At 51.2% G+C, this 115,489-nt stretch overlaps 1 protein-coding gene across 2 annotated transcripts; it reads right to left on the bottom strand.

The window, feature by feature from the left end:
* Window positions 1-14,576: 14,576 nt before the first annotated feature.
* Window positions 14,577-105,767, bottom strand: ADAMTS14 (ADAM metallopeptidase with thrombospondin type 1 motif 14; the record flags this gene model as incomplete). Of its 2 annotated transcripts, none has more annotated exons than XM_079712586.1 (22): window positions 14,577-15,070; window positions 16,777-16,887; window positions 16,997-17,126; window positions 19,953-20,160; window positions 22,012-22,144; window positions 22,593-22,761; window positions 25,321-25,484; window positions 28,945-29,025; window positions 30,009-30,132; window positions 30,496-30,629; window positions 32,904-33,079; window positions 35,012-35,160; window positions 37,437-37,550; window positions 38,980-39,112; window positions 39,770-39,913; window positions 41,622-41,727; window positions 43,689-43,845; window positions 44,550-44,633; window positions 74,995-75,185; window positions 80,660-80,816; window positions 103,340-103,782; window positions 105,482-105,767. In XM_079712586.1, the coding sequence occupies 22 exons, from the start codon at window positions 105,561-105,563 to the stop codon at window positions 14,577-14,579; spliced, it is 3,684 nt and encodes a 1,227-aa protein (XP_079568712.1). The 2 variants fall into 2 exon arrangements, with proteins under 2 accessions (XP_079568712.1, XP_079568711.1); XM_079712585.1 differs by having other exon boundaries at window positions 43,698-43,845; window positions 105,482-105,563.
* Window positions 105,768-115,489: the final 9,722 nt, after the last annotated feature.

Below are 115,489 nucleotides of genomic sequence, written 5' to 3'. Positions count from 1 at the left end.
GGCATTGAGTATTTACAATTTCACAGCCACCTATGACTCTGAGCTCCTACTTTTATTGACTCAGTTCAGTCCACGGATTGTGGCTCCACTCTATACTTCCAGCACTGCCCCCATTCCCCCACATCAATTCATATGACCCCTTTCACGCAAAACTTGTGCACGGCAGGCTTCAATCAAGATCAGGGGCTGGATGGGGATTTTCTGTGAACCCAGCAAACAGCTTCATGGTCAATATTAGATCACCTTGTTTTTCAAAGTCCTTGGCCACTTTTCCACTGGGGATGTTTCCCTGGTGGCAGCATCGTGTATAACAACTATGCCCTGGGGCTTCCCTGGTGGCGCAGTGGTTGAGAATCCACCTGCCAATGCAGGGGACATGGGTTCGATCCCTGGTCCAGGAAAATTCCACATGCCGCGGGGCAACTAAGCTCATGTGCCACAACTACTGAGCCTGTGCTCTAGAGCCCATGAGCCACAACTACTGAGCCCACATGCCACAACTACTGAGCCCACGTGCCACAACTACTGAAGCCCGCGTGCCTAGAGCCCATGCTCTGCAACGAGAGAAGCCACTGCAATGAGAAGCCCGCGCACCGCAACAAAGAGTAGCCCCCGCTCGCCGCAACTAGAGAAAGCCCACGCGCAGCAACGAAGACCCAACACAGCCAAAAATAACTAAATAAATAAAATAAATTTATAACAACAACAACAACAACAACTATGCCCTGGGAATCCCCTGGCGGTCCAGCGGTTAGGGCTCCGCGCTTCCACTGCAGGGGGCACAGGTTAGATCCCTGGTCAGGGAACTAGGACCCCGCATGCCGCGTGGTGTGGTCAAAAAAACCAAACCAAACCAAACCAAACAAAAACCTGTGCCCCTTGCCATCTCACTGAATTTCCCCTGCCCTGTCCTCAACCCTGCCCCCAGTTTGCCCCCAGAAAGCCCACACTATTTTAATTTTTTCCAATTTTTTTCTTGTAAAATATACATAACACAACATTAACCAGTTAAACCACTTTGAAGTGTACACATCCGTGTCAGTAACTACATTCACATTGTGTGCAACTATTACCACCATGCATCTCCAGAACTCTTTTCATTTTGCAAAGCTGAAACTCTGAAACCCATTAATAATTTCCCATTCCCCCCATTTCCCAGTCCCTGGCATTCCACTTTCCGTCTCTGAATCTGACAACTCTAGGTCCACCATATTAGTGGAATCATACAGTCTTACACATTATCCTTCTGTACCTGGCTTACGTCACTTAGCATGGTGTCCTCAAGGCTCATCCATGTTGTAGCATGTCTCAGAATGTCCTCGCACATTTACGTTTTTACTCGATGCAGCAGTTCAGCTCCTCCAGCCTCTGTTCCCAAACCCTCCAGCTCTACCTTGCCGTCTAACCTCATTTAGGGGCTGAGCTGAACAGAAGGACTGTTCATGGAATAGGGTCCTTGCCCCTTGGCAGCTGTGGTTACAAGAGTATATCCCTACTCCATTATGAATAATTTTTTGAAATCCAGACAGTGAAAAGGTCTAAAAGCTATCTGTTTCCAAAATATATCATACTTCTTGGCACAAAAGCCCTGGGTCCTTAGGTAATCCTTCTATCCCTCCTCTAATTTTTCAGGAAAAATTGCCATGAGATTAATATCTGCCCCTGCAGATTCTCGTACATTTCTTATTCCCTGGAGCATACCTCTCTTTAAAGTTCCTTAGCCCATCCTTCAAATCTATTTATTTTGCTTTCTCCATCTCGTGTTTCCTTTTGCAACTCCCTGCAAAATGCTTGTGTCACTGCCTGGCTTTTGTACCCATTGTCACTGCATTGAAAGACAAGATGTTTCAGGCCTGGCTTCTTACCTGTGTATTTTGAGGGTAGATTGTGAACAGACGAGATCTTTCTCAGCAGTTCTGCAGTCTGTTAAGAGAAAGATAAGGGGACTGAGTTGAATCATGTGCACATAGAAACACTGTGGAAATAAACATGTGCTATGCAAATGGGAATGGGAAACTACCATACTGCAAAAACACAGATGGCTAACCTATGGTTGCATGGGATGATCTGACCTCATTCAATGCTCACAGCCACCCATAAAGTAGGTTTTATAGGTGGAAAATCCAAGGCTCAGAGCAGAAGCAACATCAAAATTTACACAGCCCATAAGCAGTGGATTCAAACTCAAGGCTGTGGGCTCCTCTGTCAGTGCCCTTTACTTTCTGCCAGCTGCCATCTTGCAGGATCACCCCAAGTCCCACTTGTCTCCAGACAGAGAATTGGACCCTTCTCTCACTTCCAGCCACTTCACCCTCTCTTCCTTCTGGTTCCTCTTCTTCCATCTCTTAGATATGGAGTTCGGCAGGGGTTGCTGTGACTCCTTGGCTCTCTTTAAAGTCCTCCAACAGGCCTGCATCCTTTCTCCATGTTTTAAGGGAGTCACTGCTGAACCCCAGGGGGACAGCCAGCTGGGAGAATTGGAATGTTCCAGACATCTCAGAAAGCACTGGCCAGAGTCGTCACTGGCCTTCCTGGAAATGCAAGTGGTGTCTGGCCTGCCTTCCTTGTCACCTGCACAGGGCCATCTTGACCTCAGATCCTGTGCAGGTTGAAGGCTGGGCTGGTTACTGGGCTGTGGCCTGTAAGCTCTGCTTGGCTTTGAAGAGCTTCTGTGCCCTGCTTAGCAGCACACCCTGTCTGGGCCCCCTTTTGGGCATCAAGGCGACTTCTGCTGGGTGTCAGGACCCCATGACCACTCCTGGGTCGCTTCTAAATTTTCCTTGGCTCAGGCCCTGGAATTTCTCTTCTCACTACACTCTGCTTCTCTGCCTGCCTGAAGCATGAGGACAGATTTTCCCTTCCAATCTTCTCTCCTATGGCTCTAGGTCCTCCTTGGGATCCAGTCTCCTTAGGCACTGTGAAAGCCATTGTTGGGTTTGCCCAGATGCCCCCACCCCTTTCCAGGTGGGCCTGAAACTTAGCTCCGTCCAACCAGAGTGCCCCATTCCTGGGCACAGTGACTGGTTCAAGGATTGGATAAGCATGTGACCCAAACCAGGCCAACCATAGTCCACCCTTGGGATTGTTTTGTTGGCTGGGAAGGAATGCTGGCTTTTGAGATGACGCCATCATTGGTCATCATTGCTCCAAGAGACAAAGCTGTGGATTCAGTCACACCTGATGGTCCTGATTCTTCCCCATCCTTCCCCATTATATGAGACAATAAAATTATTTCTTAATCGAATTGTTGATTTTTATGCATTTTTAACATAAAGCTTACTATTTTACCCATTGTTAAGCATACAGTTCAGTGATATTAAATGCATGCATATTGTTGGGTGGGATAGGGAGGGTGGGAGGGAGATGCAAGAGGGCAGAGATATGGGAACATATGTATATGTATAACTGATTCAATTTGTTATAAAGCAGAAACCGACACACCATTATAAAGCAATTATACTCCAATAAAGATGTAAAAAAAAAAAAAAATAGAGTCGAGACCCCAGAGAAAACTACTAGTATTTTTTTAAACATATTTTCTCATTCTCTAAGATACGATGGTAAATACAAGAGCAAGGTGCGTTAAAATGTGTTTTTAAATCTTATGCTTCAGTTATTCCTAGAATCCCAATATCAAGTATTTCTAGGATTCTATGATTCAAAAATTCTAGGATTTCCTTATTCTAAGATTCTCTGGCTGCAGGAAGAGAGACCAAAGTCCTCTTTTCATGCCCTTGTGAGCTACCATTTGGGTAGAAGGGAGAGAGAATGGGTCATTCCATCCTCACAGCTCCCTAGGACTTGGACAGGCTATGTAAGCGTCTCATCCATGCCCATGCCAGCCCTCCAAGGATGCCCCCGCCCATTCTCTGCACCCTTCCCCGTGACTCACTGAGGCTGGGCTCTGGTGTTTGTTTGGTGGGTGCTGGCAGCCCTGGAGCCTCAGCCGCCCTGGCCTTGGTGGGGCCTGACCCATGAGGTGCGGGGGCCCAGGAGGACCACACTCTTTCCCTCTCCCTTTACTCTCCCTTTACGGTGGGGGCCAGAGACACCTCCAGGTGGGTGCTGCCCCACCAGAACCAAAGGTTCCAGGCCTAGAATAGGCTGGTGGGGCAGGGGCTCTGAGCAGACGGTGAGGACTCACCCAGGAGCTCAGCATTTGGGCTTCCCCGACGTGGGGTCCGAGTGATGGTGGTGGAGGGGACTGCCGGCTGTGACCCACCTCCCCACGGAAGAACATCATCCTCTGCTGACCGGTGGGGTGGTAGAGCCGAGACTAGGGACTGTGGGTGTGCGATGGGTGCCTTCTCTCTGCCCTTCTCCCTCCAGGCAACATCCAGAGCTGGTCTCTTCATTCCTGCCCAGCTCCCCCGGGGAACCTCCAGGCAGAGCCTGCGGGAAACCCTGGCAGTGGCTGGCCAGCTCCCCCACTCCCATGACCAGCCAGGCCCTGTCGCCTCCCTGCCCCCAGTGTGTCTCTCCTGCCCCTGCCACTCCAGCCTCTTCCTCACTCTGGGTTTGAGACCCACTTGACAAAAGGAGCCACCTAGCTCTGCCATAGCCCACTGTGTGACCCTGAGAATGTACGTACTTCCTCCCTGGGCCCATCTCCCCATTCTGTAAAGTTGAGGGTCCAGAAAATTTTCAGGCTCCTTCCAAGTCCAGACAGGCTCTGACTCCATGGGAGAGAAGTGGGGTACGCTTGCAGATGGGCACTACCCCAGCTATCCCAACACAAATACGTGCCATGTCAACAAAGTCGCTAAAGCAGAGGCGATTTCTCTACTGAAACCCACACGTCAGCGTGGGGTTCCTGCCCCTTGAGGTCCTCAAGTGGCTAGAATCTCTGCGCAGAGTTTGGTGCCCTCCTCAGTGTTTCTGTGACTTCCCAGAGTGTGTGTGTGCGCGTGGGAGGGACTGCCTGCTGAGCTCCGATTTCCAGGGCTGTGCTCACTCCTTTATCTTCACCCATGCATCAGTTCAGTTCTCTCAATTCCCGCCGAAATAAACAAAAATCCTGACTCATGCAAAGCCCTTAATTTGGACATTCCCAAAGGACTGAGGGGACAGCCACGCCAGAACAATTAAGTATTAGACGTATTAGGCAAATTGAATCCTAAAAAGCCCCCAGCCGCTCCCACCTGCCCCCGCTGCCATCTCTGTCTTTGTGGCTCCCCCCACCCTGTCTCCACAACCATTTTCTCTCCGCATTAAGGGTGCTCTCCACGGTTACAAGGGGCCCCTTATGCAGCCTCACTTTTCTCAGTGCCCCCAGCAGCGCAGACCCACTTACTCGGTGATACAAATTCTGCCGCTCACTTAGAAGCTAAGAGTGGCTCCAGTCATTTGCTTTCAGTGACATTTCTTTTGTCAGTGGTGATTGCTCTATCAAAGCCTCCTGAGATTTCTTTAGTGAGCTCCCCTAGTTACGTTTAGAACAGGATGAGACTTTCATACATTTGAATCCCAAAGATTTTTTTTCTTTCCTACAGCACAACGCTGAGATAAAGTGCAGTCCTGCAATTCAGGCCTCAGGGAAGCGTGAGGTTTATTACCCCGCAACCTGGTGGAAGCCTCGTGCCAGCCTGGCAGTGCCCGGTGTGGGTGGGAAGCTCAAGAGGCCACAGGAGGAACACCCTTCCCCAGGACAGCGAGGTGGGACCCGGGCACCCTGGAGCCCCAGCCCTTCCGAACCGGGGTGCAAGGCAGCCCCCAACATCCCTCTTTTCCCCCACCCAGCTCTGCCCTCCACCAGCAGAGGGTACCCCCGGAACCTGGGGAGATAGCTGGAGGGGCTGCAGGCAGGAAGCACCCCCTCTCCTCACCACTTACCCAGCAAATGCCCCTCGCCTGTCTCGGCCTGGCCCGGGGACTTAGGGCTAAGTCCCTTCACTCACCGGCCTCCTAGGGGCAGGGCCCAGACGCTCTGGGGCTGAACCCCCATTGGGGCTCACCTTCCAGCTCTGGATGCCTCCCTTGGACAGGTCCCTTTATTCTCAGTGCATCAGTGGCCACAACTGTAAGGTGGAATAATGAAACACAGAATGAGATCATTTAGTGAAAGCACCTTGCAAACTGGCCCAATGCCAGTGTCAGACCCAAGTACAGTATATATTAGCAAAAAATATCATCCCAGGCTCCTGGTTCAGGGCTCCTGCCCAGTATTTAGTCCCCTGTGGCTCTGTGACCCTCCATCCCCCTGCCCATGGCATTCCAGGTGAGAAATCCTTGAACCCTCCCAGTTTCCATAGTTTGAAGATTTCTGGGGCTCCTGCAAACATAGAGACTTGGGGGCCCACTGCCTGCGGCCCCAGCTCTGCCCCTCAGACCAACCCAGATGCAGCATTTGACTCCTGCGCAAACCATCAGGAGGAATCCAGTCATCATGAGCATTTGGGATTTCTGGAGATTTTGCAGGAGTTGTGTGGGTCCCAGGGAAGAGCTCTGCTGTTAGCCCCTGGCATTCAACCACCACTCCCCCCTTCCCCCATCTCTCTCCGCCCACTGCCACCTCCCACTCAGCTCTCACGGAAGCCCCCAGATAATACCCTTGCTCACAAACCATCGCCCCCAGCCTTCGGCAGTCTTTGTACTAGGGGACCCTTGCCTTGAATCAGCATCCCCCCAAGGGGCGTTACTAAGGGCTCACCCAACTGCCCAGAGATGGATGAACCCCTCCAGCTCCCTTTGCCTGGGATGGGTGCCCACCCAGCATCCCTGCGTGGCTGAAAGCCTCTCTCAGCTGCGCCCTCCTCCTACCCTCTCAGCCTCCACAGTGTGACCTGGCCTGCGCCCACCCCCAGCCCTCCCTGGGGGACGTGGCCACCTCCGCTCAGTCTCCCTGGCCGCACACGGACTTCCTGAACTTCAGTAGCCCGGAGCAGGACAGAATGCTGGAGACGGTCCTGTCCCCTCAGCCATCTCCAGACCCCCTGCATCCGCTGTAGAGGACCCTCACCACCACTCTCCCCTTGAGAGGCTGTAGGAATAGCTGGGGAAGGGAGCAATAGGACGGAAATGGCAGCTAACACGTACGTAGCACTTGGCACGTGCATGCACTCTCCTAAAGGCTTTTCACATACCACAGATACGTATGCAACACATGCAAAAATAAACCACTTAGTCCTCACACTAATCCTGTGAAATATGTATTGTTTCCATTTTATAGATGAAGAAACTGAGGCTCAGAGAGGTTAAGTAACTCGCCAAAGATCACACAGTGAGTGATGGAGTCAGAACTGGAAGCCAGGCAATCTGGTCTCTGCTCTTTTCCACAGGAGGCTTCCGAGCCCCCATCGTCTCCCTCACCAGGGCCTATGCTCCCCGCAACCCACATGGTAACACCTGGAGCTTAGATGGAACAGAGGGTGGGAAACCACTGGCCTAAGAGGAGATGTGAGATCTGTCAGGAACATATTGCATGAGCACAGGCAAATCCTAACTCCTGGCCTGGATGCTGCCACCACTGGTGTGGTTTGGGCATAGTCATTTGGTCTCTCTGGGCCTCAGTTTCCCCATTTGCACAAGGGGGTCAGACGTTTCTACACATTCTCCTGCTGCTAATCTTGTATGAACTGAAGGCCTAAGTGTCCTCTTACCGATCCAGCCAGTGATAGGCTCCTCCTAGGAGACACGACCTCCAGCTGCAAGGCCCAGCGGGCTGCTCACCCCCTCTCCTGGCTTCCAGCTGCCTCTTGGTTTCCAGGGCCCGGTCCCCAGGAAGAATCTAGGGAGCCCTGTGGGACTTTGAAGGGAAGCAGGGAACCCACCACCTCTGTGCATCCCTGCTTATCCTGCAAATGCTGCATTTATTAAGGGCAAGTCCCGCCATCATGGGCTCACGGTCTAGGGGGCAGACAGGCCTTATTCAGTCACCACGGAGATCAACTCACAAGTGCACCAAATTCTCTGAAGCAGAGGTTGGAGAAACAGCCCCTGAGGAAGACCGGCAGGGCCTCGGCAGCTGCGGGAAGGATTTTGGCCTTCTCCCTAAGGGCAATGGAAGCCACTGGATGGCTTCTGGCAGGGCCCCTGTGAGGCAGAACTGAACCACGCCCCCCACCCCAGATCTCTTTAATGTTATTATTCATCATCAGTTTTTTAGGAACAATAGTAATTCCTCACTTGCTAAGCACTTTCATAGACACTTTCTCCTTTGCTCTAAACTAACCTTGTGAGTCGTTCCATATTCCCATTTTGCAAATAAGGGAGCTGAGGCTGGAAGGGAGGCGGTGGCCGGGCAGGCTGCATGTAGGTCCAAGAGCTGGTGTGGAGCCAGGCCCCCTGCCTGCCTGAGCTTGTCCCAGGGGGACTCTGAGCTTGGCGGGCGCCCTGCTGCTTCCACCTCTCCAGGAGCGATGAGGCACCGCCAGCCCTGGTGGCCATCCCCTCCCAGGGAGTCCTGGCAGCAGGAACAGGGCCTTTGCCCAGCAGCGGAGGGTTTGCCGGGGTGCCTCTGGCTGTCTGTGCACGTTTCTTCCAGCAGCACGCAGCCAGGAGTCCCGGAGGCCTCTGCTGAGGCCTTCTGGGAGGCAGGGGGTGGAGAGAGAAAGATACAAATAAGAAAAGAATCATGCCTCTCCTCCAGCAGCCTACAGCCTAGGGAGGCAGAGACACTGCACTCAACAGCTCAAGGAGTGATCAGCAATTCTGATAGGGAAAAAGTATGCCCATTTTACAGATGAGAGTCTAAGGATCAGAGAGGTAAAATAACTTTTCCAATTCCACCCAGCTGGTAAATGGTGATGCTGGGAGTCAAAAGAATCCCTGTCCAACTGGGGGAGGGGAGTTTTCCCCAGGAAAACAGTGCGGCGTTTCCACAGAGATCCTGGGTGACAGAGGTCTCCCATTACCCTGGTTATGTGATTAAAAATTATTTTTTTAAACTGAGATATAATTTGCACACAGGAAAATGTGTGTGACAAATGTGTGTAACCACCACCAGCATCAAGGTACAGAGCATCTCCAGCTCTCCACAAAGTTCCCTCATGCTCACTCCCAGTCTCCGTCCTACCCCCAGCCCTGGCAACTAGTTTTCTGTCCTCAGGGTTTTATCTTTTCCAAAATCTCCTGTGAAGGGACTCACCTGGTGTGTAGTCTTTTGGGGCCTGGCTTTCACTTCGCAGAACGCTGTGAATATCTGTGCATGTTGATGCATGCATGTACAAGTGAGTGGCTCACGCCTTTTTATCGTTGAGTAGTATTCCGTCCGTTGTATGGATACGCCACAGTTTATTTATCCATTCACTATTTGCTATACGTTTGGGTTGTTTCCAGTTGAAGGCTATTTTGAATAAAGTTGTTAATGGACATTTGCATACAGGTTGCTTTGTGGACAAAAGTTTTCATTTCCTTTGTGTGAGTACTTAGGGCAGTCGTTGCTGAGTTGTAGGTAAGTGTATTGTTCAGCTTTATGAGAAGCAGTCCAAACGTTTTCCTAAGCGGCTCTACCACTTTGCATCCCCACCCAAATGTATGAGAGTTCCAGTTGCCCAGCATCCTCCCAATACTCGATGTGGTCAATCTTGTTACTTTTAGCTGTTCTAATGGGTAGGAAGTAGGATCTCTTTGTGGTTTTAATTGGCCTTTCCCTAATAACCAATGATGTTGAGCATCTTTTCCTGTTATCTATTTGTCACTGTATATCTTTAGTAAAGTGTCCAAATCTTTTGTCCATTCTTTGGCGGGAGGGCTAAGAACTCTTTATATATTCTGGATACAAGTCCAATATCAGATATATGACGTGAAAATATCTTCTCCCAGCTTGTGGGGTTTCGTTTTTTTCTGTTTTTTGCCTTCTCATTTTTTCACCACTGTCTTTTGAAGAGTAGTTTTCAGTCTTGACCAAGTCCAATTTGTCAAGCTTTTCTTTTATGGCTTATACTTTTAGTGCCATCTTTGTCTAACCCAAGGTCACAAAGATTTTTAAAAATGTTTTTCCTCGGTAAGTTTTATGGTTTTAGTTCTTACCTTTAAGTTGATTATCCATTTTGACTGAGTCAATTTTCGCACATGATATGAGGTGAAAGTTGAGATTTATTTTTTTCCATGCGGATCTTCCATTTTTCCAGTATCATTTATTGAGAAGACTATCCTGTCCTGATTGAGCTACCTTGGCACTTTGTTGATAGCTAACCATGGTCGTGTGAGTCTATTTCTGGATTTTCTATTCTGTCCCATTGTTCTGTGCGTCTATTCTTATGCCAAAGCCTTACCGTCTTGGTTACTATAGCTTCACAGTAAGCCTAGAAATCAGGGAGTGTAAATCCTCCCACTTTGTTCTTTTTCAGAATTGTTTTGGATATTCTAGATCTTTATTGCCATAAAAATTTTATCATCAGTTTGCCAATTTTTAAAAAACACCCAGTCTGCTGGAATTTTGAGTGGAATAACATTAAACTTATAGATCATTCTGGGGAGAATCTGACCTCTTAACAATATTGAGGTTTCTTTTAGATATTCTTATGTTTCTCTCAGCAAGGCATTATAGTTTTTCACGTACAGGTATTTTATGCCCTGATGCACTGTGAACAGGTATTGTTTTCTTAATTTGCACTCTCAAACTTGGTTGGAGCCCCAGGGGATGCTGTCGAGGCTCTCCTGTCCTGCCCCAGATATTCCTCGTGTGCATCCAGAGGAGGCCTGCAGATAAGAGGGGATGAGTAGGTGTAGACTCCCCTGTGCACGGGGCTCCCCATGATTCCAAATTGTCACCCTAACCTTTAAAAATCTGTTAAAATTTCAGTTGCATTTTCTGCTTCTCTGTTAACCACTTTCTTCCATGCTCTTCCATGTTCTGCCAGAGGTGGAAGAGTGCATGGGCCCTCTCTCTTCTAGGGACTTGTCACCCTCTGAAATTTAATCCACCTTGGGCTAAGAGGTATGACTTTGTAGATTATTAGCTTCTTCTCATCGTTAGGGTAGGACTGATATCTTTTTGTAGCGTTCTGCATCCTAAGCAGGGTGTAGGTAACTTTTGGTGAGGGCCGTGGCCTGGGCTTCCAAGGCCACAGTCCCCTCAGGGATGGGAGGGCCACCGGGAGACTGGAAAAAGGGAAGGATTCCACAGGTGGAGGCCTGGGGGCTTAGAGGAGCCCAAACCCTGACTCTGGCCCACTCCTGTGGCACAGCGGGATGAGCTGTCCTTTTTTTTTTTTTTTTTTTTTTGCTGTACGCGGGCCTCTCACTGTTGTGGCCTCTCCCGTTGCGGAGCACAGGCTCCGGACGCTCAGGCTCAGCGGCCATGGCTCACGGGCCCAGCCGCTCCGCGGCATGTGGGATCCTCCCAGACCGGGGCACGAACTCGCGTCCCCTGCATCGGCAGGCGGACTCCCAACCACTGCGCCACCAGGGAAGCCCTTTTTTTTTTTTTTTTAAATCTATGATCTTGTTGTTTGTAATGCTCCAGAATTGACAACAGCAGATAAACCTGGTTTTCTCATACAAAAAAAATTATGTAGCCTTGTTAGTTATAATATTTTAAATTGTGGGAAAGAAGATAAAAACCCTCTTACTTAGCTGCTTCCCAATCCTCTGCACTTCATCAGGGCCACCCCCCAGCTGAGGCTTCCCTGAGTCACAGCTCATTACTTACTATGACAATTCAGGCAGCACATGGCAGAACTACCAAAAGCAATGCTGTAAGTGTCTGTGGTGGTGGTTGCTGTTTGTATGTCTGGTTTTGTGCCCCCAAGGATGTTATTTCCCTGTTGCTGGAAGCCTCATCAAAACCAAAGACGTTTCCATTTATGATCACCCTGCCATCTGCATGACTGGCACAGACAGCCAAGTATTATCCTATTTATTAGGATTCCTTGTCCTGCTGATGGCAGTTGATCAGAGGTCAGTACCTGGAGCCCTATGTGAAGGACTCTTAGGGGGAGAATGCACTGATGGATTGGCAATGTCTGTCACGGGCAAGAGATGGGGAAGCATCGGCATGTGTTTCCATGGTTATCCCTGCCCCATGAAATGTGCCAGGGCTGCTGTCAGAGCTGGGGTGCTGGGGCTCTTAGAGGGCCCCACTCCACCCAAACTACCCACCATGGCAAGGACTGCACTGCACCAAGGGCATGTGCCCACCCAGGGTCCATGATCTCCCTCCTTGCAGGCTACACTCTGAGTACAACGGCCCACAGAATGCCCCATCCGAACAGTCCCAAATCTAGGGCCTGTGGTAGCATCTCCCTAGGTCAGTCCCCCTAAGGTGAGACTGGGTCACCATGTAGGCACCCCTAGGCCCAAGTGGTGGCTGTTTAGAAGGGGCAGTTTCCAAGGGGAAGCTGTTTGCACAGGGATGTAAATGGAGCTTGGACTTGAGGCCTAGACACACACAGACGTGTGAGGTCCCTGAATGGGGGTCTCCTCTTGCCCTGGGCCCCACAAATGTCAGGGAGGGACCTGTGATACTCTCGTTGAAAGGGTGTGGTAAGGATTAATGATGTCTGTCATGGGCAAGGGGTAGTTTGAAATTATACAGCACCTTGCATGTTGGCCCTCCCTGCCCAGTAAGATGCATCACATTCCTTCCACCTCCTGTCTGGCATCCACATCCTGCACGGACTTTTCCAGGGAAAGAGCGCTCACCACCTTCCAAGGGAGACACCCCCTGTGTGTTTGAAAGTTCATTAGAACATCCTTCCCTATGCCGACCGCCAAATTACCTCCCAGGTGCTTCCACCCTTTGGACCAAGTTCTGGACGGTGACTTGCTCAAGGCCACACAGCTACTTGGTGGAGGAGCCTAAGTAGGACCCCCAGGCCCCCAGGCCCGTTCTTGCCTCTCCACCCTGAGGTGATGCTCAGAGGAGCCCCAGAGCAAGCGGGGCCGCGGCGGGGAGGCGGGGGGCCGAGTCTTCTCGTGGCTCTGTGCCCTCCCTGTCCACCCCCAGCCCCAATCATCTTACCAGCCCAGCACATTAGCGCTCTGGCTTTGCTGGCCCTTTCCACTAAAACAGAGAGAAAAAGAAAAACACCGCACAACGTTCTGGGGTCCAAAACAAACACCAAGGACAATGTTAATAAATACATAAAATTGTAAGGATCTGGATCTCAAAGGCACTTAACATAGGCAGGCTGGGTCGCGCAGGAATGGTTCAGTGTGTGCCCCAGCCTTGCCGGGAGGGGCCAGGCAGCGGGTGGAGAGGGCACCTGGGGAGCCCCTCTAGGGCCTCCATTCTCCGGGGGTCGCTGCCTGGGACCCACTGCTCCTATTCCTCTAGCCTGGCTCAGAGTGGCTCCCTTGCCCTGGGAACAGAAGAACTAGCCAGCACCTCTACGGCCTGCTGAGGAGTCTGGGAGACCCTCTGCATGACTTAGAGTGAGAACCCCTGGGAGAGGTCTTGGGAACCGGGCAGCTTCCTGAGAGCCAGAGGGCCCAGGGAAGTTACCTGCCCTTGGAGGTAACGTGGGTGCAGCTGAGGCCCCACAGTGCTGTCTCCTCCCCACCTGCATGAGGGGCAGAGGCTCACGTCCTGACCTGGGGCACTTGGCCCTTGTCATCCCCAGGACCTGGCTATGAGTGGACTCTGGTCCTCAGCCCTGGAGCCTGGTCACCCGCGCACCCGCACCCAGTACCACAAATGGACCTCTGGTCCAGCTTAAGCCAGGTGGGAGAAGACGACGCCTGACTCCAGCAGGAGTGGTCTTTGGTAGAGGGCAATGATTGGCAGGGCTCAGCCTGAGAACTCACGTCTCCTCTGTGCCCCACAAAGTCACCTTCCAGGCCGTGCTCTCTTCACGCGCCGGAGTGATGACCACAGTTGCCGTTCCTGGCCTAGCACCAGCTGGGAACCCCCTGGATGATGAGGACACATGTTCCAGAGTGTCCAGAGCCCCCTTCTCAGGGGGGCCTGGAGTGAGGTTAAAAGGCCCACCTGTAAACTGGAGGCACCAGAAGTAATAGGAAGTGCCATCTTCAGGGGCAGAGGTGGCCACCAACATGGCCCTCCAGCCAGCAATTGCAAGGTGGACTCTGCCCTTTGGCCGTGGCCAGAGGAGCTGTCTGGAGCTCTCGCTATGAAGAGTTGGGTCTGAGATGAACTGGCCTCCCGCCCACACTAGCCCTGCAGCTGGAGCCTCACGACCACATTCGGCCCCAGCCCACTTCCTCTGGGACCGCCCTGTGAGGGCTCCCCCGACCTTCCCCGGCCCTGTTCTGCCCCTCTTGGCAGAGGAGCCTGGTACACGGGGCCTCCACAGGGGTCCCCACGATTTCTGGCAAAGGGAGGCGGTGTGAGGCCCGGTGGCTGTGTGTGTGTGTGTGTGTGTGTTGGGGGGAGTTAGCTGGCCCTCTGTCCTGGCAGGAGAGACAGACAGGAGCCCCTGAGAGGTTCGACTCGGCCACCTGGGCTGCTTGCTGAGGTATCTCTGGTTAGGGCTTTCCCTGATCTTTTTCTTCCTCATAGACCCACTTCATGGGGTGAAAAGTGTCACAGCCCCAAACTAGAACAATAAGAAGGCAAATAATTTAAAAGGCAGTCCGTGCTTGCCCGGGCCCCGCTGTGTGTCCTCTGAGCCGGGATGGCTGGGGCAGCACAGAGGGTGTAAACTTGACTGGTGGGGTGGGCAAGGCGAGGCTCATGTCACCGGGGAGGTGGTGGGAAGGCTGGTGCCTGGATGCTTCGGGTCTTCCCTGAGCTGCCCTTTATCTTCAGAGACTGGTGTAGGGGCCCCAGCCCAGCCCCAGGGCAGTCCCCGGGGGGCACTAGGGGAAGTGCCCCAGAATACTGTAGGGTTCAGTTTCTGGGCAGCAAAGCGGCGCTGGCTCACTGGGGAGCTTGTGCCCAGAGGTCCTAGGAGCTGTGTGGGTCGGCCATGCTGATGGTCGTCTGATCCCGCTGGTCCCACAGTGGGCTCCACAGCCTCTGGAGGGGCCTTGGGTCCTCGGAAGGGGCTCCCAGGAGTGGAGAAGGGTGGTGGTGAGGCCAGGCTGGGGTCCGGGCTCACGTCAGGGCCCGAGGCCTTCATGGTACAGGACTCACAGCACAGCCGGTGGTAGCCGGGGATGGAGCAGTAGCGATCAAGCACTTCCATCTGGCAGAAGATGGACCTGTCCTCCACACAGGGCTCCGCTGCACACACAGCACAAGGACCGATGCTGGAGGACGCCCATCAGCCAGGTTACAACTCCCACTCAGCCCTCCATCTCCCGCCCTCACCACCTCCCAATCAACCCAAAGGAATCCAATCCACTCTGGCCAGGGCCAGGCAGATTACTCACACTGTGACAAGCAGCTTAAACATCCTGCCCCTGGTGAGCACGCATTTGGAACAGTAAGCCCCCCACCAATAAATTTGGAATCAAGCAGATCTAGGTTCCGATCAAGGCTCTAGCACTTAAAAGCTGCAAGGCTTCGGGCAAGTCATTTAAACTCTCCGACACTCAGTTTCTTCTGTGAAGTGGGAATAATGCTGACATTTACCAATTAATAATATTATTATTATTGTAAATAGCATTTGTAAAGTTCCTGGCATAGAGGGGTGTTCCTTATATTAGTTTTGTTTGCTTTTGTTCAAATGTCATCTAAAAATGTTTTTGCATTTCTGTGATAACTTCAGGTAGGTCTCTCCAGACAATGTGAAGGCAGGAGCTTTGCTTTCTATTAATTTTTGCCAGGGAACGAGGAAAGGAGGGGGACAGGGAAGAGGAGAGGAGGGGGAGGGGGGGAGAGAAAGAGAAGAGAGAAAATGTAGGGTGCTGGCTTAGGGGAACAGGAGAGAGACTAGAGAAAATGGAAAGCCAGTGGCCTCTAGATGGCGCTAGAATTCTAGGGTCAGAATCAGAGCTCCCCTTTGCTCCCAGAGGAAGAGGAAAGGAAACCCCAGCACCTGAAGAGCCTGAGCCTCAGCACAGGAGCAGAGCAGCAGCAAGACTGGAGCCAGAAGCGCCTTTGAGGACATTTAATCAGACCCCTCTATTTTACAGACGAGGTCGCTGAGCTCAGAGAGTTTCACGAATTTGTACAAGGTCACACAGCCGATTGATCCTCTAACTAGGAGTTTGGGTCTGGGATCTTTCTGCTACTCATCTTGTCAGACCCTGGTCCTTGGGAAGGTAAGAAAGGGAAGCAGAGAAGGAACCTAGGAAGGATGCACAGAACATAGAGCCTGGTATATAATAGGTGCTTAGTTAATATTTATTAATGGATGGATGTGGGTGGTTAGATGGATGGGTGGATGGATGGCAAGATGAGAGGGTGAGCTGCTGGGCTCCTGATCATGAAGCAGAGAGAAATGACTGCTACTGTATTTGTTGTTGGCTGACTGCTAAGCAGGAATGCGTGCATTATCTCATTTAATTCTCTCAACAGCCCTATAAAGAGAGCTCAGAACTACAATTGCTTATCCAAAAATCTTGGAACCAGATATGGTTCATAATTCAGAACTTTTGAGGTTAGAAGAGTAATATTCAGTGTATTCACATTATATAATGTCCACAGTGGAGACTGGAGGTCACCTTGCAACCAAATACGGCAATGTTTCCGTAGCAAAACAATAACTAATCTCTCGTTAGTTCAGTTCAGATTTTGCTTCCCAGTGAGTCTGCACCAAATTTAGGGAGACACTTGCAGCTTTCAGTATTTTGGAACTGCAGATAAGGAATCATGGACCAATATAAGTATCATCCCCACCTCACAGCTGAGGAATCCAAGGCTCCAAGAGGCTAAGATCACGTGGACAGCCTGGAAGCTGGGTCCACTCCACTGCACGGCCCACGCCCACGATGCCACGAACACTGGAAGACTGGGGAGGGGGTGGGGTCCAGAGATACACTTACTTGATGATATCTTGTTGATGGGATCTAGGGGCCCAGATTGTGGCACCCATTCCCCCTCTGGGGTCACAAGTTCCCGGACGTCAGCCCTCACTGTGGAGGTCTGGAGATTTCCTGTGAGGGGGAAAAGCAGCTCTAGTATTTGGGCTGGGAAGCCAGCCAAGCTGGGCCTCAGGTCTAGGCCAGAGGAGCTGGGCTGGCCCCCCCATCCTACCCGGCTCACCTCCGCAGGCAGGCAGGCTGCAGACCTGGACCGTGTCCGGCTTGTCCCCCTCACAATGCCCCAGACTGCTGGCGTTGGCCCGGCACACCACCTGCCGCAGCTGGACGCCCTCTCCGCAAGTGACGGAGCACTGCCGTGGGGAGACGGGGGCAGGGGGTGTGGAGAGACAGAGGAAGGAGGTGGTGAGCTCCGAAGTCCAGCCAGTGCCCAGGACAGAAAGGGGACAGAGAAGGGTGCCAAGTCTCTGCTGGACCAGAGGGACATGCAAGGACTGCTCTCAACAGCCTCTCCGGGACAGCACAGCAGCTGTCAAATACTCCTGTACCAGGTGGGAAAGAGCCACTGCCCTGATCTTGGAACCCCCTGAACCTTCCCACCATCTGGAGGGGGCCTGTGGGACCCCATTCCAGCACTACTGCTTGTGTCCACTCTGTCTAGCCTGTGCCTGGGTCCTTAAATATTCTGTGTATCACCCTGCTGACATCCACTAGCCCAAGGGACCTGAGGTAGGTCCATGCACTTGATGATACCTTGTTAAGGGGATGTAGGAACCCAGACTGTAACAACTGCTAAGCTGAGAGAGCTGGGGGATGGGGTCACCATGGACCCCTCTAGCTCTGACATTCAATGACTTTGTTTCCAACACTCAGCTTGTAGAGACATGCTCAAAAGTGTCTTCTTCTCTAAGACGGAAAGGTGTGGGTACAAGGAACAGAAGGCCATTTGAAAGGGCTGCCACACACATCATGCCCTGGAACCCACATACTCGGATAAAGGGGTGGGGTGGCTTCAGGAAAAGCAAGGGTGCCCCACGTGACCAGGTCACTGGGTTTGTAGGCACTGAGCACAGCCTCTCCTAGCAGGATGGGAAGGACTTGCAAAGGTCCACTTCTCATACCAGGGCAGGTGATGAGCAAGGGAGACACAAGGGTCACATGCCACACAGAACAGCGGGACAAAGACGGCTCATCTTCCCAGGAGGAATAATTACAAACAGCAATAGCTCTGGAATGCTCTGCCCATCTTACAGGGGCAACTAACTTCCACCAGCTGTCACCTCTCTGTTTTATGTAAGGGGCCCTTTATGGACCAGCAGTCTTTCTGGTTTATATTCAAACAAATAAAGCTATATATTATGGAGAAGAATATAAAATCTGCACAGGTTGCGTGGGGGTTTTTAGTTATTTAAAATACTCTGTATTATGCAATATTTCAAGCCTACAGGAAGGTATGAGGAAGTTGGTCATGAACGCCTGTTCAAACACCCCCATTAGCAACTTTAATAAATCAGTATTCTGGCGCATTTTCAAATACTGTGTTGTGCCTTTTTAAACTTTAAGTAAATGGTATCCCCATTGGTAGTGCTTTTTTCTTCATACTTCAGTGCTTTTTCTCACCTATTTTTCTGAGGTTTATCTATATTGATAAGTACAGTTCAAGCTTATTCATTTTCCTTGCTGTATAGTATTTTATTACATGAATAGACTGTGGGGTTTTTTGGGGGGGGTCCAATTTCCTATGGATGGATATTTAGAATATTTCCTGATACTTTGCTATTATAATAAACATCACTGTGCTTTCCATGTGCATTTCCATGATCAAATGAGGTTTTAAAAATTGTAATCAAATATACAGATCATAAAATGTACATCGTAACCATTTTTAAGTGTACAGTTCAGTGGCACTAAGTAAATTCACATTACTGTGTAACCATCACCACCATCCATCTCTAGAACTGTTTCTTCTTCCCAAACTGAAACTCTGTGCCCACTAAACATTAACTTCCCATTCGCCTCTCCCCTGGTCCCTGGCGACCACACTTCTACTTTCTCTCTCTATGAATTTGACTGCTCTAGGTATCTCACATAAGTGGAATCATACAGTATTTGTCATTTTGTGTCTGGCTTATTTCACTCTACATAATGTCTCCAAGGTTCACAACAAACGAATTTTTAAGAGAAAACCCCAAACTTGAAAAAACGTCCCTGTGGCCCCTGGACTATTCCACAACCTTCTTACTGTTTGCCTTTTTCTTCCCTGGCCTCCCAGCAATGAACTTGCTACAGAGCTGCCAGAGTGATCTTTAAACCTGAAATCAGAGCTGGTGACATACACGTTAAAACCTTTCAAGTTTCCCACTGCTCTTATATAACTCTAACTCCTCATAAAGCCCTGCAGGATTTGACCCCCTGCCCACTCTCCAAAGATGTCGTGTAACCCCTGCCCCTCTCATTAAGCTCTAGTCCCAATGTCCTTTAGGTTTCTGGAACATGGCAAGGTTGTTCTTGCCACAGGGTCTTCATATGGCTCACACCTCAGGTCTCAGCTCAAATGTCACCTCCTCAGAGAGGCCCTCCCTGATATGTTACCCTGTTTACTTCTGCTCAGCTCCAACTGCAACCTGTAAATGCTTTTGTTATTGGTACTTGTCTCTATGTCTCCCTCACTGGACTGTAAGCCCCACGAGGACAAGAATCAGGTCTGTCTGGTTGGTAATGGGTTCCAGGCATTCTTAGTACAGTGTGCCTGGAACGTAGTTGACACCTTAGTTTCCCAACCAGGGATGGAACCCGTGCCCCCTGCATTGGAAGTGCAGAGTCTTAACCACTGGACAGCCAGGGGAGTCCCAGTAAATATTTCTTAATACAAGAGTGTCTTTCAATTTGCTCATCTGTAACAAAGGGATATTAGCCCGGGCCTCCTAACTCTGTGAAGGTCAAAGCTGATAGTGAATGACTATAAAGGCCAAGCCCAAAACCATGGCCCAGCATACCGTTGGACTTAGTTTTGAGAAAAATCAGATCAGATGTGGGGAGAGGAATTCAGCCAGAAACACTCCGCCTGCAGGGAGCACCAGATCTCTCTGCAGCTCCTCCACCCAGACCCTCCTCTTCCTTGACTTTGCAAGGAAGGTGCCTGTCGGCCCAGCCCCTCCCACGCCCTGAGGACAGCTCACCTGGGACCAGGCTCCCGTCCGCCACTGGGCTGGACAGGGCACGCGGTGGCAGGGCCGGCGGGCCTCGGGCCGGTCCCCGGGGCAGGCCTTGGCTGGCATGGCCTTGTGGGTACCATTGGAGAGGGGCAGCAGGCACTGCACTCCCCGAGTCTGCACCCCCAGCTTCCCACAACTCCGGCTGCAGGTGCCCCACTCCTCCGTCACCCACCTGGAGACAGACAGGGAGAAAGGTGGAGGAAAGGCGGGACTATGGGACACTTCCTCCCAGGGCCACTCCCACTCCCTGAACCACCAAAGGCAGGAGCCACAGAGAGGGTTTGGGCTTCAGAATGCTTGGGGGCCAAGCCAACCATCCATGTGGCTCTGCAGCTGTCAGGTGTGTGCCCTTAGGGAGGTCACGTATTTTCTCCTCTGTTTCCTCATCTGAAAAATGGGTATAATGCATATTTAAATCCTGACACCCTGCAGGTTCTTGGACAAGCTATTAATCCCTCTAAGCCTCAGTTACTCCATCTTTATATCAGTATTCTTTCAACACTTCATAAATATTTGCGTGTCTATCGTGTGCAGGCACTGTCCTAGGTGCTGACATTCAGCCGAGCACAAAACAGATGAAAATCACAGCTTGCAGAGTAGAAGCCCCTACCATGGGGCTCTTGGGACAATTAAAGGACCTGTATATGTAAAGCACATGGCAGAGTGCATGGCATGCAGTAGGCATGTCATAAATGCGGGCACTATTATTATCACCGTCAGTGCCTGCAGAGCTTTGGTACTGATCAGCTAAGCCGCTAGTCTCCAAGTGTCTTTTAGCCACAGAGCAACTTCCAGCAGCATCTTAAGCAGGCGCCCACTGGAAGAGTTAGACAAAAGCAAAACTGCTCCGGTGGGGTGGAGGGGAGGGGCAGCTGCCAACTCCCACTCCTCTCTGTTTCCTGAGGCATCATTTAGTAAACGATGGCTTTAGCCAACCCCTTCCCTTAACAAACAAAACAAATAGCCCCGAAACTTCATTTGTCATTTTACAGATAAGGAGACAAGCTGGGGTGGGGTGACCTGCTAGGGGTCATGGCAGAGTTAGCCCCACATGCTCTGTGATCACAGATGTTTGTGGGCAAAGCGGCCTGAATAAAAAGTCACGTATAAAAAAGAACCATGGAGAGCCAGGGGGCTGGGGATCGTGGCCTGGGCCGGGCACAGGGAGACCATGGCAGCCTCTAGCACCGGTCAGCAGCTCCCGCCCTGGCTCTGAGGTCCCTCTACCCTGTGGGAGCAGGGCTGCTGTGGATCAGCAAGACCGAGTTGGAACCCCCCAACCCTGGGAGGACTCCTGGGAGGCAGAAGGATGGACTCAGCTCTTCATGGTTTCCTACTGGCCGGCCACCCTCGGCCCTACCTGGGGGCCACTAGAGAAGCCTGCTGGGGCTGAGGACAAGCTGGTCAACAGGCCCAGAGACCAGACATCGATCCTCCACAAATTATAGCTCTCTCCTCTCCCCAAAGCCACCTCCAAGTAACCCCAAGAACATGACCTTGGGCTCAAAAAGAGCCTGTGTCCTCAGGCCAGGGAATCCCAATCAAGGGCTAGACCGCAGCTGGGGGCTGGAAGGCCAGACCGCATCCCTGGGCCCCAGATGACTGGGCAGGGAGGAACTGGTAGACAGCGTCCTGGCCTAGGGCCTGGAAACACTGAAATCCTCTTCACTTGCATGGCCCCCCTGGATCACTGAGGGAAAGCTGTGTCCCCAGATGGGGCCTCAGCTTCCCCATCTGTAAAATAATGCTGGGAGGGGCAGAACAAAGGCAGCACCTTCCTCCTTCTGGGAGTGAAAGGTAATGCAGAAATCCCAGAGGGGATGGACGGGCAAGGAAGGCAGCGCGGGCCGTGGGTAGAGGCTCGCGTGTGGATGCTCTCTGCTCAGGAAGTCCCGGCTGCAGGGGCTACGTGCCTCCACCCTCCAGCGCTGGCGGAAGCAGGCTCACCCGCCCCTCGTCCTGACGTCAGAGCAGAGAGAGGGTCTGCGGTCAGCCTCCTCGTCCCTCCCCCAGAAGCACTCACGCAGGCTGGGCACACGGGTGCTGGTTGCAGCGCCGGCGGATGGGCTTGGGCCTCTTCCTGTGGTCGCACAGGTGCCGCTGGACCATGTGGTGGTCTCGCCGGCGCCGGCAGCCGTACTTGGTGAACTGGATCCCTGAAGGGAGGACAGCCTGCCGTGGGGGTCAGTCTCACCAGGACCCCACTGTCCTGCCCAGAACCTCAGGGACAGTGAGCTCTGGAGAGGCTGCAGCCAATCCCCCCTCCCTCTGTGCCTTTGCACCTTCCCCTCCCCAAGTCACTTTCGGAAGAAGCCTTCCCTGACCAGCCCATCTCAGGTGTCACTGGTATAGCACAGGTGGGGACGTGGGCTGCTGTCTCTGTGCGCAGCTGGTGAGCCCTTACAGGGCAGAGGTCCTGCCCCGGATACTGCTCTAGTATACCCAGCCCAGCCCCAAGGCCTTGCCCAGGCACCCTGCCACACCCCAGAGACCTTCAAGAAGAAACGGAGGCACGAGCCGGGGACACGCCAAGTGGAGACGATGTCAGGCCTCCGACCCCTCCCGCTCCTCCCACAAGGCGTCTGCCGTCAGGCAAGCCAGTACCTCCTCCACAGGCCTTGGTGCAGGGTGCCCAGTTCTTGAGTGCCCACTCGTAGGTGTCCGTCTCCTCCAGGAGCACGTTGTTGCTCCCAATAAGGGGCAGCAGGTCCTCGTGGATGACGTACTTGTAGGCCAGGCTGCTGCGGGGGCCGCCCTCAGCTGGGGGGAGCACCTGAAGGGAAAGACAGACGAGGTGGCAAAGGACTGGAGAGAAGGGAAGCAAGGCCAGCATAGGGGGACCGGGGAGGAGGGGTCAAAGGGGAGGATGTAGGGTCAGAAGCAGAACCAGTGAGAGCCAGGAGAGGGCAGCACTGAGCACACACTGGCGAGGCCTTTCAGACCTGTAGCCACATGGCAAAACTGAGGCTAATACAAGCAACTCATGCAGCTCAATAGCAAAAAAACAAACAACCCAATCCAAAAATCCAACCCAAGACCTAAATAGACACCTCTCCAAAGAAGATATACAGATTTCCAACAAACACATGAAAGAATACTCAACATCATTAATCATTAGAGAAATGCAAATCAAAACTACAATGAGATATCATCTCACACCGGTCAGAATGGCCATCATCAAAAAATCTACAAACAATAAATGTTGGAGAGGGTGTGGAGAAAAGGGAACCCTGTTGCACTGCTGGTGGGAATGTAAATTGATACAGCCACTATGGAGAACAGTATGGAGGTTCCTTAAAAAACTAAAAATAGAACTACCATAGGACCCAGCAATCCCACTACTGGGCATATACCCTGAGAAAACCATAATTCAAAAAGAGTCATGTACCAAAATGTTCATTGCATCTCTATTTACAATAGCCAGGACATGGAAGCGACCTAAGTGTCCATCAACAGATGAATGGATAAAGAAAATGTGGCACATATATACAATGGAATATTACTCAGCCATAAAAAGGAACGAAACTGATTTATTTGTAGTGAGGTGGATGGACCTAGAGACTGTCATAAAGAGTGAAGTAAGTCAGAAAGAGAAAAACAAATACCGTATGCTAACACATACATATGGAATCTAAAAGAAAAAAAAAGAAAAAAAAAGAAAATGGTCAGAAGAACCTAGGGGCAAGATGGGAATAAAGATGCAGACCTACTAGAGAATGGACTTGAGGATACGGGGAGGGGGAAGGGTAAGCTGTGACAAAGTGAGAGAGTGGCATGGACATATATACACTACCAAACGTAAAACAGATAGCTAGTGGGAAGCAGCTGCATAGCACGAGAGATCAGCTTGGTGCTTTGTGACCACCTAGAGGGGTGGGATAGGGAGGATAGGAGGGAGGGAGATGCAAGAGGGAAGAGATGTGGGGACATATGTATATGTATAACTGATTCACTTTGTTATAAAGCAGAAACTGACACACCATTGTAAAGCAATTATACTCTAATAAAGATGTTTAAAAAAACAAAAACAAAAAAAACTCAAGCTAAGCAGCTACTGTGTGCCAGGCCTGAGAACAGCCTGTGTGCCCATCGGTGATTCTCCTTCCCACACACCTAAGTTCCAGTGAAGGCAGGAACCATGTGTGCTGGTCTGTCCTGCTCACCAGAGCACCCACACTGCCTGACTCTAGAAGATGGTCTACAATAGAGACTCTTATCAGATATAGGATTGCCAATATTTTCTCCCAGTCTGTTCAGGTTATCTTCTTTCTTAAAAACGTCTTTTTTGACGTACAAAAGCTTTCAATTTCCATGAAGACCAATTTATCTCTTTTTTGTTGTTGTTGCTCATGCTTTTGGTATCATATCTAAGAATCCAAGATCATGAGATTTATCCCTCTCTTTTCTCCAAGAGTTCTATGGTTTTAGCTCTTGTACTTGGGGCTTTGATCTATCTTGAGCTGATTTGGGTATATGGTGTGAGGCAGGGGTTTAACTTCATTCTTCTGCATGTGCATATCCAGTTGTCCCAGCACCATTAGTTGAAGAGATTCTTCTTTTCCCACTGAATGACCTTGGTACTCTCATTGAAAATTAATCTGCCATGGGTGTATGGGTGGACAACAAATATAGGGTGAGTAGAAAGCACATGCTGGATTGAATTAATATGCTGACATCAATAGGCTTCAGACCCTGCCCTCTAGGACCTCCCTGACTAATGAGGGTAGCACCAGGAACAAAGCCTGTAGAAGGTCTCCCTGCCACCAGCCAGTGCCAACAGAGCCCCTCCCGGTCTGGTCTCCTGAGTTAGCAATCCCTGCTCCATAAGCCCTGGCTTATGGTCTAGGAAGAGGGGGTGTGGGCAGAGGTGGACCTCAGCTGGGACAGTGGCCTCAACCCCCTCTCAGGAGGCTGGCAGTGCCAGACAGCACCCCTGGGCCACAGGCCACTGGACTCCTGGACTCACTTGCTGGCAAAGCCATAAAGCAACTGGATACTGGATGATGGCAGAACGAAGGGGGAGCCAACCCTGGTCCCTCCAGCTCCTCCTGGGCCCTATTTCTGACCCTGTGTTGAGGAGAACAGACTCCCTGTGTGAGGCATCTCTGATCAGACAGTGAGACAACCATTTCTTTTTTCCTCCTCACTTGCCATCCTGCCAGCCTCGAAGCACAGAGGGCATCTTGGCCTTGCCCAGGCTCCTGAAGACACCAGAACAGGAGGATTTCCACCAGGCCTGCGCTGGCTCAGCAGCAGAGATGGTGAGCTAGGGGATTGGGCTGAGGCAGCAAGCGGGGGTGGGCAGGGGCCACCATGCAGGGTGGGGACTCACCAGGACGGCAATGGCTTCCGGCAGGGGCCCACTGGTCTTGAGGCTCTCCTTGGCATCCTCCACCGCGTACTCCCACTCCAGGCCCATTGCAGTGAAGGTCCGGCTCGTGGCTTCCTTGCCCTTGGGGTTGAGGATGAAGCTGCCTGTGACCTGGTTCTTCACCGCTGGCCATGGGGAGAGGGTCACACAGATTTCTATTCCCCTCCACAGGAGCACCAGCCACACCTCAGGGGTTTCAAGGCCGTCCCAGTGGGCCCCTAGGGGCTCCCTGCCCACCTGTCACTCCTTCCCACCTGAGCCTTTCTCCAGTCGGATGGATCATCCCACTGCCCCCACATAGCACCCCTGCCTCTGGACCCTGGCGCACACCATTCCTCTCACCTTGTCTCCCCTTCTTCCTGCCTGACTGATCTCCACCCACATTTAAGGCTCAGCACAATTCTCCCCTCCTCCAGGAAGCCTTCTTTGATTGTCCAGTCCTCAGGGATTTGCCCTCCCTACAACTTCGACAGCAGAGCATAGCGGCTAAGAGTACAGGCTCTGGAGCCAGATTGATCTGGGAAAGTTACTTAGCCTCCCTGTGTTGCCTCAGTTTTACCATCTGTAAAATGGGAATGATAATTCTACCTAGCTCATAGGGCTGCTGCCCCACGAGGATAATCGCAGTATCCCTTGCCCACCTACCCTGCCATGGGGCTCTTGGGACAATTAAAGGAGTTCATATATATAAAGAACTAGGCAGAGTACATGGCATGCAATTGGCACTTAATAAATGGTAGGCACTATTACTGTCATCAAATCAGCACCTGACTTTTAGCACTGTTGCAGTTACAGATATCCTGTCTCTCCCATAGCCTGTCAGTGTATCTCCTCCATCTCAGTGTCCTTGGCCCAGCACAGGGCCTGGCACAGAGCAGGAGTATAAAAAATATCTGTCCATTTTTCCCCCTTAAAGTCCCAGTCAGCGAGTAACTCACAACTTGTAACTGAAAGGCGCTGGGTGACCGGCGGGCAGAAGGTGTGTAGCTGTAGACACCCCAGCAAAGGCCCCCAAGTCACAGCCTCATTCACCCAGGAGGCATCAGGGGTCAGAGAATGGCTGCACCGTGGGACCCGAGCCCCCAGCCAGGTGGGGATGGCAAAGGCTCTGGAGCCTCAGGGTGTCCCCAGCTGGTGTAATTATAATAGAAGAGCTAAGGATCCAGGGCATGAACCACATGCTGTTCACTCTGCTCCCTCCTCAGTGGGATCCTCACATGCATCCTGAGGTTGGTGCTGTAATTAATCCAGATGGGGAATCAGAGGCCCTGAGAGGGGCAAGGGTTTGTCCTGGACACACAGAGGCTGGTAGCCCAGCTCTCCGGAGGGCCAGCCTCCCTGCTGAGAGGGAGGAGAGACGCCCCCTCCTTTCCCGCGACCTGATCTCTGCCAGCCCCCAGAATCACCAGACCCTCCAGGCTAGAGCTGAGCATCGCCTCAGGCCCTTGTCTGCCTCCACGGCTCATGACCACTGCTGTCCCTGGTCCCTGGATGTACACCCCGCCTTCCTGGGGGTGGTGGGCTGGAATCTCCACCACCTCCTACCAGCTCTGAGCCCAGGTCCTACCACTGACCCACTCGGTACCTCCAGCAACTCTTTTAACTTCTCGGAGCCTCAATTTCCTCAACTGCAAAATGGGATAACAAGAGGGTTATCATGAGGCTCCAACGAGATAACAAATGAAAAGCGCCAGCTCAAAGCCCCACACACGGTGGATATTAACAGCACGGCTTGTCTTCCCTTCACTTCCTTTCAGAGTCCATGACCCCAAATTCCAGGAGCGCCTCACACATTTGGACAGGGCCTTGGGCTTCACTGCCAAGGCTGCCACCTGTCCCAGGCTTCTCCAGAGAGTACATACCCTGTTAGCGCACGTGTGCACACACACGGGCACACACACACTCACTCCCACATACACATTCTGCACATTTACACCAGGGCTGCTGCAGATCTCACACACGTATAATCACACCACCTGTGCCGACGACAGGTCTCAGTTCTGCTTCCCTCCCCTGCAGGCTCCTGGAAAGCTCTAACCCTCATCCCATAAACACACAGCAAGTGTGCCCGCCCAGAGCCTGCCACAGGTGCTAGGAGCCTCTGCCCCGACCTCCAGGGAAGCCCATCTGCTGCCTACAAGCCCATCTAGCTCCTTGGAAGGGCTGGACATCTGAGCGGGGCTGGGGGAACGTGGGTGGAAGGGGCTGGCCAGGGGCCCAAGGGGCTGCTGACATTATGGAATCATCTGTAGGGGTGCAGTAGGAGGAGTGTCTGTAAGCAACCATCCTCTTCCAGGGGTAAATGACCTTCTCTCCTTGCCCCTGTGCAGGCGTAATTCTCCACAGCCAGACAGGCAAGTGGGCAGGGAGGTGGCCAAGCCAAAGCCCTCCTGTCTCACACCCCCCGTGCAGAGGAGCAGCTGGCAGGGGCACAGGGTAGAAGATGGGAGACCCAGGCCCAGACTGGCTCACCCCGCAAGTGAATGAGGGCACACAGAGGGCCCACAAGCCACTCTGCGCGTCAGTTTCCCCTTGTGCCTTATGCCTGCTTGGACTACACTCAGGTGCCCTCCAGAGCAGGTTAGGAATTTTTACAGCTGTGCTAATGCAGATGTATTCTCCAAGGAGTGCAAGTTCTCCAGGAGACTTTAAAAATGTTTTGTATTATTTTAATAATAACCTAAAAATATGAAAAGTCAGCAGTTTTGTAATATACAAGCTTGCCCAGAGATGTTAGGTTTGGGGTTCGTGTTTATGATGAGCTGGTGATAAGCAGGGTGACTTGGTGGGCACAGTGGGTAAGAGCAGCCTCTGTGACAGGCTGAGGCCCAGTGACATCACAGCCCACATGCCCTCAGTAAGGAGCCTGAGCACAGACGAGTGTGGGGGAACCCAGCCACAGCCCAACGTGCGGGCAGCAGCCTTCTGCCCACCTGCTCGCCAGGAGCCTCCTCCAAACCATGCTTACGTGTTTTAAATTGAGATATACTTCACAAACCAAACCATTCTGCCTTTCAAAGTATGCAATTCAGTGGCTGTGCAATCATCATCACTGTCTAATTCCAGAACATTTTCATCACCCCTGAAAGAAATCTGCCCATGGGGGCTGTGGGCTGGGGGGGGAGTCTTCACTGGATCTCCTTTCATACCTTCTGATATTTGAACCATGGAGCAGGTTCCCATTTCAACATGAATAAAAACCAATCAATCAATAAAAAAGTGTTCTCTCGGGCTTCCCTGGTGGCGCAGTGGTTGAGAGTCCGCCTGCCGATGCAGGGGACACAGGTTCGTGCCCCGGTCCGGGAAGATCCCACATGCCACGGAGCGGCTGGGCCCGTGAGCCACGGCCTCTGGGCCTGTGCGTCCGGAGCCTGTGCTCCGCAACGGGAGAGGCCACAGCAGTGAGAGGCCCGCCTACCGCAAAAAAAAAAAAAAAAAAAAAAAAAAAAAGGGTTCTCTCCCATTATTCGAACTCATGAAATGCCCTCTGCATTAGAATCCTCTCCTCTGTCCTCCCAGCTCCCCCCACACCCGAGGGCAGGTCCCGGGGCCTGGCTGCCCATCTCCTGGCACCCTGGCACTCACCAATGTGGTGGGGGATCTTCTCCAGCTCCTCAACCTGGATGTGCCTGGCACCTGCTGGGATCTGCACCAGCTTGAGAGCTCCTGCCGCAGAGGAGGATCCAGAAAAACCATGAGCATCCTGAGCTGGTAGCCCCACTGCCAGCATCCCCCATCACCCCCTCTCCTCACAGATACCCAGGAACCTCAGTTTCCTTGTCTGTAAAATAGGAATGGGCCCTTCTCCATAAGGTGCCGAGAGGATCACAGTTCATACAGATTAAGATGCTCTATAAATACTACTGGGCTCTGTGTGTGTGTTAGTTCCCATTATTTGCCACTTTCTTGACCCTCCTTTTCTCTCCTGACTTTCCCTCCCCTCTTTCTTCTCACACTTTAAGCCACTGTAGGGATTTCGATGAAATAGGCCATGAAGATCCAGCATGGGGGGCCCCCGTGATCCTCCCAATCCGAGGCCTGAAAACTAACCTTTCTCAGAGCAATCAACTTTCCCCCAACAAGGAGAGGCATGGCAAAGCTGAAACACTCCCCAAGGGGAACTGAATCTAGTTCATACTAAAGTGTAAAGGACTAATATCTGGCCCTTTTCAACAGCAAGTGTGGCCAGATTGGAGGTGGGGAGGGAAGTCAAGGAACTCTAAGGCACCAGGAGTTCAAAGCAGGAAGCGCTTCAGTTTAAAAAAAAAAAAAAAAGTGAGAGAGAAGAGCAAAAAGGAAATTACCAGTCCAGCCTGGGCCTCATCTACAGATCTGTCTGGACCCTCACTCCCACCAACAGCCCCAGGCCAAAGAGATGGCTGAGTTCCTAGGACAACACAGTGCCAAGCAGGAAATGCTTCTGAGCTCCTGAGCCCAAGCGCAGGCGCAGCACGCCTGCAAGATGAGAGACCACAGCCGGGGGCAGCTGTGGTCTGAGACAGGCTCCAGGGCCCCCCTCCCCGCCCCCCCGAACTGTGGCCTGGCTCAAGGAGGGAGGGCCCACCTAAGGGATGGTTCGGGCTCTAGGGACGCTAGCTGGGCCAGAACCCCAGCCCCTCCTGGTCGTCCCCCAGCCCTAACCTGCTCACCTGCCTGCTTGGAGGCCTTGCCCAGAGTCCCCTTCACAGTCCTGCAGTGGGAGTTGTCGCCGCCACAGACCCCACACTTGTCATCTGCCTTCATGGACCCCACCTCCTTGTCACAGCCGACGGGCTGAAGCCAGAGATGGGGTCAGAGGGAAGAGGCTTCCATGCCCCACCACCACCCCCAGGTCGGCAGCCCCTGGCCCCCCTCCTCAGTCCCCAGGCACTGACAGGAGAGGACCCTGGACCGAGAGGCATTCTTGGACTCGCCGTGTGACATGGGCAAGGTCTTAAACCTGGCCACGCCTCTCCCCTTGAATGGGGCTGGCAGTAACCCCTTTCCAGCATCCCAGGGGCATGTTGAGGACCAAGGGGTGTCATGGGTGAGGAAGGGGAGGCGATGCCTGTCTTCCCAGGGAGCAGAAGGAGGTAGTGCAGCCCTCCAGTCTCCCGGGGCAGGCAGAGGGTGGGTGGCCAGGAGGGGGGCACCTACCACGCACTCGCCGCGGGCACAGATGCTGTACGGGTCCCGGTAGCTGCAGCGAGTCCCGTCGTGGACCACCTGGTTCATGAAGACCACGTCCCCTGTGTCCTCTGACTGGCAGATCAGCTCACACTTCTGGGCGTCTGTGGGGAAAGGGACCACACTGACCCAACTGGGCTCGGAGAAGGTGGGTTGGCCTAGACCGACATTAACACATGGCCCGAACAGGAAGCTCCAGGGGCCAGCTCTGGGCAATGCGGGGAGAACTAGGTGTGCAGCTGGGCTTAAAATCCTTGCTGTGTCACTTCTGAGCCATGTGACCTTGGGCAAATCATCTGACCTCTCTGAGCCTCAGTTCCTTATTTATTACAGCTGATCACTAAAATGCCACATCACGTTGTTAAGAAACATCAAGTGATAAAACAATGATAATAACAATAATAATAAGCCGACACTTAATGAAAGCTTACTATGTGCCAGACTTCTAAAACCTTCATACATTCTTACTGTACAACTTTAAATGCTTTTCGTGAATTAACTAAGTTAAGCCTCTCAATAACCCCAAGGAAGTAGCAGTACAGAGGAGGAAACCAAGGACCAGAGAGGTTAAGGAATTTGCTCAAGGCCATACAGCCACCCAGTAAGTGGCACTGCTAGGATTCTAACCCAGGCAGTCTGGCTTGAGTCCTGCTCTGACCTCTACATACACATCCCCAGTCACACATATGATGGTGAATCTTACCATGCTTGTGAACATTAGAAGGCTGCATGAAAGTAAGGCAGAACAGTGGTCTGTGTTTGGGTTTACAAAATGGAGCAGCAGTGAGGGAAGGAGGGAGATCCTTTCTAGTTCTAACAATCAAATCAAGGCTATTAACGTCCTACAAAAGTAGGTTCTGGAGAACATATAAACACTTGCTGTGTTTCTTAGAAAAAGGGAGGTTGGGGCTTAGCTAACTTCCTGGAATTTGTCTAAAAGTCCTGGGAAAACCCAAAGTCCAGCTGCCCCCATTGGCCTTGCAGCCCTTCTCCACCCCGCGTTGCAGCAGCTTGTGTGGGTCTGGATGGATGTGCAAGGCTTCCAAAGCAAAATTTGTAAGGAACCATCTGGCTCCCTGCTCCTCATCCCTGGGCTCCCAGGATACCTAGTGACTCAGGACTCAAGTCCCAGCACTCAGGACTCAAGTCCAGAGCCACAACATCCAATACTACTTTGGATTTCATGCAGAGGGGGAGTCATATTCCTGGTGGGACCTGGGCCAGGGGCTAAGGGGTGGGGCGCTGCATCCCTCCCGAAGACAGGCAGGACCCTGACCAGTACACCCCAGGCAGGTGGGTTTCTGGGCAGCCCTGGAAGCCAGCCGACAGTGGCACGGGAGTGGTGAGCTCCCCAGGCTAGGAGGAGTCTAAGCAGGGAGAAGACACTCCCTACAAGCATGTTCTGGAGGGGTCTGTGCACTGGCGGGCAATACACAGGCCTCCAAGGTCCCTTCCAACTTGAAGACTGTCATTCTAAATGTGAGCTGAAGATGGAGGGTCTTGCAATTGATACTCTGGAAACAGGGCTATGAAGAGGTGGCCCTGGGCTCAGGAAAGGCCATTCTGATCCGCGCCGTGTTGATGCCGAGGGCTACATGGTAGGGGGTAAGCATCAGGCTATGGAAGGACCATGGAGAGGCTGGCAGGGGAAAGTAGACTGAGAGGACTGTTAAAGGCCCTTCCAGCCTGAAGGCATGAATCCAGCCCTTCACTGGGTTCTCTCTGCCGCTGCAAGAGCCATCACTAGAAATGCTCCAAAACAGATAGGCACTGGCTTGGCCCCAGAATTCAGACCCTCCGCTCAAGTCCTGAGACCTGTGTCCAGGGTAGCCTGTAGGGGGTCAGTAGGAGGATTCCACAGACTCCCATCAGCCTGACTTTCAAATCATTTTCATTAACTACTGAAACAGTAGCACAATCAGTAAAACCTAAAAACATAGTATGTAATAGGACAGACCTTCTCGGGATCCCGGTTATGCAAAGCAAGGGGCACCTGCACCTGTGCCGGGCCTTCCGCACAGGTAAGGACATGTCTGAAAGGCACCAACCCCGACAGCCAGCACTGCTACCAGCCGGTACCTCTGGGCCAAGTAACCCTTGCTCAAGACATTGTCCTTGCATCTGACAGAAAACAGTCAGCATAAGCATACAAATCAAGGATGGTCGTGATGAGGATTGTGGCTCCCCCAACGCACACAGCGCAAAGGCCTGCACAAAGGCGTATGGCAAACTTGCTGACGGCAATATCCCTTTTGGTGCCACCACTGTCCCTCCACCTTCACTGGTGGGCCAGGCATGGGAAGCCCTGCCTGGTAAGACATGGACCCAGCAGATGCCCAAGGCCATGGGGTGGGTGTGGGGAGCAGGGCTCCACTCACCGTCGTCCGGCTCGTAGGGGATCCAGCTGTGCTTGGCGTTCTGGTGGACGTAATAGGAGTTGCGCTTGGCGCACTGCTGGGCCCGGAAGTCCTCGTAGGGCCCCGGACACTCCTCGCCGTTGCAGACCTGGTACTGGAACGTGGGCCCCGAGCACAGGCGGCCTCCATAGGCTGGGCTGGGGCGAGCGCAGAGAGACCGTGCTGGCTGGAAAGGCTGGGGGTGGGGGCAGGCTTCCCACATGGTGACCTGGGGTAGCCCAGCCTTTTAGAGTAGCATAAAAAGGGGCTCCACTAACTTACAAACTAGAGAGGAACCCCCACTGTGAGGACTGCTGAGCTCAGAGCCTTTTGGTCCCTTCAGGCATATGCCACCTATTGTGTGTGTGTGTGTGATGGGGGAGAGGAGAGAATGAACAAAAGACAGGGGGCAAAAGATGGGGGGAGGGAGCGGGAGGAAGACAGGAGGGAATGACTAACCCCCTCCAACTGGGCTAGAAGAGAAATCAATCTGATTCATCTTCGTATATTCTTTCAACCGTTACACAGCTCCTGACATATGGCAGGCCCTCAATAAATGACTCAACTGCTCCTATTTGCATCCACTTCCATTTCATATCATAATAAACTAAGGAGTGGTAAAAGAGACTTGGATTTGGAGTGAGAAGACCTGGCTAAATCTAACCCCAAGTCTTGCTGTGCCTTAACTTCTGCTTTAAAGGAGGGACCATAACACCTCTTATTTTACTTATCTCCTGGTGTTTCTGTGAAGAATAAATTTTAAAAAGGTATTTAAATCTGTACTCTCTTCCCCATTAAATTAAAAGGATCCAGTAAGATTATGGATACAAAGTACCCAAGTGAACAAGGTTACTGGGACTCTGCTCAGAGATGCCGGGAGGATTACATGGGTTTATGCATGGAAGTGCTTAGCACCCCACCTGACACAGAGAAAGTGCTCCATACACTGGAGCAATTATAACAGCAGCTGTCCTTTATTAATCTGTGCTGGGCATGGTGCCGAGAGTACATAGATTATACTTCATTTAAGCCTCATAAAATAAAAATCGTTATTACCATAGACGAGTTCAATAAATGGGGATAACTATCCGTCATGACTGGGAGGTGGGCTATCCAGAGTGGGCATCACCGTGCCTTTCTTTAACCTGGCTTTCATACCCCCACCAGGTTGAAGTTACAAGGCTGTTCATTTTGGCTCATATTTGTAAAGGGTCAGTACACAGGAACAGGCTGCTCCAGGGGGTACGGAGCGTCCCATCCCTTTACACAGCAGAGTATGAAGGACCGCTCCTGAGGATGCTGGAGGGAGGGTGACCACCACCGAGCCTCTGTGATCCTAGGACCCTGCCATGCTGAGGTCTCCATCGCATGGCTCAGCACTGTGAGGCGTGGGACCGGCCCTGCCCCACAGAGGCGCAGAATCCCTGAACGTGGAGACAGCCGACCCACACGGCCAGCCCCAGCCAGTCCCCATCTCTCATGAAGCTGTGCTAAGCAGGCTGTTTCAGCTTGGGAGACGGAGGCCATAGAAAGCTGGTGCTCAGAGGTTCCAAAATCATGGGAGGGGGTCCCCATAGAGGGGATAAATGGGAGAAAGAGATTATTCCCCCAGATTGTGGACATATGGGTAGGGGGTGGTGGTGGGGGCCTTGATGTTAGAAAGAGATAAATTAAGAAAAATTGAAGGAAGTTTTGCTTCAGGTAGTAGGAAACAGACTTGGGGAATGTATCCTCCCAAGACATGGCTAGTGAACATTTAGATCAGTGTTTTCTCAAAGTTTAGCTGGAGGATGAGGGTCACAGGAGGGCTTGTTCAACTGGCCAAGCCTTGGGCCCACCCAGATTCTCCGCGGACGAGAATCTGAGAATCACTGGTTCGGACCCATTCTCAGATGTCAGTCAGACACAGAGGGAGATGTCAGACCCAGGTGGAAGTGATCTGGCGCCCCCAACAATTCTGGGCCGGCATCCATTGGAATACGTACAGAGCCACCTGCAGGGGACCTTCTTTCTTGTGCCCTGCCCCCCAGCGACTCCCTCTCCAACCCCCTCAGGCCCCTGCCCTGCCCACCTCAGCCAAGTGCACTCACAGGGGATTGTCACAGCTCCGGCTACGGGATCGAACCCCGCCCCCACACGACCGTGAACATGACCCGAACTTAGTCCAGGAGCTCCAGCCTCCATCCTGGCCATAAGTCTGCTCCGGCGACTTCCAGATACAGTGACCTTTGAAGCACCACTGGGATGGAGAAGAGGGTGCGAGGTCACCCTAGGGCCACCGCTGCCTAGCCTGTCATAGAAAGTGCCCAACCGGGCACACGGCACAGCTGGCAGGCACCACGGGCGAGCCCAGAAAAAGGAACGTTAAGAGCACGAGCCTCAGGGTCACACAGAATCCCACCCCTACCATGCGCTGAGGGACCTTCAACAAAGGGCCCCCCCTTTCTGATCCTATTCCTCAACTGTACCCTGGGGATAACAGCACCTGCCCACAGGGCTGCTGTGAGCATTCAATAACACCTGGCACACACAGCCCTCCAAAAACGGCAGATGGTATTATTAATGATGACAATAACTGTGCAGTTATTTGGTTTACCACCCGCAGAGAAACAAAGGGCTGATAAGGGAGAGAAGACACAATCTTCCCACACAATCTAGAGTTGATCTTGGCTCTGTGCCTTGAAATCACCATCCAGGGGCCCCAGGCAGATATGTTCATGGGAGGGAAGCCAGCCACCCGGGAGGTCCATCCATGCAGAGGCCTGGGTTTGAATCCCAGCTCGGCCACTACTAGTTATGTGTGGTTTTGGCATAGCTTCACCTTGCTGAGCCTCAGTGTACTTGCCTGTTAAATGGGACTGTTCCAAGGACTGAAGGCAGCAACACTTACAAAGCCCTCAGCACAAGGCCGGGCACAAAGGAGGGCTCAACCAAAGTCAACCCCCTTCCCTTTTCCTGTAGGGCCATAGGTAAGAAATACAGCAAGGCTCTCTGGGTCTTTTCAAGAGATAACTCAGTAGTTCTCAGCCTTGGAGTCACTTGGGGAACATTTAAAGAACTCTGGATGCCTCAGCTTCACCCCAGACTGAGTCAGACTCTCTAGAGGTAGGGATTTTTAAAAGAAGTGGTAATTTTTAAAAGAAGCACTATACAGTTGACCATTGAACAACTCAGGGGTTAGGGGTGCCTGCCCTCTGCAGTTGAAAATCTACATATAACTTATAGTCGGTGCTCCATATCCATGGTCTGCATCCACAGATTCAACCAACCACAGATTGGTAGTACTGTGGTATTTACTGTTGAAAAAAAAAAATCCGCATATAAGCAGACCCATGCAATCCTAACCTGTGTAATTCAAGGGTCAACTGAAATTTACAGGCCATAAACTTCACTCATTTCAAGGGTACAATTCAATGACTTTTCATAAATTTACAGCATTTGGCAACCATCACCACAATCCAATTTTGGAACATTTCCACCGTCGTAAGAGATATCTTGTGCCCATTTGCAGTCACTCCCTGTTCTGGGGTGTGGGGGATTTTAAAGCTCCCCAGATGGTTCTAATATGCAGACGAAACTGAGAGCCATTGATTAACTCTTACGTGAAATTGTGATAGGAGAGGGCCTGGAAACTCGAACACACCTGGAGCAGGCAGACCCGAGGCTCCAGGATAATAGCCCTTCAGGTTTGGAGCCCACAGGGCCTGTACAAGGCCATGGGAAGCCCCACACATCTGTGAAGGGACAGACCGTTTACAGATGAGAATGGGAAGAACAGATGAGGGCAGAGGGTGAAGGGCAGAGGACGGGCTGCTGGGGGCAGCACCGTGCCTCTTCCCAGCCCTCTCATTTGCTTTGACATGACTCACAACTTCACAACAACCTGAGGAGTGGGAGGGATGCTTGGTCAGGGCTCAGCAGGGGTCAAAGAATGGCCCAAGGTCACCACACAGAGATTGGGGGGGGCAGGGCCAGCGATAGAGCAGAGGTGGGTTTCAGACCTCAGCTCAGGGCCCTCAGATCCGGGGTCCTCCTGACACCCACACACACAAGAGGGTGCAAACACACCCCAGGAAGTACACGAAAGGGCAGGTTTGAGGGGGGAGGGGCAAGAAACAGCATGGTGGGCGGGGGGAGGAGGCAGAACACCTGGAATCTTCCCTTCACCCCTTCTCAGCCAATCACCCTCTGTCTGACCTCCACAAGTTCCCTAACCTGCCTGGGCTGCATTCTCCTCAAATGGCAGTAAGCATTCCTGCTGATGCGCTGGGGGACAAGGCCAGCCTCTGCTGCTGTAGAAGCCAAGGACTGTGGTGCCCGAGAGGAGAGGGCATGTGTGTCAGTTCTTACGAGGACTCCCTGCCCATCTGCCCGCACGCGAGGCTGGCTCCTGTCCTCAGCCCTCCCCCAGCCCCCCGCCACACATTCATATCCACACTCAGAGGCAAGGCGGGTCTCCCGTGGGGCCTGCACCCCGGGAAGGCGCTCCTGCTGCAGCCCCCGGTCTGCAGGTACCTTGCCTGGCGCGCACTCCGTCCCGTCCAGCGGGGGCCCCTTCTTGGTCTTGCAGAAGTAAGGGTTGTCAGGGTGGCTGCACCACAGCTGCTTGCAGGCCTCGAAGGTCCTGAACTGCGCGGCAAGTTCAGGGTCACTGGGCCGGACTAGCTCCCCAGCTCTGACAAGTTGTCCAGGGGGCAAAGGGCAGTGACAGAGCGAGGGGAGGGTGTGGTGGGCATTGGGGCCAGAACACTGCAAGGTGGGCAGGAGGGGCCCATCCAGCCAGAGCCCCGCGTGCACACAAGCTTGACCCCACCCCAAGCGCCACTGGCCTCGGCGATCCCTCCCCTCTCCAACAGGGCACTGAAGAGAAGGCACCAGCCACAGCCCACATGCCTCTGGTCTCCCTCCCCAGGCCTTCCTCCCTGCCTTTGCAGAGGCCACTCTGTGACTGAGCAGGGACCAGAGTTTGAGGCTCTGGGGAGGCTGGGTCCACTGATACCCCCTGAGCTCTGTGCATGTCGGGGGCTTGGAGAGGGCTGCCAGTCTAGCCCAGGCCCTGCAGCACCCAGACAAGGTCAGGACTCCCACCTCCCTCTAATCTCACCCAGCCACACCAGAGGTTGGCACCCTTCTGTTTCAGACTGTCCAGGAAAGCCCCAATTTCCTTTTCTCTCCTATCATCCCCTGCTGGCCAGACTAGTGTCCTACAAACACAGCATCTGGGCACTGAAATCCCATATCCCAGCCGTTTCTCCACTCCCAAAGCAGAGACCAGGTGTTCCAGTGTGGCCTGGGCAGTGGGCAAGGTGGCCACACACAGGGCCTTCTGGTCCTGCAGAGCTGAGGAGGCGGCTGCATTCCTGGATGGGGGTGGTTTGAGGTACTCGAGGCACCAAGGCCTGACCCCTCAGAGAGCCCCCTGCCCTGGGGTGTCCGCATCTCTGAGCCTCCACCTGGGCCCTGGTGAGCAGCTGTTCAATTCTCTCCTTGGTGGCTCTAGCTGGTCGCCAGGCTCCAGGCTCTCCCCTGCCCTGTCCTGCAGAATAGGGACAGGGCTCTGTTCCCTTGTATCTATCTCCTCAAGTACGGGATTCGGGTGGGGGAGGGTTGGGGAAGCATGCAATTGACCCCCTGGAGAGAGGTTATATGGGGCACAGGAGAACTTTACCAGTGTGGGAAGTCTGCCCAAAACATCCTGCCAAATGCCCAGAGAGCAGAGGGTGGCAAGTATTTCTCCACCAGGCCAGAGCCCAGCACCTGATCTGACACATGGGCCACCTGACAGATAAACTCCCCCGGTGACCAGCCCAGCCAGGATCCCAGCGGTGGCCCACCCTCTCTGTTCTACTCTGTTCCCATCTTTCCAGGCATTCTCCAGCCACCACACACGCTGGCCCCCCAACCCTCTGTGGGACTGCGTGGGGTGGGGATATGGCAGAAAGTGGCAGGGCCTGAGCCCTAGTCACCCTGCCTGGGCTAAGGTGCTCTGTGAATGACCAGCCTGCATCCCAGGAGGACCTGACCTGGCATCCAGCTGGCAGAGGCCGTGGGAACTCACCGCTGAGCAGGTGTGGTACCCAGTGCCGAAGTCAAAGCGGCACTGCTCGTCCATTGAGTAGTCAATGCCGGGCAGCTCCGGGGGCCGGGGCCAGGCAGGTGCAAAGGGATCATCAAGGAGGCAGTCATAGGAGCTGCCGGCAGAGGCAGGGAGGTGAGCAGGGTGGGGACAGGAATTCCCAAGCTCTCCCTTCCCAGAGGAGGGGGTGTTAACCAAGCAAGGAAGGCCTGCAGGAATCCGCCCCCGCTGCCCTGTGCCAGGAGTTGTGCTGTCCAGGGAGGACGGGCTGCCCTGCCCTCCCCTCGCTTCCACCCACGACCATGTCTGGGAGCTCCAGGGCAAGGGCACCCAGGACTGCGGTTAGGCACTCAGCTTGTGGCTTTCTTACGGGGCCTGTTTTGCCCGCATTACAGAGACACATCATGGCCCAGATTAAGGGCTGGCTCGTGGACAATTTGAGGGCTCACTGCACTGAGAGAAGAAGACAAGTCAGCCCGCCGTGCAGGACAAACACTGGGAGCTGGCCGGCTGCTGCATGAGGTTAGAGACAGTACCTCTGCCGGCACCCGTCCCACCCAAATCCACTCTGAGCCTATTCTCGGCCTTGAGTGCCTGAGTCTAATGTTTGTCCTGGGCCTCCACATCCCCGGAGCCCCAGGAGCCGACCAGCAAACCCAGAACTGAGCATGTGTCAGGAGTAGGATGGTGTTAGGAGGGGAGATGACTTGGGGGAGACGGAGTGGCAGGCCGATTGCTCCCCATCCGGGCCCAGAGGGTGGAGGTGACCTACGGGAGGTAGCGGCTGAGTTCCAGCTTGCTGCAGTGGGACCAGTGGAAGCGGTGGAAGGCAGCCTGCACCAGGGGCGCCATGACGCTGCCCAGGCTGGTCTCATCCGCGCAGCCGTTCCCCTGACCATCGTGCTCCATGCCGAGCCTAAAGGGTTGGGCAGGACAGAGGGGAGCCCTCAGTCATGCCCAGGGAGCCCACCCCTGGGGAGATGAGCAGGCGGGCCTGAGACCCTGCCCTGACCGGGCTTCAGACTGTGACTTTTGGCCTCAGTTTCCCAACCATGCAGTGGAGAGGGTCACCCCTCTGGATGGAAGCTGAGACCCCGCCTGGCCCCCCAGTGGGGCTGGACTCATTCTTCCCTCCTGCCCCCTCCTCAAACCCTACCCACGTCCTCACAGTTTCCGAGGTCAGCTCCAGCCCCACTCTGGCCCCAGGACACCTTTCCTGGCCGCCGTCCCTGTGGGCTGTCCTCCCCCAGCAGGGAACGCCTGTACCACCCTTAACAACTCACACGCCATGCACTGTCTTCCCTCCAGACCCAAGGTCTCACGTGCAAGGACCAGTTTCATTCTGCTCAATTCGACCTCCCTTACTGCGCCCTCCCTGGGTGCCAGCCTCTTTAGCTTCTCCTAGACCCCGCGGTACCCAGCACAGAGCTTTGTGTGTGGTACCTACCTGCCGTGATGATAGTTTAAATGTAAAAGTTTGCTCTATATAGTTAGTATTTAACACCAAAGTCCAAAGGTTCTAAATTCTTAAACACTCCCAGGTGTCTGCATCTGGCCTTGACCACTAGACAGACACATGGGCCTCTAAGCTTGACCTTGTCTCTCCATAGGGAGGGGCTCTGTGAGTGAAGAGTGGACACGCCCTGGCCTCCACATACAGGAAGACAAACTCCTGGCTCCAGGATATGTGGAAGCATTGGCTGCCAGGGCAGGAAGGGCCCTCAAAGGTTTCCCTGGTGTCAGCCTCTGTGTTGCAGATAAGGAAACAGAGGCCCCAGAGAGGAGGTGCTACCCACCCAGTGCGGGGCAGGGCTGGTATGAAATCGCAGGGGCAGGCAGATGCAGAGAGGGGCATGGCCAACCACAGATGGCAGGCTCGCCCTCGGGACTGGCCCACTGCTCTCCTTCCCATGTCCTTCCAGCTGCAGAAAACAGCCCTTACTCTGCGTGTGGGCTGGGGGCGGGCAAGATGGGGGGTGGGGTCCCGTAGCTCTGCCCTTGTGGACAGACAAGGCCAGGAGATGTGACTGTGACAGGTATATGTCACCACCAGACACTGGATGGTGGATTATTTGTTTTCTCCCAGCACGTAGCTTCTTATGTGCTTTTCTGTCCCGTTCTCCACCACAGCCCTATTTCTAGAACAGGGCCTGGCACACCGCAGGTGCTCAAGAAATACTGGTTGAATGAATGAATGAACATGCTCTAAACCAAGTCCGGGCCCGAGGATCACACAAGCCCGCCACCTGCTTGGCCCGAGGCCCGGGTCTAAGTGCCCCTGTTTATGATGGACTCAGGCCAGGGCTCCATCGCGGAGCACTGAGAGGGCCTTGAGGCGTGGCTGAGAGGGAGGGATAGAGGCCACCCAGAGAGGAGAGCACTGCCTATAAGGCGACACTGCTACTGGCCTGCCAGAGGCAGGGCCACATCTGGTCTCCCAAGGCCCTGGATTTGGGGCTGGGCCCAAGGCAGGCCCAGAATTGCTGTCTGGGCCCCAGGGCTCCCTCCCCGTCGGGGCAGCTCCTCTGGCATCTCCCTGGACACTGGGAAGGGAGTCCCAACTGGGGCAAAGCCTCCCACACCCGCAGAGCTCAAGGCACAGCTTGCCCCTCGGTGCCACTTACACGTGGCCGGTCTCGTGGGCCACCACGAAAGCCGATGAGAAGCCATCTTCGTGGTTAAGGGCACAGCTTCTCAGGGGGTGGCACATGCCAGTAACAGGCGCGTACCCTGCCAGGGAGAGGGAGAGAGGGCAGAGAGAGAGGTCACGTGCAGGTGAGGTAGGACTTGACGAGGTCTGTGCCGAGCCAGCCACCACAGGGACGTCCAGACCTGGTCACCACCGGAGGGTCCCTGGAGGAAGAAGGATCCTTCCAACGCGCCCCCCGTGTGTATGCACCCGCAGTACAGCTCCTGGGCCAAGCTGCCCCCACATCCTAAGGCTTGCCGTCCTCCCTCCTGGCCTGCAGCTCTCTGTGCCTGTCGGCCCCGAGCCTGCATACAGCCAACTTCCAAGCTGCATCCCTCCAGCCAGTCAGTCTGCTGGTGAGTCAACAAACAAGCTCCAAATGTGTCTACGTGGGGCAGCAGGTGGCACGTGTTAGAGACTACGGGGAAAACAGGCGCGAGCCCGCAGCCCCCCAACACACCCACACACTGGAGGGGCAGATGGCTTAGCAGGGAGACTAGGGGTCATGAGGTCAGCCTAGGTGTGGGTCTGCAGGGCCGGAGTTCAAGGAGCACAGAGGGGTGTGTGAGGTGGCTGGGGGGAAGGGCTCTGACCGAAGGGGTTGAGCGGGACCAGGGAATGACTTACGGGGGCCTAGAGCTGGGCCTGGAGGACAGCTGAGAGACTCTGGCAAGGTGGGGGGCGGGCAGGGGGAGGGGAGGACACGGGCAAGGTGCAGACACAGCTGCGCAGGCCTCAGGAGCCGCGGGCAGTGCAGGGGGCCGGCACGTGGCACTGAGTAAGCAGCTTTGTGTGTGAGGCCCGTGATCTACGGGGGCTGCTTCCCCGCCTCCCCAGGGCCCGTAATCAGCTGGGAGGGCAGCCTGGGCTGGGGAAGACATCTGAGGAGGTGAGGATGGTAGAGAGCGCTCCCTGCCTCGGGCTTTCAGCCAACCATGACCAGATAGCTATTCCCTGTCTTTGGAATTGCTGAAGTCCTCTCTTATTTGAGATGGTTTTGGGGGCGTAACAAGAAGCTGTGGTGAGAAGGCTTCTTGGGTCCCGATTGTCCTGGAGGTCTGGATGTGCTCTACAGGGCATGCAAGTACACACATGTATGTGTGTCTGTGTGCACATGTGTCTGTGTGTCTGCACATGTGTGTCTGTGCATGAGTATGCATGTGTCTGTACATGCGTGTGTCTGTATGCATGTACATGTGTAAATCTGTTTGTGTGCGTACAAGCCTGCCTTTGGGGCTTCAGGGATTCAGACAAGCAGTCCATCTAGTAGAGGCTGACTCTCTTCTAGCATCAAACCAGAAAACACTACAAAGCCCTCAACTTGGAGCTTGGAGATCCAGTCTGAGTTTCAGCTTTGTCTCCTCTCTGCTGTGAGGCCTAGGCAAGCCTCGTTGCCACTCTGTGCCTTGGTTTCCCCATACAGAAACCTGGGGGTGATCAAAGCTTCCTATGTCCGCAGAGCGCTTTCAGCCATCCTCTGTCACAGACATTGGATGCATCCCTCAGCCCTCTTAGCAGCCCGGGAATGGAGGAAGGCAAATACTACTATTTCTCCCATTCCACAGTTGGGAGAATCTCAGGAGATGAATGAGTTTGGATCACTAGGCTGGAGAGGTAGAGCAGGGCCTTCCTTTCGGAAGTACACACCAGCCCCGCCCTAGGTGCCCCGCGGCCTGCAGTGAGGACAGAAGGATCCAATGTGGGCAGAAGCATCTTGAAGATCACTGAGGTCTTCGAGCAGCCAGGCTCCGGGATGGTGATCACAGGGCCTAAGGCCTGACTCACAGCGACCTGCAGGCTCAACCAAGGCAGCAGGGACCAGAGCGGGGCCCTTTCAGTTCCCCTGGCCCCTGAGAAACCATTCCAAAGCTCGCCTACCTGTCCAGCCAGGTCCTGTCTCCAAAGTCCCAAGGATCTTTTTGTTGCCAGAAGACCTGGCCCCAGAGACAGCCTTGGCCTCTGCCCTGCAGCTGCACACACCTGGCCACGGCAAATACAGTACCTTGCGTACCTGAGGGCCCAAAGTCCTGCCGGGTGAGGAAGACGACGTGGTCATGGTGCTCCGCGTGGCCGGGGTCCTGGCGCTGCTGAGAGTGCGCCCAGCGACACACCTGCTCCAGGCTGCGAGAAGGGTTCCCACGCTCGATCAGGCTCAGGGACTGGGGGGCCAGAGAGCACAGTGCCGGTCAGAGCCCACAGACCACAGCAGGCACCCTGCACTGTGCTCCCAGCAGCAGGGGACACCGAGGCCGGCAGGACAGCAGGGCCTACCCCAAGGTCACCACTGTCCCGGCTCCGGCTGCCACTGGCACACAGCCCCGTTCCGTTTTAGGGAACGTTCCTGTGCCAAGCCCTGTGCTGGGGCACTTGTCTGCTGAGAACTCACATTATTGCTAATTCCTCAAGTAACCCACAGGCAGGTGCTGTACTGAACATCTCCTCTATGCATTCATTGTCATTAATCTCCACAACAGCCCCTAGAGGAGAGTTCTGTTTTTACTCCCGTATGGGGGAAAACAAGCAACAGAGTCCAGAACCCCCGGCCACAACCCTAGCAGGACTCGTCTCGGTCACTGGCTCCCCCTCTAAGCCCCACTTTCCCCATCGATTCATGGAGCAGGACCTCCAGCTGTACGGGTTGAGGACTGTCCATTTACCTGATTGGAGGGAATTCATAAGTCCCCGCTTACCAACCCAGATGCCTCCGCCACTGAAACCTCAATTCTAATGGTTTTGGGGTTCTAATTTTGGAAACAAAATGTTTCCTAGATGCTGTTATCCCTCCCCGATACCTTAGCTGGTCTGATGCTCTGGCCCCCCACCCCTTCTCCCTCAAACACTGCCTGTTGACACGGGGGTTTACCTGTCGGTAGCCAACCATGATCAAGCGGACAAGGGCGATGTTTATGTGGACCCCCAGGGACTCATCGTGGTAAATCTCATCCACCTTCAAGAAGAGATGAGCATGTGGTGTTAGGGGAAGCAAAAGTTCATTAAAGGCCCACTGCATGCGAGGTATCTGACACGTTATCCTGCTTCATCCTTACCATGGCTTTATCTGGCAGGCATTCCTATCCTCAGATGAAGAAACTGAGGCAGAGGGAGGCAAGATGACCTGCCCAAGGACACACAGCTAACAAGCTGCACAACTGGTTTTCAAATCCTGGCCCACCAAATTCCAACACTGAGCTCTTTCCACGAAGCCAAAGCATGAGGGGACCTGGTCTCAAACCCAACAACTTGGATGGAATCTTGTCTTTTTATATCTCTGAAGAGTCCTTTGAGAAATGTCACCCAGCTCAGGTCACTCATCCTCACAGCCCTGTGTACCTTTCCAATTGCCTCTGGAATCACCCGTCTGCTCTGCAGTGCCTGGGCACTCCTCCAGGGCAAATCCAGGAGGAAAGTGGCTCTAGGGCCTTGGACCAGCAGCAGCACCATCACCTGGAGCTCGTTAAAAATGCAGAGTCTTGGGCCCACCTCCTGAGTCAGAGTCTGAGTTAGAACAAGATCCCCAGTGATTCTCAGGCACGGTCAAGTTTAAGGAGAGGAGCAGTGCATTGGATTATTCCCTTCTCCTACAGGCTCAGGGACCTTTGGGGCAGTCATGGCACAGTTCATCGAAGAACGCAGCCCCCAGCCACTCCCCTGTTCAGGAAGTCCCGGAACTGTGTCCATAACAGATGGACACCACCTTTGCCTGCCCACCCCCAAGGACAGGCAGTTCACCCACTCCTGAAGATGCCAATCTCCTGAGTGGTCCCACTGGACAAGTCCATCTTTTTTTTTTTTTTTTTTTTTTTGCAGTACGCGGGCCTCTCACTGCTGTGGCCTCTCCCATTGTGGAGCACAGGCTCCGGACACGCAGGCTCAGCGGCCATGGCTCACGGGCCCAGCCGCTCCACGGCATGTGGGATCCTCCAAGACCAGGGCACAAACCCGTGTTGCCTGCATCGGCAGGCGGACTCTCAACCACTGTGCCACCAGGGAAGCCCCATCTTTTTTGTTTTAAATAACTTTTATTCCTGGATATAAAATATTTCACTCTAAAAACTCTGAAAAATACCCCAAAAAAGTCTGAGGCGATCAAGATGGCGGAATAGTAAGACATGAAGCTCACCTCCTCCCACAGATACATCTAAAATACATCTATATGTGGAATGATTTTCATAGAATATCTACTGAATGCCGGCAGAAGAGCTCAGAGCTCTGAAAGGACAAGAAAATCTCCATGCAACTGGGTAGGACAAAAGAAAAAAGAAAAAAAACAAAAAAGGAAAGTGAAAAAGGAATCAGAACAGGACCTGTGTCCCTGGGAGGGAGCTGTCAAAGAGGAAATGTTCCAGCACCTGAGGAGTCCCCTCACTGGTGGGGAGATCAGCAGGGACAGAGGGGGGCTTCAGAGCCTCGGAGGAGAACTCAGCAATGGGTCTGCAGCAGCTAGAATGCAGAGAAACCCGCACAGATGGTCAGTGCCATCGCTCTGCACTCCCCAGCCTGAGACACGTGGCCACCAGTGTGGACGGGGGCTGGGTGTGGAAGCTTGGGCTTCAGAGATCAGACTGGGGAGAGGACTAGGGTGGGCTGCATGGGAACACCCTGAGGGGCTGGAGTCTGGTGCAACCACAACTGGAGGTGTACACAGAGAAAGCCTGGGCCACCTTAGAGGTCAAGCGCCACTGTGTGGGCGGTGTGTGTGGGCAAGGAGAGGACCTGCTATTCCAGCCTTTTTCCCTGTGTGAGCTCTCAGGCAGCAGGACACTGCCTACACGGGCTCCAGGAGCGGTGGTGAGCTGCCTCTGCTCCCACGGTGTGCTCCAAGTGTGCGCGTGAGCTGCCACCGCTGCCAATAACCCCATGATCAGGCACCAGCCGCTGCATCGGCACACCCTATATCAAGGGGATAACGGCCAGCACACGCTGAGGAAAGAGGCAACATGCATCCATACTAAAAACAGCCCTCGCACCAAAAATATTAAACCCACACAAGCTACACAGGGACACTCCCACATATAAATAGCCCTCCTAGACCACAGTAGATAATTGTTTCTCCTAAACTCACAGAATTAAGAGAAATATAAGTAAAATGAAGAAGCAAAGGAACCACTCCCAGTTGAAAGACCAAGGGAATTCACCTGAAGGAACGAACAATGAAACAGACCTCTTCACTCTAATAGACACCGATTTCAAAAAGGAGATAATGAAAATACTGAAGGAATTAAGAAAGGCTATCGACAGAAATGCAGAGTACTGTAAAAAGGAACTAGAAACTATAAAGGGGAACCAAGAAAAATTAGAAAACTCATTTGCCAAGACGAAAAGGCAACTGAAGGCAATGAATAGCAGAATAAATTATGCAGAAGAATGAATAAGTGCCCTGGAAGATAGAACAATGGAAATCACCCAATCAGGATAGCAGACAGAAAGTCAAATGAAAAAAAAATGGAAGCAATATAAGATAATATATTATATGGGATAATATATTATAGGATAAGATAAAGTGTGCCAATCCACCTATGGGATAATATAAAGTGTGCCAATGGGATGATATAAAGTGTGCCTATGGGATAATATAAAGGAAAAATATAAAGCGTGCCAATCTATGCATATGGGATATGCGATAATATCCTATGGGATAATATAATATCCTATGGGATATTATAAAGTGTGCCAATCTATGCATAATAGGGATTCCAGAAGGGGAAGAAAGACAAAAGGGGATCGAAAATGTATTTGAAGAAATTATGGCTGAAAACTTCCCAAACTTAAAGAAGGAAACAGATATCCAGGTACAGGAAGCATAGAGGGTCCCAAACAAGATAAACCCAAACACACGTACACTAAGACATATTATAATAAAAATGACAAAGTTAAAGAGAGGGTTCTAAAGCCATCAAGAGAAAAACAAAGAGTTAATTACGCGGGAATCCCCAAAAGGGTATCAGCTGATTTCTCTACAGAAACATTGCAGGCCAGAGAAGAGCGGCATGATATATTCAAAGTCCTGAAAGGGAAAAATATGCAACCTAAGATACTCTAACCAGCAAGACTATCATTTAGAATAGAAGGAGAGATAAAGTATTTCTCAGAGAAGCAAAAACTAAAAGAATACAGAAATACAAAACCTATCCTGAAGGAAATATTGAAAGGTCATCTCTAAATAGAGAAGAAGTAAGAATATATAGGAAAGAGAAAATCACAATTGGAAAGCAAATCACCTAAATAAACCAGTCCACAGATTAAAAATCAAATCAAAAAATTTCTGTGAAAGTGATGATAACCACAATGAATAGCAAAAGGATGAATACAAAGATGTAAAAGGACATCAAAATCATGAAAAGTAGGGGAGGAGAGTAAGAAAATGTAGATTTTTTTTTCATTTCCTAGAATGTGTTTGAGTCTATATGATTACCAGTCTAAGGCAAGTAGAAACAGGATGGGGTTAACATACTTGAAAAACAGGGTAACCACAACTCAAAAACATACAAAAAACAAAAAGAAGAGAACATAAGTATAACACAAAAGAAAATCATCAAGCAACAAAAGAAAAAACAAAAAGAAAAAGAAAGGGACAGAGAAGAAATATAAAATCAACAGGAAAACAAGGTTAACATGGCAATAAATACATATCTATTCATAAGTACCTTAAATGTCAATGGACTAAATGCTCCAATCAAAAGACACAGAGTGGCAGATTGGATAAAAAAATAAATAAATAAGCAAGAGCCTACAATATGTTACCTACAAAAGACCCACTTTAGGGCTAAGGACACACCTAGATTGAAAGTGAGGGGATGGAAAAAGATATTTCATGCAAACAGAAATGAAAAGAAAGTGGGGGGTCACAGTACCCATATCAGACAAAATAGACTTTAAAATACAGGCCATAAAGAAAGGTAAAGAAGGACACTATATAATGATAAAAGGATCAATACAAGAAGAGGATTTTACACTTGTCAACATTAATGCACCTAATGTAGGAGCACCCAAACAAATAAAACAAATACTAATAGACATAAAGGGGGAAACTGACAAGAATACAATAATAAGAGGAGACTTTAACACCACACTCACATCAATGGACAGATCTTCTAGACAATCAATAAGGCAACAGAGATCCTAAATGATACAACAGAACAGTTAAGACTTAATTGATATTTTCAGGACATTACATCCAAAATAACCAGAATACACATTCTTTTCAAGTGCACATGGAACATTCTCTAGGATTGACCATATACTAGGGCACAAAACAAGCCTCAACAAATTTAAGAATATAGAAATTATCTCAAGCATCTTTTCTGACCACAACAGCATGAAACTAGAAATCAACCACAAAAAAAGAAATGATAAAAAAACAATTACACGGAAACTAAACAACATGCTACTAAAAAACCAATGGGTCAACAATGAAATCAAAGAGGAAATTGAAAAACACCTTGAGACAAATGACAATGAAAACACAACCATACAAAATCTATGGGATGCTGCAAAAGCAGTTCTTAGAGGGAAGTTCATAGTGATACAGGCCTTCCTCAAAAAACAAGAAAAATCTCAAATAAACAACCTAAACTACCACTTAAAAGAATTAGAACGAGGGCTTCCCTGGTGGCACAGTAGTTAAGAATCTGCTTGCCAATGCAGGCGACACAGGTTCGAGCCCTGGTCTGGGAAGATCCCACATGCCGCGGAGCAAATATGCCCGGGCACCACAACTACTGAGCCTGCGCTCTAGAGCCCGTGAGCCACAACTACTGAAGCCTGCACACCTAGAGCCCGTGCTCCACAGCAAGAGAAGCCACCATAATGAGAAGACTGCGCACTGCAACGAAGAGTAGCCCCCACTCGCCGCAACTAGAGAAAGCCCGCGCACAGCAACAAAGACCCAACTCAGCCAAAAATAAATAAATTTATTTTTTAAAAAAAGAATTAGAAAGAGAAGAACAAACAAAACCTAAAGTCAGCAGAAGGAAGGAAATAATAAAGATCAGAGGGGAAATAAATAAAATAGATTTAAAAAACAATAGAGGGACTTCCCTGGTGGTGCAGTGGTTAAGACTCCGCGCTCCCAATGCAGGGGGCCCAGGTTCGATCCCTGGTCAGGAAACTAGATCCCACATGCATGCCGCAACTAAGGAGCCCACGAGCCACAACTAAGGAGCCTGCGAGCCACAACTAAGGAACCCACCTGCCGCAACTAAGACCCAGCACAACCAAATAAATAAATAAATAAATAAATATTTTTTTAAAAAATAGAAAAAAATCAATAAAGCCAAGAGCTCGTTCTTTGAAAGGGTAAAGAAGACTGACAAACCTCTGGCCAGGTTCACCAAGAAGAAAAGAGAGAGAACCCAAATAAATAAAATAAGAAATGAAAAAGGAGACAAAACAATGAATACCACAGAAATACAAAAAACCCTAAAAAAACCCTACAAAAATTTATATGTCAACAAATTTGACAACCTAGAAGAAATGGACAAGGATCTAGAAACATACAGCTCACCAAAACTGAATCAAGAAGAAACAGATAATTTGAACAGACCAATCACTAGAGCTGAAATAGAATCTGTAATTTAAAAATTCCCTACAAATAAAAGTCCAGGACTAGATGGCTTCAGAGGCAAATTCTACCAAACATACAAAAAAGAATTTATACTGATCCTTCTCAAACTCTTCCAAACAATTGAAGAGGAGGGAACACTCCTAAAGACATTCTATGAAGCCACCATCACCCTGATACCAAAACCAGACAAAGACACCACCAAAAAAGAAAATTACAGGCCAATATCGTTGGTGAATATAGATGCGAAAAGTCTCAACAAAATATTAGCAAACCAGGCTTCCCTGGTGGCGCAGTGGTTGGGAGTCTGCCTGCCAATGCAGGGGACACGGGTTCGTGCCCCGGTCCGGGAGGATCCCACATGCCGCGGAGCGGCTGGGCCCGTGAGCCATGGCTGCTGAGGCTGCGCGTCCAGAGCCTGTGCTCCGCAACAGGAGAGGCCACAACAGTGAGAGGCCCACGTACCGCAAAAAAAAAAAAAAAAAAAAAAAAAATTAGCAAACCGAATCCAACAACACATAAAAATAATCACACACCACGACCAAGTGTGATTCATCCCAAGTTCAAAAGGATTGTTCAACATATGTAAATCAGTCAATGTGATACATCACATAAACAAAAGAAAAGACAAAAACCACATGATCATCTCAATAGATGCAGAAAAAGCATTTGACAAAATTCAACATCCATTTATGATAAAAATTCTTACCAAAGTGGCTACAGAGGGAACATATCTCAATATAATAAAAGCTATTTATGACAAACCCACAGCCAATATAATACTCAATGGTGACAAGCTGATAGCCTTCCCACTAAAATCTGGAACAAGACAAGGATGTCCACTCTCACCTCTTCTGTTCAACATAGTATTGGAAATCCTAGCCACAGCAAGCAGACAAGAAAAAGAAATAAAAGGTATCCAAATTGGAAGGGAAGAGGTAAAATTGTCATTATAGGCAGATGACATGATTCTATATAGAGACAACTCTAAAGACTCCACACAAAAACTACTAGAACTGATAAATGAATTCAGCAAGGTAGCAGGATCCAAGATTAACATACAGAAATTGGTTCCATTTCTTTACACTAACAATGAAATATCAGAAAAGGAATGTAAAAAAACAATACCTTTCAAAATCACAACCCCCAAAATAAAATACTTAGGAATAAACCTGACCAAGGAGGTGAAAGACTTATATGCTGACAACTATAAATCATTAATAAAGGAAACTGAAGATGATTCAAAGAAACGGAAAGACATCTATGCTCTTGTATAGGAAGAATTAATATTGTTAAAATGGCCATACTACCCAAAGCAATCTACAGATTTTTAATGCGATCCCTATCAAATTACACATGACATTTTTCACAGAACTAGAATAAATAATCCTAAAACTTATATGGAACCATAAAAGACCCAAAATTGCCAAAGCAATCGTGAAGAAAAAGAACAAAGCAGAAGGCATAACCCTCCCAGACTCCAGACAATACTACAAAGCTACAGTAATCAAAACAGCATGGTACTGGCACAAAAACAGACATATGGATCAGTGGAACAGAACAGAGAACCCAGAAATAAACCCACACACCTATGGTCAATTAATCTTCAACAAAGGAGGCAAGAATATACAATGGGAAAAAGAGTCTCTTCAGCAAGTGGAGTTGGGAAAGCTGGACAGCTGCATGTAAATCAATGAAGTTAGAACACACCCTCACACCATACACAAAAATAAACTCAAAATGGCTTAAAGATTTAAACATAAGACACGATGCCATAAAACTCCTAGAAGAGATCCTAGGCAAAACATTCTCTAACATAAATCATAGCAATGTTTTTCTTAGGTCAGTCTCCCCAGGCAATACAAATAAAAGCAAAAATAAACAAATGGAACCTAGTCAAACTTACAAGCTTTTGCACAGCAAATGAAACCATAAAAAAATGAAAAGACAACCTACAGAATGGGAGAAAATATTTGCAAACAATATGACCGACAGGGCTTAATTTCCAAAATATACAAACAGCTCATACAACTCAACAACAAAAAAACAAACAACCCAATAGAAATATGGGCAGAAGACCTAAATAGACATTTCTCCAAAGAAGAAATACAAATAGCCGATAGGCACATGAAAACATGCTCAACATAGCTAATTATTAGAGAAATGCAATTCAAAACTACAAAGAGGTACCACTTCACACCAGTCAGAATGGCCATCATTAAAAAGTCTAGAAACAATAAATGTTGGAGAGGGTGTGGAGAAAAGGGAACCCTCCTACACTGTTGGTGGGAATGTAAGTTGGTGCAGCCACTGTGGGAAACAGTATGGAGGTTCCTCAGAAAACTAAAAATAGAATTACATATGATCCAGCAATCTCACTCCTTGGCATATATCCAGACAAAACTCTAATCCAAAAGGATACATGCACCCCTATGTTCACAGAGGCACTATTCGCAATAGCCAAGATGTGGAAACAACTAACTGTCCATCGACACATGAATGGATAGAGAAGATGTGGTACATATATACAATGGAATACTACTCAGCTATAAAAAAGAACAAAATAACGCCATTTGCAGCAACATGAATGCAACTAGAGATTACCATACTAAGTGAGGTATGTCAGAAAGAGAAAGACAAATACCATATGATATTACTTATATATGGAATCTAAAATACAACACAAATGAACCTATCTATGAAACAGAAACAGAAACAGACTCACAGATACAGAGAACAGACTTGTAGTTGCCAAGGGGGAGGGGGTTGGGGGAGGGATGAACTGGGAGGTTGGTGTTAGCAGATGTAAGCTATTATATATGGAATGGATAAACGACAAGGTCCTACTGCATAGCACAGAGAACTATACTGAGTATCCTATGATAAACCATAATGGGAAAGAATATTAAAAATGAATGTATGTATGTATAACTGAATCACTTCGCTGAACAGCAGAAATTAACACAACATTGTAAATCAACTATACTTCAATTAAAAAAAAAAGCTCCCAAGTTATGAAAAGAAAAAAAGTTGTCTCCTATTATATATTAGCCAGATATATAATAACTATGGTTAACACGGCTTCCTGCCGTGTGCGTGTGTGTGTGTGTGTGTGTGTGTGATTTTTACAAAATTGGAATCATGCTGAATATACTGTTTGTATTTTTCTTATTTCCTGAAGCATCATTCTGTGGATTTAAAAGCATCACCTCTAATGTCTACAGGTGATGGGCCATCACTTACGTAACTACTCCCCTAGGAGAAGTGACTTGTCCAGGAGGAGAAATGACGTGGTCAGCAAGTCAGTGTCAGTACACAGCAGTGTAGCTGCCAGGAGCCAGAGTCCTGGGTTCAAACCCCAGCCTTGCCTCTTAGGATCTGGATGCCTTGGGGCACATCAGGTAACTCCTTAGAACCTCTGTTTCTGTAGACTGGGGATCATAATGGCTGTCGTGAGGCTGGCACGTGGATGCTCATGCCAACTCAACATCTGGGGATTATGAGTGAGCCCCACAGGCAGAGAGGCCCACGGGCATGGTCAATGATGGAGGCAGAAGTGGAACCAGCCTCTGACTCCTGCCCACATGGCTTCCCGGGAGCGGGGATGGAGATTCATGCATGACCCTGTTCTCACCGTTTCACCTCTCCACGCCCTTCAGCTCATGAGCAAAGGAACCAGCCTACAACCCACAAAGGGACTGCTGTCTACCCGATGGAGAGGGACAGTGTGGCCAACCCTACATACGAGAGTCCCATGGGGAGGGGAAGGCCAGCAGGGGGACCAGAGGTCTGCTCCTGTGTTGACGCACCCCTCCTGGGACACAAGAACAGAGGCCCAGTCTACTCTCCCACACCTGGCAGCTGCCCCAACCCATGAGCGTGCAGACTCCAGAGCAGCCAGCACCAGGCTTCCCCCAAGGGCCTGCCTGGCACCCATGTCTGACCCCAACTGAGACCAGAGACCAGTGCCTGCTGGGGGACAGCAGGCCCCACAAACCCCATCACACATAACAGTGGCAAGTCCGATGGGTGGGAGCACCTCCCTCCACCCTCCTCCCCTCTCCTGCAGGAGCAAAGACATCATGGGAGCAAAGTGGCCAAATGCATAAATAGATGATGTCCTTCTCCACCCGCCTGCCCCGACTCACCCTAGGAGAACACGCACACATTTTCTCCCTCACAGAATTCCAACCTGAGTACTCTTTGCTGACCCACTGAACCGACACTCGATCTGCAGTAGGATGACTCAAATAAGCCCAACATCTCAGCCCCTGCAACACCAGTACATGGCCTTCCTTCTACACAAGGGTGTGGCCAGTGTCTCATACCTCCCTGATGGTGCCCTGTAAGAGTGCAGACCAAGGATGGGGTCACAAGCAATGCACGCTCCACACAGCCACATCTGTACACCTTGTATACATGTGTAAACCCACCAGTGACCCCAGGGCAGGGGAAGGGAGCAGTCACTGGGTACATGGGCGGGGCATCTGCAGGGCCTCTGGCCATCTAGCGTACCCAGGCCATTGCCTTCCTGCTCTCCTCTGTCTCCAAAGTGGACCAGGCAGATTGCTGCCAGAATCCTGCCACATTACTCATTTCTGTCCCACACTCCGCCGGCCAAAGCCACTCTTCACGGGCTGCAGTGACCCCTGCTCTACACTGCATCTCCAGGCCGGGACACTGGGAGGTACTCACAGAACTGGAAAGGGGGCTGCTGCTCTCTGAGCAGGAGGAAGAATCAGAGCCTGAGTGTCCAGTACAGGTAGGGGGTTGAGTGGGGCCTCCTGACACCGACTCCCACTCCCAGGTAACTGGCCCAGATGCAAATACTGAGCAAGCAGAAAGGGACATACCATCTGGAGAGACCACTCAGCGCTCTGAAATAATCTGGACACCACAGGCTTCCGGTCACTGGTGTATTAATCTCTGTGGCGCAGACCCCTCGTGCCCCACCCCGGGGGTCAGGGGAGAGGAAGAGGGTGCTTGTGGGAAGGAGGGTCAGACAGGTCTTACTGGAGGAGCCAGAATGATCCTTGACTGAGAAGGTCATTGACCCTTTGGGGATGGGCAGAGGCTTGATGCAGGAGAGAGGAACGCGGGAACCGTGTGGAGCCACCAAGAGAGCCCCAAGGTCACTGGCAGTCAAGGTAACTGAGGCCAATCCCCACGTGATGGGGAGTTTCTTCTCAGCCCATGCCCGCACACCTCCAGCAACAGGGCACTCTCGGCCATTAGAAAGCTCTCTGGGCCATGAGCCCCATTCGGCCTTCCTGTCCACCTCCCCATCTGGCCTCAAGTCTCCCTCTTGAAGTTTCATTGAGCGCATCGGCTCCATTCCTGGAGACAGATGGTCACCACGGACTCCCAGGGACTCCTCTCTAAGCTCACATCAGTCAAAGAGAATGTCTTACAGGCAGCAAGACAGAAGACAGATTACTCACCAAGGAAGGACCATTGCGTTGGGAGTAGGTTTTCAACAGTAACAAGGGAGACCCTGAAGTAACACCATCAAAGCACCATGACAAAGAAGCCATCAGGGCTTCCTTGGTGGCGCAGTGGTTGAGAGTCCGCCTGCCGATGCAGGGGACACGGGCTCGTGCCCCGGTCCGGGAAGATCCCACATGCCGCGGAGCGGCTGGGCCCGTGAGCCATGGCCGCTGAGCCTGCGCGTCCGGAGCCTGTGCTCCGCAACGGGAGAGGCCACAGCAGTGAGAGGCCCGCGTACCGGAAAAAAAAAAAAAAAAGAAGCCATCAACCTAGAATCCTGGACCCAGCAAACCATCTTTTAAGAACCATAATGAAATAAAGACATTATCGAGTGAAAGAAAACTGTGACTGGCACACGGACCCACTAAAGGATCTACAGGTAAGGAAGATGGAAGGCAGCCTAAATACGAGAATGCATGTATAGTTTTGAGCCTGTGATACGAGCAGGGTTCCACAATGAGATAGTCTGGTATCTTCTTATGTTAAATAAGGATAATGAAAATGAAGCAGTTAAATGTTCTCCCATATACTGCCCCCCCAAAAGTAGGGTTGGCCCTGTCACTCCAGGGGTCTGGTCTGTCTCTGGGGCCCTGGCTCATCTGTACACACCCTTATTAGCCCTTGAGTGGGGACCTCAGTGGCTTTGATTCAGCTGGAGCTACGCTGACACTCTGCACAGGCCAAGGAGGGGGCTGTACAGGGCTGCCGTGTCCAGCAGAACCAGAGAGGCTGTGGGCACATGGGTTCCACCCACAGCCCTGAACTGGTGCCCCAGCAAGGAGATGAGGCTGCCTGAGAGACCCAGGACCCCAGCCCTCTGGAATAAACACAGAGCTGCTCCCTGACAGGCTCCAGCCTGGCTGTGCACTCAAGGCCTGGCTCTGTCAGCCTCTGCCTGCCACGGCTGTCTCCCAAATGCCAGAGGTGAGGCCAGCTTGCCAGCTCAGGGGAGATCAAGAATTGCTTCCAATGGTTGTGGGAAAAAGCATGATTGCTGCAAGACACACCCATGGGGCAGAAAAGAACACTGCGTCTGGTCTCCCTGCTCCCCCGACCTCAGCCAAGTTCAAGACCAAGACCCCCCGACCCAGGTTAGAGTTCCACATAACATACTGGCCTGGGATGGCTCTTGGCTGTGTATCAGAAAAACAAGCACAGGTCAGGACTCCCTCTGGCCAAGGGGAGACGAAACAGCAGAAGCGAGAGGATGGCTAGAGAGCACTAGGGTTGGAGGGTGACTGCTAGTCACTGAACACCTACAATGTACCAGGCACTGTGCTGAGGGCTTTGATGCAACCTCATGCAATCTTATGGAGGGAGGACCTATTCTTGTTTCATATGTGAGAAATCCGAGGCTCAGAGAGGTTAAGTAACTTGCCCAAGGCTACCCAGCTGGAAAGTGGGAGGGCTGGGATTTGAACTCAGCTCTCTATGAGTCTTAGCCGCTACACACAGCTGCTCTCCAGAACCAGCTTCTGTGGCAGGCTGGCTGGGGTGGGCTTTCTCTGGCCTGGAAGAGAAGATGAGGGGAGTGGGGTTCCATGTCCAGTGAACAGCAACTCGGCCAGTCAGGGATTGTTATAAGAACCCTTTACCTCTTCTCTTGTAACCCTGTGTGGCCAGGCCTCCCGGGGGCCTTGTGGTCAAGCCCAGGGAGCAGGAAGAAGGGAAGGGGGGGTCTACTGGGGTGGGAGCTCTGAATCTGTTCTCCTGCCCAAAGGGAGGATCAGAATCTCTGGGCACCTGCAGCAGCAATGCCCAGGCTTCAGCCCACGGCTGGCGGGGGAGAGCTAGGCCCCGGGGAGCCCATGCGAGGGCAGCTGGCAGCCTTCCCTTCTGGACCAAGCCAAGATGGGCTTCTCCTTCTTGCTTCCAGCAGAGGATGGTCCCCCACCAACCCCAAGTTCCCTCACTCCCTAGGGAATGTTGCTTCTGAGGGGCTACGGAGCAGAATATCCACCTACTGCTTGGTAGCCGGGTTCAGCAGGGCTCCACAGGGAGGGGCAGTGCGGAGAAAGCCAGACCCTGGGGTCTTAAGCCCGCCCCTCACTCAAACAGGAGAGGGTACTCACTGCCACCTAAGGGCTGGCACAGCCCACACCTCCCAGCATCACCTCACAGAATCCTCCCAGCAACCTGCTCGCAAGGAAGTCATTGCCCTTCTTTCCTTTTTAATCAATATACCTTCAATTTTAGCTTTAGATTTTCAGAAAAGCAGCGAGGATAGTATAGAGTTCCCTGTTTTTAATATCTGCCATTACCATGATACATTTGTCACAATGCATGAACCAATACGGACACATTAGTACTTAGTAAAGGCCATATTTTTTCAGATTTCCCTAATGTAGGGGTATTGTCCCATTTTTTGGCTATGAGATCGCATCTGGGTCAGCACATTACACTTAGTTATCCTGTCTCCTTCGACTGCTCCAGCCTGTTTATCCTCTCTGATGGCCCTCAGACTTTCCTGGGTTTTGATGACTTAAACAGTTTCGAGGAATACTGGTTATGTATTTTGCAGGCCGTCCTTCAATTTGGGTATGTCTGATGTTTTCCTCATGGTTAGACTGAGGTTATGGGTTTAGGGAGGAAGAACACAGAGGTGAGCGCCCTCATCACATCGTGTCAAGAGTGCGTGCTATGGGACTTCCCTGGAGGTCCAGTGGTTAAGACTCCACGCTTCCACTGCAGGGGGTGCGGGTTCGACCCCTGGTCAGGAAACTAAGATTCCGCATGCCATGCGGCATGGCCAAAACAAACAAAAATAAAAGGAGTGCGTGCTACCAACATAACATCATTGGTGATGTTGACCTTGATCACCTGCAAGAGAGGCTGCTTGCCAGGTTCCCCCACTATAAAGTTACTACCTCCCCCCGCCACCCGGCCCTGGCTTCCATGCTCTGCTCTTTAGAAGGATGTCACTATGCACAGCCCCCCATTTCAGGAGCGGGGAGTTAAAATCCACCTCCTTGAGGGCAACGGACCTACGTCATTTATTTGAAATTCTTCTGCAGAGATTTGTTTCTTCTTCCCCATTTATTTATGTATTCAATCATTCATTTATCAGTATGGACTCGTGGATATTTATTTTATACTCTGGGTTATAATCCAGTACCTCATTATTTATTTTATTGCTCAAATTGTCCCAGCTTTAGCTCTTTCAGTTGGCTCCTGTCCTTTTAACACACTCCCATCGTTTTGGGCTTGGGGGGTCTTGGGGGGGCACCTCCTTACTTTCTGACATTACAAGACGTTCATCTTGGGCATTCCCTGCCCCAGCTCTACAGTCAGCCACTCCTCTAAGGAGCTCCAAGGAGCATGGTATGTTATCTCCGTTTTCATGGCCAGAAAAGCTGGCCCAAAGTGATGGAAGCGCTCGTCTAGGGACAGCAACCACAGGTGGCGTTCAAGCACAGCCCCCACTCATGTGCCTTCCCTGGTCACTGAGTGCCTCTGAACTTGAACAGAATGCGGGCAGCATTGCTTGAAGGTCGGGGAATGGCTACAATGACTTCTCTGGCCCTTTCTCAATACTGGGCTCTGGGGCCAGTCCTACTGTCCCCAATCCCTGACCCTTCTAGCAACACGGCACACGGCGCCCCTGCAGACCAGGTGCTCCAATGCACCCTGCATCTCATGAGGCCAGGACGCTCTTCCTTCCCCTTGTTTATGATTGCAGGAGGCCAGGTGGCAGTTCAGGTGTGTTGCCACTGCCTGTGCAAGCAAGACCCTCTTGTTATTCCTGGTGGCTTCACAGGATACCGCAATCCCTCAACATTTCAGGCAATGAACCGTTTAGGGACTATCTGAGGAAGGAATGTGAATCATGGGTGTCTAAAAACCTCCACTGCCACTTTCAGTAAGGATCAAGAAGGCATCGCATGGAAGCTTGCAGTATGGGTGTCCGTGGATTGGATGACATCTCAGAGGAAGAGAGGAGCGTTCCTGCATCATCACCCAGGCTCCTGATGGCACAGGGGACAATACTGTGTGTAAAAGCACAGATTTTGATGACTCTATGCTGAAAGTGATTTGGACAAGTAATATTCTGAATGTGAGGAAGTTATGGGAATACCTTAGCTACTCACTTTGTCACATCTGTGTACATACAAGAGTAATATATGATCAAAATCTAAGCCTAAACAAGGCTAAAGAGCTCTTCCAATAAGTACAAATACAAATGCTAAGTGATGAGAAAACATCGTATCAGAATTTAATCGGCAACATTTTTTCTCTTTCTCGAGTCTATGAAATAACGGAGCATCTGACGATTGATGGGGTCTCAGATTTCATGAAATGTGGTAAATATGCGTTCACACATGTCTGAACTCATCTGTGTGTGCACATGTGCATGTATCCATGTGACACAGATAGATGTGGGCATATGTATATGCACGTGTGTAAACACATGTACTGTACATGTGCCTGCATGCACACGTGCGGATGTCTGTCAGCAATATACTGCTGCCTACAGCCTGGGGTCCCTGCTCTCCCCAGGTCCTCGGGGCGCTGACCCATGAAGGAGCCAGAGCCGGGCCCTGCCGTGCCCTGGGCTGGGACACTGAGGCCTCACCAGGGAGCCATGCTGACTTATATGCCACGTTGGCAGGCCCTGCCTTTGAGGTCACCAGTGAGATCTTGAATATGAGGCTGCTCTCTGGGTGGTGCGAGGAGGGTACTGAATCTCCCGGTTCCTTTCTCAGCTGCCACAGGCTCACCTATTCCATCCCCTCCCCACGAGTTCAGTCACGGGCTGGTGTGGGCTACAGGCCGGCACTTTAAGCGGCCACTAACCAGCACACCTCTTCAGGTGCAGCTGCCCCTGGGGCTCCCAGAGCCTGCAGGCTGACCCGTGCCGTCCTCCTGGGCCCAGCCACTCAGCCCACCTCACACCCGGGCTGTTCGTGCAGCCTGGTTCCAGAGTGCTCAGGGCCAGGCCTCCCAACCCAACAGAGTCCCTTTCATGAGTCCACAATACTCAGCATTTATCCCCCGCGACCTATTTCCAAAATGCAGGAGCAGTTACAGCCCAGATCAGCCTGCTTGTGTGTGAAGAGAGGTAGTGAGCAGGCCTGGAAAGACCCGTGCTCTGTGCATGACCTCCCCCTGAGCCGACCCTCCTCTGAGCCTGTGGAGGCCTGGGGACAGCAGGCGAGCAGAGGTCAAGCGTTTGGAACAGGGCCTGGTACACAGCCTGCGCTCAACCAAGAGCAACGGCTAGTTAGTTTAAAACTTATACCTCCCATTTCGGCGGCTGAGGAGCGGCCCATGAGGTCACCCTAGAAGCAGTCAGGAGTCTCACCTCCATACCTGGGAGGGAGAAGCCGGATACGAGAGCCCTTGGGGAGCCGTCAGGCTCTCTTCACCCCCGAAAGGGTGCTGCTTGTTATCACGGCTCTCCTGCCAGGAACGCCTGCCGGGAATCCCAGCACCGGGCCTGTTCTCTTCCCGGTGGGCTCACTTGCATGGGGCAACAGGAGCTTATACCTTTTTTTTTGTTTGGCCCGTGCCACGTGGCTTACGGGATCTTAGTGCCCCGACCAGGGATTGAACCCGGGCCCTTGGCAGTGAAAGCATTGAGTCCTAACCACCGGACTGCCAGGGAACTCAGGAGTTTATACCTTAGGGCGGGGGTCACACGTGGTCACGAGGGACAATTTGACACGGACGATTCTCTCTCATGGGGGCGTCCTGTGCCCTGGAAGGTGTTTGGCAGCATCCCTGAGCCCCTCTCATTAGATGCCAGAAGCACCCCAACCCCTCCAGCTGTGACAACCAAGATATATCTCCAAACCTTCCCAAGTGTCCCCTGGGGAGGAAAATTGCCGCCGGTTAAGAAACACTACCTTAAAGTAAATGAATTTTTGCTCTTCCTTTTTTGGGGGGTGGCCTCTGAGTGTCATGAAAGCAGTGGAAAGTTTCTAGGGGAGACATAAAAAAAGAGAAAGGACCAAAAGGAGAGGGAGGAGGGGGGTTTGCATTCTTCCAGTGAGCAGGGAGGCTGAACTGCTCACATATCCCCAAAAGGAAGAGGTCTGGCAAAGCAACACTCTGTCAGCAGGAAAGCAGTTTTCGTGGTGTTCCAAACCAGCTATTATGATGAATATCTAACACGTTTAGTGACAACAGAAAGCCACGCTCCCAGGCTGAGGCCACCAAGGTCCAGGTCTGACAGCCAAACCTCCTGGATCTAGAAGGGGAGCCAAGCTTTTCCTAGCAGGCCATCTAAGAGGTTCTCAACACCTTCGTAGTGTCAGCCGAGTGGGGCAGGTAAGGAGCAGGGTGGGCAAAGGGTCTACCACCCAGGCAGGTGGGATGCCAAGAGGGGTCCGGCTGCAGGCTGGCTTGGTGAGGACCAATGAAAGGGCCTCTTTGCTCTTCTCACCTCCCTCTGCCCTGGCTCCAGGCCTGAGGAGGATCCCCATATCCTCACATCAAAGGGATTCTTCATCCCAGAGAAGATTCGGTGCATCACCCCAGGCAAGGAGAGGGCTCCTGACAGCACCAGCAGGCCTGGCCACAGCCAGGAGCCAAGAGTAGGAAACGTGCCCCAGGGTGAAGCTTCAGGATCCTGATTCTGCTAGGGAGACCCATCTCAGGAAGAGGCGCCTTCTGCAAAGGGGCAACGTTCTTCCCACCTCCCGGGCCGGGAGTCCGGCAACCCTCCTTCTCCCTCTTCAAGTTCTGCCACAGCAGTAGTGGAAGGAAAGTGAAAACTTTGGAATCAGACAGGTATGAGTTCGAATCCCAGCTCTGCCACTTGTTAGCTGTGTAGATTCTGAGCAAGCCACTTAGCTTCTCAGAGCCGCAGAACGTTGCCTGCATAAGGCAGCAGTGAGGAGTCAAGGAGCCTGCCTGTAAAGTCCTCAGCTCTGTTCCTGACATGCGGTAGGTACTGGAATGACACTGTGATATTTGAGATATTCAGGATAGCTCAGAGTCCCTGCATCCTGGGTCTTTCTGCTGCCCCATCACAGCCTCAGCTGGCCTCTGGCATCCATCCTCTCCTGCCCTCAATCCACCTGGGTGCCACCATCAGGCAATGTTCTTCATGCATTCTCTCCACTCAAGAGCCCACGCTACCTGATGGACCATCCTGCCACAGCTATACTACCAAGAGTTCTCTGCAGGCCTCTGTCACCTCCCTTGCACACCAGGGCTGTGCTGCCCGGCTGCCACCACACTTGGCCTATATGCTCTTCACCTTGCCAGACCCCTCCCCGCCAAGGTTAGCTCAGCACCAACCTCCTCCAGAAAGCTCTCCTCTCTCCCCAAGTCCACAGGGATACCGCCTCCTTCAGCACTGCCCTCAAAGGTCCCCTAGAACAGGAGTCTGTCTGTCATGCTAGGTACACACCAGGCACTCACTAAATGCTGAAAATTGCCCCTTATGTTTCAAATGTTTCCCTTGGCCAAAGCAATCCTGAGAAAGAAAAAGGGAGCTGGAGGAATCTGGCTCCCTGACTTCAGACTATACTACAAAGCTACAGTCATCAAAACAGTATGGTACTGGTGCAAAAACAGAAATATAGATCAATGGAACAGGATAGAAAACCCAGAAATAAACACACACACCTAAGGTCAATTAATCTATGACAAAGGAGGCAAGAATACACAGTGGAGAAAAGACAGTCTCTTCAATAAGTGGTGCTGGGAAAACTCGGCAGATACATGTAAAAGAATGAAATTAGAACATTCTCTGGGTTTCCCTGGTGGTGCAGTAGTTTGAAGTCCGCCTGCCAATGCAGGGGACACAGGTTCGATTCCTGGTCCGGGAGGATCCCACATGCCGCAGAGCAGCTGCAGGCCTGCGCCACAGCTGCTGGGCCTGCTCTCTGGAGCCCACAAGCCACAACTATTGAAATTCACACTCCTGGAGCCCATGCTCCGCAAAAGAAGAGGCCACCACAATGAGAAGCCCGTGCACCGTGACAAGGAGTGGCCCCCACCCACCACAAGTGGAGGGGGCTTGCATGCAGCAATGAGGACCCAACACAGCCAAAAATAAATAAATTAATTTTAAAAAAAAGAACATTCTCTAACACCACACACAAAAATAAACTCAAAATGGATCAAAGACCTAAATGTAAGGCCAGACACTATCAAACTCTTAGAGGAAAACATAGGCAGAACACTCTTTGACATAAATCACAGCAATATCTTTTTTGATCCACCTCCTAGAGTAATGAAAATAAAAATAAACAAATGGGACCTAATTTAACTTAAAATCTTTTGCACAGCAAGGAAACCATAAACTAAACAAAAAGACAACCCACAGAATGGGAGAAAATATTTGCAAACAAAGCGACCGACAAGGGATTAATCTTCAAAATATACAAACAGCTCATGCAGCTCTGTATCAGAAAAAAACAAACAACCCAATCAAAAAATGGGCAGAAGATCTAAATAGACATTCCTTGGGAATTCCCTGGTGGTTCAGTCGTTAGGACTTCATACTTCTACTGCAGGGGCTACAGGTTCAATCCCTGGTCGGGGAACTAAGGTCTTGCAAGCCGTGCAGTGTGGCCAAAAAAATAAAAAATAAGTAAATAGACATTTCTCCAAAGAAGACATACAGATGGCCAAAAAGCACATGAAAAGATGCTCAACATCACTAATTATCAGAGAAATGCAAATCAAAACTACAATGAGGTATCACCTCACATATGTCAGAATGGCTATCACCAAAAAGTCTACAAACAATAAACGCTGGAGAGGGTGTGGAGAAAAGCGAACCCTCTTATACTGTTGGTGGGAATGTAAAGTGGTACAACTACTATGGAGAACAGTATGGAGGTTCCTTAAAAAACTAAAAACAGAACTACCATATGACCCAGCAATCCCACTCCTGGGCATATGTCTGAAGAATACCGTAATTCAAAAAGATACATGCACCCCAATGTTCATTGCAGCACTATGTACAATAGCCAGGTCATGGAAGCAACCTAAATGTCCATTGACAGAGAAATGGATACAGAAGATGTGGTACATATATACAAAGAAATATTACTCAACCATAAAAAAGAATGAAAATATGCTATTTGCAGCAACATGGGTGGACCCAGAGATTATCATACTAAGTGAAGTCAGACAGAGAAAGACAAATATCATATGATATCACTCATGTGGAATCTAGTTTTAAAAAATGATGTATATGAACTTATTTATAAAACAGAAACAGACTCACAGATTTCAAAAACAAACTTATAGTTACCAAAGGGGAAACGTGGAGGGGAGGGATAAATTAGGAGCTTGGGATTAACATACACACACTACTATATATAAAATAGATAACCAACAAGGACCTACTGTATAGCACAGGGAACTCTACTCAATATTCTGTAATAACCTATGTGGGAAAAGAGTCTGAAAAAGAATGAATATATGTATATGTATAACTGATTCACTTTGCTGTACACCTGGAACTAACACAACATTGTAAATCAACTATACTCCAATAAAAAAATTTTTTAAATGGTTCCCTTGCCCTGAGATTTGAAGAAGCCTTAAGGAAAGAGACCCACTACAGATGGGTAAAGCGAGGAACAGCTTGGAAAGCCAAGTCCATCCAGGGCCCAGCAGCATGTGAGAGAGTGCTGAGGAGTCCTTGCCCACCATCTGGAGCTGCATGAATATTTATAGCACATGCCCAGGTTAATGCAAAAGTAAAGTGAGAGGCAAGATGCCCCTGAGAGCTGCAGTGACTGGGGCCTGATGGCCTGATCAGATCATTCCGAGTTCCACTAAGGGCTTTGTCCCCTCCCCTGGGTTAGCACAATGAGACCATCCATCCTGGGAACCAGATCTCTCTCTGATCCCAGCAGGCCAGCCCTGGCCCCGGAAACCGGGATCAGAAACGGTCACGGGCAGGCAGGTGTTGCGAGGGAAGAGCAAAGGGACACCCTTTTTAACGGTTTCGTGAAATCCCTAAGGGAATTAGCGCTTCAAGCATTCCAGCCAAATACAAGTTCCCACACAATGGACAGGATGTACTGCTGGTCCCTTGGGAGGGAGAGGGTGTGGGCAGCCCCTCCACTCACTGCCACAGGAGAAACTCTGGCTGGCTGTCCACTGCACCTGGGAAAGTCAGAACCCCAAACCCTCACTTTCCCCCTGGGGCAGCCGCAGGTTTGCAAGGCAGCGGCTCCTTAGGCGTGGCCCATCTCAGTGCTGTGAGCCTCTCTTCCCCAGAGGAACAAGCCCTCGAGGGAAGCTCTGTCTCGGCTGCACACCTCTGTTCCCACACCCACAAGGGCAAGGCAGCAGTGAGCAAGGAACCAGCCTCAGACAGCCCTCCAGAACCTCTGAGAAGACATTTACTCTCCTCCTCACCTACTTTCTGGTAGGTTGTGAGAAGGAAGGTAGAACCAAGACTATGGAAATAGGCCTCCAAAGCAGGCCCTCCTGGCACGGTCTTCAGCGGTGTGTGTCCCGTAGGGGCCTTGCCAAGGGCATACAGTGGCGCATAACCCACAACATGTGGGTTTCTACCCTAAGCGGGGACCTCAGGGACTGGCACAGGGCCCTGGTCCCTCCAGGACACACACATATATAATCACTCACTTCCTGGGGTCACTCCCAGGGTCCCACTCCTGGCCTGTGTGGGGACCCACTCAGAACTGCAGAGTTGGTCTAAATATTATTTTAAGCCGAAGACATTTGAGATTCAACAGATGCAGAAAGCAACCATCTCAGAAATTCCCTCCTCTGACAAAGCAGCAACTTCTGGGAAAATGAGCTACTATAAATCCCCTCCCCAGGGGAATTTCATGGTCATTAAAAAAAAAAAAAAAAAGGCAGAAAGCCCACTTGCACCTGCATAAACATATATTATCACAAACTTTCTTATTTCCCAGTTGTTCTCCTAAAGCCCATTTATCTTTCCTAAAGAAACCTATTTGCCCTTCCCATAGAGTCTCTTCTTCCCTCTCGTCTATTTATTAAGTTAGGCATATAAGCCCCAAATTCTAACCACCCTTTTGTGAGTTACTCATCACTGAGCACTTGCAAGGACATGCACATTGCATACGTAAACAAACTTTCTTTTTCTCTTGCTAATCTGTCTTTTGTCAGTTTAAATTGCATGTCTCCAGGTACTAAACCTAAGAGGGTAGAGGAAAAGTTGTTCCTTCCCTGACATCTGGGTCACCAGCCATGGACAGCACCACTTGGCTGAGGCTACAGACCTCTGCAGAGGCCGTGGGAAGAGGGTGGCTCTGAAGTCAACAGAGTGTCACTCAGATCTCAGCCCCGTACCTGACCAGATGGAAGACCAAAAAGTTACAGCCAGCTCTCTGCGCCTCGGTTTCTGTGTAAGGACATCAGGGATACTCAGACCTCTCACAGGGTTACTGGGAGACTTGAGTAAACGAGGTCATGTTTATAAAGAGCCTGGCTCCCGGTGGTTGCTCAAAAATGATTCTAGGGCTTCCCTGGTGGTGCAGTTGTTGAGAGTCCGCCTGCCGATGCAGGGGACACGGGTTCGTGCCCCGGTCCGGGAGGATCCCACATGCCACGGAGCAGCTGGGCCCGTGAGCCATGGCCACTGAGCCTGCGCGTCCGGAGCCTGTGCTCCGCAACGGGAGAGGCCACAAGAGTGAGAGGCCCGCGTACCGCAAAAAAAAAAAAAAAAAAAAAAAAAAAATCTAATGACTTCTAAAAGTATGTAATTTGCAATTGTTTTTTTAATGTATTTTTAATGAATAAATGAAGGCTTTCACTATGGTGTCTTATTTATTTATTTTTATTTTTAATTTATTTTTTTTTGGCCGTGCCGTGCAGCATGCAGGATCTTAGTTCCCTGACCAGGGATCAAACCTGGGCCCCCTGCAGTGGAAGTGTGGAGTCCTAGCCACTGGACCACCAGGGAAGTTCCCAATTTGCAATTGTTTGTGGACATACAACAGTTTACGTGCTCTGAGGGAAGGGACTACATACATTTTCCACTCTTTCTGAGCCCTCCACTGTGGAAGCTATTCTTCTCTCTGCATGCTTCACTGCTTGATTTCTAGGAACAGATGCTGCTCCACCTGACTGCATTCGCAGCAGTAGACTCCACCTGGGGGCCCAAGCCAACGCTCCAATCACAGCAATTAGTCCAGGATGACCATGTGACCCAACCCAGGCTAATCCTCCCTAGGAGGGCAGGAAGGATCCCTTTGCCTTTGGGTCCTAAGAGCAGGCAGTGTGGGAATCTGGGGCTGCCAGTGGTGCTGTCTCCTGCCATGGAGAGAAAGCGGGGCTCCTGTTGGCTTATATCACCAAGCAGACAAGCAGGGAGGAAAGGAGAGAGCATCCTAATGGACCTGAGGCCCGAGTCCCTGGAGCTGCCCTGTCCCATAAATCCCTTCTTTGGCTTAAGCTAGTGTGAGCTGGGTCTCTGTCACTTATGACCATAAGAGCCCAGATCACACCCACCCCCATCTTGCCAAATGCCTAGCATAGGGGAGGCCCACTGAGGCAGCGTAGCACCTGGCTCTGAACAAATGAATGAATGACAGCCCAGACTGGGGTTGAGGCCAGCTGGGGAGCGGGGCTCCAGCAAGTCTGTTCTACCCTTCCAGAACCTGCTGCCGTGCTCACACTTCAGTCCAACCAAGAGACATTTAAAGAGAAGCTGAGCAACACAATCCTTAATGCAGGGGCCCAGACAGGAAGCTTTCTCTGAGAGATGGGAGAGAGAATGGAGCACGTGGCCCAAGAAAAGAGAGCTCTATGGTCTTCCTCAGACTACCCACTCCCAAGCACTCCTAACTTTAGGCCTTCTCTCCACACCTTACTCCCCAACCAGAATCCAGAAAGGGAGGGGCGTTGGCAGGTCAGCTCTTGCGGAGGTATGGGAGGGGGTCCCACCATTTAGTTGCTTAGTCCTCTCACACAGCCAGAATCCAGGGTGTGCCCTTGTGTCCTGAGGGAATCTGCCACTTCTCTGGCTCCAGGAGGGAGGATGCAGCCCATAAGTCAGATGTGCCACCAGACTCCCTGCCATCCATGGAAAGGGCTCTCTACATGCGACCCAATCCAGGCCGCAAATTCAGGGAATAAAAATGTGTACTTCCGGGCTTCCCTGGTGGCGCAGTGGTTGAGAGTCCGCCTGCTGATGCAGGGGACATGGGTTCGTGCCCCAGTCTGGGAAGATCCCATATGCCGCGGAGCGGCTGGGCCCGTGAGCCATGGCCGCTGAGCCTGTGCGTCCGGAGCCTGTGCTCCGCAATGGGGGAGGCCACAACAGTGAGAGGCCCGTGTATCGCAAAAAAAAAAAAAGAATGTGTACTTCCATGAAAACTATGCACTGTCCACAGCACACCTATTGGCCTTATATGAATCTGATGCTACAGAAGCTACTTTACAACTGAGAGCGGTGTTAGGTAACGGATAGCAACGCAAAACTCTTGTCTACAGACATGTAAATTCTGTCTTCCCTTCCACACTGTGAAAAAGTCAATTTTGTCTCTATTTGCACGTTTTCGTTTCAAAAGTCCTGATCTACAAATGTCTCTGTTCTTTGGGTTCTCTTTTGAACGGCTTGTAACATCTGTCTGGTTCCCTCACTGATCAGTGAGTAGAGTAAAATCTTTAACACAGCGCCTGCTTTTATTTCTGTGTGAAGAGTCATGATTTTACCTTTTTCTGAGAATTATCTTTTAGAAAACTCTGGGGCTGTGAATAGAGCCCAGCTCACATTCCTGGGGTCTTCAGGATTCAGGACCGAGGGTCCCAGCACCGAGGACTTCCTAAGGTCTCCCCTGCCCCCTGCCCCTGTCCTGCTCTCCCTCCTGTTCTCCACTTGCTGGCTCCAGGGGCCAACCTGGCTCTGCCATTAATGGGATTAGTACTCAGCTGTGTGGTCTTAGGTTGGGCTAGCGATTTATAGAGTCTGGGTGGGCGGTCAAGTGCTCCAGTGAGGTGGGTGTGTTCATAGGCAGAGTCACCCTCCCTCCCTCCCTCCCTCTCTTTCTCAAATGGCTGCACATGGTAGCTTTTGCTTTCTGAGTGGCAAAACACATGCTACTTCAGGGATAAAAGAATTAGTATCCAAACAAAGAGGTGGCAAGGGGCAGACGTTCTGGCACCCCTCCCCTCCCTGGGGCTCCTGTAGTTGGAGCTGATTTCTACCCCTGCCCTTTCCTTAATGCTCGCATTGTAGACAGAAATCTGCTGTTTTCCCCTTTTCCCATGCTGGCTCCCTGCTTCTCCCATAGACACCATTCACTTCCACATTTACCGATCACCTATCAGGTGTTGTACTAGACACCTATGCTGTGTGCTGTTGGGTTTCAAAAAAGCCTAAGTCAAAGTTCTCACCCTCAAGGACCCCACCTTCAGAGACTTTGACAAAGAACCACATATACACACACACAGACAATACAGCTATAAGAATGCAGAACACATTGCTTGAGTACTCTCTATGTGCCAGGTGTGTGCTAAATACTTTACACATATTCAACCCAAGAGCAGACACTATTTTGAAAAACGGAGGCTCTCAGGGATTAAATAGTATAACAGACATAGATTGGGGTGTCTGGTGAACTCAGAACAATTTCTCCAGTGGCCATGCCTATGTCCAGTGCCTCTCCTCCTTTGGAAAACTCTATCTCTTTCTCCAGCATATAGGGATTGGTCCAAAGTGTGGTCATGTGACCCAAACTCGGACCAATCAGAGTCCAGCCCCAGGAACTTTTGCATGGGAACTTGAGGGGAAACTTCTTTTGTCTCTGGCCAGGGAGCTATGGCAATAAGAGTCAGCTTCACTGAAAAGATGCTCAACATCACCAATTATTAGAGAAATGTAAATCAAAACTACCATGAGGCACCACCTTACACTGGTCAGAATGGCCATGATTAAAAAGTCTACAGGGCTTTCCTGGTGGCGCAGTGGTTAGGAATCTACCTGCCAATGCAGGGGACATGGGTTCAATCTCTGGCCTGGGAAGATCCCACATGCTGCAGAGCAGCTAGGCCTGTGCGCCACAACTACTGAGCCTGTGCTCTAAAGCCCGCAAGCCACAACTACCGAAGCCCGTGCACCTAGAGCCCATGCTCCGCAACAGGAGGAGCCACCGAAATGAGAAGCCCGCGCACTGCAACAAAGAGTAGCCCCCGCTTGCCGCAACTAGAGAAAGCCTGAGTGCAGCAACAAAGACCCAATGCAGCCAAAAATAAATAAAATAAAATAAAATAAAATAATTTTTTAAGTCTACAAAACAATAAATGCTGGAGAGGGTGTGGAGTCCATTTCTACACTGTTTGTGGGAATGTAAGCTGGTGCAGCCACTGTGGAAAACAGTATGGAGGTTCCTCAGAAAACTAAAAATAGTGCTACCATATGATCCGGCAATCCCTCTCCTGAGCATATATCCAGACAAAACTCTAATTCAAAAAGATACAGGTACACCTATGTTTATACCAGCAGTATTCACAATAGCCAAGACATGGAAACAACCTAAATGTCCATGGATCGATGAATGGATAAAGAAGATGTGGTACATATATACAATGGAATACTACTCAGCCATAAAAAAGAACGGAATAATGCCATTTGCAGCAATATGGATACAACTAGAGATGATCATATTAAGTGAAGTAAGTCAGAAAGAGAAAGACAAATACCATATGATATCACTTCTATGTGGAATGTAAAATATGGCACAAATGAACCTATCTATGAAACAGAAACAGAATCACGGACATAGAGGACAGACTGGTGATTGCCAAGGGGGAGGGGGCTGGGGGAGGGATGGAGTGGGAGGTTGGGGTGAGCAGGTGTAAGCTTTTATATATAGAATGGATAAACAACAAGGTCCTACTGTCTAGCACAGAGAACTATATTCAATATCCTATGATACATCACAATGGAAAAGAATATTTAAAAAAAGAATGTACATATAACTGAATCACTTTGCTGTACAGCAGAAATTAACACAACATTGTAAATCAACTATACTTTAATAAAAAAACTGAAAAAAAAAAAAAAGAGCTTCATGATGCTAATAGCCAGAATCTGTCTTGTAGACATGTTGGTCAAAGAGAATTAGGATGTCACACAGAGAGAAGGGAACCTAAAAACAGAGTCCATGTAAGCCTCTAGTACCAATTACACTTACAACCAGCTCCATCCTGTCCCTTCCACAACCTGGCCCATTTCTTTTAGCCCTGTTTTTCTTAATGTAGTTTGAATTCGTTTTCCATCACATACAAGCTACACATTCCAAAGAATACAGGTCCCTTGCCTAAGGTCACACAGCTTACAAGGGGCTGGCTGCATGCCCTCCTAAGAGCCACCTTGCCTCCCGTGTGGCTGGATTATGAACCCCAGACAGCACAGGCAGCATCACGCTATTTTATTTTCCTACAAATGTTGCCAGGGGGATTGGCATGACCATGGAGTTGACACTTCTGCTCATCAACTGTTTAGTTCCCAGAAATGTGTTACCACTTCCCTCATGAAAGCCATATTATTATCACCAACTACTTACTGGGAGCTTATGCCATGTGAGGTATCATGCTATGTGCTATGCACCTCATTTAATCTCCCCAAACCCTTGCGTAGTAAGTATTGGTAGTACTGGGGGTTTTTTGTTTTATTTGTTTTTTTGTTTTTGTTTTTGTTTTTAACGTGGACCATTTTTAAAGTCTTTATTGAGTTTGTTACAATATTACTTCTGTTTTACATTTTGGTTTTTTGGCAACGAGTCATGTGGGATCTTAGCTCCCCGACCAGGGATCGAACCCACACCACCTGCACTGGAAAGTGAAGTCCCAACCACTGGATCACCCAGGGAAGTCCCCAGGTAATGCTGTTTTAAAAGTGGGGAGGGACTTCCCTGGTGGTCCAGTGGTAAAGAATCCACCTTCCAATGCAGGGGATGCAGGTTCGACCCCTGGTCGGGGAACTAAGATCCCACATGCCGCGGGGCAACTAAGACCGTGCGCATCAACTAGAGAGCCCGCGTGCCGCAACGACAGAGCCCATGCGCTCTAGAGCCCACGCGCCACAACTAGACAGAAGTCTGCGTGCCACAATGAAGGAACCCACATGCCGCAAATAACACCTGAAGCACCCAAAAAAGGGACACTCGAGAGGGTTGGTGTTTTGGGGTTTTGACTTGCCCCCACGGTCAAAAGACAGGAAGGGGCGGAGCCAGGCTGGTTGATTTCAAAGCCCACGCTCTTGGCCAATCCACTAGCGTTCCTCCCCACGCAGTACTGTGATCATTGTGATTGGCTGCACGTCCGTCCGTCACAGCCTCCAAGAACCTTGCATGTTAGACTGAGTGTAAGTTGATCCTATCGCAGCCCTGGCCCGCCTGCAGTCACCTTTTGGTCTGCATGAGAATGCAGCCAGCCATCTTTCTTACAGGCCTCAGGTCAGAGGACCCTAACCTTAAGGCCAGTGGAGGCCCATGCAGGGGCTGGAAACTTTGGCTTTCTAAAGAGGCCCCACCTGGTACAAATGAACTTATTTACAAAACAGAAATTGAGTCACAGATGTAGAAAACAAACTTATGGTTACCAGGGGGGAAGGGGGAGGGAGGGATAAATTGGGAGAATGGGGTTGATATATACACACTACTATATATAAAATAGGGCTTCCCTGGTGGCGCAGTGGTTGAGGGTCCGCCTGCCGATGCAGGGGACACGGGTTCGTGCCCCGGTCCGGGAAGATCCCACATGCCGCGGAGCAGCTGGGCCCGTGAGCCATGGCCGCTGAGCCTGTGCGTCCGGAGCCTGTGCTCCGCAACGGGAGAGGCCACAACAGTGAGAGGCCCGCGTACCGCGAAAAAAAAATAAATAAATAAAATAGATAACTAATAAGGACCTACTGTATAGCACAGGGAACTCTACTCAATATTCTGTGATTGCCTATGTGGGAAAAGAATCTAAAAAAGAGTGGATATTTGTACACGTATAACTGATTCACTTTGCTATACACCTGAAACTAACTCAACATTGTAAATCAACTATACTCCAATAAAAAATTTTTTAAATAAAATAAAAAATAAAGAGGTCCCACCATGTATATATATCTTCCTTCTCAGCTCTTATGTTCCAGATGAATGTTTATGATGAGCCGTCGAGCTGGGTCTCCTGCAGACTCCAAGCTGAAGGCCCTGCCCTGTTGTCTCCTGTTGATGGGGTGCTTGCCTCCTCCTGCCTCAACTCCACAGCACCCTAGTATTCTGAGCTGGGGCCTGACCCCCACATCACCCCTCCACCTGGCTTCATAACGGAGGGCCTGAGGTCCTGCTGTGTCTCCCCAGCATCCGGCCGAGGCCTGAGCAGTTTCCACCATAGGTCCCACTTGCGCCTAGACCGATCCCCATCCTCCCAGAGCCACAGCCGCAGGCGCCTCTGACAAAGGCCTCTTGCCGGAAGAGAAACAGTGCAAGCCCACCCCTGACGCTTTCACCCTCCTTTCCCCTGGTCTCCCTCGCCTCTGCCCCTTTAGGTCAGAGGTGCCCAACTGTAGCCCACAGGCCAAATGTGGTGTGTAAATAGGTTTTATTCAGCATTCACAGTGGGTTTTTTTATTTTAGTATTTTAAAAAAATTGGGTGTTTCACTTAGATACCTCAATTTAAATTTTCCATATAAAAAGTTTTTTTAAAAAAAACAAAACTGTCTGCATTTCTGACTTTTCTTTAAAAAACTGGCCTTTCTGTGACAAGAGCCCTGCATCTCAGCATGAGAGCCTCCAGTGGCAGCTGAGCAGTGACCACCCACTTTGGACAGTGCATGGCCTCTCTGCTTCACAGTCTCAAAATTTGCCCATGACCCTCATTTTCCCTGCCTGTCTGATCTCTGTGAACACCCAAGGCCCACCCTGGTGGCCTGGGATCCCCCCTAGCAGATGGACAGCTCACTAGCCAGTCTCCCCAGCCTGGGATTGGGCACTTTCTCCAGATGATGAATCTCAGGGAAATCCCTTCAACTCTAAGGCAAGTGAGGCCCCCGGCCATGCCTGACCCAGGCTCTGAATGTGTCCAAGCCCAGAAGCCACTGGCCATGGGCTCTGGTTTGCCTGTAGGCACCTCAGCACAGGCATGCACAGCTGAGACCAGGCTGAGGCCTGGGATGGACGTCATGCCTGCTCAGGCCCATCTCACCATGGAAATCGCTGTCCAGCTGGACTAAGGAGCAGGCAGTGACTTCCCCAAGTCTACCCAGAGAACACCAGGCCCAGGAGAAACTGTCCATCAGACCAGTGCCGGTGACCCCCACCCCAGCCCCTGCCCCCAGCCCCGGGACTCGGGGACACTCACGATGTTCATGAGGGTGAGGACGTAGTTCTGCACGTGCTCCTTCCCGTGGAAGCGCACCACCGAGTCGTCCACTGCCAGCAGCACCTCCATGCTGTAGCTGCCCGGCTTGGCATGTCGCCGCTTCCGCTCTGCTTCTCCCAGCCGGTCCCCCACCAGGCCCAGCAGGTTGGGAAGGTCACCCAGGCCAAAAGCTAGAACCGGGACGGGAAGAAACCGAGGTCAAACCCACATAAGGGACTGTCACCGTGACGCCGCCCACGTCACGTGTGCCCCTTTCCCTGCCTCTGAAAGCCAAGGCAGCATGAGGGTTTGTGCCATACCAGGTAACTGGTGGGCATGAGCCCTTTCCCCGGCATGAGGACACGGCGAGTCTCTGAGGCAATGAAGAGCAGAGAGGAGAGAACTGGCCCGGGTTCCAGTTCCTACTCGGTCCCATCTCCCTGTGCACCCTAGCCCAAGCCCCGCTGCTGCTCCAGGCTCCCCACCCCTGCTGTGACATGGAGAAGGATAATCCTTGATCTCTTGCCCCACAAGCTTGCTGTAGAAATCAAGGGTGGCACTGGGTGTAAACATCTAAATAAAGGAAAAAAATTGTGATGTTACCGTGGCCTATGCGGGGCATTTTAGGGACCCCCGGAGCATGCCCTGTGCCCCTCAAATCCCTCCCAGTCACTGCCAGCAACTCCAAATTTCACCATCACAGCTTTGGCCTTTTGGATGAAAGCAAAATATTGATTTCTTTAACCAGCATTTATTAACTTGTATGATGTTATCTAGGAGTTGTCGAACTTTTTCTGTAAAGGATCAGATAGTAAATATTTTAGGTTTTGTGGGCCTTCCGGTCTCCATCTCAGCTCTTCAATTCGACTGTTGGAGCATAAAAGCAGCTACAGACAATACATCAACAAATGAGTCTATCTAGGTCCCAATAAAACTTTATTTACAAAAACAAGTGGTAGGCCACATTTGGCCCATGGACCTTAGTTTCTGACCCTTAATCTAATCCAATACAATCCAGTCCTTACAACAACTCTGTCAGGTTATCGACCCCATTATACAGGCAAACAAACTAAGGTTCAAAGTAGTGTGTCCATGTCTGTCTGAATCCAAAGGCCTTGCTTTGAAACATACTGCTACTTAGAAAGGTAACACCTCAAGCAGTTATCAGTCATTTACACCATAGCCTGAATAAGGACTGGAGCAACATCTGTTGGGGCGGTGGAGTGAGGGTGCATGAGGACACCATAGGGAAAGCTATGAAAGCAGGACAGGAAGCTGAGGTCCCTCAAGAAAACTTCAACTGAACTTAATGACTTTCCTGCCATCCTACCCTGAAGCTCTGATACTTGTGCACTGATTTCTAAGACTATTCATTTATCCACCGTTATTTGAGAACCCCCCACCCCCAAGACTGGGCCAGGGGCTGAGGCTGTAAAGATGCCACCACTATAATCCCAGCGTGTATCCAGAGGTGTGGCTGCAGGAGGGTCCCCACACTTCCTAGAAGGGTTGAGGGTGGGTGGGTGATGAAGGCAGGGCCCTGTCCTTGAGTCCCCCTGCCTAGTGCAGGTGACAGATAAGAAACCAGATGGTATCAATAGAGTAACGTCAAGGGCTATAGTAGGACTGACTAGGGCAGGCTTCCACACCGAGACCCACACCGGGACTGGGGAGCTGGGGAAGGCTTCTGGAGAAGGGCATATCGGAACTGGCTGGCGGAGAGCAGGAGACAACCTGCTGGAGTGTGGGGAACACAGGGCCCCCGAGCAGGGGGAGCTGCGCCTGCAACATCTATTGTGAGTATAAGGAGACCCCGCCCACAGTGTGGGTGACCCTCAGGAATGAAATCAACAGACACCCAAGTTCTGCCTCTAAGCCTCCATGCACATGGGTACTTCAGGGGCTGAAATCTGAGCACGGGGCAACAGGGCAGCACAGGGCTCCATGTCACTGTTTCTGTTTGCCCTTTGGTTAGTAATGCTGTCGTGCAAAGGAAGGAAAGCACTAGATTTAAGAGTTGGGAAAATGGGGACTTCCCTGGTGGCCCAGTGGGTAAGACTCTGCGCTCCCAGTACAGGGGCCCCGGGTTCAATCCCTGGTTGGGGAACTAGATCCTACATGCATGCCGCAACTAAGAGTCTGCATGCCACAACTAAGACTCCGCATACCGGGCTTCCCTGGTGGTGCAGTGGTTAAGAATCTGCCTGCCAGTGCAGGGGGCATGGGTTTGAGCCCTGGCCCGGGAAGATCCCACACGCCACGGAGCAACTAAGCCCGTGCGTCACAACTACTGAAGCCCGCGCGCCTAGAGCCCGTGCTCCACAACAAGAGAAGCCACTGCAATGAGAAGCCCGTGCACCGCAACAAAGAGTAACCCCTGCTCGCTGCAACTAGAGAAAGCCTGCGCGCAGCAACAAAGACCCAAACGCAGCCATAAATAAATAAATAAATAAATTTATGGGGGAAAAAAAAAAGAGTTGGGAGAATGTATGGCCACTGGCCTAGTGGAGAAACCAGAAATGGGCAGCCGGCCCTCTGAACAATGCAATGCACAGCCTGGTGAGCAGGGCTCAGGCTGGTGTCCACCCTCACTGCCCCTGAGGCCAATGCCTCTCTCTCTGCAGGTGACACTGCACCAGAGCTCCTGGTGGCCCTGCTGTCTGAGTCTAACAGTGAGTACAGCAGCCCAGAGACAAATTCCCGGGAGGGGAGAAGACCCCCAGGAGGGGAGGAGGCGGGGCAAGGGCTCTCTCCATGGAGTGAGTAGAATCGTAACAGCCACTTCCAACACATGAGCAGTGCCCGGAGGTTTCAGCACTGCAAGTGAAACGGGGAACTTGACCCCTCACAGCTCTCCCTGCCAGGCCTGTCAAAGGGAGGCTCAGAGAGGTTACCTGACTCATCTCAGGTCATGCAGCAAGTTGATGGCAAAAGGCCAGAATGTAAATCCAGACCTGCCACTCCCCATTATCACACCCTAACCAGGTCCACCCAGGTTTCTCTCTCAACAAAAACAGTAACAGGCATTGGGGAGGGCCTGCTAACATCAGCTATAGACCCTGGAGATGTTCCAGTCACACCCTCTTTTATGTGTCTCTCATCCTTCGGCCCAGATATAGGGAATCCTCAAAGTGAGGAGGGCAGCAGGTCACTGGGAACTTTCAATGAGCCCACCCAAGAAGCCCCGTGAGAATGTAAAATGGTGCAGCTGCTTTGAAAAACAGTTTGGCAGTTCCCCCAAAAGTTAAACACAGTGTAGTCATAGGACCTAGCAATCCACTCTTAGGTATATATGCAAAAGAACTGAAAACATATGTTCACACAAAACCTTGTACAAGAATGTTCATAGCAGCATTATCATAATAGCCAAAAAATGGAAACAACCCAAATGTCCACCAACAGATGAACAGATAAACAAAATGTGGTCTCTCCACAGGATGGACTACTACCCTGCCATGAAAAGGAGTAAAGTACTGATACATGCTCCAACACGGATGAACCCTACATGCTAAGTGAAAGAAAGCCAGTCACAAAGGCCACAGACTGTATGATTCCACATATAGGGGAGGTCCAGAAGAGACAAGTCTCTAGAGAGAGAAGATAGATTGGTGGTTGCCAGGGGGTTGAGGAGAGGAAAACGGGAGTGACAGCTAATTCATGGGTATCAAGTTTTTTATGGGAGTGATCGAAGTGTTCTAGAATTAGATAATGGTGATGGTCCCACAAAATTGTGAATATAGTAAAAAAAAAAAAAAAAACAACTCAAACTGAATTGTATATGTTAAAATGGATTTTCTCTCGATTAAAAAAAAGCAGCAGCAACCTTAAGCCCCAGCCTGGCCAGGGGATGAGCTGCCCTGGCGTCTGGCAGCCCCGGCCCCCAGCCGAGGAGCCAGAACTCTGGCAACAGGCACATATGGCCTGTTGGCATCCAGGTCCCAGGGACCTGGATGGTGGGAAGGCGGCTACAGAGCAGGACTGAGGAAAGGACAGCATTAGGAGCATGGGAACGTCCAGGGCACAGCCTCCAAGGTCAAACCTTTCATCTTAACCAAGATGTTAAATGGAGACAGCGCATCCAGAAACACTTCACAAACTGGGCTCAGATGCAATGCTGGCCTTAAATTGACAGAGTGAGTGAGTCACAGGTTTTCAAGAAAGTCCCCTATCACCCTTGTCTTTCTAAGGAAGGACCCACATGGGCCAAGGGCATGACACCACCCACAGGCCCACAGGAGGTTCAGCCAGGCAGCCTGATGAAAGGGAGTCAAAGCAGCATTCAGGGCCTGAACCGCACCCTGAGCTCAGCGGTCTCGGCCTCCCAGCCAATGACCATGGTGGTGGACTGTGTGGTCGGTTCCAGGCTCACAGCCCTGGAGTAGGACTTCCCCAAGGTCTCTCCCCAGAAGGGAGGACTTATGGTCTTACGATTCAGAACTGGCCTCAGATAAAATGGAGCCTGAGGGAGATCTGTCATTCCTCTCAGCCATGGTGGTGGGAATGGTCACCACCTGCTCCTGAAACCCTCCCCAGCCCCCCCCGAGGCTCCGCCCAGTCCCTCAGCTCCCCACCCACCCACCCCCCCGCCACCAGGCCTGCAGAGCCCTCCACCATTGCAACATAAGTGCAGCATCACTATGAGCAACAGGGAGAGCAGCTGGGGCTTCAGAGGAGGCATTATATGTGGGGACAACTGGTTTCCAGGCATTCCTTCACACTGGGCCCAACCCTGCCAGGGCCCAGGCAGGAGGGTGTGGTCACTCATGGCCAGATTCCACCCAGGGTCTCATGTCTTAGTGGCCAAAGGGGCTTCGAGACAAAGCTCAGTCAGACTATGAAGTCAGCACGGGCCCAGGACCAGCACAGGTCGCATCCACTCCTTCATTCACTTAACCACATGTCCTGAGTAGGCGTGCAGGCCGGGGTACAGGCTCCGGTGCTGGTCACTGGGGTGCAGAGACGCCCCTCTCAGGGCTCTCACCCTAACATGGCAGCAGTTACCTTAATAACAAGACCGTGATAAGAGCAACCATTCATCAAACACCTACAACGTGCTAAGCTCCATGCGGGGATTTCTATACACACTATAATACACACAGCCTTAGAGGTAACAATGATCGCCCCCACTTTACAGATTAGAAAAAGAGGCTCAGAGATGTTAAGTAACTTGTTGGGGTCACACAGTAGACAGTGGTGGAGGTAGGATTTTTAAATGGTCTGTTGGACAGAGCTGACCCTGGTGGCCTGACCCCAGGCAGTCTCCCTAGAAGTGCCCTAAGAACCTCCTTCCCGTGGTTCCCAGGGGCTGAGATGATTTTCCCGGGGCGGGGTGGGTGGGGAAGAGCTAACTGCAGCCATTCCACCTCCTGCCTTGGCAGAGAAACAGCCTTGCAAAGCAACACTGAGCCCCTCAGAGACTCTGGAGTCCCAAGGACTACAGTTCAGGAGACTCAAGTACCCTTCTGGCCCCCAACTCCAGCCTGTTATGGTAGCCCCTAAAACCCAGTGGCATTTCTCTGCTGGTGCAGTAGGTCTACATGGCCCAGTCCCATTACACAGCTGAGAAGACTGAGGCCAGGAGTTGAGAAGTTCAGGCCAGAAGTTACCTAAAAACACCCCCGAGGTGCGGACGGAGGTAGAGCTGGGGGCCCCGCCCACAGCCTACCTTCATTGTGAAGGTCCCCGAGAGGCTCTGTCCACGCCTGCCGGACGACTTCCCGGCGGTACACCACGTGCATCCTCCCGCTGGCCTCCGTCTCCTGCTGCCCCCGCTCCAGGGGCTCAATGAAGTAGTCAGTGCTGTCTGTGCGGATGAGGCCCGCCTGAACCAGGGGCACAGCGAGCAGGAGGAAAGAAGGGGAGAGAGAAGAGATGTGAACACACGGCAGAACGGGTGAGTGTGTGCGACTGCAAACGAGTGTGACTAAACGAGTACAGACTCTTCCTCTAGGGGCTTGGGGGGCCCTGGGATGCCAGCAGGGACATGGGAGGGGGTGTCAGGGGGCCAAGCAAGGGCTCCCATGCCCATTGCAAGCAGAGCAGATCCACTTCCACTGTGTTGTACACTCATGGGGTTCCACGTAACATTTCATTTAAACAAAGGGTTCCAGTGCTTAAAATGGCAGGTCACTGTCACAAGGACTAGGCACACACACCAAAGCACCCCAAAGCACTATCACTATCCTGCGGATTTGCCTTTATCTACAGACAGACAAGAAGGGAAAGTCCTATCAGTAAAGGTTAATTATCCCTACGTAAGGTGGGCACTGGACCCCAACTCCAGTACAAAGCGCTGTTATTTCAGATTTAAAGCATGTGTGCATACACACCAGGGAAGGCAGCTCATGTTTGCTGACGATAAACGAGCCAGGACAGTGCCCCAGGAGTGTGTGCTCTGTTTTTATTCTAATTTTTCGCCTGCATCAAAACAGGCCCTTAAAAAAAAAAATCAAGTGTTGGCCTTGGAAATAAAAACATAAAAATATAACCTTGGCCAAGCCCAGCCAACATGTTATTAGGTCCCAATGAAGGCAATATTCACAGGGACCAATGAAACATATAACTGGATGTGTGTGAATAGATGTGGTACAGGTCCCCTACCTACCACCCACACATCAGCTCTATAAAGCAGTAAGAGACACCCATCATGGTGCCTGGAAAATAGGAGGCAATCCTTAAAAGATATATACTTGTTGAATTCCTTCACTCATTCAACAAATATCTTTGGAGTGCCTACTACATACCAGCCCTGAGCCAGACACTGGGAACGCAGCTGTGAACACAAAGCAGGGAATGAAGGAACCATTTTTATAAACCTTCCCATTTGAATAGGAGCTGCCTCTTTTTAAAGCAGCCACTACTGTGCGCAACAAAATTCCACCAATTGTCCCACCTCAGCCTGTTTTGAGCTGGCTTCTTAGGGAACCCCCTTCAAGGCTTCCTGAGCACACAACACCGAACTCCCAGCAGCAGCCTGTCTTCTTCCTGTCCCTTCCTGCTATGTCTCTCCATCAAACTGCAAACAGCATTTTGGATCAAATCCAAGATGGCCTTCTGCTCCAATCAGGAGGCCAAAAAACGTTCTACGGAAAATAGCCAGCATTACCCGAATAACTTCGGGGCTTCCCAAGGTAACCATTTTATCAGGTGACACTCAATTGTCTGCAAAAGTTCTGGTCTGCTTACTAAAATGACAATATCAAACAATATATCAAAATATATTAAGCACTGGTCCTTGCATTTAGAGCGCTTTCTTTTTTTTACTTTTGCACCTGCCATGTGCCCAGGGCAGGGAGAAACAGATAAATAAGGCCCAGCCTTTGGCTGTGAGTTGCTCATTGTCTGGATGGAGGGGCCCACAGAGGAGCAGAGGGTATCCAAATTGTTGGGCTTGGCGCACTGGCGGATATACCTGAGGGACAGGTATCCATCAGGCTCTCGGTTGTAATGGGTGAATTCAACTTGAACCCCCTTGGACCAAAGTGGAGCATGTTGGACCCTGGACAAACCATGGCAGGTGCAGGCACTGGAAGTGAGGGGCCCAGTGCCCTCGGCTCCCTCTCCACCCTCCTCATGGGCCACTCTGCATCAGCTTCATTCTCCCGGACAAGGATATGTTCTTAGAGGCACATCTCGGCTCTGACACCACAGACAAGCAGGCTTTCCTTGCACAGTCCCATCTGGAACAGCCCAAGGGAGACTGTGGTTGGTCCGGCCTGAGTCACATGGTCACCCTGGGACTGGCAGTCTCCGCTCGACCTCCACAGCCAGCGGCAGGGTAATCAGTGCATCGGAAGAAGGGAGAAACTGACAGGATAGCAAAAGAAACCTACGTGAGCTGGAAAGGGCACAGCAGGTAGGGGACCCAGGCACAGGTGTGGAAGCAGGAAGGGCAGTGTGGGGCTGGGGAGGCATTCAGGCTCGTGGGCAGAGGCTGAGCCAAACCTGCATAAGTGATGGCCAAGTCGAAGGGCCTCTGCCACTGCAGACCCGCAGAGCCCGCCGAAGGAAGCCGTCTTCTGGGGTACACAGGGCTGCAGGATGGGAGGGCCCAGGACATTCCCCCCAAAGCTAGTGCAGCTCGGCTGCCAAGAGAGACTCTCTGCCAAGCCCCACACCCATCCATCCCATCCCAACTTGTGTACCCCTGTCTGATACCCAAGGGCACTGTTGCCACCCCACCGAAGCCCCCCTGGACCAAGCAAAAAAAGAGACCCTCACAGCACAAGTCAGACAACCTGTGCTTCATCCAGGCCAAACTCACACAAACCCAGGCTCACTGAGGGCTGTAGCTGTTCTGTTTCTTTCTGCCCATCACAGCTCTGCAAACAGCCCGGCAGAGGAGAATTCTCCAGACCAGGGGGCAGGAGACTCCATTCAGCTACCACCCGCCGCTCCCGACACTGGGTCACTTGATCACAGCCTCCCCACTTCTGGGACTTGGTTAACCCACTACACAGGAGGATTCTTCAGAATCTGGCATTCCCTGCCTCATCACCCACTGGGTCCCTGTGGCCACCAGACCTCAGTGCCTCATGAGGGATGCAGGTTCCAGAATGATGCGTACAGCATAGGGCTGGGCTGCAAGGTACTACCTTCCAGCCCACCCCTCCCTTTCAAGATGGCCATGCCTGCCCCAGTCGGAGGCTTCAATACCCTGACAACATCCCCAGTCAGCGGACCTCTGACATTTGCTTGGATGCCTCCAGTGACAGGGAGCTCCCTCTCTCAAGATATAACCTATTCTGTGTGGGGTCACTCATAATGGCTTCCTGAGTTGAAACACACTTCTCTACATTCCACCCTTTATGAACAGTCTTATTACCACTGCTATTAATAACAGTACCTGCCACTTACATTTACACATCTTAATTCATCTTTATGACAACCCTATGAAATAGGCACTAATATTAGACTCATCTCATGGATGAGGAAACAGAGGTTCAGAATGGTTAAGTAACTTGCCCAGAGTCACCCAGCAAGTAAGGGACAGCACTAGAACAATAGCCCAGCTCTGCGTGGCTCTTAAACACTAGGCTCTATTACCTCAGGCTACTCGGGCCCTGCTCCTGCCCTGGGGGCCCACTTGGAGCATTCTTTCGTAGTCCCGACTGCAAGTCCCTGGGCCTCTGGTCTGGCCTTGCAGAGCAAGGCTTCAGCACACAGCCTTAGGAAGAGCAGACCCCTCCCACTGCCTGGTGACCACCCTCCACGCACACACCTGAAAGGATTCTCACCACACACACCAGCTCTCCTCTACCAGACATGGAAGCCCTGGGATTCCTGAGACTGGTCTAGCCCCCATACCCTCAGCCCTCTCCCCAGGGAAGAGTTCAAAGAACCCCTATTTTTCCACCCAGTGAACTGTTTAGGGCAAAGACCCAAGCCCTGTCATATGCAAGGGCTAGGAAATAAGTTTTAAAACTAGGAAATAAGTTTCAAACCTCTTTGTAACTGCAGATCCCACCAGCCCCACCTCCACCCCACCCCCTCACTGGCATCCAGATCAGAACCTCCCTAGTGATCACCCTCATCTATTTAGGGCATCACGTCCAGACCTCGGCAGTTCTGGGCCACGTCTGGGTTCCCCCTTGGCCTCTGAGACCCTCCTCCTGGAGAAGGGATGGCAAGGCAGGCCCGGCCACCAGATCAGGAGGCGGCCTGGGCCAGTTCCTCCCCGCGGCCCTCCGTTTCCCCGTCTGCACCAGGAGAGGTTTGGCCCACGCTCCCCTCCAGCGCTGCCCTGGCCAGGAAACCAGGCACCGCTCAGGGCAGACAAGACTGGCAACGGGAACCTTCTGGCTCTCTGCCTCCTCACCAAATTACTCCCGTCTCTCAATTTATGAGATGTTTATATTTCTGACAAGTGGTGGCTAATTTTAAGCACTCAAATCAAATCAAATTTCTGTATAAGAAATCAAGAAAGGGGGAGAAAATAAGTTCTGGTGGAATGGAAAATAAATGTCAGCTGTATCTGTTTTCACCCGTAACTTATTCTTCTGGAAACAGTAAATAAGTAGGAAATATATTCCAGAAAGATCCTTCGTGCAATAAAAACAACAACAAATAGCTGTTTATATCTAACTGAGCCACATACTATATAGGTCTTCAGGTAATTTCTCCAAATGGAAACCCACCAGTGGGCAAGCCTGGCCCCCTTGGCCCTGCTCTAGACCCTTTAATACGGCTGCTCCTGAGGACTCTTTCCTGGAAGGTGTGTGGCTGAGGGAGGGGCCTGTTTGAATTTTCCAACATGGCTGTGACACTGTTTTGGTTGCAAAGGTGACAGCTTCTTCTGCGGCTTCATCCAGAGGCCTTCAGGCCATGCTAACTAAGGTTTTCCAGTCCAGCTTCCCCTCAGGAAAAAAACCCAAATCCAGAGTGTAATTCCAGGGCACCTGAAGGAGACAGGTGACGACAGGGTAGGTGACTGCTGCCTTAGAAATCACCTGTGTCCTGCCGTGGGTCATAATTGAAGAGTTCAGTTGGTTACCAGCAGCTGTCTGTCATCAGGGTGAGGTCCCAAATATTTCAGCAGATAACTGAAGTCATACTATTTTGAAATTCGTATGTATGTGGGAATGTGTATATATAAACATGTTTATTCTAAAATTGCATGTACTTGCATGTAAACTGGGAGGCACAGGTAAAATGAGCCAACAAACAGATCAGGGAGGCCAGAGATCGAGATCCCAAAGGACACCTTGGACAGTGCAGAAGTCCAGACTTGGACAAGGACAGGGGTCCATCTGTGCTGAGTCAGGTGAAGAGACAATAAGCAAGGACCCAGCCTGGGTCTGGGAAAGGGGAATCCCGAGCCCCCTTGCTGCCCCCTCAGATTGGCCAACCTTTGTCAAATGCCCAGAAGGAGGGCCCATTTCAAGACGGCGGCTGCAGTGGAGCCAGCTGAGGTATGGGCCAGGTCTCCCCTTCCTTCTCCTTCCAAGGCCGGCCTATGTGGGGCCTCCCCACAGCAGGGAAAGAAGCAGAGCAGGCCACCCCCAACCCTACCATCCTGCCACCTCCCAAGGAGAGTGCATTCTCTGGCCTGAACTTGTTCTGGAAATTCCATTACGAGGGTTTTACTGCCAGCTATGCTGTCTCAGGTTCTAGGCTTCCAGCAAATTCAGATTGAAACGGTTCCACTGGAGGAAACAAAAGTAAATCCAGCAAGTGGAGGCTGGATGATGCACACACCGGGAATGCCATGAGAATCAGAAGTGGCTTCCACTAGGCTCGCCCCCAACAGAGCCACCTACTTCTATCCCCAGCCACTGCCAGCCAGGCTGACTCCGAGATCACATCACCTGCTACAACCTCAGAAACCCTGACTGCGGGTGTCTCCTTCTCTCCCCCCACCATCCTGCTCACCTAACTCTAGCACGCTGGCTCCAGCTACAATTAAACTTCATCAAGACATCCAACACATGGCCCCACCACTTCACCACTGTCAATCCCCCCTCCAGGTCCTCACTTCTCCTCTCACCACCTTGGACTTCTCGATCCAGACACGTAATAGTTCTTGTGCAAACACCCATAACTCTCTCCTGCCTTTCCCTCCATCCTGCTCTCCCAGAGAAGCCTCTGCCCTGGTTCAACCCAAGCCGCCACCCACTCCACGTCTGCACACTGATGGAGAAACGCACACGGTGCCCACTGGTCTCCCTTGGAATCGTTGACATGTATTGATAAGTGCGCTTGAGGATCTCCCATCTGTGAAATTCCCTCCCAGCCCTGTCCAGCTACTGCCAGGGTCTCTGCTTCCCTCCACAGCGGAAAGAGTTGTCCACACTCACCGCCTGCACCTCCATGCCTCGCCTCTATCCACACCACAGGGGCTTCTAGAACCACCACTTCCTGGAAACTGCTCTCATCACACTCACCTGTGACCTCATGTGGCCAGAGCCAGAAATCACTTCTTTGTCCTGGTCTCACTCAGCTCCTCCAGCCACACACACATGCTCCCTGGGGATTTCTCCTGATCCTATGGGGATTATGTATCTGCAGGTAACTCCAAAATTACATCCTCAGCTCTGACCCCTCCCGAAATTCCATGTAAGACTGTCCAACGGTCTCCTTGATAGAGACCCTGGGCTTCCGCTGGGCACCGCAAACTTTAAAGCAGACCTACTCCTCCTCCCCATGCCTCCCCCATCTCAGCAAATGACACTATCTTTTTCCCAGTTACTCAAGCCAAAAATCAAAGGGAGGGGTGGGCCCAGGGGTTAGGTTTTTTTCAAGTCCTTCCACCTCCCCAGTGGTTCTGTTAAGTCAGTTCAACTGAAAGACACACCCAACATAACCTGCAGGGACCAGACCCTCTGAGGGATCATCCTGGGCCATTGCCTCTGATTCACGACGAACGTGAGGGGGCCAGTGCCACCCCATATGCCCCCATAGCCTCAGACCATCGTTCTCTCTCTCAGTAGGTCTCTACGAAGCATCTACTGCGTGCTGGGCTTGGGGGGTGGTGTGCAAAAAGATATGAAACCAGCCTCTGCTCTCCTAGTGAGGGACTTGCATCTAATATAGGTAAAGAACTCTTACTGCTCAATAAGAAGAAGACAACCCAATTTAAAAATGGGGAAAGAATCTGAGTAAACATTTCTCCAAGGAAGATATACAAACGGCCAATAAGCACATGAAAAGGTGCTCAACATCATTAGTCATTAGGGAAATGCAAATCAAAACCACAATGAGATACCCCTCATACCCACAAGGATGGCTAGAATCAAAAAGTCAGACACTAACAAGTGTTGACAGGGATGTGGAGAAATTGGAACCCTCATACATTGCTGGTGGGAATGTAAAATGATGCAGCTACTTAGGAAAACAGTCTGGCAGTTCCACAAAATATTAAACAGAGTTTCCATATGAGCCAGCAATTCCACTTGGTATAAACTCAAGAGAAATGAAAACATAAGTCTACATAAAAAACTTTACACAAATGTTCACTGCAGCATTACTTACAGCAGCCAAGAAGTGGAAACAACCCAAATGCCCATCGGCAGATGAATGGATAAACAAAATGTAGTGTATCCATACAATGGAATGTTATTTAGCCATAAAAAAGAAAGAAATGCTGAAAAATACTACAACATAGGTGAATCTTGAAAACATTATGCTAAGTGAAAGAAGCCAGTCACAAAAGGCCACATATTATACAATTCCATTCATTTGAAACTCTAGAATGGGGCAATCTATAGAGACAGAAGATAGATTAGTGGTTGCCGGGGGCTGGAGTAATGGATCCCAGCCGGGGGTGGCGAGAGGGCGTGGAGAGAGGGGGCGGCGATAGCTAAAGGCCACAGAGCTTCTTTCTGAGATAGTGAGAATGTTCTAAAATTGAACATGGTGATAATTACACAACTCTGGGCATATAATAAAAATCCACTGAATCGTACACTCTACATGGGTGACTTACATGGTATGTGCATCTCAATAAAGCTGTTAGATGACAAACACACAGAGAGATAAGAGATAGGCACGGAGATGACACATATGCACAGGAACAAGAGACACACATGCACCCAGATGACACACAAAGGGATGACACACACACAGACAACACACAAGCAGGCAGACAACACACATGCACTCAGACGACACACATGCATGAGGCGCGCAGGCTGCCCGCTACCATGGAAGCGTGAGTCAGCACGGCTGGGATGAAAGCCTGCGGACGCTGAGATTCCACATAATTCAAACCTGATGTGGAAGCCCCAAGCCACAGGAGCTCTGCTGGAGGCTGGGCTGCCAAGGCCTGGGCCCAAGCCAAGGAGAGTCTGAAAGCTGATTCATGCCGAGCTGCAGCCTTGGGGACAGGCAGGAGAAAGGAGCCCTCGGAGGATGGAGCCGAGAACCGCCAGGTTTGTCCTCAAAGGGCAACGCACGCCCCACACGGGCGTAGCAGAAGTCCCAGAAGGCCCTGAGGCTCAGACGAAGCACAGGAAATGGAGAGCCTCCACCAGCTGGAGGCACTTATTACCTGGGATGAATGCTTGCTGGCTCCGCCCACTTCCCAGGGTCATGACCTCTGCAGGCCCCATACCCTGGGAGGTGCTGGGTGAAAGGCTACTGGGGCCTTGGTGGGCCCAGCCCATTTGTAGCAAAGATCCTTCTCGGGGAGAAGCAGCATGGGGCTTGTGCTGGGTAAATGCAGAGACTCTAAAGCCAGAATCCCTGGGTCCTGCTACTCTCAAACCACGGAATCTTGGACAAGTTACTAAACATCCCTGTGCTTCAGGTTATAAGGGTACTGATCTTGTGGGTTGCTCGGAGAAACGTACATAGAGCACCGAGAGCTGGCAGCAAGGACCGTGTAAGTGTCCGAGTTTGCTGCCATGATTATCACAACCAAAATTCAAAGTGTGCCAGTGGCTCATGAAGGGAGTGCTGGGAGCAACATTCTGGAACCATGGATGGTTAGCCCCTAAGTCCTGGCTCCACTGTGACCTGGCTTTGACCTGCTCAGATCCCGTCTGTACACGGGAAGAAATCCCTGAGAAAAAAGTACCAGTGGTTAAGCATCCTTAAAGGGAAAAGTCCCTACCAAGAAAAGACTGATTCACAGGAATTGTAAATGTGAGAAAGAACATGGGCAAACCAAAGGTCGGTGAAAATGCACCACCTGGGTGTGAACTTGTAGGCAATTTCCTTCTCTTTAAACATTTAGGTGTTTTCTAACTTTTCTATGATCCCCCTATCTGAAAAGAAAACCTGATTCTGCACAGAATGTCTGCCTGCTACAATGAGCAAGAAAAAATTGTATAACAATGACTTTAAAACAAAGTTTAAAAGAAGGAAACAAACCCAATGTAACCCTCCTTTTCTGTCATCCAACCTCCCTGCAAAGTGATGCAGCAGCTACACTTGGGAGTGAAATACTTGTGGCTCTGTCCCAGCCTGGACCCTTCCCAGCTGGGTGACACTCTCCAAGCCTCAGTTTCCATGCCTGAAACGAAATGAAATGACATAATGAAGGGGACATGCCCCCTGTTGAGGCCTGGCCCACAGCAGGTGTGTGGCCTTTTCCTTTCTTTCCTTCCTCGGACTGGCTCTCCTGGTCCCCCAACTTTTCTGTCAAACACAAAGTAGACTTTTCCAGGAGGCTACAGCAGTGGGTCTTACCCGTAGATGTCCATTAGGATCACCTGGGGAATCTGCAGACTGGCTGACGCCCAGGCCACACCCCAGACAAATGAATCACATCTAGGGAGATGGGGCGGTGGTGGGGGGGCGGCGAGCATCAGTATAGTCTCAAAGCTGCCCAGGTGATTCTCACGTGCACCCAGGGCTAGGAACCCCTGGTCTCAATTATAGAAGCTCCCAAATGATGTAATGGTACTAAATGGAATGTTTAAGTGATCATCCATGTTTCACAAAGAGAGCAGTATCAGCATCAGGTGTTCGACCAGAATTAGTCTGTCATAATACAGGAAATGGGCAAGAAAGAGAGGGGACAAGAGGACAATGAGTATACACCCTGACCAAGGGGGGGTGGGGGTGGGGAAGGGGAGTCCGGACAGACCGGGTGACTGCACACCTCTTACACTGTGAGCATCTCCCCGGGCTGAGCATGACCAAGGATCACCTGGACCACACGTGATCTGTGCCTTAGGTGCTATCTTAGAACCTAGCCACCCCCTGCCCTTAAGGTGCCACTCCACTGTGAGTGAAGCCTAATTCGCCAAAATTGCCCTGAGCTGGGTGGGTCCGAGAGGTGGGGAGGGAGGCTGTGATCTACTGGGCGGCCAGTGGCCAGTCAATGATGTCACAGCCCTCCCAGCTGGGAGCCCACAGTGCAGAGAGTGAGGACGATTAACAGCGACATCTCTACGCTGCTCCTGCTGCTGCAGGTGGCGACTGAGTCTATCCTCTGGCTCTGAAGGGAACAGAGTTGCTTAGATCTTCCTGCAGCTCTTCTTCAGGCTTGGCAAATGTTCTTACAGGAAGGTTGTTTGCTTTTTATGACACCCCTCCCTGCCCAGTGACAGGGGTCCTGGCCCAGCAGCAGGGCAGGGCCTCACATGCAGGTGCTCAGAGAGTCCCGCTGTGCTGCAAGTCCCCACCCTGGAGCCCAGCCAGAGTCAAGGGCAGACCTTGCCAGGCTGGCAGCCACCATTAATTTCCATTCCCTACGCCCAGGAGCCAAGTGGCTCTGAGGCTTCCCCCCTCAGTCACCACCATGGACGGCCCACCAAGCTTGGGCTGGGAGCTCCACCTGGCTCCCTGCTTGGCCCAAAGTCCTGACAGCAGCGGAGGCTTCAAGAGAAGGAGACAGGAAGCAGCCCTCAAACGCCAGGAGGCGGTGTAGCTGCCAGGCCCTGAGCTGGGGAATGGTTCCCCGCCTCAAGGTCTGAACCCTACAGCTCAGAAGCAAGCCAGAGGACAGTAGGGTGGCTCCAGGAAAGGGTGCGGCCGGTCCTACTTGCAGCGGAGGGCTGGCCCCCAGCAGGTCACTTATCCCAGCCAGGGCTCCCCTCTGATCCATCCTGACATCAGCCTGCCCCCCAGAGGGCCCTGCAGAAGGCAGGTGAGCACAGGAGAATGGAAAGATGAGTGGACCTAGACGCCTGAACTCCTGTGCCCGGCCCAGGTCTAACCCCACATGGGGGTCCTGACAACACATTCCCCTCCAGGCATCGCTGACCTCCTCTGCACCGTGGGGACAAGTGGACAAAACCACATTAGCTAGAAAGCCACACTTGTGCACGCGGGCCTCCATGCCTGTGCCCTGCGGAGAGCCCTGCGGAGAGCTCTGCGGGATGCCCTTCCAGCCCAGCTCACATGTCACCCCATCACCGCCCCCTCCTCCACGCCCCCAGTGGTTCTGGCGGGTGCTCTATCCCGCCCACATATGTCTGTCTGTCCCTCTTCCAGATGCGAGCTTCTCCACAAGAGGACAAGTACCGATCCACAACACAGGACCAACTTTGGAACCAGGCACCTTCAGCCAACATCCTCATGTCCAAGTCTCCAAAATGAACCCCCTTGGGCATACCACCCTTAATGAGAGTCCTCTCCCACAAAACACGGCTGTGGCTTAGGGGACAGCCTCGGGACTGTGAATTATGAGGTGACAAAATATCAAGCACTCAACAAGGCCTCTTTGGGCTGGAGGAGCTAATTCAGAGTGTGGGCTCCTGCCAACCTCAAGGGACGGAAATTAACTTCTGCTGTGGGGCGGGGTGGCCCGGGGGTACGAATGTTTTCTGGACAGATCAAAGGTATAAATATTTGGCTGGTTTAAAAGCAAAAACTGACAAAGGGTTTCAAGCAACCCGTTGGGAACAGGGTTTGCATTCAGACCGACCAGGTCCTAACAAACACTCCCACATTCAGAGGTTTCTCTAAAAGGGCCTGATCTACTGCCCCCTCAGCCGTGCTATGGAAAGCAGAAGAAAAGGAGAGTGCAGGGTTTTAATGTTCCATATCAAGTGATGTGTGCATAACGGCAACCCACTGCCCTGCAAAATTCTGAAAATGGATAAAACAGCGGCAATGGTGACTTGGAGCTGAGAAGCACCAGAAGGTTTCCTTTGAGCTTCAAATCCTGCTCACTGGGAGGTTGGCATTTGTTTTCTCTTAACAGGTTTCCCAGTCTTCAGGAGGACAACGACCCGCAGAAGTTGAGCTGTCCGCCCTTGCAGGGGGAGCCTCGTAAACACCTCCACTGGGCACCCAGGCCCAAGGACTCCCAGGACGCCCCCCACGAGGCAACCGATGGACCAATCCCTTCAGTGTTTGCGCTCTGAAGTCGTTGCCATGGCCACCGAGGCCCTGGCCTTACAGGGTTTATGACCTCGAGGAACGATTCCCGTCTACTAACTCAGGAGAAGCTGCGCGGAATTGTGGGGGGAGCATGGGACTGGGAGTCAGGGACCTGGACCCCATTGGCCCTGACAGTCGCCCACTGCGTGACCTGGGTGAGTCTTTTCCCTTCCCTGAGCCTCAGCTTCCTTGTCTGGAAAGTGAGAAGGGGACCGAGAGGCCCCCAAAGCCTCTTCCAGTCATAGCTGAGTTAGGGTGAACTTTGGCAGTGATGCTGAGCTGAGATTCACCGCCGGAGGTGTTCGTAACAGGAGGGTTATTTGTGCTTATACGGAGCTCCCTGGAGCTGCCAGGGATGAGGCAGCCTACAAATATTACTGCTGCTGTTGTTCTTCTTATTGTTGTTCTTGTTGTTTCTAAGGCTTTAAAGGCAGGAAAAGGCCCACATGCTGAGAACAGAAGGCCAGGCCTGGCGGATGATTTGGGAACTTTCCACTGCAGGGTCCGGGGAATGCGGAAATTCCCCAGGTCCTCACCAAAAGCCCAGCCCTGGGCCTGGACCGCACTGAGGCTGGAAGGCAGGTGGAAGGCAAGCACAGCCCCCACCCCACTCACCAGCCCACGGAGCAGCCCAGAGGCCACCCTCCCTCCAGCCAGCCCAAAGATGCCAGGGAAGTAAAATAAAACCAGCCCCTAGACCAGCCCTCCCTGGAATGGGAGGCCGGCTCTGCTCGGAAGGAGCAGCAGTGAGGTGATGTCTGGCTTCTATTCCATATCATAAATAAGTTATTAACCCAGAGCAGACAGCAAGGCACAGCCGTAGGGAAACCAGGGAAGTGAAACTGCAAGATCAGACCGCCTCGAAGACTAGAAAACCACCCAGGATCCAGACCCTGGCCACTCAGACAGAGGCCCTGATGGGATGGGGCCTTCTGGGAAGCAAGAGCACTAGAATGGGCGTCCAGGGGTCTGGAAACAAACCCACTGTGGAACCTGCCTCAGTTTCTATATTTATTCCAAGAGATCAACAATAATAACAGCAAATACTACCATTTATTGTTCTGGACACTGTGGTCGCACTTTTAAGTGCCTGACTTCTAATCAACAAAACTACAAGGTAGGAACACCCACTTTACAGATACAGAAACTGAGGCTCAGAGAGGTCGAGCCACTTGCCTAGGGTCAGCATGGGAGAACGATTGCAAAGATGGCTGCAACAATGCCTCCTGTCTCTGCTCCCATGCCTCTTTGAAATGAGGTAGGGTCCATTCCTCCACTCTTGGAAAATCTAGTCCGGCCTTGTGGCTCGCTTTGACCAATAGAATGCACAGAAGCAACATTATGCAACTTCCAAGACTAGAAGATCTTCCTTACGAGATCTTGCAGCTTCCACTTTTACCCTCTTGGAATGCTACCCTGAGACTGCTGTGAAAGAAGCTGGTCTTACCTACTAGAGGATGTGAGGCCACAGACAGGAGAACTGAGGCTGCCTAGCCAACAGCCAGCACCAATGCCGGATGTGTGAATGAGGTCAGCCTGGACCTTCCAGCCTCGCCAACGGTCCAGGCAGCAACCGGCAGAGGAATCACCCAGCCAACCAACAGAATTGTGGAAAGAATATGCTGTTGTTTTAAGTTCAGCAGTTTTAGGCTGGTCTGTTTCACAGCTGTGGATAACTGATACAGTCACTCAGTTTCCCCACACTGCCTATCTCCCCAGGAAAACCCATGCTCCCGCCTCCTGGGATTTGGTTGGGGTCAAGGCACCCCATGCTGACTGCTGCCCATGCCTGCAGCCCCCAGACCACAGCCCCACAAGCAGGAAGTGACCACAGGGGACATACTCTATGAAGTGTAAGAAGGGCTGCAGGCCACTTTCTACCTAAAGACCCACAGTCACCCTGATGTAGCAGGTCAGAAGCTCCCTCTTTCTCCAAAAAGACAATTTCTTGTTTTCGTTATAGAAACATAAATTCTACAAAGGACTGAGGGCCTCTCAGGGAACTGGGTTACCCGAATAGCAAACGTGATGAAGCAGGTTGCACCCTCACAGAGGATGCGAGCTCTGGAGACAGAAACTCGCCAGTAAAGGGCACACTGAGGGCAGGAAAGCATTCAGTCTCGCCTCACCCACTGGCTCAGGCCCACGGGGCATGGGTGCCTGGAGCACACACTGGGACACGCACTCGGGGGCAGCGTGCACAGCTGACCTGCAGGGCTTGCCAGGCGTGCAGGAGGTGAGTGCCATGTGTCATCCATTGCTGGCCTAGGAGCAGACAGACAGCCACAGAGAGGACAGGCCCGCTGTCCCTCCCCATCTGACAGAGGTGAGAAGATGCAAATGTGAGCTTTATGCCGCCTCTGAAAGGGAGCCAACATCCCCTGAGGGCCTGCCCTGTGGCAGGTGCCGAGGTCAGAGAGACACACAGGTGACTAAGCTCAGACCCTGCCCTTTGAGAGCCCAATGGGAATGTTCCAGGGGAAGAATGTAGACGGGGGTGAGAAGCAAGTTGCAGCCTGAGAAAAAAATGAACAGGCCTGGAGGAGGTTGGGAGGAATGGGCTCTGCCTGCCCAGCTAAAGGCCCAGAGACCACTCTGGGGTTGTAAAGCAAAAAACTGGGGTGCTCTTGACTTCCTCTCGTCTTCTTTCCTGCTCCCATCCCCTCAGACCCGGTGGACTCAACCAATAAATCCACGCCATTTAATAGCGACGGTCGAAGCATATCGGGTACTGTGATAATAAAGCCCTTTGCACACATGACAACTCTTATGAAGTGACTAATATTATCCCCACTTTGCAGAAGAGGAAACTGAAGCACAGAGAGGCTTAGTAATTGCCCAAGGCCACACAGCATGAAAAAGCCAAGGCTGGGATTTCAACCCAGGCAGTTTGGTTGCAGGGGTCATGCTCTCATCTCCTGAACTGCTCACTGGCAAGCTGAGGCCTCCAGCTAAGAGCCCTGCTGCATTGGGCCCACACACTATCTTAAAAATAGAACTCTTTGCTTAAAAATCCATATTTCTGATTTCTCTCTTAAAATTCTCAAATGTGATACCAGATTGGCACTCCCTTTAAACAGGAATTTGCCACTGTCCCACCTCTCCCCTAGTACCTGGCCCTCTTCCCTTGCGCTAATCCCTGCTCCTAGAAGCAGCTGAAGTCCCGACTTCCTGTGTACCCCGAACCCAGCCCTGTGCTAGGCATGCAGAGAAATGCAAAAATTTAAGACAGTTCCTGACTTCTGGGAACTGGGTGGCCAAGATGGGGGATGCCTCAAGCAGAGGGAAGGGAAGACACCGTGGGAGGTGTGAACAGCATGAGCAAAGGCGTGGGCTACAAAGTGAGGTGCAAACACACCAGGCTGGCTGGGGAGGGGTGAGGGTCTGCAGGGCAGGATCCACCATCGGGGCTGGAGAGACAGGTGGAGCAAGGCAACGAGCTCTGCACCAATGCGGGGCCCCTCCCAGGGTTATCGGCACAGATGTGTAAGGGCAGGCAGCCCGCAGGCCACGACGTATGGGGACAGGCCTGCCGGGCAGTTGGGTGAGGGCACCTCTGAAACTCCAGGCCTCACACTCCACATCCCAGGGCAGGCACAGACAGCAAGGCAGAGCTGGGTGCTTGCCAAGGAGCTGCCAGGAAAGCCCACTCACTCCCTAGACATCATGGAGCAACCCCGGGGCAAGGACAGATATTGGTACAAAGACACCGATGAGCCCCAGGCAAATCTGCTACAATAGGACTGCGCCAGCATGCAGCTGGAAAGATTAGCGTCTTCCCCAAATACTAAAGTGACTCCTGCTTACAAACCTCCCATGGCTCCCTATGGGCACAGGGGCAAATCTAAGTCCACAGTGAGGCAAAGCTTCTCCAAACTACATTTTCATCACCCCCCTTTCCAGTGGAGAGCAGCTGAGATGACTTGCCATTTCCTGAATCCTGCAAAGTCGAAGGATTTCCTTCCCTGTGAATGCCTAAAATTCCTAGCTCTTGGCTTTAAAAGCTCCTACTGATGCTTTTATACCCAGCCCAAATGTCCCCTCTGCTGGGAAGCCTTCCCTGAGCACCTCTCCTTCTCAGTACTCACCACCTCCAGGCCACCTACAAAGTGCATTACGTTTCCCTGCATTCCTACACAACACTGACGTTTAGTGTGATCAGTCTTGTTTCATGCTATCTACTGTGTATATCGGCCTTCTTTAAACCATGGGTTCTGGAGCACAGGGAGAGAGGGGTGAGTTTCAACCCTGCATCCCCCAGGAGCTGGTCAAGGGCCTGGCTGGGGGAAGGTGCCTACAGATTGTTAACAGAATGCTCCACTTGGCACCTCTCAGTACCCTCCTGCCCTGGAAGGCATGTGGGGTTATTACAGACCAGTCGTAATACACTCCCGTGCACTGAGCAAGCACCATTTGGCCCATTCTGCAGAGAAAGCTGCCACAGCAGAGGGGAGGCAGGGCCTGGCCAACCCGGGAACCAGAGGTGGCCTCGGGCTCACAACAGAGAGCACTGATAATCTACGTACTGTTGCAGTACAAGGGACTCCAACAATACTTTTAGTATTTCTCACCATTAATGATAGCTGTAATTACTGTAGTAATTACTATAAAAAAGTAATAAATATTACTATTAATAATCCCCATGTTTAAAGGCCCCAACATATACCAGACCCTTCACTTTTTTACATTTTCTTATTTAATCCTCTGAACAGCCCTATAGATGATTGTTCTCTCCTCCTTACAGATGAGGAATCCCAAGCACAGAGAGATTTAGAAACTTACTCAAGGTCACACAGCTAGTCTGTACTAGAGTAGAGAGACTCCACAATTTCTGCCACCCTAGACTGTTTCCTAATTATGACTAAAAATGCCTGTCACGGGGCTTTCTATGGGCCAGGCCCTACCGGTAACAGCTTTACTGAAACATAATTCATGTACCGTACATTTCACCCATTAAAAGTGCAGAATGTTTGTGTGTGTATATGTATAACTGATTCACTTTGCTGTACACCTGAAACACACTGTAAGTCAACTCTACTCCAGTAAAAAACATTTCTTTTTTAAATTAAAAAAAAATAAAATGCAGAATGTAATGGCTTTTTGTCTCTGCATAGAGCTGTGCAAACACCACCGCAATCAACTTTAGGACGTTTCATCACCCCACAGAGAAACCCCGGGCCATTCGAACTGTCAGTCTCAACACACACGCCCTCCACCTGGCATCTTAATTCCATTTTAAAGACAAAAGGACTGAGGCTCAGAGAGTTGCTGGGCCTTGCACACCATTGGGCAGAGGATAGGAAGCAGAGCTGGGACACAGCCTCCCCTGCCCTCTCCCCATACTGCCTGCCAGGGGTCTACTCTGTAACCCGTTAAAAATGCACGTTCTGCAGAGGGTGGAAAACAGAACCAGATGGTGACAAATCTTACACGTGCGGCTGCTTCCACGCCAGGCCCCTGACTCACAGAGGCACTGAGGGCAAAGAGGGGGGGATGTGACGCCTCCCAGCCCCTGTGACCCCAGTGCAGGGGCAGCGAGGCCCAGGAGCCCGGGAGACAGAGGTAGAAGCGGGGCAAGTGGCCTTCAGGAGGCTGGCAGCCTGGGCTCCTGATGGTATGCAGGGGTCCCACTCTGCTGATCTCATTCCTGCACCCCACAACCCCTCCAGGACCCACAAAGTAGTGGCCCCCCACCCAGGCCTCCATGTGCCTCTCAGGACTTCAGAACCACAACTGCTAGCAGAGAGTCTGTTCTGCATCTGGCCCCAGGCAGGGGACCTGAGATGACCCAGGCCCTCCCTGCCCACAGGCCCTGAGGTTTCGGGTCACAGGAGCATTGGGGGGACTGCCACGTTGATTGGCCGGGATCCCCGAGGGAGGCTCTGCAGAGTAGACCAGCAGGCTGCCACTGCTGCCTGGGCGCATTCCCAATCTGGGACCCCAGTGTCTGACAGCTCCCCCCAACCCCAGAGGAAACACTCTGCAGGTAGGACTGGGCCTCCCCACATTGCCTATTTCCTTCCCCGAAACACCCACAAGCCAGCTCTGGGTCAGCAGTTCTCTCTGCTGGCCACGGGCCTGGCACTTTCTTTCATGTTTATAATGTCTGAACAATTTGGAGCCAATGCCACCTCCTCCAGGAGCCCTCCCTGATCCCCTAACCAAAACAAACGGCTCGTCCCGCTGCTGCCTCACACAGGATTGTAATCTGTCTGCTTTTATGTCTGGTTTCCCATTATCCTCCAGACTCATCTAGGGCAGGGGTCCTGGCTTCCTCATTCCTGGTCGCCCCCCCGACCCCCTCCCCAACTATGACACACCAGGCCTTCCAGCAGAGCAGGTGGGAAGTGAGATAAAGTGCCCATTCCTCAGTGTCAGGCATGAATTAACAGCCGTGCACAGAACCCGCCCAGGGTCTGTCCCGGTGCCCATGGTGACTGACTCTGTGGGATGGCAGGAGAAGAGGAAGAGATAATGGTCACTGCTCCCACTGCAGGTTCCAGCTGGAAAGGAGGATCGAGCCATCAGTTTAGACACAGCACTTCTCACCAGAGCAGCTAAAGTCCAAACGGCTGCAGTCTGTCCACACAGAGGAGGGTTTGTTCAGACTGTCTTCCAACTGCTAAGCCATGAGGGCCAAGCTCAGGATTGGTGTCTTTCCTCTCTGCACCTGCAGCCCCGCCCAGGCCTGGCAGGAGCAGACCCAGGACCCGCCAGGAAGGGGCAGTCAACTACAGGTTTACAGTGGCCTGGCTTCAAGCTCCTCCAGCAAGGCCTGCCCTGTGTCACAAAGTACCAATGCCAGAGCTAGAAGGTGCTCTAAGCTCACCCATTACAGGCTCCATGATACACCCAGGAGGCAAGGGAGGCTCAGAGAAGGAGGGCAGCTTGCCCAGGGTCACACAGTCATGGCTCCCAACTCCCAGCCCAGACTCTTCTCAGATAACAGGCTGCTGCTTCCCTGCCCTGGGCCGCCTCTCCTATCCTGCCCTTCCTTCAAGGTCAGACCAAGGCCCACCTGCCCAGTGTCTTCTAGGATCACCTCCCCGGCCCCGTCCAGCATGGTGCTCCCTCACTGGCAAGTTCTTTCCTCTGCCCAGAACGCCCTACCCACCCTCTGGCCCCAACAAACTTCTATTCATCCTTCAAGACCCAGTTCAAATATTATCTTCTCTAAGACAAAGATAATCATCACTCCCATTTACCGAGTAGCCATCCCTGCTGTGCTACGGAAAACCAAAAAGTTACTGTTGAAACTATCTGTGGGGTACCCCCTGCTTAGCACCCAAGTTCCTTGAGGACAGAGACCTGACTCTCTGCAAAGCAGGGTTACAACAATATCTGTGTACGCACCTCATACAACTGAAAGGCTTTATAAACTAAAAAGTCCTGTGCCAATAGAAGCTATATGTATTGATATTATCTTCACACCTCCTCCCCATGACTCAGTTTCCCCACTTACACGATGGATGAAGTTAATGAATGCACATGATAGTATGTGTGCTGTGCCTGGGCTATGGCTATGGCTCGTGACTGTTGCTGTTATTATTCACTTTCTTACAGCTCCCTGTAGACCTCGCCCATGGCCAGTGCTCAGTACGTATTTTTTTGGACTGAATGACTTCAGCATTTGAGACGTGGAAGAAGATGGGGTTAAAACCCAGAGTCCACATAAAGATGCAGAGTTAAATCTTATCATCAGAAGGGCTGCACTGTGGCCTTTGAATCCAAAGGTGGCTCAGCTGGGTGACAGTGAACAGCCCTTGCTCTCATGGAGTGGGCTGGAGGTGAAGAAATCCCTGCCCTGGACAGGGAGCCTCTGTGCTGGGCTGTGGTCCTTGTCAGGGACCAGGTCAGGGAGACCCCTGAGAACTGGCCTTAGGGACTGGACTCTGGAGCCCAGGGCACAAGCAGGGGCCCAGCCCAGGAGGTCCAGTTCTGCCTCTCACCAAACGCAGGGACCAGGCAAGCCACTCCCGGAGCCTCAGTTCCACCGCAGAACAGGCTTCCAGAAGCTCATCCATGGAGCCTCGGAGACCTGACCCAGCTTCTGCAAATGTCACATAGAATCGATTTCTGTCTGCCAGGGAGGAGTGAGTGCAGCCCCTCTTTGGACAAATGAGAAGAGTAAAGCCCAGAGAGGGGAAGTGACTTGCCCAGGTCACATAGCCAATGAGAACGTTTACTCAGAGGCCACCAAAAGTCAGCAACATCAGCTGAGCATCCAGTGACCACCTGTCAACGTCTGCTGAGCTGGTTCAATGATAAGAAGATTTCCAGGGTACAAAGTGTGTGGGCAGTTACATATTAATGGCGATGATCATCCACTCATGCCTTTGTTTAGGCCCCCGTGGACATTTATGGAGGTAGTCGAGGAAACGGGAGAACAGCTCTGTCACTGAACAGCTTACAGCCCATTTGGCTGATGACTTCAGGTCACCATGTCATTCAGCCCAAGCCACTGATGTGCACTGGTGCTTTCTATCTCTCCATCTGCACAGACACTGGATCTCTAGGTGATTCCTCACGTCACTTTGGATTTTCAACCGAAACTTGTGGCCACAGCATAGCACTAGCCACAGGCTGAGGAGAGTCCCAGGACTGCTGAGCCAGGGCGGGATGGCGGCCAAGGCTCACCCTGGCACCAGGACAAGGTCTCAGCCTTCTCCAGCTATCCGTACAATCTGTGTTCCTCAAAGTCCGCTCCACAGAACGCTCGCATTCCAGGTGATTGTGGTGCACACTCAACTCTGAAAACCAACCACTGCCTAGACCATGCCTCCAATGGGGCAAAAATTTGTTCTTTGGGAGGCAAAAAATTTACTCTTTTCATATATAAAGCACAGATATACATAGAGTTTAAAAACAGATATTCAGTATAGCTGTGGTATTAAGGTTTCATTGGGGAGCAATTAGGGAAAAAATGTCTAAAAGGCTCCTCAGGGGGACGATAACGAAAAAAAGATTGAGAAACCCTGGTCTAGACAAAGGCAGCCATGACATTCAGCAGGAAGATACCTCGTAAGGATGGGAAGATGGTAAGAAGTGTTCCCAGCCCTGCCAGTAAGGAAAGACCCCTCCCCTTACCATCCCCCCATCTGACTCATCCCTCTCTGAAAGCTCAAAGGCAGACGGGCAAGCAGGTCCTTTCCTGGACATATCAGCTTGTGCCTGGCAAAGCAGAGGCCATGAAAACAGTGCCCATCAAGGCCCTGGAGCTGCCACGCAGGCTCACGAGGGCCTGATACACAGCAGACAGGGCAGCAAGGGGAATGGGATCCAGCCTGAGTTGAGCACAAGAATGAGAGAAGCCGGGCTTCCCTGGTGGCGCAGTGGTTGAGAGTCCGCCTGCCGATGCAGAAGATGCGGGCTCGTGCCCCAGTCCGGGAGGATCCCACATGCCGCGGAGCGGCTGGGCCCATGAGCCATGGCTGCTGAGCCTGCGCATCCGGAGCCTGTGCTCCGCAACAGGAGAGGCCACAACAGTGAGAGGCCCGCGTACCGCAAAAAAAAAAAAAAAAAAAAAAAAGGAGAGGGCCTCCCTGGTGGCGCAGTGGTTGAGAGTCCGCCTGCCGATGCAGGGGATACGGGTTCGTGCCCCGGTCTGGGAGGATCCCATATGCCGCGGAGCGGCTGGGCCCGTGAGCCATGGCTGCTGAGCCTGCGCATCCGGAGCCTGTGCTCCGCAACGGGAGAGGCCACAACAGTGAGAGGCCCGCATACCACAAAAAAAAAAAAAAAAAAAAAAAGGAGAGAAGCCACCTGTGGCTTTCTGGTTTGCAACATGGAACCAACTAGCAGGGGGTTCCCTGTGCCTGGGAGGAGGGAGCAGGTCCTGAGAAAGGGAACTCAGATCAGAGAGCCACAGAAGAGCAGGCTGACTTTGGGATCAGGCTGCCCGCCCCCCCTGCCAGGAAGGACACAGCAGTAAAAATAATAACCGACAGCCTTGACCATGTGCCAAGCAGGTGCCAACCACTGGTCGTGCTGCCTGGTGAGGTAGGTCATATTTTCATCACCAGCACATCAGCTCCAGGAGGGCAGGGGACCGTGTCTGTCTCAGGCACTGCCGCATTCCCAGCGCCCGACTGGCACGTGGAGCGCGCACAGTAAATATGTGCAGAATGAATAAATCCCACTTCATGGGTAAGGGAAAGGACCACAGGAGGGCAAGTAACTTATCCAAAGTGACACGGCCAGTGAGCGGCACAGCCAGGGCTCAACCCCAGCAGAGCCTGCCCTCCTCATGCCCGCATGTGTCTGCACTCAGACCCCTGACAGGTGAGCTGTGGTCCCGGTGTGTCAGTAGATGGTGAGGGGATGAACAGGATAAGGTACCATCCTATCTCGGCCACTTTACAGTTGGCACAGTATGGTGGCCAAAGGGGCACACGGGGCTCTCTCTGGAAAGCGGCGCAGCCCCTGACTTGGCCCAGACTGCAGGCTGTGCCCACAGGAATCCCAAACACATGGGAGCCAAGGAGAAAACCATGTCGGTCTGGCTCGGTGAGGGGGACGGGCAGGAAAGGGGGAGGATGGGGGTGTGCTGCTTGATGAAAGCCTTGTCCCTTACCAATCCGTCGCAGTTGCTGATGGCGACAGCTGCCCCTGGCATGCCCGTGACACCCCCGGTGTAGACACACTCCCTCTGCAAGGGCTGACGGAACAGCTCCCGAAAATCCTCCTGCCACTCCACTGAGGCTCCGGGCACCACCAGCCGCCGGTTGGGCCGCAGGTGTAAGTGCAGTTCCTCCCCAGAAACAGTGACGTTGAAGTAGAGGGAGGAGCGCCCCCCCCTGCCAGGCTGCAAGGTCACTCCTTTGGGGCGCAGTGGGCTTCGAGCCACCCGCAGGTGACCGGAGTGTGACAGTGGTGTGGGTGGTCTGTCCACCTCTGTACTCCCTGAGGAGGCTGCTGGTGGCCCAGATACCACGTGGGAGAGGAAGCGTCCCTGAGAATCTGTGCTGCAGGGCACTGTCACACCATAGTCACTGAGCTTTCTTGAGAAGCGCAACTCTGTTGGAAATAAAGAAAGAGTTACTTCAGTGCCGTCTGGGCAGAGCTAAGCAGGGGAAGCTGGAAATCCCATGGGGGCAGGAAGGGCTCTGCAACCTTGACCGTCACCTTGGAGGAACCCCTTAGCCCAAGTTCATCTAGTTCTCATCCAGTGCTTCCAGAGCCCTTGGATCTCTGCACTTGGATGATCGGTGTTCAGGTTTGTAAACTGCTAGACACACGTTGCTCCCCATAGCCCCCAGGCCCTTGTTACAGCTGGCAGAGGGAAACAAATGATGCCAGACAGAGTCCTATCACTCTAGCAACAAACCTTCCAACCTTGGGCACTACAGAGGAAATTCCCCGAAAGCCCCCAGGGCAAAGAGGGATGGCTGGATGTGCCCAAACTCCCCAGTGCCCTGAAGTCACCAGCCCACCCCAGGGTAGGGCCCTCGTCGCCAAGCTCCTGGAACACAGCTGGCAAAACAAACACACCTAGAAACTCAGGGCCTCCTGGGCACGTGTCAAGGAGAAAAGAGGAGCTGGAGAGGGAAGGGAGGGAATACAGGTTCCACATTTTTCCAAGTTTAGAAAGAAAACTTTTTTAAGCAGCACAGTGGCTGCCGAGATTTCTACATGGCCCAGCCCCAAGCTGGGTAAATATAGATCTTCAAAAATAAAAGTAGACGCAGGGGTGACCTGCCCACTCGGACTGAATTAAGTGTGAGGTCATGGCCCCATGCTCCAGGCTGCATGCCAGCAGCCCGTCCTCACACAGCTCTCGCTAAGCCCAGCCAGGCAGGGCAGGAATGACAGCTCCCTGGCTTCTAGGCCTAGTGATTCATGGATAGGAGTTAGGGAGGAATTTTCATTTCCACACAGCTCTATCTCGTGTCCCCAGCCCCCTTCACGGCACTGATAAAACCTAGAAAATGATGTGCCCTGAAAATCCCTCCTGCCCAAGGCAGTTATTGGAAGGCGGGGAGGGAGATGATGAACTTTCCTCTGGTTTTACCCTTTGCAGCAGAACACCCCCAAGACTTCAGCTAGGGGGATCCTGTTTGGTACGTGAACAGAGCTCAAAGACAAGCAGGCAACCTGCCTGGAAATGACCAGAGCCCCCTCCCCATGTTCAGAGCCACCGGGAGGGCACCGCACACTGCAAAGTGAGGGTGGAGTGTGTCTGATCTGCGTGTGAGAGGCTGTCTGCACAGCACAGGGTGTGAGAATGCTGGGGGAGAGGGATGTATGTGTGTTTCTGTGCAAGAGTGTGAGTGCCCGGTGTTCAATGGGGTGTGGGGCAACCACCTGCCAGCCTGATTCTGTGTGTGTGACAGACACTTGCACATACGTACACACATATGTGCACACATGCATACAAGCTGGAGACAGAGAAGACACTGAGAGAAAGACACACAGGAGAGAGAGACAGAGAGTGAGAGAGAAACACAGAGACCAAGAGACAGATACACAGCCCCTAAGAAAAGGCTCCTATCCTCAAGTGCTCTCCTGAGGTCTCTCCCTAGTCTTGTGCCAGAAAGGGAGAGAAATCCCCGGACAGCGTCGGTGGCACTGGGGTAAGAAAAGAGAGCTCAGACCCAGCGTGTGCACAGCCTCCCACCCGCTCGAAAACTGCCGGGCTCCTCGGGCACCCTCGGGCCACCCTGACCCGCGTGCATCCCGGACCCCGCGCGCCCCTGCGCGCCCTACCCGCACGCACCTGGGGTCCTGCTGCCCGCGTTGGCGCAGAGCGCACAGTGCAAGAGCAGCAGGCAGGACAGCCGCGCGCGGAGAGGAGCCATGTGGCCGCGCGGGCACGCGGGCCGGGAGGGCGCCGAGCCCCGAGCTCCGGGCTGCGAGCGAGACTGGGGAGCGCACGGGGCTCCGGCCGGCCTCCGCTTCCTCCGCCGCCTCCCGCCTCGCAGCCTACAGCCACCCGATCCCGGCCCCCCGCGCGGCGCCGCCGTCTGGACCGCTGGCTCCGGGATCCCGAGGTTGCCGGCGGGAGAGCGGAGCGGCCGACGCGCCAGCGCCCCCCCACTGCCAACTGCTGGCGGGCCAGTCCGCCAGCACCTTGACGCTCCGGGACGCTGCGGGAGCCGGGCAAGTGGACCGCGGGGCGGGCCGGGGGTGGGCACACTGGCGGGGCGGGGCCGGGCGCGGGTCGGAGCTGGGGGCGCAGACGGCCGTGGGCGGGGCGCAGGGCGCGGATCGGAAGTGCCACGCGGAGCCCGAGCTGGGGCTTCGGGCGCCCTGGGCGAGTGTCCCCTCAGGCTCATGGGCTCCCCGGGAGTGATGGCCCTTACTTTCCTAGGCTCCTCCGCCCCACCCCCCTTTACTTGACTGCAGGGCCCAGTTTCCAGAGCTCCTGGGCCAATGGGATGTCCCACTGCCTTTGGAGGGGGAGATGGTGAGCACCACCCCCACCCCCACCACCACCCCGCCCCAAGAGAGTGTCTCCTTTCTCTCCTAATGGTCTTGATGCCCCCAGTAATCTTCTGCCCCTTGAATCTACCCATTTTGCAGACTACAGCTCCCTGGGCCCCCAAGTGCAGTGACTGATCTGTGTCTTAGTCAAGAGCAGGGCTGAGCAAGGTGAGCCGAGAGTCCTGGCTTTACAGTCAGGCAGACCTGATTGAAATCCTAGCTCTGAGCCTCAGTTTCCTCGTCTGTGAAATGGGTGTTAATTATAGCACACAGTAAGGTTCAATAAATGATAACCATTCTCTGCTTCCACACCTAGCACCAATGTACCCACCACACAGCCTAAGGTGGGAAAAACTGAGTCTAAGAGATAAGAGTGGCTGCTGGTTTTGCAATGCTGCTGAGACCCGTTCAGTAGTCAGGCAAACAGCCCAACTGCTGCTTTCCTTTCCTGCTTTACTCTATGAATGTGTTCCTAACAATTTTCGAATGCACTGTAAATCCAGAGGTGGGAACTGGAGAAAGGAGTTTTGGGTTTTTTGGCTTGTTTTGTTTTTAAGAACTGCAGAGTAAAGAACCTTTCTGTAAAGTGTATAAAGACCCCTAATCTTTCTTTTGAGTTCAGACATTTTGTTGTAGGGCTTTCTTAAAGGGTGGCCAACTTGTGGATGCAAATTCTCTGACCAGACTTCTCTTGGGAATCCCTGGGTCCCCTGAAAAAGAACTTGGGTTCCTGCCCTCTTCTCTCTATGTGAAGTTTCCCAGTCCACACCCTCCCTGGGCTCTGAATATGGTCCCACTTTGTGAGCAGACAGCTGGAATCTTCATCCTCATGGCTCCAGGACCTGACTCAGGGCCTCCTGAAAAGCAGCACTTGTGGAATGAATGAAATGACATCAGGGTTTTGGAGGGCCAGTACATTTATGAAGGAGGTTCAGAGAGCTGAGATGATGTGTCCCAGGTCACACAGCTCATCTGCAGCAGAGCTGCCATCAGGACCCAGAATCTAGTGCTGAGCAGGGGAGAGAGACAAGGGTAGGGGTCAGGAGACTGTTGTAGGCTAGACTGCCAGTACAGACCAAGTGACCAAGGGCAAGTCATTTCCCTCTTTGGGCTGCAGTACCTCACCCATCAAAGGGGAAATGGTGAGGATCACAGGAGTCACAGACGTAAACTTTAAAGTCCTGTGGAAATGCAGAGTGTGTTCTATTCCAAGCAACATCAGAGCATCCAATTATTTGAAATGGCACCACCAAACAGATCTATATTAAGTTTGGGAAGAACAGAGTTCTCTTTCTCCTCTTTCTGGTTCTTTAAGATCCGTGAAGTCAAGGGCCAGACTGTGGTTTTGTGTGTGAGGCTGATGAAGCAAGAGGGTGAGGGGTCCACGTGTCAGTGGGAACTTGCAGGAGAGGCAGTGAACTGTCTCTCCTTTCTGGCCCTCCGCAAACCCACCAGATGAGCTCAGGATTAAATGGCCTGCCTCCCTTCTCAGGGGCTCAGTTTTCCCAGCTGCAGAGTGGGGGCCCTGTGGCGACAGAAGGGAAAAGTCATGGCATGTGATTGCTAATTTTCTCCCTCTGCAGGGCCATCCCAGAGGAACTTGCAGTGCTCTCCCTAGACTCCACCCCATACTTCCTGCCTTAGACTTGGTAAGTCAAGAGGGAGAGACTGCAGCTGGGACCCCAGCAGCCTGACTCATGAACTGTGGGCTGAGGCCTTCCCTGGAGCCAGTCTCGGCAAGCAGAGAGCAAAACCTTTCCCTGGCTCTCTACCCCAACCCCCTTCCCTGAGGCTACAATGGTTGCTTTTGTTGGCAAATATTGTATGTCCAAGCTCTTTTCTACTGAGGAAGCCTTTGTTAGGAAGAGGGGACATGGGAGCAGAGCTCAGAGCCTGGGCCAGAAGGTGGAGGAAATGGCTGCATGGCCGGCCCTGTTTCTGGAGATGATCGGAGCCAAAGCAAAGAAATCTCCTGGCATCTGCTGGAACCCTCCGAGGACGGGAGGTTCTGGGTTCCCAGTCTCTCACCTGAGGTTCTGCAAGGGGAAAATGGCTTGGATGTTTCTCTTGCTCACAGTCCTCCAACACTTGTCCAACACTCCTCCCGTCCAAAGCCCTGGCAGGAGATGGGGAGATGCAAACAGCTTGCACTGCACACAGTCGGCAACCACCTGGAAGACATGACAGGTGCGTGAGAAAGCCTGACAACCAGGAGAGACAGGGACGGAGAAGTGCGCACCAGATGCGGGAGGAGGGTCACCCGTGAGCGCCCCCTGAGGAGGAAGGCAGCCCCGACCACTGGCGCATTCTCCTTTGAGCACAGACAAAACCCCAGAGACTGGAGCTGGAGGTGCCCTGAGACAGTCTCCAAGCCAGTGCCCCAACCCCACTTTACAGGTTCTGTCTAGAGAGGGAGGGGGCTCGCCTCTGGTCACACAGCTAGTTTAGAGTGAGACTAAACCCCTGGCTTCAGAACCCAGGTACCTGCTCTCCCACCTGCAGGAGCACAGCCTCTCTCCCAAGCACCAGCTCTTTCCCTCCCCTGCTCCACCTTCCAAGAGGAGGAAGAGGGGGTTTGAGGTTGAGACAGCAAAATCTCCCCACCTCGGGGGGAGTCACAGACGCCCCTAAGGAAGTAAGAGTCTCAGCCTGAGACAGGTCTCTGCAGCAAGAAGCCAGGAAGTCCCTGGGCAGGATGTGGATGGGGGAGACGACATAGTAGTGGCATAGGTTTGTCACAGCTTGGGGGCCCAGCAGGTGGCTGTCATTTGTTGAGTGCCAGCTGCTGTGCTTTACATGTTACCCTGAAACACACACAGAGCGTCCCTTTCTTGTATCTCCTGGTGTGACCAGTGACCCTCTGGGCTCTGACGTACTCAGGCGAGGAGAAAGGGAATTCCCCCCTAGCTCAGTGACAGCCACACAATCCACCCAGTTAGGAAGCCAGACAGCCAGGCCATCCTAGTCACCAACTCACCTCCAAGCCCTATGTACTCAACTCCAAAGGACCCCCAAATACAGCTACTTCCATCTCAAATGCATCCCCTGCCCCACCAGGTCACCAGCATCCCTTCAATGGCAAGTTTGTCCTAACAGATCCTCCCTCCAGCTCTGGCCCCTGACACCTCTTCTCCAACTGCATCCGAGGACATTTTTGAATCACACCTTAGATCATGTATCTGCCTTTGCTCTAAAACCTCCAAAGGCTCTGTTACTCTTGGGATAAAGACCAGAGTCCCTAACACAGCCTATGAGGCTCTGCACAGAGTGGTCCTGCTGTCCTTCCTGCCTCCGTGTCCCCCCACTCACAACCCCCCAGGCTAGCTCCTTGTATGCACCATGCTCATCTTGCCTCAGGGCCTTTGCACAGGCTGTCCACTCTGCCCTGAATGCTCTATCCTGCCTCTTCACCCAGTCAATCCCTGCTCACCCTTTGGACAGCCTTCTAGTCGTCACTACCTGAAGCCTGTCCAGCCCTCCCAACCAGGGACACCATCGCTGTCCATCTCCTTCACAGTACTTCTCACTGTTGACTTTCACCTGATTTTGTGTGATTCACAGATTAACATCTGCTTCCCCCCCGGACCATAAGTTCCACAGGGAGCAGGAACCTTGTCTGGATTTTTTTTCCAAATTGTATCCCCAGTGCCTGTCCTGTGTTTGGCACCTAGTGGGCCCTCAATAAATATTAGTTAAACTAATAATCAAATGAATGGAAGCTGGAGAAGGAAAAGTTCACGGAAAATTTGGGGAGTTAACCATTTATAAAAACTGCCTAGCATAGGTAAATCTATAGAGATGCTAATTAGGTTACTGGCTGCCATGGCTTGGTGAGGAAAGGAATAGGGAGTGAGTGCTAATGGCTGTGGGGCTTCGATCTAAATTCAGATAGTAGTGATGACTGCATAATTCTGTGACTATACTAAAAACACTGAATTGTACACTTTGGAAGAATGAATTTTATGGTACGTGAATTACATCTCAATAAAGCTGTTAAAAAAAAGAAAAGAAAATTTGGGTACAATCATTATGGAGAACAGTATGGAGCTTCCTTAAAAAACTAAAAATAGAACTACCATATGATCCTGCAATCCCAATCCTGGGCATATATCCAAAGAAAACCATAATTCAAAAAGATACATGCACCCCAATGTTCACTGCAGCACTATTTACAATAGCCAGGACATGGAAGCAACCTAAGTGCCCACTGACAGATGAATGGATAAAGATGTGGTACAAATATACAATGGAATACTACTCAGCCATAAATAAGAACGAAATAATGTCATCTGCAGCAAAATGGATGGACCTAGACATTGTCATACTGAGTGAAGTAAGTCAGACAGAGAAAGACAAATATCATATGATATTGCTTATGTGGAATCTAAAAAAATGATACAAATGAACTTATTTACAAAACAGACATAGAGTCACAGATGTAGAAAACAAACTTATGGTTACCAAGGGGGAAAGGGTGGAGAGGAGGGATAAATTGGGAGACTGGGATTGACATATACACACTACTATATATAGATAGATAAGGATAGATAACTAATAAGGACCTACTGTATAGCACAGGGAACTCTTCTGAATACTCTGTAATGACCAGAAAAGAGTGGATATATGTATATGCATAACTATTCACTTTGCTGTACAGCAGAAACTAACAAAACATTGTAAATCAACTATATTCTAATAAAAATTTTTGTTGTTGTTCTTGTTTTGTTTTTTTGCGGTACGCGGGCCTCGCACCGTCGTGGCCTCTCCCGTTGCGGAGCACAGGCTCCGGACGCGCAGGCTCAGCGGCCATGGCTCACGGGCCCAGCCGCTCCGCGGCACGTGGGATCCTCCCGGACTGGGGCACAAACCCGCGTCCCCTGCATCAGCAGGCGGACTCTCAACCACCGCGCCACCAGGGAAGCCCTCTAATAAAAATTTTAAAAAAAGAAAGAAGGAAGGAAGGGAGGGAGGGAGTGAGGAAGAAAGAAAGGAAGAAAGAAAATTTGGGGAGTTAAGCATTTCCCAGAATAATCGTTCCAGGGGAAAACCTGAGACATATACCTGCAAGTTCTGATTCCATCATCAACAAGAAGGTCAACAGGCTCCACAGTCAGGCAGAGATGGGGGAGAAGAGTCGCCTTTGTGTCCCACCCAACTCTTTTTTTTTTTTTTTTTTTTTAATTTTTTATTTTTTGCTTTATAACAAATTTAATCAGTTATACATATACATATGTTCCCATATCCCCTCCCTTTTGCGTCTCCCTCCCACCCCTCCAGGCGGTCACAAAGCACTGAGCTGATCTCCCTGTGCTATGCGGCTGCTTCCCACTAGCTATCTACCTTACGTTTTGTAGTGTATATATGTCCATGCCGCTCTTTCACTTTGTCACAGCTTACCCTTCCCCCTCCCCATATCCTCAAGTCCATTCTCTAGTAGGTCTGTGTCTTTATTCCTGTCTTACCCCTATGTTCTTCATGATATTTTTTTTTCTTAAATTCCATATATATGTGTCAGCATACAGTATTTGTCTTTCTCTTTCTGACTTACTTCACTCTGTATGACAGACTCTAGGTCCATCCACCTCATTACAAATAGTTCAATTTCATTTCTTTTTATGGCTGAGTAATATTCCATTGTATATATGTGCCACATCTTCTTTACCCATTCATCCGATGATGGACACTTAGGTTGTTTCCATCTCCGGGCTATTGTAAATAGGGCTGCTATAAACATTTTGGTACATGTCTCTTTTTGAATTATGGTTTTCTCAGGGTATATGCCCAGTAGTGGGATTGCTGGGTCATATGGTAGTTCTATTTGTAGTTTTTTAAGGAACCTCCATACCGTTCTCCATAGTGGCTGTACCAATTCACATTCCCACCAGCAGTGCAAGAGTGTTCCCTTTTTTCCACACCCTCTCCAGCATTTATTGTTTCTAGATTTTTTGATGATGGCCATTCTGACTGGTGTGAGATGATATCTCATTGTAGTTTTGATTTGCATTTCTCTAATGAGTAAAGATGTTGAGCATCCTTTCATGTGTTTGTTGGCAGTCTGTATATCTTCTGTGGAGAAATGTCTATTTAGGTCTTCTGCCCATTTTTGGATTGGGTTGTTTATTTTTTTGTTATTGAGCTGCATGAGCTGCTTATAAATTTTGGAGATTAATCCTTTGTCAGTTGCTTCATTTGCAAATATTTTCTCCCATTCTGAGGGTTGTCTTTTAGTCTTGTTTATGGTTTCCTTTGCTGTGCAAAAGCTTTTAAGTTTCATTAGGTCCCATGTGTTTATTTTTGTCTTTATTTCCATTTCTCTAGGAGGTGGGTCAAAAAGGATCTTGCTGTGATTTATGTCATAGAGTGTTCTGCCTATGTTTTCCTCTAAGAGTTTGATAGTGTCTGGCCTTACATTTAGGTCTTTAATCCATTTTGAGCTTATTTTTGTGTATGGTGTTAGGGAGTGATCGAATCTCATACTTTTACATGTCCCTGTCCAGTTTTCCCAACACCACTTATTGAAGAGACTGTCCTTTCTCCACTGTACATTCCTGCCTCCTTTATCAAATATAAGGTGACCATATGTCCGTGGGTTTATCTCTGGGCTTTCTATCCTGTTCCATTGATCTATCTTTCTGTTTTTGTGCCAGTACCATACTGTCTTGATTACTGTAGCTTTGTAGTATAGTCTGAAGTCAGGGAGCCTGATTCCTCCAGCTCCATTTTTCGTTCTCAAGATTGCTTTGGCTATTCGGGGTCTTTTTTGTTTCCATACAAATTGTGAAATTTTTTGCTCTAGTTCTGTGAAAAATGCCAGTGGTAGTTTGATAGGGATTGCATTGAATCTGTAGATTGCTTTGGGTAGTAGAGTCATTTTCACAATGTTGATTCTTCCAATCCAAGAACATGGTACATCTCTCCATCTATTTGTATCATCTTTAATTTCTTTCATCAGTGTCTTATAATTTTCTGCATACAGGTCTTTTGTCTCCTTAGGTAGGTTTATTCCTAGATATTTTATTCTTTTTGTTGCAATGGTAAATGGGAGTGTTTCCTTGATTTCACTTTCAGATTTTTCATCATTAGTATATAGGAATGCCAGAGATTTCTGTGCATTAATTTTGTATCCTGCAACTTTACCAAATTCATTGGTTAGCTCTAGTAGTTTTCTGGTAGCATCTTTAGGATTCTCTATGTATAGTATCATGTCATCTGCAAACAGTGACAGCTTTACTTCTTCTTTTCCGATTTGGATTCCTTTTATTTCCTTTTCTTGTCTGATTGCTGTGGCTAAAACTTCCAAAACTATGTTGAATAAGAGTGGTGAGAGTGGGCAACCTTGTCTTGTTCCTGATCTTAGTGGAAATGGTTTCAGTTTTTCACCATTGAGGACGATGCTGGCTGTGGGTTTGTCATATATGGCCTTTATTATGTTGAGGAAAGTTCCCTCTATGCCTATTTTCTGCAGGGTTTTTATCATAAATGGGTGTTGAATTTTGTCGAAAGCTTTCTCTGCATCTATTGAGATGATCATATGGTTTTTCTCCTTCAATTTGTTAATATGGTGTATCACGTTGATTGATTTGCGTATATTGAAGAATCCTTGCATTCCTGGAATAAACCCCACTTGATCATGGTGTATGATCCTTTTAATGTGCTGTTGGATTCTGTTTGCTAGTATTTTGTTGAGGATTTTTGCATCTATGTTCATCAGTGATATTGGCCTGTAGTTTTCTTTCTTTGTGACATCCTTGTCTGGTTTTGGTATCAAGGTGATGGTGGCCTCGTAGAATGAGTTTGGGAGTGTTCCTCCCTCTGCTATATTTTGGAAGAGTTTGAGAAGGATAGGTGTTAGCTCTTCTCTAAATGCTTGATAGAATTCGCCTGTGAAGCCATCTGGTCCTGGGCTTTTGTTTGTTGGAAGATTTTTTATCACAGTTTCAATTTCAGTGCTTGTGATTGGTCTGTTCATATGTTCTATTTCTTCCTGATTCAGTCTTGGCAGGTTGTGCATTTCTAAGAATTTGTCCATTTCTTCCAGGTTGTCCATTTTTTTTTTTTTTTTTTTTTTTTTTTTGTGGTACGCGGGCCTCTCACTGTTGTGGCCTCTCCCGTTGCGGAGCACAGGCTCCAGATGCGCAGGCTCAGCAGCCATGGCTCACGGGCCCAGCCGCTCCGCGGCATATGGGATCCTCCCAGACCGGGGCACGAACCCGTATCCCCTGCATCGGCAGGCGGACTCTCAACCACTGCGCCACCAGGGAGGCCCCAGGTTGTCCATTTTATTGGCATAGAGTTGCTTGTAGTAATCTCTCATGATCTTTTGTATTTCTGCAGTGTCAGTTGTTACTTCTCCTTTTTCATTTGTAATTCTATTGATTTGAGTCTTCTCCCTTTTTTTCTTGATGAGTCTGGCTAATGGTTTATCAATTTTGTTTATCTTCTCAAAGAACCAGCTTTTAGTTTTATTGATCTTTGCTATTGTTTCCTTCATTTCTTTTTCATTTATTTCTGATCTGATTTTTATGATTTCTTTCCTTCTGCTAACTTTGGGATGTTTTTGTTCTTCTTTCTCTAATTGCTTTAGGTGCAAGGTTAGGTTGTTTAGTCGAGATGCTTCCTGTTTCTTAAGGTGGGATTGTATTGCTATAAACTTCCCTCTTAGAACTGCTTTTGCTGCATCCCATAGGTTTTGGGTCGTCGTGTCTCCATTGTCATTTGTTTCTAGGTATTTTTTAATTTCCTCTTTGATTTCTTCAGTGATCACTTCGTTATTAAGTAGTGTATTGTTTAGCCTCCATGTGTTTGTATTTTTTACAGATCTTTTCCTGTAATTGATATCTAGTCTCATAGCATTGTGGTCGGAAAAGATACTTGATACAATTTCAATTTTCTTAAATTTACCAAGGCTTGATTTGTGACCCAAGATATGATCTATCCTGGAGAATGTTCCATGAGCACTTGAGAAAAATGTGTATTCTGTTGTTTTTGGATGGAATGTCCTATAAATATCTATTAAGTCCATCTTGTTTAATGTATCATTTAAAGCTTGTGTTTCCTTATTTATTTTCATTTTGGATGATCTGTCCATTGGTGAAAGTGGGGTGTTAAAGTCCCCTACTATGATTGTGTTACTGTCGATTTCTCCTTTTATGGACGTTAGTATTTGCCTTATGTATTGAGGTGCTCCTATGTTGGGTGCATAAATATTTACAATTGTTACATCTTCTTCTTGGATCGATCCCTTGATCATTATGTAGTGTCCTTCTTTGTCTCTTCTAGTAGTCTTTATTTTAAAGTCTAT

Source organism: Hyperoodon ampullatus (genome assembly GCF_949752795.1).
Source record: "Hyperoodon ampullatus genome assembly, chromosome: 1".
Lineage (NCBI taxonomy): Eukaryota > Metazoa > Chordata > Mammalia > Artiodactyla > Ziphiidae > Hyperoodon > Hyperoodon ampullatus.
This window is presented reverse-complemented; position numbering and strand designations above follow the sequence as displayed.